The 144,179-nt window shown below is 40.5% G+C and overlaps 2 protein-coding genes and 2 pseudogenes across 4 annotated transcripts; 3 read left to right on the top strand and 1 right to left on the bottom strand.

Moving 5' to 3' along the window:
- The first annotated feature begins 13,691 nt into the window (after positions 1 to 13,691).
- LOC308505004 (small ribosomal subunit protein uS15m-like) lies at positions 13,692 to 14,454 on the top strand (annotated as a pseudogene). Its single transcript has one exon. The product of its transcript is annotated as a small ribosomal subunit protein uS15m-like (transcript).
- Positions 14,455 to 24,627: 10,173 nt separating this feature from the next.
- LOC308504729 (uncharacterized protein) lies at positions 24,628 to 89,584 on the bottom strand (the record flags this gene model as incomplete). Its single annotated transcript, XM_081065913.1, has 5 exons — positions 24,628 to 29,129; positions 33,649 to 33,834; positions 88,412 to 88,517; positions 88,978 to 89,467; positions 89,561 to 89,584. 4 exons carry the CDS (start codon positions 89,582 to 89,584, stop codon positions 33,771 to 33,773), a joined length of 684 nt encoding a protein of 227 aa, XP_080922039.1. The 3' UTR covers positions 24,628 to 29,129; positions 33,649 to 33,770.
- LOC308504924 (small ribosomal subunit protein eS24-like) lies at positions 47,919 to 48,322 on the top strand (annotated as a pseudogene). The gene has a single exon. The product of its transcript is annotated as a small ribosomal subunit protein eS24-like (transcript).
- On the top strand, positions 89,204 to 142,168 carry ACO1 (aconitase 1). Its single transcript, XM_081066044.1, has 21 exons — positions 89,204 to 89,361; positions 106,291 to 106,409; positions 107,507 to 107,675; positions 108,697 to 108,834; positions 116,126 to 116,195; positions 116,323 to 116,506; positions 117,015 to 117,154; positions 118,837 to 119,008; positions 121,882 to 121,982; positions 123,180 to 123,296; positions 124,447 to 124,606; positions 125,702 to 125,837; positions 126,266 to 126,350; positions 127,157 to 127,313; positions 128,520 to 128,644; positions 130,572 to 130,676; positions 131,420 to 131,562; positions 133,203 to 133,350; positions 137,303 to 137,425; positions 140,320 to 140,505; positions 141,400 to 142,168. The coding sequence occupies exons 2-21, from the start codon at positions 106,313 to 106,315 to the stop codon at positions 141,511 to 141,513; spliced, it is 2,670 nt and encodes an 889-aa protein (XP_080922170.1). The 5' UTR covers positions 89,204 to 89,361; positions 106,291 to 106,312; the 3' UTR covers positions 141,514 to 142,168.
- Positions 142,169 to 144,179: the final 2,011 nt, after the last annotated feature.

Here is a 144,179-nt window from a genome sequence, read left to right as displayed (position 1 = left end):
TGACACCATGTGGCTCAGGCAGGGCTGACCCACGCTGTGTACCATGCACAGGCCCCAATGGATTCAAGCCAGTCACAGACTCCTCTTCCTCTGGCCACAATGATTGATTCAAGGTGGACATGTGAACAAATCTGAGCCACTAAGAGAAAGGACATATGAGGATTTGTGAAGGAACAACCAGAGGGGACCCTTCCCCTGCCCTTGGACAATGAGGTTCAAGGCCAGCCACGAGCTTGCAGCTAGTAGCAGCCATTTGTGAAAAAGAAAAGAGATCTGGGAATGGAGACGGGGCAATATGCATAGTCTGAAGATGAACCCAAAACTAGGAAAGGCAGAACCAGAGCCAAAACTGGGTGGTGGTTACAACATGTGTTACTGGCTCAAGCTCTGCCTGAACACAGAAATGTTTCTGAATTTTTCAGTTTTGTGAGCGAAGAACTGCCCGCCCTACCCACCCCCCTTTATTTTTGGTTAATTTGATTTGAGTTATTTTTTTCTCTCTCTTTTACAGCCAATATGTCCCTAAATGGTGACGGCAGACAAGCAGGCTCTGAGATTACTTAATTTGTTTCAGTTTACTGCCTGAGAATATTCACTCCTCGTATTAAACCATTTGTATAAAACAAATACCTACCAATATTTTCTAAGCAGAATTCACTATGGATATTTGCAATTTAAGCCTATATATAGAAATCTGACATGTAAATATCTGTCAAATCTATCGGACCACAATGATTACTACAGAATGATTACTGCACCTGCTTTGGGGGAAACCACCACAATGGGAAAGAATCTGAACTTTTAAATCAGACGGACATGGGTTAAGTCATGGCACTGCCAATTCCTTTTCTGTGAGTTTCAACAAGTCATTTGACGTCACTAAGCCTTATAAAACAATGGCATGAGTGCCGAACTTAGAGGATCACCCTAACGACTAAATGGGATGAATGCACAGCAAGGGTTTAGCACAGGGTCTGGAATATTGAAAACGTGCAAATGATGATGTGCAATAATGAAAAGGTAGGAATCATTCAAATCATAATTACAACTTACAGTAACTACAGCCAAGGTCCATTCTCGAAATGAAGACGGTGTGAAGTTTTCAAATGGCCTCCAAACTTCTACTACTCCTTTATTCCTCTTTTGTGTCAGCTGGTCAATATGGAAGCTGAAAGGCAACAAAGAGACAAGAGCTTGGCCTGGAGTAGAAAACACTGCCCCCCTCGGACCCCACCCTCACTAAACCCCAAGGCTTCCGGAAAAAAGGGGATTAACAAAGCTCTGTATGATATTTCATCTAAGGTGAAAATAGGTTTCCTGGGATGAAACCAGTAAGAAAAGCTGCTTTTCACTGTAGGTGAAATTCTTTTCAGATTCTATGTAGAATAAATTTAGATCACAACATTCACTAGCCAACAGACGCTACACAGATCCTAAATTGAATAAAAACCTAACACCAGGCAACGCCAATGAATGCAGTCTTCACTCAAGCTGCTTTTAATCATTCGTTTGCTTATTTCTTTCAGTATAGAGCCTTTGGGTTGAGTCTCGAATCAATTTTCCTCCCACGTGAGAATGTTTCAGAAGCAAAGCTTGGGGTCAGAAAGATATGCAGATGGAGAGAGTTTGTTTGAGGGAGGTTGCTGAGGAAACTGGGTAGAACCTGGCCAAACCTGACGTCTCTCAGGACTCGTGTTTACCAAATGCCCAGAAACCGATGTATGTGACAGAATACCAATGTCTCACTTTCCAATGAAATGAGAAATAAGAAGACGATCACACACGTTCTTGTGACCGGCACCCTCCTCCCTGCACACCTACTGTGTGAAGGCCAGTAATAATCAGAGGCATCCACCCCCATGCAGTGTGGCGGACTGCAGTGAAGGGGAGCTGGGGAAGGTTTGGAGACAGTGATCCTGGAGCTAAGATCTAAAGGATGGCGGAAAGGTAGGAGATGAAGAAAGAAGAGGGCTGGTGGGGAGTTGGTAGGGAGAGGGAGGCAGAGCAGAGTGACCTACCATTCCTCATTCTTCAGGCTCATAAACCATATGCCTAGAAGCTGGAGCTATTTCCACAGCAGAAAAAGTTTCCTCAAAGTCCAGACCAGGTATGCTTGGGCACCTTTTCCTCTGGACATCACTAGGAAGGCTAACGTCACTGTCACCCTCAGTGAGTATAACACTGAGTAGCATGTGATTTGTTGAAAAATCAAACCATTCTTGCTGGCCTAGAATATTTTCTGTCTTTGACTTTGTACGTATCTACCCTGATCTGTTATGTGTCAGAGGGCAATTAGATATTTGTTATGGCCAAGTTCCTGTCCAGGGGACACATTCCTTGATGTATATACGTGCATTACCTATATGATGACTTCTGAAAATTAGAAGGAAGACTGCCTCAGATTTGAGGGCCAGTGACATGTAACAAGCCAAGAGCTCACTGTAGGCAGTTCTCCTGTATTTTAGTGGACACCACACTTTCTAATGACAATTATTCACTCATTCTTTGTTTGCTCACTGGTAAGTTTACCATACAGGTATCCTATCCCACAGAATAGAGATAAGATGCTGAGCGAAAGGTAGGCAAAGTCATGGCCCTAAAGGAATTCACAGTCCAGTGAAGGAGACAGATAATAATCGAGGCGTCAAGGACTTAAATGTCAAATTAAACTATGATAATGCTATATATAAATAAGAGACTACAGAATAGTGGTGGCAAGAGAGAGAGGGGAGAAGGTAAAAATAAGGAGTGCAGGCACTTTCCATGTAATAGGAAAAGAGTGAGTTGCAGTCCAGATAGGGTGAGTAAAACCACCTCAAGTCAGACAGCACAATTGTGAAAGTGGTTACAGTTTTCTGAGAACCAGGAAAGGATGCAGAACCTGACTAAAATGGGCTCAGCTTTTAAACCTGAGGCTTGAGTGGCATTATTCTGGACATGTAGCCAAATTCATCAGCATCCCGTATCGTAGGCTAGTGACCTCAACGAGCCAAAGGTGGCCAATCTGCACTTTTGAAAAGAAGCTTAGAGTTGGTAAAATATATATATTTTATATATATATAAAAATTATATAAAAAAATATATATACACATGTATATGTGTGTGTATATATATACATATATATGTATGTATGTATAAAAAAAAGCACCTCATAGTATTAACGATTCTGTATTTGACTTAAAAAGATTTTTCAATCACAGTAGTGTGTGTGTGTGTGTGTGTGTGTGTGTGTCATGTATGGCAGGGCTTCCCAACTTTAAAGAGTTTACCAGAGTTGCTAACTGGAAGGACATAGAGCCCTCTATGAGGCAATAATCTCATAATAAATTTAGGATTTTTTTTGCATATATTTGATATTCTTGAATCTCTGTAATAAGTATAACACCTATTTTTACAAAAAATGCTTTTGGAAAAACAGTTAAATGGAGAACTTATACATAAAAATATGATTTCTTAGAAACATGAAAACAATATGGACCTCAATCAAGTTTTCCTTTCAAATAAAAACACTAGATGAAGCAGACCTCTTCTTTATCAAGCAAACTTGGGGACATAAGGAGAAAATTCCCAAGGACTGAGGAACTGAGATGCCTGCTGCCAGTTCTGATTCTCCAAGAATAAGGAAACTCACAAACACCTGTAATACCAATGTTACTACAACTTTGATTCTAACAAAAAGAAAGTCTTTTTAATTACAGTCCTCCTTTCCTGTTATTCTCAGATTTCCTCCTCTTTGAGAAAACTGAGTCCTGAGCTCTACATTTAATGTTCATTTTCCAGAAACATAGCAGCACTGAAAAGAAGTGCTTTGTGATGGAAACTTTGAACATAAAATAAAATTTTCTTTGGTATGCTTATGTCACACAGACCTAAACAGAGTTTATAATTCATATGGAGGTATTGGATATTTTGCACACTTTTATCATCAAATCCCTGTATGGCAGGAATCCGAAGGAAACATGGTACAGTAAATGTGTTATGTCAAAAGCTGTCTTATGTGGAAAGAGTATTTCTTAATCTAGTTTTTATGTAACTCAAAATATGCTCTAAACCTGTCACTATGCATTGGGTTCAGATAATGTAGTTGTAATCATGGTGAAGGTCATGGAGGTCGGCATCAGACATCAGGGCTGATTGGAATCCCGATCCCTGTCCTGACCTTGAGGTAACCTTCAGAAAGTCCTTTGAACTTTGAAGGTTCCTTGCCTCATCTGCAGAATAATGCAACAGTGAAACCTATTTAAAGGGGGCTATTAGGGGGAGTAGACGATGTGTTGTATAAAATGTTTGGCTTAATGTGTTTGGATCAAAATGGCGGCCTAAGGTGAGCCTCTGGAAATCTCCCCTGGAATTTACAACAAATTGAACAACTATAACTCCACAAAGGACTCCCTGCACAGCAGACAGGCAAGACAAAGAGGCTCACTGCTGAATTCACCTGAAAATCAGCAAATTGCGCGAGCAGGGGAGGTGGGAAGGGAGAAGTGCAGAGACGGAGCCAAGTGGGCGCAGGACACAGACTTAGCTCAGTGCTCCGAGCTCACTGCATCCTGGGACTACTGCAGCTGCGGGAGAGGGAAGAACTCGGACTGCTAGGGCTCCACTTATGGCCCACAGGGCTGAGGGGGCAGCATATAACATGGCTGAACCTAACTGTCATGCGGGGTGTCATGTGGTGTCTCTGGCCCCGCTCCCCACATAAGAACGCAGGACATGGTGAGGCCAAAAAGGAAGACCCACAGAGCCACAGGTAGGGGAGTCATACCACTATAGTCTCTCTGGCGGCTGGGTTGGAGACACAGGAAGCAGGAGCCACACTGCTTCCTGCCATCCACTCTCTCTCTGCCAACCAACCTCACTTGCTAGCTGCAATCTGCCATGCTAACTGCAATCTATTCTTGCTACCTCAGCCACCATCTTCTTGCTAGCCCCCATTTTCTGCTAGCATAGCCACGGTGGTTATATGAGTGGCCAATAGCTCACTGGTTACAGCTGACTGTGGCCACTAACCACATAGATTGTGGACAACTAGCCACATAGATGTCCATCCAATCACAGTTGATGGCCATTTACTACCTGAGCCAGCAGCTTTCTATGTGAGGCCAAGAGCCTGGAAACTGCTCTCTGGTGCTCTGTCCCCACACCAACGCTCACGGCAGAGACCTCGGAGAAAAGACTGAGGGAAGAAGGCTGAAAATGGTGGTTTCAGCCATCACTGCTGAGCAGAGAATGGAAGCCTTAGGCACTGAAACCAGCCGCCCCCTCCCTACAATCCCCGAGCACGCCCCGCCCCCACCTGCCCAGTGTGAGAAACGAACAGTAGCAGTGTCAGATCAAAAGAACAGAATATTTGTAGTCCTGAGAACTGTGTTCCGCAGACACAGATTTGCTCCCCAACTAGTTCCAGCAAAGGGGAGGGAGCTGTGGAAGCAGGACTGGCTGTGGTGGTGGTGGTCACTGCCATTGCTCTGAGCCACCTCTCACAACCCACCCCACCCCTATCCTCACCTATCTGGGTGGATCCCTGCAGGAGTAAACAAAACTGCTGAAACACACAGGCTTCAAAACTTCAAAAGCTCTCCGCATCCCCACATGGATGTGACACCCTATGACCCAGGCGAACTGTTCACAGAGGAGAAGCCCGCCTTCCAGGGAATCTCCCCATTGTGTGAGAAGCTGGGATAATGAAGAAAAAACATAACACTCCAGTGTCAGAAAGGAAATAAAGCTACAGTCAGAGAGAAAATAAAACATTCTACCAACACGTACTGGAAAACAAAAGAAAGACCTTGTCCTATCACTCTCTTGCAGAACCGACTCCTGTAGATGTCTAGGAAGACAAATAAGAAATCATCAATTGCCACGAATAACCAAGGCAACAAGACAGCTCAGAAAAAAAGTGAAAAGTCTCCAGGAAATGAACTTAAAGATATGGAAATATGTGACCTAAATGACAGAATTCAAGATTGCAGTTCTGAAAAAACTCAGTGAGATGCAAGAAAACACAGAAAGGCAATTTAAAGAACTCAGAAACACAATCAAAGAACAACATGAACATTTTACCAAAGAGATTGAAATTTTTTAAAAGAACCAAATAGAATTCCTGGAGGTTAAGAACTCAATAGAAGAAATGAAGAATGAAAGAGCCAGCTTAGGTAGTAGTGTTGACCAGATGGAGGAAAGAATCAGTGACATTGAAGACAGAAAAAACCTGGAAATGACACAGATGGAAGAAGAAAGAGACTTGAGACTTAAAAGAAATGAAAGAACTCTACAAGAACTTTCTGACTCTATCAGAAAGAGCAATATAAAAATAATGGGCATACCAGAAGGAGAAGAAAGAGAGATGGGAACAGAGAGTATATTCAAACAAATAATCGACAAGAACTTCCCAAACTTGTGGAAAGAACTGGATCCTCGAATCCAAGAAGCAAATAGAACATCAAATTACCTCAACCCCAACAGGCCTTCTCCAAGGCATATTGTATTGAAGCTATCAAAAATCACCGACAAAGAAAGAATCCTCAAGGCAGCCAGGGCAAAGAAGACGGTAACCTACAAAGGAAAGCCCATTAGATTATCATCACATTTCTCAGCAGAAAATCTACAAGCCAGGAGGGAGTGAAACCAAAAATTCAAACTATTGAAAGAGAGAAATTATGAGCCAGGAGGAGGAATAAAAACCTTTCCAGACATACAGAAGCTGAGGGAATTTTATAATACACGACTTGTACTACAAGAGATACTAAAGGAGGCTATTCGACCACCATCAACAGGGATAATTTGTGGCAACCAAAACATAAAAAGGGGGAGAGTAAAGGCCTGAACCAGAATATGGGAATGGAGAAAGCAAGCATGCTGAAGAAAATGGAATACTCCAAATATCAAACTTTCTTTTGCATAAAGTTAATGATAACCACTAAAAAAAAATCCAGAACAGAAGTATGTACTGTAATAAAAGAAGAAACAGAGAAAAAATCATACAATACTACCACACAGAAATAATAGACAACAACAAAAAAGACAAAGAAACAATGGAGACACAGTCTTACCAGAAAACTAAAGAAAGAATCATAGGAAATCCTCACATATCAATAATCACCCTAAATGTAAAAGAACTGAAGTCACCAATATAAAGGCACAAAGTGGCATATTGGATCAAAAAACTAAACCCAACCAAATGCTGTCTCCAAGAGACAAATCTCAGCTACAAGGACAAGCACAGACTCAAAGTGAAAGGGTGGAAATTGACACTCCAAGCAAATGGTATCCAGAGAAAATCAGGTATAGCCATAATGATATCAGATGAAACAGACTTCAGGGTGAAAAAAGTAACAAGAGACTAAAGATGGACATTCCATAATGGTAAAGGGGACTATACAACAAGAAGACATAACAGTCATCAATATTTATGCCCCCAATCAGGGAGCACTGAAATATACCAAGAAACTACTAACAGAATTAAAGGGAGAAATTGACCAAAACACAATTATACTAGGGGACTTAAATACATCATTGACAGCTATGGATAGATCATCCAAACAGAAAATAAATAACGAAATAGCAGCCCTAAATGACACATTAGATGAAATGGACATAATTGACACTTATATAGAGTACTTCATCCTAGAATATCACATTATACACTCTTTTCTAGTGTACATGAAACATTCTCAAGGATAGACCATATACTGGGACACAAAACTAGCCTCAGCAAATTTAAGAAGCTTGAAATCATACCCAACATATTCTCTGATCAGAAGGCTTTGAAATTGGATATCAACTGCAAAAAGAAAGCAGGAAAAACCACAAATACATGGAGATTAACCAACGTACTTTTAAAGAACGACCAGGTCAAAGGAGAAATTAGAGGAGAGATCCAAAGGTACATAGAAACAAATGAGAATAAAACTACATCCTACCAAAACTTTTGGGATGCAGCGAAAGCAGTTTTAAGAGGGAAATTTGTATCATTACAGGCCTATCTCAAGAAACAAGAAAAATACCAAATAAATAACCTCACATTACACCTTAAAGAACTAGAAAAAGAAGAACAAATGAAACCCAAGGTCAGCAGAAGAAAGGAAATAATAAAAATCAGAGCAGAACTAAATGAAATAGAAAACAAAAAGACAATAGAAAAAATTAATGTGACAAAAAGCTGGTTCTTTGAAAGGATTAACAAAATTGACAAACCCTTGGCTAAACTACCTAAGATAAAAAGAGAAAAGACACTAATAAACAAAATCAGAAACGAAAACAGGGAAGTTATCATGGACACCACAGAAATACAAAGGATCATCCAAGAATACTATGAAGGACTATATGCCATCAAATTCAATAACCTAGAAGAAATAGACAGTTCTTCGAAACATATAGCCTTCCTAGGCTGAACCATGAAGAACTGGAAAATCTAAACAGACCGATCACCAGTAACAAAATTGAATCAGTCATCCAAAACCTTCCCAGAAGGAAAAGTCCGGGACCAGATGACTTCACTAGTGAATTCTACCAAACATTCAAAGAGGATCTAATACCAATCATACTCAAACTCTTCCAAAAAACTGAAGAAGAGACAATACTCCCTAACTCATTTTATGAGGCCAACATTACCCTGATACCAAAACCTGGTAAGAACAACACACACAAAAAAAAACTACAGACCAATATCTCTGATGAATACAGATGCAAAAATCCTAAACAAAATTCTAGCATATCGAATGCAACAATGCATTTAAAAGATTATTCATCACGACCAAGTGGGGTTCGTCCCAGGGGCACAAGGATGGTTCAACACACACAAATCCATCAATGTGATACATCACATAAACAAAATAAAGGACAAGAATCATATGATTATATCAATTGACGCAGAAAAAACAGTTGATAAGATACAACATCCATTTATGATTAAAACATTTAATAAAATAGGTATAGAAGGAAAATACCTTAACATAATAAAGGCCATATATGACAAACCCTCAGCTAATCTCATAATTAATGGGGAGAAACCAAAGCCCTTTGCTCTACATTCAGGAATATGACAGGGCTGTCTCCTGTCACCTCTGCTTTTCAATATAGTGCTGGAAGTCCTCACCAGATCAATCTGGCAAGAGAAAGAAATAAAAGGCATCCAAATTGGGAATGAAGAAGTTAAATTGTCACTCTTTGCAGATGACATGATGCTATATATAGAAAACCCTAAAGACTTCACCAAAAAGCTATTATATGGCTTCACTAGAAACAATCAACAAATACAGTAAAGTTGCCGGCTACAAAATCAACGTACAAAAGTCCATTACTTTCCTATACGCTAATAATGAAATCTCAGAAAATGAAATAAAAAAAAATTCCTTTAACAATTTCAGCAAAAAAAGAATAAAATAACCAGGAACAAACTTAACCAAGGATGTGAAAGACCAATATGCTGAAAACTATAAGACATTTGTAAAAACATTTGAAGAAATCACAAAGAAATGGAAAGACATTCCAATGTGCTCATGGATTGGAAGAATCAACATAGTTAAAATGGCCATATTACCCAAAGCAATATACAGATTTAATGCAATCCCCATTAAAATTCCAATGGCATTTTTTAAAGATATAGAACAAAAAATCATCAGATTTGTTTGGAACCACAAAAGACCCCAAATAGCCAAAGCAATCTTAAGAAAAAAGAGCAATACTGGAGGTATCACACTCCCTCACTTTAGCTTGTACTACAGGGCTACAATAATCAAAACAGCATGGTATTGGCGAAAAACCAAACACATAGACCAATGGAATAGAATTGAGAACACAGAAATAAGCCCACATATATATGGACAGAGATAATTTTTGACAAAGAAGGCAAAAACATACAATGGAGAAAAGACAACCTCTTCAATAAATGGTGCTGGGAGAATTGAAAACCACATGCAAAACAATGAAACTAGACTGCTATCTGTCATCATGTACCAAAATTAATTCAAAATGGATTAAATACCTAAACATAAGACCTGAAACAATAAACTGCTTAGAAGATAACATAGGTACTAAACTTATGGACCTTTGGTTCAAAAAGCATTTTATGAAGTTGACTGCAAAGGCAAGGGAAGTAAAAGCTAAAAATAAATGAATGGGACTATATTCATTTATATAACTTAAAAGCGTCTGCACAGCAAAAGAAACCATCGCAAAATAAAGAGGCATCCAACCAAATGGGAGAAGATTTTTGCAAACAATGCCTCCGATAAAGGGCTAGTACCCAAAATACATAAGGAACTCATACAACTCAACAACAAAAAACAAACAATTCAATTAAAAATGGGCAGAGGACCTGAAGAGATATTTCTTCAAAGAGGACATAGAATGGCCAACAGACACATGAAAAAATGCTCAACGTCACTAATCATTAGAGAAATGCAAATAAAAACCACAATGAGATATCATCTCACACCAGTTAGAATGGCTATCATCAAGAAGACAAATAGTAACAAGCGTTGGAGAGGCTGTGGAGAAAAAGGAACCCTTATACACTGCTGGTGGGAATGCAGACTGGTGCAGCCACTATGGAAGGCAGTGTGGAGGTTCCTCAAAAAATTAAGAATAGAATTACCATATGACCCAGTAATCCCTCTCCTGGGTATCAAGCCAAAAAATCTGAAAACATTTATCCATGAAGACATATGTGCTCCAATGTTCATTGCAGCTTTATTTACGGTGGGCAAGACATGGAAACAACCAAAATGTCCTTCGACAGATGAATGGATAAAGAAGTTGTGGTATATATAAACAATAGAATACTATTCGGCCATAAGAAAGGATGAAATAGTACCATTTGCGACAACATGGATGGGTCTTGAGATTACAATGCTAAGCAAAACAAGTCCGACAGAAAAAGTAGAGAGCCATATTATTTCACTGATATGTGGTATATAAAACTGCAAACAACAAAAGAACAAGACAAATAAATGAAGAAACAAAAACTCAGAGACACAGACAATAGTTTAGTGGTTACCAGAGGGTAAGGGGGGTGGGAGATGGTAGATGAGGGTAAAGGGGATCAAATATATGGTGATGGAAGGAGAACTGACTCTGGGTGGTGAACACACAATGTAATATATAGATGATGTATTACAGAATTGTACACCTGAAATCTATATAACTTTACTAACTGTCACTCAAATAAACTTTAATTTTAAAAGGGGCGGGGGGTGGCCGGTTAGCTCATTTGGTTAGAGCATGGTGCTCTTAACCAAAAGGTTGCCAGTTCAATCCCCACGTGGACCACTGTGAGCTGCGCCCTCCCCAACTAGACTGAAACAACTACTTGACTTGGAGCTGATAGGTCCTGGAAAAACATACTTAAAATAAATAAAAGCTTAAAGAAAAAAAGGCCATTAAAATCGCACATACTATTATCACACAGAGAAATATCTTTTAACATTCTGCTGTATTAGTTCCCACGTTTCTTCAAATAGTATACATGTGTATATGTATTTTTTCTACAAACTCAAAATTATTCAGTTATATAGTTTTAATTTTAACAATATTAATATTCTATTAGATACCTTCCAAAATATCACTTTAATGATTGCATGTTAGCATATTATCAGATGTTTCTGTTGCTTTTGTTTAACTATTATAAATAATGTGATGAATGTTTTTTACATAAATCTTTGATCAAATACCTCATGATTTTTATAGGATAGATCCCTAGAATTTTCAAAGAATCTGTTAAGGACTTTGTCACACATTGTCAGTTTCCCTCCGTAAAGTTCATGCCAATATACATTATCACCAGAAAAGTATAAAAGCATTCATTTTATCACATTCTTGCCAACAATGGATTTCTAAAAATATTTCTATCAATAAAATCAGAACCTCAAAGAGATATCTGTACTCCCGTGTACACTGCAGCATTATTCACAATAGCCAAGATATGGAAACAACCTAAATGTCCTTCAAGGGATGAATGAATAAAGAAAATGTAGTATACAGTGGAACATTTTTCAGTTATTTAAAAAAAGGAAATCCTGCCATCTGCAACAGATGGATGAATCTGAGGGCATTATGCTAAGTGAATTAAGCCAAACAGAGAAAAACAAATGCTCTATGGTAGCACTTATACGTGGAATCTTGGGTGGAAAATGTCAATTTCATATAAACAGAACAGAATGGTGGGTGCCAGGGGCTGAGATGAGGAGAAAATAGGAAGATATAGGTCAAAGGGTTCAAACTTTGGTAACTACAGTTAATTCTATGGTATTGTTTACCTGAAAGTTGCTGAAAGTAGATCTTAAATGTCCTTACACACACACACACACACACACACACACACACACACACAAATAAGTTAACTGTGTGAGGTGATGTATGTGTCAATTATGTTGATCTTGGTAATCATTCTACAATGTATATGTATATCAAATCATCATGTTGTATACTTTAAATAGACGTAAATATTTGTCAATTACTCCTCAATAAAGTTGGGAAAAGATGTTTCTATCATTCAGTTGATATTTACTGTATACCTACACTGGGCCAGATCCTTTAAGAAATGCAGTCTAATGGAAGAAACACCACCACAAACAAGTGAAAGAATTGATAAATAAACAAGTGAATAAATATACTGTATTATGGTAAAATACGTATGTAAAATGAGCTCTGGCTAAGAAAAGGTGAGGCAGCTACGTGAGAAGGAAAAAGCCTAAGTTAGAGAAAGCAGTTTCATAGCTCAGCTGGGAAAAACTTCTTCCTTAAAAATATCTCCAGAAATGTATTTCTGGTACATAATATTTTAAATGTCATCATACAGATGAAGACCAGGCATATAGCTTCCAAAAGTTGGCCAACTATTGAATGGACACCAAACGAAACTTTGATCAACACTTTGTTCAAAAAAAAGAATCTTAACACCCACACTTGGCTGGATCCAACCTTGTGATGAGTGTGTGGATAGCAAATTCAGATATGACCCAGTGGAGCACTTTCTGCTTTTCAGGGGCAGCCTTTAAACACAGTTCAGGAGGACTTGCTGAACATTCCAGTAAAAAGCACTACAACTTTGTAAGTCTTCTAAAATCAGGGAAAAACTTATTTAATTTGGAAATAATGCAGGCATACTGTTACCTAAAATTTTTAATGCACCTTAAAATTTGACTACAAAATATTGGTGTCACTTGAGGAAAGGCATGAAGCTAAAATTAGCAAGCCTCTCTAGTATAGAGAAATACATGTGGCCCAAAACATTCAAAGAAGCCACAGAGCAAAACTAAATTGAATAAAAAGGAATTTAAAACTGCCAAAATACAAAATTAAGCTTTCTTCTCTTGTTTTGCAATAAATTTATCCCATTACAATCCTTTGACCTATTATTTACCATCAATTTTTCTGTCAGGATTATAGTTGTTTTTTTAATATACCCTCAGTTGTTTATATATACAATATGACACTTATGGCGTAAGTGACCTCTAGAGAAAAGGGGGGGCGGGGGGAAGCCACTGAAGCTAAAGCGATGCAATCCTGGTACTCTCTGCGATTCCTCCCAATATCTAGAAGTGTTTGTGTACGAACAATCCTGCCTTGGGCTATATTGTTCAAGTAACAAATAGCAACATCAAGAAGCAAAGGGATGAGGCTAGGTCCACGTAATCCAGTCCTTACCGCGGAGGTGAGGGCAGCTCCACCTGCGGAGATCAGAAGTCACCATGCTGAGGGTGGCATGGAGAGCACTGAGTTCCATTCGGACCCAGGCAGTGACCCAGGCCCCAGTCCTTGGGCTGCCAAGTGGAGAGTGTGCCTGGCTTCCCTCCGACCACTACGGCCTTCCCTCAGCTCCTCCTGTTTTCATCCTCCCGGCCACCTGCGGATATGCCATCCAGAAACCATTCCTGCCCAGCCAAGAAAAGAACACACTCCCTCCCATGCTGCTCAGATTACCAGAACATACTTGGAACAGAGAAAGCTGATGATGTTGTGAAAACACTCGGGGCTTTGGAAATGGCCAACTGGAAGGAGAAGCTAAAAATCAAGCAAGAGCAGCTGATGAACAAGGTCATGGCAAACCTAAGGACACCAGCACCCTGGAGGATGGAATTGTTTCCTTAACTGTCAAGATCCACAATTAGAAGAACACATGCTGAGACATGGAAAGGTCAAAACCCAAAAGCGCTGTCTGCTGATGAGCAATGACCAGAGAAAAAGATGCTCAAAAACCTCCATAAGACTAACTATAATGTCTTTGAGAAGACGTGCAAGGAGCTGGGTATTGAGTACGCCTTTATCCCTGTGTATTACCACCTCCCCTGGGCGACCAAAAAGGGTCTGTGGATTCATGTTTTCCAGGAGGCTCAAAAGCTGAAGAAGGAGAAAAGTGCCTTAAAAACCGCAGCAGCAGCCCGGAAACAAGGCCAGATGAACCCAGCGAGTCATGCCAAAGACAGGCCAGAGGCAATCAAAGAAAGCCAATAAATTTTGTTAAAGTTAAAAAAAAAATTTGAAAAGGATGAGACTCTAAGATGATATATTTTTGCTTTAAGTTTCAACATGGTATGACTTTGGCAAATCACTAAATCTTTTTTAAACCTATAAATGTGTATCACCAAAATAAATACTTAATCTCAAGAGCTGTGAAAATTAAATGATAATGCACGTAAAAAAATCATAGCACATAGTATATTATTAGTAGTAGTACAATATAATCATTGCTGTTATGATTACTTAAGTATCTTATGATTACTTAAGTATGATTACCTAAGTATGCTTACAAAACAATTCCTAGTTGTCCTATGTTTCACAGAAACTTGTTGAAACCAAGGAATTATAATCATTCAGAACGTGCTTTGCCCAAATCCAAATCTTGAAAAATATAATTCTTCCCTCATGTGCAGTTACTTTCTAATTGTACATATTCTAAGCCTAATATTTCTTATTCCTGCTCTTAAGTGTATTAACCTCAATAAGGTTCATGAAATGCAAGTGAGAATACAGATTTGTACCCTGTAGAAATACATACTTTTCAAATGTATTACTCAGAAAGATCTTTTTTTTTTTTGCACTGATGACGTTTAACAAACAGAAGAAAAAAAGATGTGTCAAGTACCACAGACACAGACACCAGACCATCTCTAAGGGGCAGGTAACCATCTGCTCAGACTCATAATAACACAGCCTTCCCTTCAGGACAGAGGAGTAGGACAGCTTATTCTGGAAGGATGAGGACCTTTGACTACAGATTCTGTCTCAGATAATGTCTTTTCTAGGTAGACTATATTGACAGCTGGGTGAGTGATAAAGAACTCTGTTTTAATCATAAAGATGATGACACCCTGCCTAGTTGTTCCCTGCAGCTTTCTATTACGTGGAATGCAGCAGAATGTCTGAGATTCTAGACCCCTAAAATGAGTGGGGACTGAGGGGACTCTTGGCAAATGACTATAGCACCAAATTGTTGAATCGATGTTTACAGAACACCTTGTAGGAACTTATGTCTAAGAAGTCATAAGCTTCTCAGCCACAATGAGAACAGATAAGATTCCAAAGAAAATCAAACAGTGGAATTTATCTCAATTGCATTTTAAGAAATAAGCAAAATACAATAAGTATTTAGGGAATAACTAAAACTCCTGAACCAAACCTCCACGTTAGTTGATTCTTCACTGTTTTTCCATCTAGATTCTCAACCCAGAGAGATAAAGGAAGACCAGAAAGACAGAAAGAGTGAAACACTTTAACTGCAGGATTCTATGCTCACTAGAAGTTTGAAAGCCTGAGTCATTGGAAGTATAATCGGTGCCTTTTACAGCAACACAATTCCACTTAGGACAGCTTTCTTTCTAAGTCTGTCTTGGCAAATGAATTTAACCCAAACAAATGCATTTGCTTACTATTCTCTTAAACAAGCAGATTGTTGGTGTGCTTTGGCATTCTGGAATAGTAACCCTAATTACATTCTCTGTTGTTATCCACAAACTTTGACACTTTCTTGTCAGTAGCATTATACATGTAATTCATCAAAGCTTCAGTTCCATCGTAAACTCCTAAACACACCTCGCTTGTGAAGTATCCTCGCTGGCTTTCTTCTGTTATATCACTTTGAGTTAACTTCCAGCTGACAGACCTAGATTTTTTTCTTTTCTGTAACCATTAATCTTCACTGAAAAGCTGTTCAAATGCCTTCCAACAGCTTCAGGGGCAGAGCCTCCTGCTAGAGCTAGTAACTTTCATAAATATTATAGGGATTGTGCGTGTACGTCAGGGAGAGAATTTTAACCCCAAAGAACATGAAAGGAGCACCAGCAGTCTCATTCTGAGTTTGAGTTGTGCAATAGAGCACAGGAGAGAATGTGTGCAAAAAATTAGCTGTAGCAATTGAAAGGGCAAACAGGTGTTCCATACAGGCTCTGCTCCTAGGGAAGAGGTAAGAACGTCGCAATATGTTGTGTATTATTACTTAATACATCTTATCTCCTCCAGTAAATCATAAACGTCCTGCAATAAACATCTCTGTATTATTTATGTAATACCTGGCTGATAGGCATTCAGAGGATATTTATTGAATAAATGAATGGGTGAGTGTATAAAAAGGTGGATGGGTGAATAGCTTGTGAAATTATACTTATTCACATGTCAAGAAAATAGTTACCAGTAAGAATATACTCCCCAATATCAAAATGAGCAAAACAGTACAAGTTTCTTTCCAAAGAACTACCACATTATTTTTAGGGTGTATGTGTGTGATTATCCCTCAAAACCACGTAATTTTTGCAACTGACTGTTTTAGAAATTAAAAACACCACTCTATTTTGAAAACTCTTGATATTAGTTGTCTGGGCATGTGCTAGATTTTTTGGAGAATTTTCTAGAAAAATACTGCTTACAGAAATTAGTAGGGAAGATTATGACAGGGGTAAAAAGAAACATTTTAAATGAATTGGGTCAAAAAAACTATAATATCCTCCTTTAAAATCATACTCAAAATTATATAAATTAATGCTCAGAACATTTATATAAGAACTAGAGGAGATATAAAGCTCATGATAAAGAGATTATGAACTTAGATTTATGGAATTAGGCTTAGCACATTTGAGTATTCTAGTGAGAAAAATATTCTAACCGAGTTCCAGACTGTTTCTTCTGTTTTGTTATTTCAATTTTACTCCCAGCAAGCTGGCCAAGAGAGCTTGTTGGTCTGTGATGTTCTCTACAATAAAGACAAGCAACTCTAGGCACTGCTTAAAAAACTCTGCAAATTCTAGCTTCTGCCTCAGACATTAGAACCATTTGACAGAAAATTTAAAATAACTTTGATTAATATATTAAAAGTTCTAATTGAGAGGATAGAAGACATCCAAGACCACATGCGTAACTGCATTAGAGAGATGCTAGAAATAAGTAAGACAGTAACAGAGATAAAGAATGTCTTCAACTGTTCATTAGTAGATTGACACACCAAGGAAAGAATAAGTAGACCTGAAAAAATGTCGATAGCAATTACCCAAAATTAAACTGAAGAAGGAAAACAAAATGGAAAAGATTTTTAAAAATAGAACATCCAAGAGCTGTACAACAATACTCAGAGGACAAGAAAGAGACAGAGGGCCAGAAGAATATAATTGAAGAAATAAGGGCCAAGAGTTTTCCAACTTAATGATAATCATGAAACAACAGATCCAAGAAGTTCAAACAACAGTAAGCATGATTAAAAAAAAAAAAATGCTCAGCCTATTATAAACAAACTGTTAAGAACAAAGACTCAGAAATTCTTGAAGACAGCCAGATATAAAAGAAACATCGTATACAGAGGAAGAAAAATAGAAATTACAGCAAACTTCTTATCAGAAACATCCAAACTAGAAGACAATACCATTAAAGTGGTGAAAGGAAAACTGTCAACCCAGAATTCTATATCCAGCAAAAATATCATTCAAAAAATGAAGGAAAAATACTTTTCAGACAAAAACTAAGGAAATTTATTATTAGCATATCTACTCTATAAAATAGGTTAGAAGTTCTTCAGGCAGAACTAATAATACTGAAAATTAGATCTACAAAAAGAAACAAAACTAAAAGAAATAGAATAAATGAAGGCAAAATTAATCTTTTCTTATTTTTAATTACTCTAAAGCAAAAACATAGGAATGCTTTCTATGTTTATCACATATGAAATTTTAAAGTATGACAACAGCATACAGGATGGGAATAAGGAATTGAGAAATTCAGTTGAAAGGTCCTTACACTACTCATGAAAGAGTATAATATCATTTGAAGAGATTATTAGTTAAACTTCAATATTATAAGATTTAGGATAACCACTAAAACAAATTTAGGTTAACAACTAAAATAAATTTTAAAATAGGTATAAACAGTAAGTCAATAGAGGAAATAAAATAGAATCATAAAAAATGTCCTAAGCAGAAAAGGGGGATAGCAAAGAACAGATGGAAGAAGAGACGTCATCAAAATAGCGGCATGAAGTGAGCCTCTGTAAAGCTCCCCTGGAATTTACAACTAATCGAACAACAATAACTCCACAAAGGACTCCCTGCACAGCAGACAGGCAAGACAAACAGGCCCACTACTGAATTCACCTAAAGGTGGGAGAATCACGCGAGCGGGGGAGGAGGAAAGGGAGAAGTGCGGAGACTGAGCCGCGTGGGCGCAGGACTCAGACCTAGCTCAGTGCTCCGAGCTCACTGCATCCTGGAACTACCACAGCTGCAGGAGAGGGAACAACTCGGACTGCTAGGACTCCGTTTATGGCCCAAGGGCTGAGGGGGCAGCATAAAACACGGCTGAACCCAATGCTCACAGTAGAGACCTCGGAGAAAAGACTGAGGGAAGAAGGCTGAAAACGGTGGTTTAAGCCCTCACTGCCGAGCAGAGAATGAAAGCCTTAGGCACTGAGATTAGCCGCCCCGCCCCCACCTGCCCAGTGCTAGAAGCAGAACAGTAGCAGTGTCAGATCAAGAGAACAGAAATTTGCTGTTCTGAGAACTGTGGAAAGCAGACACAGATTCACAGCCCAACTAGTTCCGGCAAAGGGGAGGGAGCTGTGGAAGCAGGACCAGCTGTGGTGGTGGTCACCGCCATTGCTCTGGACTACCTCTCAAAACACACCCCGCCCCAGGCCCCAACTATCTGGGTGGATCCATGCAGCACTAAACAAAACTGCTGAAACATATGGGCTCTGAATCTGATGCAGAAAGAGTTTTGGAACTTCAAAAGCTCTCCGCATCCCCACAGGGACGTGGCGCCCTATGACCCAGGTGAACTTTTAACAGAGGAGAAGCCCGTTTCCCAGGAAATCAAGCTTTCCCAGAGAAGCTTTCCCAGGAAGCTTCTCCCCATTGTGTGAAAAGCTGGAATAGTGCCAAGAAAACATAGCACTACTATGTGAGAGAGGAAAAAAAAAGGCTGAAGTCGAAGAGAAAATAAAACATTCTACCAACAAGTATTGGAAAACAAAAGAAAGACCTCCTCCTATCACCCTGTTGCAGAAACCTCTCCTGTAGATGTCTAGGAAGAGAAATAATAAATCAGTAATTCCCATGAATAATCAAGGCAACAAAACAGCACAGAAAGAAAGTGAAAAGTCTCCAGAAAAGGAACTTAAAGATATGGAAATATGTCACTTAAATGACAGAGAATTCAAGATTGCAGTTCTGAAAAAACTCAACGAGATGCAAGAAAACACAGAAAGGCAATTTAATGAACTCAGAAATGCAATCAAAGAACAACATGAACATTTTACGAAAGAGATTGAAATTTTAAAAAAGAACCAAATGGAATTTCTGGAGATTAAGAACTCAACAGAAGAAATTAAGAATGAAATAACCAGCTTAGGTAGTAGAGTTGACCAGATGGAGGAAAGAATCAGTGACATCGAAGACAGAAACCTGGAAATGACACAGATGGAAAAAGAAAGAGACTTGAGACTTAAAAGAAATGAAAGAACTCTACAAGAACTTTCTGACTCTATCAGAAAGAGCAATATAAGAATAATGGGCATACCAGAAGGAGAAGAAAAAGAGAAGAGAACAGAGAATATATTCAAACAAATTGTTGAGAACATCACAAACTTGTTGACAGAACTGGATCCTCGAATCCAAGATGCAAATAGAACACCTATTACCTCAATCCCAACAGGCCTTCTCCAAGGCATACTGCATTGAAGCTGTCTAAAATCAACGACAAAGAAAGAATCCTCAAGGCAGCCAGGGAAAAGAAGACAGTAACATACAAAGGAAAGCCCATTAGATTATCATCAGATTTTTTCAGCAGAAACTCTACAAGCCAGGAGGGAGTGGAACCAAATATTCAAACTATTGAAAGAGAGAAATTATGAGCCAAGAATAATATACACAGCAGAGATATCCTTTAGATATGAGGGGGAATAAAAACCTTTCCAGACATACAGAAGCTGAGGGAATTTTCTAATACATGACCTGCACTATAAGAAATACTAAAGGAGGCTATTCGACCACCATCAACAGAAACAATTTGTGGCAACCAAAAGATAAAAAGGCGGAGAGTAAAGGCCTGAACCAGAATATGGGAATGGAGAAAGTAAGCGTGCTGAAGAAAATGGAATACTCTAAAAATCAAATTTTCTTTTACATAAATTTAAGGATAATCACTCAAAAAAATCCAGAACTGGAATATATACTGTAATAAAAGAAGAAACAGAGGGAAACATCATAGAATACCTCATAGAATACCACCACACAGAAATAATAGACAACAACAAAAAGGGAAAGAAACAATGGAGACACAGCCTTAACAGAAAACTAAAGATAGAATGATAGGAAATCCTTACATATCAATAATCACCCTAAATGTAAATGCACTGAACTCACCAATAAAAAGGCACAGAGTAGCAGATTGGATCAAAAAACTAAACCTAACCATATGCTGTCTCCAAGAGACACATCTCAGCTACAAGGACAAGCATAGACTCAAAGTGAAAGGGTGGAAATTGACACTCCAAGCAAATGGTATCCAGAGAAAATCAGGTGTAGCCATAATGATATCAGATGAAACAGACTTCAGGGTGAAAAAGGTAACAAGAGACAAAGATGGACAAATGGAAAGACACGAGAAAACTCCAGAAAAAGAACTAAATGAAATGGGGGCAAGCAACCTACCAGATACAGAGTACAAAACAATGGTTATAAGGCTGCTCAAGGAACTTAATGAGAACTCCAACCAAGAGATAGCAAGCATAATAAAAAGACATAAAAACCATAAAAAAGAGCCAGTCAGAAGAGAAGAATACAATAACTGAAATGAAGAATGCACTAGAAGGAATCGCCAGCAGACTAGATGAAGCAGAGAAGCGAATCAATGATTTGGAAGACAAAGTAGCATAAAACACCCAATCATAACAGCAAAAGGAAAAAATAATCCAAAAAAATGAGGACAGTTTAAGAGTCCATTGGAACACCACCAAGCATAACAACATTTGCATCATCATAGGAATACTAGAAGGAGAAGAGAGAAAGCAAGGGATTGAGAATGTGTTTGAAGAAATAATGACTGAAAACTTCCCTAATCTGGTGAAGGAAATGGATATACAAGCCTAGGAAGTGCAGAGTCTCAAACAAGATGAACCCAAACAGGTCCACACCAAGACACACTGTAATTAAAATGGCAAAGGTTAAAAACAAAGAGAGAACCCTAAAAGCAGCAAGAGAAAGGCAACCAGTAACTTATAAGGGAGCTCTCATAAAATTATTAGCTGATTTCTCAACAGAAACTTTGCAAGCCAGAAGGGACTGGCAGGAAATATTCAAAGTGATGAAAAGCAAGGATCTACAACCAAGACTACTCTACCCAGCAAAGCTAACATTTAAAATCGAAGGACAGAAATTCCCAGACAAGAAAAAGCTAAAGGAGTTCATCATCACCAAATCAGTATTACAGGAATGTTAAAGGGATTTCTTAAAATGGAAAAAAAAAAAAACCCTCAAAAATATGAATAAAATGGCAATAGCTATATATCTATCAATAATTTCTTTAAATGTAAATGCTTTAAATACTCCAATCAAAACATAGGGTGGCTGAATGGATAAGAAAACAAAACCCTTATATATGCTACCTACAATAAACTCACTTCAGATTGAAAGACACACAAAGACTGAAAGTAAAGAGATGGAAAAAATTATTTCATGGAAACGAAAAACAAGCTGGGGTAGCAATACTTATATGAGACAAAATTGACTTTAAAACAAAGGCTATAACAAGAGACAAAGAAGGACCCAGTAATCCCACTTCTGTGTATTTATCTGAAGAAACCCAAAATGCTACTTTGAGGAGATGTGTGCATCCATATGTTCACTGCAGCACTGTTTACAATAACCAAGATATGGAGGCAGCCTGGGTCTTCATCAATAGATGAATGGATAAAGAGGAGGTGATATATATATATATATATATATATATATATATATATATATATATACACACACACACTCCACTTAGAGTGTATACGCCCTTTGATGGCCAGCAATATTTCATTATATATATACACACACACACACACACACACACACACACACACACATAGATAGCCAGCAATATTTCATTATATATATGTATATACATATATATAATGAAATATTGCTGGCCATCAAAGGGCATAGGTTCTTGCCATCTGCCGCAGCATGGATGGACCTGGAGGGTATTGTGCTAAGTGGAGTACACGTATGTCAGACAGAGAAAGGCAGATGCAATGTGATTTCACTTATATGTGGAATCTAAAAAAGAAAATAAACAAACAAAACAGAAACAAAGTCATAGATACACAGAACATTTTGATGGTTGCCAGATAGGAGGAGGGTTGCAGGGGTCGGTGAAAAATGGGAAGGGATTAAGAAATACAAATTAATAAAAAAAATGGGGAAAAAAGAAATACAAATTGGTTGTTACACAGTAGTTATGGAAATGTAGGGTATAGCATAAAGAATATAGTCAATAATATTGTAATAACTATGTATGGTGTCAGATGGGTACTAGATTTATTGGGGTGATAGATGGGAGAGGGTTGGGGGCAGGGTGAAAAAGGTAAAGGGTTTAAGAAGTACAAATTGGTAGTTAAGAATAGTCATAGGGACGTAAAGTAAAGCATAGGGAATATAGTCAATAATATGGTAATAGCTATGTAGAGTGCCAGGTGGGTACTAGACTAGTCAGGAAGATCACTTCTTAAATTACACAAATGTCTAATCACTATGATGTACACCTGAAATTGATACAAAATAATATTGAATGTTAACTGTAATCAAAAAATTAAAAAGGGGGGAACATAAAAGGAAATAAGAGGTTCAAATTTCCAGGTATAAAACAAATTAGTCATGGGGATGTGATGTACAGCATGGGGAATATAGTCAATAAATATTGTGATAGCGTGGTACAGTGTCAGATGGTTGCTGGACTCATGGTGATCACTTCTTTAGGTATATAAATGTGAATAACTATGGTGTACACCTGATATAATGTTGTATGTTAGTTACACCTTTTAACAAAAATCTTTTTTAAAAAAGAATACCAGCTACTTTATAGGCATTCCTTGTATCTTTCTCAGAGACTTCACATTGTCTCGCAAGTGCTTCTCTCTAGATTTGTTCTCTCTTCCCTCTGCAGACTAGAGAAAACAAAATAGGGAGGAACTTTGCCATACATTGTATGGCAAAGTTTGAGAGTTCTTACTACATAAATTTCAGTATGAAAAACACGACTATGACAATAAAAAGACTGACAAAGAACATTAACAGGCAATTCACAAAAGAGGACAAAGGGCCAAAAACGGTGTAAAACCCTCAATTTTATTCAAATAACTGTAATAAAAATACAAATAAAAAATTCACTCTAGTGACCAAAGAAACGAAAATGATGTCAATTTTACTTATAAAATTAGCAAAAAATGAAATGAAAGTAGTACTGAGCATGCAGCACAATTTATATTTGCTTATACTATTGATAGGGTAAGTTGATCCACTCTTTCTACAAGGAATTTGGCAACATCTATTACAAATCTTTAAAGTATTAATCCCCCTTCTTGATATTTGTATACATTTTTACTTACTTTTAAGAGTTATTATACTGCAGAAAACATCAGAGATTCACACAAAGATTTATATAAAAGATATTTACCAAGTTCTACCTATAGTCTAGTGAAAAACTAGAAACCTACATTTACAACAAGGGGAATGACAATAAAATGAATTGTAATATGTGCATATGATATAATACCAGCCATTAAAATCATGTTTTCTAAAATTATTTAATGATATGAGTAAATGAATACAATATAATGTTAAGAAAAAAGCAGTATAAAAGTCATACATAAGTATACATTAAAAAATACATGTATATGATTAAAAGAAAAAATCAATATTGTGAAAAGTTACTTTGGGGAGGTGTGATTTTTTTTTTCTTTCCTTCTTTATGTTTTCATGTCTCTTAGACTTTTCTTATTTTTTAAAAAACTAATCTGTTCATCTCTCAGTATTTTCTACTGGACTGTGGGCTCCTTGTAGAGGAGCCATATTGTCTTCACAGTGGTTCCTTCCATCAGAAACCAGCACAGTACTGATACAAAATAGGAACTCCCAAATGTTAAATCAAGAAAGCAACTGCTTTTGTAACCAAAAAAAATACAATGAATTTTATTCATAAATTAGTTATAATTTATTCAAGGAAAAATTATTTTATGTAAACAGATTACAATCGATTAAACCTAACTGAGCATTTGTCAGTTATTTCTGGAATTTCATGTAAGTTGAAAATCATAAAAGAGGAAGACTATTAACATTATAATAAACTAAAGGAGGTTATATTTTTTAAATATTCTTATTTTATATATTAGTTCTCAGTCCAAAAAGAATTTTAAGTGGGCTAAATAAGAATTTACAATAATAGTTTATATTTATTAAGGGCTTACTATATGTCACATTTTCTTCTAAGTGCTCTAACTCTATTAAGTTATTTAATCTTCATAACAACCCTATATTATTATTCCAATTTCACAAATGAAGAAACTGAGGCCCAATATTTAGTAAAATATATAAGATCACACACTAAGAAATGGAAGATTAAACTCACACCCAAAGAGAATTGACTCTGGGTGGTGAACACATGATGTATTACAGAATTGTACACCTGAAATCTATGTAGCTTTATTAACAATTGTCAATCCAATAAATTTTAATTTAAAAAAAGAAAAAAAACTCAGACCCTCTGGCTCCAAAGCCCACACTCTCAGGGACTACAAAACTGTCTCTACGTAAGTAGAATTTTGAGATAGTCAGAATCAGCTATGTTCTGATTATTTTCAGCGCGATGTGACTTCTTCATGTTCGATAGTCAGCCATTAAGCACAACAAATTAAAGCATGAACCACACTGACCAAACACTGAGTTGGACAATGTTCCTATTTTTGGCCCAACCTTTTTTCAATCCTTAATCTCTGTCATAGCCTTCTCTTCCCAAACGAACACCTGTGTCCTCATGTTCTCTCTGTCCTCAGCTCCATCAACATTTACAAACACGAAAAAACCTTTCCAACTTGTTTGTTCTCAAGTATAAAATGACTGACACGACATTGTTACCCCTTCCAAAGAACTTCGATTTTTAACAAGAAACAGATTCTTAAATCAACAGACCAAATCTCTAACAGTGAAGGTTTCAAAGATTGGCAGAGCTATGAAGGAGATAGTTTGGATACACAGAATTTCCGGTAAATTATATCTACAAAAGAGACTGTCTGGGCTTCATGAGCTTTGGGGTCTACCATTTTCTACCTGTGTGAACATAGGAAATGTAGTTAATTGGGCCTTTTTTTTTAGTTTTTATAGGAGAACACAGTACCTACTTTCCAGGGATGTGACAAGATTTAGTGATAATGCATGTGAATTAGCACCTGCAATCTCTGGTATAAGGTTAATAATCCATAAATTATTTAGTATTCATTTTGGTATTACTGTAAGCATTAACATTAGTGACATTAACATTAATTAACATTAATGAAAAAGAACTGAAGTTAGCATCAGAGAACCTGGATTTGAGCTTTAGCTTTGCCACTTACCAGCCTTGAAAGCCTGAAAACATCACTTAGTCGATGCTGATCTGTTAGGAAAGGCAATCCCCATGGGCTCTGAACACCCTGCGTTCTTACTGGCTGCGCCAAGAATGGAAGACCCTGATGGCTCTTAATGGGGGGCACCATTTCTCAGGGTTGTTTGTGCAAGAAGCAACCTTGAAAGATAAGGTAACCTCTCCACCCAGACCAAGAGCTGGTTTGCTTACTGCTTGCTATAAAAACAACAGATCCCTCTTCCGTAGCACAACCCACTGCACGTACAGCATCCATCTAGGCCCATCTGTGTCACCCCTCGGGGGCTGGAGGCCATGGGGAAATGGGGCCAACATCATGCTCAAGCTCTGTACTATGCTGCCACCTTTGTCTCTGACCTAGGAGTTTTATGTCTTGTGCCAGCAGCATCCAGAGAACAGTAACATGCCAGCCTGATAGCTGACACACAGGGTAAAATCTCAGCGGCTTCCCAGGTCATGACAGACTGAATTTTCTCATTTACCATAGGAGAATAGTACCACCTGCCCTAGCTCCCTCACAGACACACTGGAATAGCTAAGTAAAACATGCGGATGGTCCATTTGTATGTAAGATGTGAGACTAATATGACTAAGTGACTGCAGACCATAGGAGAACCTTGTGTCATAGCACTGTGAGACTCTCAAAATGTAGTAACACTTTATTGTTAATTACCAATCAGCAAGTGAATATTTTTAGGCTCTATCTTAAAAGCACTCCTTGTGGTCTTGGTATCAAGAGATCCCAAATACCAAGAATAATGGCCTATGAGTGATGCACTCCAATCCATGCATAGGTAACTCATAAACTGAAACAAACCAAACGTCTCCAAGACATCAACCTTCCTCTGCTGAAACCACATCATCCCTTTTTATTATCATTTGGATATAAGAGCGAACATTGTCATTTTTCACTTAATAAAATGAGCTTTACACTGTGGTTCTGCATGGCTTTCTGGAAGTACTTCTCCTTTTCCTCTGGACTAAAGACCATGTTGATTCACACAGAAAGCCAGATTTACCCTGATCTTCCTACCTCACATGCATTAAGGCTAAAGAAGAAAACATCTGCTCTGAGACTCAATGCCAACTGCAAAGACTATTGGAAAACCAGAGCCCTTGAGTGGTACAAACACTGGGAATAGCTGGAATCTATCAAGTGATTGCTGGATATGTAATGACCCACATGCTGAAATCTTCAAATGGCCAGATGGGTCCTGCCCAAATTCAGAGAACCACGGAGGGTCATTCAAAATCACTATATCTAGTACCCTTGACATTTACCAAACCGTAAACCAAACCTGGCCCATGTGAAAAGTGATTAAGTGAAAAGTCATTAACACAGCTTTAATATTTCATAAGAAGCCCCTAATTCAAGGGCAGCCTTTTGTTTCAACAGTAAACCAAAATGATCAGAAATCCATATGCATGTGAGCATGATGAATGTTTTATTAATAACAAATGGTCCAAATTGAGATCCAAACACATCTATCTGCAAATGTCTGCTAAAATAGTAGGAAGCCAAAAGGAAATAGTAATTTGCATGAATCAGTTTGCAAGTGAGCTTTTGGGTGTTTCTTGGTTTTGGTTTTGAGGAGTGAAACAAGGAGCTTTTGAGTGGCACTTTTAAAAAATCCAAGAAATGAACAAGAGAATATAGTGCATGCATCTCCCCTTTGCCACTGGACCAGTGAGCACAGGCAAAAGCTCTGGGAAATATCAGTGCAGAGAGACTGTAGCTTTAATTCCGAGCAACAGAATGAAACCTTGAAACAAGCAGTCTCCCTGGCAATCAGAAATTGTGTTTGATAGCTTCTGCTGCTGTTACACTAACATTTTAACCTTGTGTCTGGTCTATTTGCTCTGGTTCAGTGATCCTAGACAGTAGACTTTAATGTGAAAAACAAGTAAACTGCTCAGCATTACTAACTGAACACTACAATAATTTGTTCAAGGTTTGAAGGGCTTCTTTGCAACCTACATTTTCTCATAATAATAGCCAATCACTAGAGTGGAGAAAATGAAGGAAAAAATGAGAGGGAAGGAGAATGAGAGAAAGAAACAAAGACAGCAGTAGCTAAGAAATTAAATTCTTAAAGTACTGTTTTTCAGTTAGTCTTCATAAAGAGAGCCTTATTTTTCATTTCTTCTGTTTACCTTCAGTTTTTTACATATTGATACTATCTTACATAGTCTTCTTTTACATAATTAATTTCCTCATAACTATAATAGTGCATATGTTGCTTCTAGTGCAGATCACTACTCCTCTGAGAAGCAGAGTCACTTCCTCGTCTCCTGGCCTCTGGCACTGACTTGGCCCCCTCTCCCACCCACGAGACATTCAGGTACTCAGTAGATAAACTGCTCAAAAGTGAGGAGGGCAAGTCATGCTGTTACGGGAGGCTGTTCTTCTTGCTGATGCAATGAAGCATCAAAGGTCAGCAAGCTGATGAATATGCAAGCAGGGTTTATTAGTGATAGGTTCTCAGGGAAAAGAACGGGCTTAGCCGAGATGGGGACGGGGTGGGGGAGGAAAGGGAGAGAGGGAGAGAGAACTGTGGGTGAGAGAGCTGGTGCAAAAAAAAGGGCGAGAGAGCTCTTGTCTGGAGGACTTACAGTTTGCTGGGTGGGGTGAGGCAGTTACATATTGATTTGGTGGGAAAAGGTGGTGCATGCTCTTCCACTGGGGGTAGAAGGGGGACCTCCTAAGATGGGTGAAGTTCTGTTGACTCAGATCCTTATATTGCTCAAGACCACCTCTTGTCATCTGTTGTTGTACAAAAAGATACATGGCTGGAGGCAGTTAATCAAAGCTAGTTACCAGCTTTTTCTGTAAGCACTATGGACCCCCTTCCCACCACTCCTCCTTCTCCTACCTATTCTAACTTCTACCTAACAATGCCATTCAGCCTCCCGGTCCATCGGAGGATGAGGACGCTCCACTGTAACCTGCAGTCTGATCAGGCAGTTCAACCCTTCCAACGCAGGAACCAGGAGCTCCTGGAGACAATTCCTCTGTTCCATAGAAGGTAAGTCTGGAATAAAGAGATCCAAGTCTTAACAAGAAGGAAGGAGACCACTGGACGTCCATTTTGTTCTCCACTGGCGTTTTCTATAAAACGCACGTGCACTGCACTTAATTTCCATTGATAAGACTTGCGGTATAGCGGCCTTAGTGAGTGATCAGAAGTTTGTAGGCATGGATTTGTTGCTCTAATTCTTTTTTTGTCATTTATATCTCTCATCTATCACATATCAACATAACCCCAAATTATAGTGTAACCCACCATTCTTAGGCCACGGGAACCTGAATATTCAATGAGGGCTATGAGATGTGGTAAGAAATTCTCAGGCTCAGCCTTCCCCAGCAGCACCACTTCCCAGCCAATGGCACTCATCCCTTGTAGTAAGGGAAGTTGTAGTTGTCTGTCACTGCTCATGAAACATGATCCTCCTGACCCCATCCCTAAGTCCTCATTGCCTTTGGCCCTCAGAGAGTGTACCGCTTGATGCCGGTCAGGCAATGTGTTTTCCACCAAAGTTCAGTAAAAATGACCAATGTTCCCTATACCTTGTCTCTGCCATGATTCACTGTGTTCTGCATGATCTACTTTAAAACCACCCTCTAATAAATAATCTAAATATGATAGCTTTCATTTCATACTATAGCTCCCTTGAGTAGGGGGGATCAGAAAGTATGCCAGTGAAATCACAGAAGCAGGGTTCAAGTCTGGGCCTGCCACTTTCCAGGTGAGGGATGCTGAACAATAACTTTTCTCCATCCCAAGGTGCTCACCTATATGGGGTAATTACCTACATCAAAGGTAGTTGTCAGTGTTATCTGTTAAATTGTCAAATTCCCTCCAACACTGTAAAAGTCCTCTTATCTGACACATTTGGGACCAGAAGTTCATGGGTTAATCAAAAAAGACAGAAATATAGGGAAATCTTATGAATTAATAACATATATCATGATAAGCAAAACAGTGGTCTTCCAAAAATGGCCACCTCCTAATTCCCAGAACTTGTGAATATGTTATGTTACATGACAAAAAGGAATTAAGATTGAAGATGTAATTAAGGTTGTTAATCAGATGATCTTAACACAGGAAGATTATCCTTGATTATCCTGGTGGATTCAGTGTAATCACGAGGTTCCTTAAAAATGAAAAAGGGAGGCAAAAGAAGAACAACCAGAGAGATGAAAGCATAAGAATAATTCAGCCTGATGTTGCTGTCTTTGAAGATGGAGGAATGAAGTCACAAGCCAACGGGTGCAGGGGTCCTCGAAAAGATGGAAAAAGCAAGGAAACGGTCTCTCCCCCAGAGTCTCCAGAAGAAAAGCACCCTACTGACACTTTGAGTTTAGCCCAGGGAGACCTATTTCAGACTTTTGACCTACAGACCTTTTAAGGTAATAAATGTGTGCTGTTTTAAATCACTGTGTTGTGTACTTCATCACAGCAGCAATAGGAAACTAGTACATATATATTTCAGATTAAAATATGCAATTGCTCATTCACATGCCAATCTTTTGATATGGTACCAAAACCTTATATTGGAATGTATATCACAGATTGGAATTACATAAAGTTCTTCTTAATTAAGTCACACTCATATGTTTGGCTACAATATCCGGTTCAGTTTCATAAAGTGAAGCAGATATTTGCTAAAAGACTGCATCCAAATATAAAAATAACTCTTACAACTCAATAAGAAGACAAACAATCCAGCAAAAATAGGCAAAATAGTTAAATGAACATTTCACAAAAGAAGTTATAGGAATGGTCAATGAGCATATGAGAAGATGCTGAATATCATTAGTCAGAAAAATGCAAATTAAAATCACAATGCGATACCATGACACACCCATTACAGTGACTAAAATTTAAAATACTGACAGTGCTAGCAAGGATTAGACTTTTAATTATGCAGTCTTTGAAATAATGTATTTTATCTTTTCTTAGAAGTTACATCAATATTTCAACTGACTCTACAATTTATTCAAGAAGCAAACTAATGGATTTTCCAAGAGAGATTTTACATAATTTTTAAGATTGAAATTATTTTAAGATGTATATTCAAACAAAAAAATATCAGAATAGGCATGAGATTTCTTTCCCAAAATAGTACTTCAGAAGACAAAGAAGCAAGATGAACAGAGTTTCAAGGAAAGAATTGCAGTGACCCACAATTACTGTTCATGTGACAGGGGGAAAAAAATTAAATCATTAAAGAAACGCTGGTGAGCCATGTAACAAAGAAGAGGAGAAAAAGGAGGAAGAGAGAGAGGGCAAGAAGCAAAAAAGAGATGGGAGGAGGAGGAAAGGGAAAGACAGGGATGAAGGAAGGAGAAAGGGACGGAGGATCCAGGGGAGCTGTGACAGTCATGAGCTGAAATAGGAGGATATTTGATATGCTTGTGGTTTGTGTTAGTTTGTGCTGACGTAGATAAATTACCAAGTTCTCTCATTTTATTTTTCTCTCACTTCTCCGTAGTTACAGTATGCCCTTGTCTGATGTTCATGTTCTGTGAGATGATTTCCGTCCAACAGGAGAACACTCTGTCAGTAGCTGCTTTTCTCCTTTTCAATAGTTTTCTCCAGATGGTGGGGATAAGGTGAGAGCTAATCCTGATGCCGCTGCTTGTACCTCATGTTCTTGATGCTTCCTGTGCCTGTAAGAGGCACAAATCTGGCAAGATTTCAGTAATAACTACTTTTAAAGAAAAATGTATTTGTAACTAAACGAATGAAACAGTTCGTTTTGTGCAGAAAATGATGAGCTCTCTCCCACTCCTCAATTCCCACAGAGAACCTCTAAGGCGTTTCCGTTCACAATAAATATGTAGGCTTTGTTTACTTGGTCTGCTCTCATAGTCACAAATATTGATTTATATCAGTAGATTTATTTAAACAGCAAAAAAGAGCTTCCCCAAATGAGCACTTCTAAGCCAAGTTTCTGGCCAGTGGGAATGTTTCCCTTTCATTTATAATTCTCTCCAAACAAGGTACTATCAGGTGAAGTCTAAGGAATAGCAAGCGCAACTCAGCTCACTGTGGCTTTGTATCAAGCTTCAGCTCCAAGAGGGGCTGACTCCCACAACACAGAACCAACAAAAACGAAAGGTTCCATTCCCATTGGAAAGAGTAGCTCCCAGGTCTCAGTGAGCAACAAAGAGAAACAGTACTTCTTGGAAAATGAGGCTTTTTCTATCCCAAGTTTACCTTCAGAGTGTTGCCACTCTGAGCTTTCTTACCATTTTAATCCTCTCGGCTCAAGGAAACCAAAATAAAAAGAATAAACTGGTACATTTGGTAGCTATCTTCTAGACTCTCCTGTTGAGTTGGTCACAGAAGGTGGCCAGGCTCGATTAGGCTAGTGTGCCTCTGCAGAACTGGAGATCCCAGACTCGGGACAGAGCTGGAGCTCAGCTGTGCCAGCCCAGAAGTACAGAGACACTCTGGGCAAAGCAAGCTGGTCTGGGGATGCGTCCTGTACTGTGATCAGTGGCAATCAGTGGCAGGGTTAGATAATTCACTTTCTGCCGTTTTCCATCCTTTTCCCATCCCCTGCTCCTGGACTCACAGGCATCTTCTCCAGTCCCTGGTCAGTTGGTCAGAGCAGCCCTTCCTTCTAGTTTCTAGGACATTATTCCATGACAGACCCTTCCAGGAAAAACATCACAAAAGGTTGGTCCCTGCCTGTTTCTCTGATTTTGCCTTCCCCAGCCCTTCCCAAAGGAAACAGCTGATGACGTATTTACATACAGCCCCAGGTCTGATGTGGCAGGAACAGGAAGTATAGCAGCAGCTTTGGATTTCAAGGTGGTACCTGGACCTGATCCCGTGGCCCACGGACTTAGGATCTGCTGGATCAGCAGGTAAACTGCTTGTCACAGCTTCCCTGCCTGTCCCCACCCCACCCCTGCCCCATTCATTCCCTGCCCTGCAGTGCTGATCCAGACTCTGGGACATAACTTCTTCTTTGATTTTTCCTGTTATATTCCACTGCTCTTTAGGTCCACCTGAGCCCAAGGAAGCCTGATTAGGGCACAAAGATCATGCCAGCCTCTTCTGGGAGACTAGGTACTATTTCAACTCCCTGTCACTGGCTAAGAACCTCATTTAAATTAAATTGGCTTTATCCTTTCCAAAGTCAAGCCTTTCACATTTATTCTGACCTGAACCAGAGATCTCCAATCCTCTATTCTTCTTCAGAAAATGTTGTACTGGCTGGGAAACAAAAATCAGATACTCTACAAACCTCAAATCACTCACGTGATATAATCATGTCACGATTAAAGGAGGGTACCTACAATAAGAAATCAGTTTTCTGTGAATGAGGAGTCTGAACCCCACGTTGAAACAGGGTTAGTAGTGTAGATGGCCCTCAATGAACAGGGAGCACATATACATGAAATCAAATGCCTGCTTGGAAAATATCCACATGTCAATTGTGTGATTAATCAGCTCCACATAAAAGTCACATTATAAATATCATTATATATGCTAAAGTTCAAAAAATATGGCCCAATCTAACATGCAGACTCACATCCTTTGCTGAATGTTAAATCATGATTTCAAAGGGCTCGCACTTCTTCTCTCTTTCCCGCGTCCCAGGATGGTTTTCAGAGTTACCCATTTGCCCTTGGCAGTGATGAATGGAGTGTTGTACTAATGCTGCATGCCACCATTATTCATGTCCCATCCTGTGTGCAGGACTTCCAATTGCAGCATCCTAGAAGCAGAAGCAAAAACTGTATTACAGAAGAAACTTTCATCTTCCTTATTACGATACCTCACAAAAGGCAGGCTTTTCTATTAATCTCGGGTATCGTCTGCGATTGGGGGGGCGGGGAGGAACCAGCCATTCACTGGTCATACATGTGCAGGGCCCACATCCAAGCAGCGGCACACAGAAATGGAATGTGTGGTCCTTGGGATGTATTAACTGCAGCCTGAAGAAGCTGAGCTGATAATCATAACAGTCCACTGCCACATCCTTAATCAGGCTCTTATGGGTGTAAATCAAGAATCCCACTGGAGAGAATCTGTTTCCCAGAATTCCTCACTGCCAGGACCCAGGTGAGCTCTGCTGAATGAAAAGTATTCCAGCATATTCTACTTCTTTCATTTCAGCCTATTATTACCCAATGCACACTTATTCAGAAATGCGCAGGATTTGCCAGAGTCATCTCTTTCTCCTTTTTTAGTTCTTAAAGCAATACCCAAAATAGGGTATTCAGTTACACAAATTATATCTGAAGGATATTGGCCAAAGATATATTGTTCAATATGTATAATTACAGCAACTTTTGTCATAATTAACAAAGAGGCAGAACAAGTGACAAGCCCATCATAGCACAATAAAAGCATCAATTTGGATTACAAGATAGTCTATTACTGTAGTTGATCATGGTTTCTATTAAGTCTTAGAACTGCAAAGGTTGTAACTTTGCCATCTGCCATTTCATCAAATGGTTTATAGGAAAGCTTCTGGCCTGGAGGAAAATTGTAATGCAGCTGCAGGCTGCTTGCATCTCTCTTTTTAAATTGAGACCTATCAAAAAGTCTAGGATCCAATCCAAACTGTAGGAAAAAGGTAAACGACTTTATGTAGTATAGTGCCCACAAACCCTGGAATTCACAATTGTGAAAGTTCGACCATGATTTATTTTGAACTGGCTGTACAGGCATACCTCATTTTATTGTGCTTTGCTTTATTGTGCTTCACAGATACTGTGTTTTTTATAAAAAAAAAACCCTTAACCAGCAAAAAGATTACGACTCACTGAAGGCTTAGATGATGGTTAGCATACTTTAGCAATGAAGTATTTTTAATTAAGGTATGTACATTGTTTTTTAGACATAATGCTATTGCACACTTAATAGACTATAGTACAGTGTAAACATAACTTTTACGTGTACTCGGAAACCAAAATTGTGTGGCTGGCTTTATTGCGATATTCACTTGATTGCACTGGTCTGGAACTGAACCTGTAATCTCCAAGGTATGCCTGTATACTGGGCACTGTCCTAGCCACTGGGGATACCTAGATAAAGGAAATATAGTGAGACCTGGCCCATTACCCTACTAAGAAGTCTTTACAATCGCTCTCTCCACATAGACACAGCAAACCTCTCACCAGGTTGCCAACACTGGAAGCCACTACCCAACCTCTTTATAGCTGTGGAGACATTATGAGAGGAGGGTAGAGGCAGGATCATTGCTCCTCCATCTGCCCTGGCTCTCCTTCGACCTCCTTTCCTGAGTCCCCAGTAGAGTTTGTCCTCTTAGCCCAAGACTAACTCCTAGAGTATAGACAGATAGGAGAGAGCCATGGGTCCGTTCCCAGATTATATAAAAACCAGTGTCTCTAAACAGGCAACTTCAAAGTTCTTTAAGTGGCTTAGGTTTTACTAAGTAAAGAGTCTTTGGGGCGGCCAGTTAGCTCAGTTGATTAGAGCCCAGTGCTCTTAACAACAAGGTTGCCGGTTCGATCCCCACATGGACCACTGTGAGCTGCACCCTCCCCAACTAGACTGAAACAACTACTTGACTTGGAGCTGATGGGTCCTGGAAAAACACACTTAAAATAAATAAAAGTTAAAAAAAAAAAAAGTCTTTGTAGCCCTAAGACTGAAGAGAAAATAATCAACTACAGCTTCAACTGGTCTATTTAAAAAAGAGTCAGAGCCAGAGAGCAAACAGGTAATTACTTATCTATAGTGCCAGGAACTGACCATTTTCTGACAATAGGCCCCCTTTTCTCAAGAGCTAAGGATGGATCCATTCCGTTGACATCTGAGGAAAACTTGGCTACACCACCTCATGGTGGGGTATTGTCAGAAGAGATCCCAATTAATGGAAATGGCCGATGAACTTTAACAGTGGCTTCCTACTCTATCCTTTGATCTCCTTCTCTATAAAAGCTATAGTGTGTGTGTGTGTGTGTGTGTGTGTGTGTGTGTGTGTGTGTACACAGAGGAGAGAAATTAAAACAAGCTTTTAGAGTCTCTATTCCTCCAATCTCGTAGTCCAATCAGTGAGATAGACAAGTAAATTGCAGTAATTGCAAGACTGTATTTAAGTTCACACAGCAGATATGTCGTGTGAGCACTGAGGAGGGCATGGTAAACGCTGTCCGGTGAAGGCAGAGAAGGCTTCATGGAAGAGGTGATGACCAAACTGACTTCTGAAGGATGAATAGGAATTTCCAGATAGGCTGTCAAGGCCATTCCTGCTTTGCTTAGGTGAGTAGTCCTCAACCTTTAGTAATGGAGAGTTTGTTAAAGCACAGATCGCTGGGCCTCACTCCAGAGCTTCTGACTGAACAGGTCTGAAGTGGGCCCACGTATCTGCATTTCTCACAAGTTCACAAATGATGCTGATGCTGAGAACTGCAACTACGGTGAAGGGTGAGGGGAAGAATGTAAAAGATATGCTGGGAAATAAAGGATCCTAAGGGATCCATTCACTATCTGGACGATGAAGACTCCTAGACAGGTCTTTAAGCTACAAAGTACAAAATCGTATTTGTGTTTGAGGAGGACAACTCTGGTGGAAGTGTAGAGGGGACAGGTAGTTCTAACATGGTTCCACTCAGCCACTCAGGAAATGATGAAGTTACAATAAAAGCCCAGGGGAGTGATGGGAATGTCGGGGATGGATCTGGGGTTACTTATGTGAAAATGAGAACAAAAGCCTGTTCTCTTGAGCAATCCTCTCAAAGGGGGGAAATAAATCACTGTCTCCTTTGCCTCCAGAAACTGATATTTGCGCTCTTTCCTTATTAAAAAATGCATGATGTATCTTCTGGGAAAGGACACACAGATTTTAATATTATTTACTTAACAGCCAAAAAAATTTGTTCATTCATTTTTCCAAGAAAAAGGGAAGCATCCTTATTTGGTAAAGTGAGAGTAGCCTGTGGGTCTTCCACATGCATCTCTATGACGTACAAGGCCCTGAGTTGAGGGTGCCTGGGAAATGAAAGGGGTAGGGTTGGGAGAGCCTGTATGTTCACCATTTGGGCAGAAGCAGACCAGAGAAGGCTGGAGTAGCACAGGCTAGTGATGTAGAGAAGGCAAGAGTGGCAGAAATACCAAAAGCTGGTGCTTCTACAAGGAACAGAATGGAGATTTCAAGGAAGCCTGAGAAATATTTTGTAGGTAACTGAAATTCCTGCAGACTATACATTAGATGAGGGAAATACAAAATATTAGCAGTAACATTAATAAAAGCTAACATTTATTGATGGTTACTGTCTTAGCCTGAGTTCCCCCAGAAACAGAGCCTGAGACAAAGTCTCACATGCGTTGATTTAGGAATGGGACCCAAGGGAGCAGGAGTATGGAAGACGGGAGTGGCTTGGGAGCCAGGGAAGCCAATCCCACGCTGCGGGATAGAACCGACCACCACTCTGGGCCATTGCTCACTCCATCCCATAGGATCTAGTTTGCAAAGTGCTTCTCAGGACCATCTACCCAGGGAAAAAAGGGGGCAGGATTCACCCACGGACTGCCTTCTAGTGGTCAAGGGCTGACTCACAGGACAGTAAATCTCTTACACTTCTGAGTTGCATACACAGGAGTGCCCACACAGAGAAGCCCTGAGCAGAGACCGGGAAGGAGATTTCAGGGTGCACCTGCACCATGTGTCAGCATCAGAGGTAAGGCCAAGAGCGTATGTGATGGAATGTGAAGCGCCCAGTATATTTGCCAAGGGCCAGGTCCTGGGCCACAGGCTTGGCATGTGTTCTTTTATTTAACCCGTACAACAAACCTGTAAAGCAGGCATTGCTATACCCACATTACAGATGAGGAAAAGAGAGTTAGAGGCCCAAATGAGAGAGCTGGAAGTGGCAGGGTCAGAACGTAAATCAACTTCTTCACACTTAACTACAACATTAGGGTGTACCCAACATATCAAACTAGATGATAACTTGGGAAGTCAGTTGAGGAAGCCATATCAACAGACTTTAAAATACTTATTAATGTTATTTCTATCCTAGAAATCTAACTTAAAGAAATAATCAGAAATGTCCACAGATCAATGTTTATCCCAGTCTTATTTATAATGGATAAGATAGATAGATAGATAGATAGATAGATAGATAGATAGATAGATAGATAGATAGATAGATGATAGATAGATAGATGATAGAGACAGATGATAAATATTCAGATAGATGTATATAAATATATGGATAATGGCATATCATGCAATTATTTTAAATGACTATGAAAAAAACATAATAACATAGAGAAATTCTTATGATATGAGGTTAAGAAAAATATATACTGTGCCAGCCCGGTGGCTCAGGCAGTTAAGAGCTCCGTGCTCCTAACTCCAAAGGCTGCCGGTTCGATTCAGTGGGCTCTCAACCACAAGGTTGCCAGTTCAATTCCTCGACTCCCACAGGGATGGTGGGCAGCGCCCCCTGCAACTAAGAGAGAATACCGCACCTTGAGCTGAGCTGCCGCTGAGCTCCCAGACGGCTCAGTTGGTTGGAGTGCATCCTCTCAACCACAAGGTTGCCGGTTCGACTCCCACAAGGGATGGTGGGGTGCGCCCCCTGCAACTAGCAACGGCAACTGGACCTGGAGCTGAGCTGCGCCCTCCACAACTAAGACTGAAAGGACAACAACTTGAAGCTGAATGGCACCCTCCACAACTAAGATTGAAAGAACAACAACTTGACTTGGGAAAAAAAAAAGTCCTGGAAGTACACACTGTTCCCCCAATAAAGTCCTGTTCCCCTTAAAGAAAAAGAAAAACATATACCTACACAACATATAGCATGACCTTGACAACATACCAAATATAAATACATAGGAGAAAAGACTGACAGGGAAAGCCAAGATAATACTAATTAAAATTTTTTTCCTCATACTTCTCCATATTTTTTAAATTTTCCAGAAAACACATATTACTTTTATGATCAGTGCTATTTTTATGTTATTTTAACATGCAGCGGGTGAAGTGACTATTACCCAGCAGGGGCTCCGCACTGATGCCCAAGGCCCCCTGCAGTACCAACTGAGTTGAGCAGTCTGTACGCATCACAGCAGCTGCCGCCACTGCTGTCACTGAGGGAGCATCCTTTATGGCTGAGAAGACTACCTATGTGTCCTTCACAAAACATCTCCAAACACTGTTCTTGGAACCTAGAACTGTCTCTCTACTCCTAGGCTCCAGAAATATCTCTGCCACCCCAAGCTAGGCATCCATGCAGCCTGCCCACTACTCTTGGCATCCACAGTAGGGCTAACACTCCTGGAATGCGTGTGTAGGAGAAGAACTGAAGTGGGGGCAGCCCGGCTGCAGGTCTGGCCTGTCAAGATGAGCTCTGTCCTAGGCAAGGCTAGAACTCTGGCCTTCCCTTAAGTTCCGGGACTCTTCCCGGTGTCTAGAGAAGATAAGAACATGGGAGGGAAAGAGGGCATTGAGTCTGCACCTTCTCCCCCTTTCCCAGTTCCTCCAGTGGTCCTTCTACTTTCACACCCCAGCCTGCCCAATTTCTTCATTCCCCATGGAGAGCATCTTATATCAATAGGATTTCCCACTTCTGAGCCTGCCAATTAGTCTCTTCCTTTTTGTGCTCTTTTTAGGAATAGAGGTGCCCCTTGCTACATCTCTCCCATAATTGCTGTGTGCCCATTTCCAACATTATTTGATCTTCGGAATCTATTCTCTCTACTTTCCTTCTGGGAATAATTCCTGGAGACCCAAACCTAGGAGAGTACTGTACTCAGACTGGTCACAACCCAGTGCTTCACATTCACATTTCAAAAGGTCACATGTTTCCCTTTCATCTTTTAATAAAAAGTGGGAGCTATTTCAGGGAAGACAGAGTTGCTTGGCAGGGTGTCCAAAGGAAGAGACAAGGCTATAAATTCTGGCTATAACCTGAAGAACATTTGCAGTTCTATCTTACTCTACATTATCAGACACCAAAAGACAGTTTAATGAGGGAGTCGTTTAGAGGAAAGCCTGAAACGAACGGTTTGCTATTTTAGTGGCTATATAGCATACTCGTACTTTAAATAGCATTCCTATGTATCCACAGAATTTCACATATTATGGGGTCCACCTTCCCTAAAAAGATGTGAGACTAACATACCCAGCATCCTTTGCAATGATGTCATGGTAGATGTTTCACAATCCGCTTTCCAGGGAGGTAAAAAACCCCGATTTGTAGCATTTGCCAATTTCTATGGTGTGAATACTCCTACTATGCCTATTTCAAGTTACCAACAGTTTAAAAACTGGCCTATAAAATCCTTAAAACTTAACAGTCAGCTCTCATAAGCTGATTTGAGCTAGCTTCAACACACCACTGCACGGCGTGTGCCTTAGTAGATTCCATAATCATGTGCACCTGCATGAAACAAGCTTTGAAGGGACACGAGAGAAACATGAGGAAGCATGATCCACATGGACTCAGGGCTTTTGCAGTGTGGCAGAGGAAGTGTCCTGTTTGGAGTGCAGAGGACACGGGGGTTCTAGTGTCCTGTCCTTGCACCAGAAGGATGAGCTGCTATGTCTGTTCGCACAGCCGTGGCAGCAGGGCCATGCCTGGAGCAGATCCCAAGTGTGTTTGAGCATTGTTCCTGACTACAGGACATCCCATCTGTGGGAACAGAATCACAGAGAGAAGTTTCTAGGCTCTCGGCATCACGTGGAGAGGTGCTGACTCGGGTAATGGATAGCCATCAGCTGTGGCTGATTGACCGACAGCTGTAACCAGGTAGCCAATTAGCCACTGATATAACTGCGCGGCTGCGCTGGTTGGAGAGTCGAGTCGAGAGAGTCGGGATTCAAGTCGAGAGTCGACTCGGTTGGTTGGCAGGCAGAGAAGCAGACAGCAGGTTGCAGGTCGTGTGACTCCAGCCTCCAGTGAGACTATAGTGGTATGACTCCCCTACCTGTGGCTCTGTGGGTGTCCCTTTTTGGCCTAGCCATATCCTGCATTATTATGTGGGGAGACCCCGCAGGCTGCCCCGCACAACAAATGGCAGAGTGAGCAGGGTCTCCTGCATGACAAATGGCGCAGCGAGCAGGGTATGGTGCCGAAGCATGGTGGAGCAGTTTGTGCGTGTAAAAGTTCAGCTTCGGGAAACCCGTGAGGAGCGACACCAGGAACGGGAGGCATGGTCTGCCTGAGAGACTCAAGCCTCCAGCTGGCTCACCACCCTCTTGGCCATGGAAGGTGTTGCCTTCATTTTGGTGATCTGCTGCGGCCTAAGGCTCCGAGGTTGTGGACATCTTACATGGAGGCCTCCACCCACTCAGACCCCTGGCACAGCGAGCAAGATTCTGACCAGGTAGGAATGGAGTCTGACTCTGGGCATGAGGACGTGTGGCCCCCACACAGTGTGTGGTGCCCCGTGGCCACTGTTCTCAGGAGTTGGACCCCCCCCACGGAGGGGTGAGAGGACATGGACAGCTCTCCGGCCAGCATGGAGAGGACCCTGCAGGCTCTAGCTGAGCAGTTGCTGGAGGAGGAGAAGGCTACAGCCAGCCGCGTGGGCTGGATGTTCCTCACAGCCTTGAGTCCCAACACGGAAAGTGCGCTTAATGAAATGGCCCAGGCGCCGGACCAGGTGTCCCGGTTGGAAGCGCTGGAAGCTCAGGTCCACCTGTGAGAAAAGGGGCCCCACAGTGGAGGGAGAGGCGGAGGAAGCAAGTGGAGACAATGTAGCTCCCAACCCCCAAGCCCGGCCAATCTGGAAGCAAAGGGTAAAACATGAGCAACCTTTGGGCCCCGGGGGCATTGCTGCCGGCAACCCAGCTGTGACTGAGTTCACAACCTATACCCCTTACACTCCCACTGAGTTACAGGAGCTGGGGAGGCGGTACAGACAGAGCCCTGGAAAGCCAGTCTCGGCTTGGCTACTACGTTTATGGGATGAGGGAGCAGACAACATTCTCTGTTCCCCAGGCGAGATGGAAAAGCTAGCCTTCGTGACAGTGCATCCATCCCTGCGACAAAGGTTACAGAACTGCCATAGGTTGTCTCAAAACCAAGGCAACCACTCTCTAATGGAGTGGCTCACTGCTGCGGTACGCACAGTATGGGGAGAGGCTGGTGAACTGCCAGACACTGTGAGTCAATGGCAGTCATATACGGAACTTACTCAAATCATCCGGGAAATGGGTATGAGACGTGCTATTTTCAACCCTAATATGCAGGGGCCGGATGACAAGCTTTTTACAACCAGCATGAGAGATCTGGTTTTGGATACTGCACTTGCAAGTGTTTTTGGATCCTTGGTTGCTATTCTTACACCCTACGTGGGGCGACGGATCCATGAAGTTACAACTGCCATGGCTACCCTAGGGGATGTTGGAAGCCGGAGGCGAAGGAAGTTAAGACAGGAGGTCCGCGCAGTTGAGACCTGGACACCCAAATCAAAAGTAAAGGGGCGAGGTCGCGCGGGCCTCAGAGAGTAATACGCACACAGATGTGGCGTGATCTCATGGCAGCAGGGGTCGATGGGGGAAAAAATAGACCGACAACCCAATGCACTCTTGGTGGAACTTTGGAAACAGCTGGCGTCCAGAACAGCAGTTCCAGAGAAGCCGAAAGGAGAAGTCTGGGAAAGCATGACCCATGTCCCTCCAGGACTTCATGCGGCCACTTGAGGCCGACTCCTTTCAGCTTGATTAGGGGCCAAGGTACCCGGTCAGAGGGGACAAGCAGGGACGGGAGGCCCCACGTGGAACTGTCCATACATTGGTCCCCTTCTAATGTGCACAGGGTTTTGGCCCTAGTTGACACTGGCGCAGACTGCAGTCTTGTTTATGGGAACCCAGAACTGTTCCCTGGACCAGCAATCTGCATTGATGGCTACGGGGGAAAGACTGTGACTGTAAAAGCTGTTTCCTTACCACTGGGTATAGGAAGGCTTCAGTACCTACAAGGTGTATGTCTCCCCTGTTCCGGAATATATTCTAGGGTGGACGTGCTACATGGCCTCAGCTTACAGACGTTGGTAGGAGAGTTCCATCTCAGAATCCAGATAGTGAAAGCGGTGACACGCGGGCATGCTCACCACCCTCCTCAAATGTTGCCGCAGCCCCGACGGGTGGTTACAGTGCGACAGTACGACATGCGAGGAGGGCAGGAGTTGACTGGTGGTACCCTAAGAAGCCCAGGAAGTCTGGCTATGCCCAGAAGGACTGTTGGTGCCCTGAGAAACCTTGGCTGTGTCCAGAATACTGCATTCACCTCCAGGTCCTCGCACAGGGCCCCTTGCGAAAGACTCATGTCGCGTAGATTGTGAGGTGAGACCCTGCAGGGGTGGAGTGTGGGGACAGAGTCCCAGAGAGCAGTTTCCAGGCTCTCGGCCTCACATGGAGAGGTGCTGACTCGGGTAGTGGATGGCCGTCAGCTGTGGCTGATTGACCAACAGCTATAACCAGGTAGCAAATTAGTCACTGATATAACTGCCGCGGCTGCACTGGTCGGAGAGTCGAGTCGAGAGTCGAGTCAGTTGGCAGGCAGAGAAGCGGACAGCAGGTTGCAGGTCGTGTGACTCCAGCCTCCAGTGAGACTATAGTGCCACCAGCGAGACTATAGTGGTATGAAGTCCCTACCTGTGGCTCCGTGAGTGTTCCTTTTTGGCCTAGCCATATCCTGCATTCTTATGGGGGGAGCCGTACTAGAGACCCCACAGGCCGCCCCGCATGACAAATGGTGGAGCCAGAAGGGTCTCCCGCATGACACCATCCACCTGGAGATTCTGTGAATTTCCTTATATTCTTTAATAAATCCCTTTTGTGCTTTGACTGCATAGAGTGCAATCTTTCATTTGCAAATAAAAGCCCTCACTGATTCTGTTTGAGGCAGAGATACTGGTAAGCAGAATTAAAGACTGCTTCCATGAAATCTGTCTTTAGTTTGATTTTCCCCAGGGGGTGAGTTTCATTCAATCCCATGTGCTCCCAGATGGTAGCAGAGGTGGACAGAAATCACTGCAAACTTGGACCACTCTGCACCCCAAGATGTGGGAGGGGTGCAGCTAATATTGCACAAAGAAGCATCTAATAAGAGTCCCAAGAAGACGTGGGGAGAGTGAGGAGTAATTCCCTCCACCTCAGCAGTGTCAGTTCTCACATTCACAAAAAAAGAAAAAAAAGAAAAAAAGGAAAATAAATAAAAAATAATATATATATATATATATATATATATATATATATATATATATGAAAAACTCCTCTGACTAGCAACACAGGAACCATGGCAATTATGCATCATGTACATTTTGATAACTTCTAACAAATAATTAATTCATCAAACTTAAAATATTGTTCTAACTCTTAATGGACTACCTGCCTCCAGGATACCTAAAATTCTTGTTAAAAATTATTTCTGCTTTGCCAGATCTCCTGAATCAGAAATCAGAAATTTACATTTTCAACTTGTGTTCACAATGTTTGAGAAGCAGACATTTTTGACCAACATCACAGAAAACGGCACTCCCCCCCTAAAAAATATATATATTACAAACTGTAACAGAAAATGCTAGGTATATAATACAAAATACTACTTGGATTGATACTAAAGCCCACATCTCTTCATAAGCAATGTATTCATTAATTCCTTTATGCACAAGTCCCTTCAAATAACATTTCTTAGGCCCGTGCTTTTGCTTTGTGTATACACATATTCAACAGGACACTGATAGGTGCAGGATGCAGGTATGTGTTATCAGGCCTGTGCTTGTTTTTTCTGCAAAGCAGAGATGTCTACTGCCTAGGAATCTGGGGAGTAGAGCTCTCTTCCTCCACACTCTTTATATTTTCGCTCCAAAGCGCAAGAGCATGGCATCTTTTCACATAGGAATAAATGGGATGCAGAAAGTTTCTCTTCCATTCACAGTGTCCCTCTACCATCTGTGCGTTGGCTGTCTGGCTCTGTGTCTCTCCATATTGTGCTATCCTGAGACTCTGTCCAGAACAGAGAGCAGTAAATCAAGTCTATCTCCAAAAGCCACACTGAAGAGTAAAACAGACTCAGATAAAAGACTGTGCCTTTGCTGAAGACTGAGGACTGCCAGCCCCACCAGCTAAGGTAAGACTGATTGATGCCTTTCTAAAGAAATGTTGTACGGATTTCATTTCCCAGCTTGCCCTCAGTGCCCCCTCAGATAAGCTTTTTTCATGCCTTTCTGACATTTATTCATAAGAATAAACAAATTGTTTGATTTTTCCAGATTTCCCTTTCAGTGACTAACCTAGAAAACAAAAGATTTAAATACATAATTTCCAGCCTTCAAACCACTGGTTGCAACTGCAAAGAATAAGAAATGAACAGACTCTATTCTGTAACCAACCAATGTGTTTACCATTTATTATTATGTCTTATATGCCTAGCTACAAGATTCCTGCCCTCAAATCTCAAGGACTAGATCAGGGCCTATCAACCTCAGCGCTACTGACATTTGGGGAGGGATAATTCTTTGTTGCAGGGAGCTGTTCTGTACATTGGAAAGTTTGGGTAATATCCATAGCTTCTAATCACTGGATGTCAGTAGCACTCCCCTCTACAGAGGTGCTAAACAAAAATATTTCAAACATTAGCAAATGTCACTTGGGGGACAAAATCGCCTCTAGTTGAGAACCACTGGGTAGACAGACACCTAAATAAATACCTATAGTGAAATGAGAAGGTGGTAGAAGGCAAAAGTATATCGAGTGCTACAGAAAGAAAAATTCACTCCACCAGGGAAAATGAGGAAAACAGAAGAGAGGACAAGTGAGTTAGAGTTAGAGCTTCTATTGTCAGAAGTAACTCCGTATTTTGCACTCAACTTAGCCTTCTTACACAACTACTATCTGTTGGTCTAGCCTCTCTCATTTGATCCTTTGAAGTTAATAAATTCAAAAACTAGTCATCTGTATAAGTATTTCCCAGGTCACAATGACACTGTCTGAATTCACTACTCTGGACTCTGGTCTTGAAAGAGAAGATGGCGACAACATCACTGCTGGAGCCTCAGCCAAGGTCAGTGAAGAGGAGGGCAGAGAAGAGAGCAGGTCCTGGGAGAAAACTTGAGAAAGCATCAGTGGATCTTCCATCGCTAAGCATAAGCCTCCAAATTCACATTAAAAACAGAACAAGTAATTCATAGATGATGTGTTATAGAGACGTACACTTGAAGCCTGTATAATTTTGTTAACCATTGTCACTCCAATAAATTTAACTGAAAAAAAATTTAACTGAAAAAAAAGTCTGGATAAGAAAGAACTTTAACAGTCTGATGTATTTTTCTACTGTGAAATCAAACGAAAGTGGTCTGTAGCTATGGAATGTTTTTGAATGTCGTAAGTTGGAGCCACTGCATTCACCGCTTACCCAGAAACTCTACGCCTGCGACCAATGTTGTCAGCTAGTGGTATTCCCTTTGCTCTCCTTCCAGGTTTTAACTGTTGGCTCCTCTCCAGATTAAGAAAAGATCCCACTGAAACGGCAGGTGCTCAGACACTCATTGCTGCAGGCCACGCAGGCCAGGCAGCCACACAGTGTCACTGTCCCATGTATGCACAGGTGTATACACACTTACTAGCATTAGTTTAATGCTAATAAGTAAACAAAATATAAATGAAGGAACTGGAGTGAAGGCCTTGGAGAATGGTGGAGTGAAAACCTCCAAAAATCCATTCCTCCATAAAAGCAATGAGAATATTGGCAAAAAACACATGTCCAGGGCCAGCCCGGTGGCTCAGGCGGTTGGAGCTCCGTGCTCCTAACGCCGAAGGCTGCCGGTTCGATTCCCACATGGGCCAGTGGGCTCTCAACCACAAGGTTGCCGGTTCGATTCCTCGACTCCTGCAAAGGATGGTGGGCTCCATTCCCTGCAACTAAGATTGAACATGGCACCTTGAGCTGAGCTGACGCTGAACTTCCGGATGGCTCAGTTGGTTGGAGCGCGTCCTCTCAACCACAAGGTTGCCGTTTCAATTTCTCAACTCCCGCAAGGGATGGTGGATTGTGCCCCCCACAACTAACAACGTCAACTGGACCTGGAACTGAGCTGCACCCTCCACAACTAAGATTGAAAGGACAACAACTTGACTTGGAAAAAGTCCTGAAAGTACACACAGTTCCCCAATAAAGTCCTGTTCCCCTTCCCCAATAAAATCTTTAAAAAAAAAAAAAGTAACTTTGTCAATAAGTCAACAAACAGCAAGTGTGGCAAGGATGTGGAGAAAAGAGAACCCTTGTGCACCATTGGTGGGAATGAAAAGCAGTCAACCACTATGAAAAACAGAAGGTTCCTAAACAAAACAAAACAAAACAAAAAAAACACACATGTCCAAATAAAATTTTTCAGAGCTCTATAAATTAACTAAAGGCTTATAATGATCCAAGAATTATTTATTCAAGAAAAGTGGCTGGATCTTGGTAAAAAGGGCACACTCTGTGTGTGGTGTTCAAACTTGTTCTATTACCATCCTGTTTCAAATCAGCAAGTTTGCACCATTATTTGTTGAACAAATGGATGCAGTTTGCTCTGATGAATTAAGCATGAACTGGTTTGTGTGGTGCGGTCAGCTTATAAGCACATGGGAATATTTTTCATGTAATTATTCCTTTCCTTTTACTCATAAAAACCCCTTGCTTTCATCCTGTAATCGGGACATTATTTGGGTTTCTGCCAGAATCTACGTTCCCCTAATTGCAATTCTTTGATCCCAAATAAGTGCTTGTTGCTGTTGCTACTCATTTTGACTTTTTAACTTTAGGTTAATATACCAAAAGATGCTCTTATCGTTTTTCCTCCCTGGCTGCTTGAAGGTCCGCCGCCATCATGAATGCCATAGTAAATATTCGGACCAAGAAGTTCATGACCAATAGACTATTTCAATGGAAACATGGTCATCAATGTCCTTCACCCTGAGAAGGCAACAGTACCTAAGAGAGAAATTCGGGAAAAACTAGCCAAAATGTATAAGACCACACCAGATGTCATCTTTGTATTTGGATTCAGAACCCATTTCGGTGGTGGCAAGACAACTGGCTTTGGCATGATTTATGATTCCTTGGATTACTCAAAGAAAAATGAACCCAATGTATGAGAAGGCCATGTTCCTTCTCATACATGGCCTGTATGTGAAGGAAAAGACCTCAAGAAAACAGCGAAAGGAACGCAAGAACAGAATGAAGAAAGTCAGGGGGACTGCAAAGGTTAATGTTGGTGCTGGCAAAAAGTGATATGGAGATTAGATGACAGAAGGAGTAAAAGATTCATCAGTGACTTTGTGGTGATTGACCAGATTTTTCATGAGAGGACTAATAAACTAAGAACTTTAAAAAAAAAAAAAAAAAGATGCTCTTATCATCCCCCTCACTCAGAAAATTGCAAGTTTTAGAAGCTCTGTGCCAGGATCTTGGGACAAAGACAAAATATGTATTTCTTATTGTATCACAGTATCACAGAGGCACATTGATTCCTTCACTAAAGAGAGAACCAGTCTACCAAATGGATGTGAGTCTCGCAAATGACCTCAGCCACACCCAGTCCAGAACCCAAAAAGAATTCAGTGTGAAAGACTATAAAGAGCTTCATCCCAACTAACAAGAGAGGAAGTTGGGGGAAAGTTTATAATCTCCCATGGAGCCAGGTCCTATTTCCTGTTGAAATTATTTTAGAAGTTCCTGAATAAAGTCCATGTTCCCTTTCTGTGTTGTGAAGAACTGCTGCCCCAAATGACAGGCTGGCATTTCCCATCCACTCCATCCCACCCCACCCCCACCATCTCTAGCTCAGTTGGACCCTTGACATGTAATACTTGCTAGTAATTTTAGGGCATAGGTCCTGTCTTATTCATCCTTATATTGGAAGCACCTACCGCAGAGCCTTAGCATAGAAAACTCTCAATTGTGTTGGAATGAACGGTACTAAAATACTTGTTGAATGAGCTATGTGTATGGGCCCACAATCATAACAACTTGAAAGTAGCTACAGTGAGATATTTGAAGGAATAGGTCCACGTGCCCATCCCAGGCTGAGCCTGCTCAGTCTGATGGAAAGAAGGATAGCAGATCTGAGTAGAGTGGCCAAGAACCAGAACCTTCAGAGAAGTCAGAAGGCCACTGGCCAATCCACATAGTACCAAAGAGTTGAGATCACACACGAACTGCCTTTGCTACTGGTTTCAGGATGTAGACTTGATTCCAATGTGCCCTGAATCCGTGTATTCTTTGATTCAACGTGCAACAAACCCAGGTGCAAAACCCCCGTTTGAAAGACACCACGAGAATTAGAGCCGTCCGGAGCCAGCAGAGATCCTTTGGAGATGCACTGAGATTGCCATAACACAGTCAAGTGGGCACGTGCCATAAGAGGGAGATAAATGAAATTCTACCTGACAAGAGGTCTGTTAACAATCATCTTCCAAGACGATTTTTATAAGAGAAGTTCTTTCTCACTTGTGACTTGTAAATATATATGCACAGTAGAAAGGAATTATGAAGTGTTGGTCAGGCTGGTCCCTCTGCTTAGAACACTGGCCTCTCCCCACTCCTTTTCTCGGTTAACTCCATTCATCTTTAGGTCTCAACTCAGAAGTCAGTTCCTCCATAATATCTCCTTTCATCCCCCCAAGGTCTGTCCTACATGGTCTGGGGCACGTAGCATTTCCCTTATTAGACTATTTACTACACTGTATCCTAATTATTTGGTAATTTTCTGTCCTCCTGATTAAAGTCTGTGAAGGCAGAACTGCACTTGGCTGGGTCACCCTGTATCTCTGCTCAGGGATTGCTGCATAGTAGGCACACAGTGAATGTTTGACACGATTTATCTATCAGTCAATGCAGAGCACATTTAAAGAGCCTCAGCAAAAATCAAAGTGGAATAACACTGAGTGGCCCATCTCATCAATTTAACTGGAAATGAAAATGAATTAATGCAAATTTTCCACACTAAATATATAATTCAAGGCTCTAAGCCCTAACCTTCACGTATGGAAAGGTGTTCATTGGTACTAGCAGTAAATCATAGAGGCAATGAAGGTAGAGAGATAATTGGAACCCAAAATTATCCAACATCCGTCTATTCCTACCACTAGTCTCCCACCACAATACTTTTTAATACAACCACTAATAAAGAAGGAGGGAAACAATACTGGGAGTTTCCTCTCTTCCCTCTTCTCCCTTCCGGGAGCCTTGAGAACGAGCTAGCAATAAGCATAAGAAGAATAAGAAATAAAGCGAGTGAATAATCCCTGCATCTCAGCTTCCAGTTGTCATGCACTGTCAGTTTCTGACAAAAGATCAGAGTCGTGTCCAGTATTCAGGATTCTGTGTCTCCTGTCCTGGACCCTCCGCTCAAGAAGCTGCCCCAGACACGCTGCCTGTGCACTAAGAACCAGGATACCCTGGGAAGTGGGTCCAACTCCCATCAGCATCACTGTCACACATTCCTGGACAGCCACTGAATGTGACCCTGAGCACTAGGATGCAAAAAACAACCCATGTCACACTTTTCAATGAAAATGCTCCAGTTTGATCTGTATCCGTGCAGACTGCTTTTTCTACAAGCCTGTCGCTGCATGTGATGCCTCTATTACATACACAGCCTCTGGCACCACCGACAAGGCTGAATTGCTGCCCAAAATCAGAACGTGCTCAAGCAGATCAAAATATGAAACAGTGCTTAAGCTGAGGTGGAGAGCAATTCAGAGGCACAGACATCTAACTCTTAACTCTTTCTTTGCTTCTGTCATTAATTTCCAACTGGACTGTGGCCGCCTAACTGCATGCAACATCACCACCCTCCTCCCTGCTCCTCAAAACCATTATCACCACCAAAAATCACCCAGATTCCACTACGTCATACAATGTGATTCACTGGATTCTAGCAGAGAGGCAATGGAAACCAACATGACATCTTCCATTTCCAAACAGAGTCCGGGAAAGCATCCCTCCTCTAACAAATGCTTGTTTTCAGGCACTCCCAGTCATTCCCAGAGGGTTCCCAAGCACATCCAGATGGAGAGTGGCACTTTCCAGTCTGAAGCAGCTGCTCCATGGGTCACACCCAGAAGGTTACCTCAGCTAAGCACCAATTGTTATAGCAATGCCCACAGATTAATAAGCATGTACAAAGGGACAGCCCTCTAAATAATTAGACTTCCTATTGCAGATCTTGGGAAGTCATGCCTGATCCAAGACTGCCTGCAATTCTGGCTCCTTTAACCAGCACAGCTGGGAGCAAATAATGTCTTTTGTTATGAATTTCAGGTGACTTTCTTAAAGCACAGGTGAGAAGCACAGGACAGAGTAACTTCCAATTCTCACCCGAATGCAAATGTGTTTCTCGGTCTGAGCTAGAAGGCACCAGTTTGGTGGCCATCAAAGCTCCCAGCTAGAATGAATCCACATTTGGGGAGGGTGAGAACAAGGACTAATGTTAGACTTTCTTGAATCCATATTTGGGGTGACATGAGAAAAAGAACTGATAATGGACCTTGTAGGCATTGATTCTTGCAGCAGTTTTTAAAAAATGTTGCTTATTACTAAAGTTATTAATGTTCACTGTAGAAATATAGACAAGCATAGGAAAAATGAATAAATTAACAAAAATCCACTTCCCAAAAGTAAATCACTTTTAAGATTTCAGTACAATTCGTCCTTTCCGTTTATGTGTGTGTGTGTGTGTGTGTGTGTGTGTGTGTTGTTGTGAGTACTATTTTGCAATTCATGTTTTCACTCTATAAAACTGCTACATTAACAATATTTTTGTGCAGTTTTAGAGACCATACATATGGGTAATAAAAAAAGCTAACATTTATTGAGCTAGGACCTTGTTGTATTATCTCTCAGTAAAAGATGAACTGAGACATTTTTAAATGTTTAAGACTTTATTTGAACAAAAATCAATTCAAATCAGGCCATGCCAAACTGGAAAATTAGGAGCACTCCACCAATAGAAAGTAGGAGAGACTTTTATAGAGAAAAGGTGGAAGCAAAATAAGGCAATTACTGATTGGCTCTAGCTTAAAGTCTAGTTGGCTGTGGTTGGTTGGTTGTCCCTAGGTTTCCATTTAACTTTAGGCATTTACAGGCTTAGATTTTGTTTGGTTACCTACAGGACGAGAGTCACATCAGTCTAATCGCCTCTTTGTTAAATTACCTTAGCACTCTTTCAATCTTCACAAGGACTCCAAGTTAGACACCATTACATTTTACCATTTTTGAAATGAGGAAGCAGGGTTGTAGAGATAAGCTTTGTGACGTCTATCTTCTGCTCCTCCTTTGCTTCTCCTCTTTCCCCTACACGATCCTCACACAAAGCAGACAGAAGACAGTTTCAGTCCCCTTCTCAGACCTCTCCAAACCAGCTACTCTTCGCCCTGTCACCAGGCAGCTCTTCTAGGACCATCTCTGCTGGGGTAGAGCATACACGCAAGCAACACAGACCCCAGGCTCTCAGCCACTGCCTCCTGACACTTTTTTGCCTGTTTCCACCCAGTGTCAGACTTGGACTCAGTTTTATTACTAATGTGGGGACACATAGCACCATTTTCTGTGAAGTGTTCCCTGTGTATCATTTGTAAGTCATACTTCATGGCCTCTACTTCTGTCTGGCTACACTAGAAATTTTGTTTCTATCACCTATTATTAAAGAAGGTGTTGAATTTTGGTCCTCCTCCTTTTCATCTCGTTTTGAATTCCTTTTCTTCCATTTCTTTTCTCTTTCACTCTATGTTCATTACTATTTAAGTCTTTGTAAGACACTATTTGTTCTCCCTTCTCCTTTTGTTTTGTATGTTCAGTGCATCTCACCCTGATCCAGTCCCTTCCACCAACTAATGATTTCTCAACTTCATTTTCTGTAGATATCACCTTGATATAGAAGGTCCCCTTCCTTTTTCTGTTGCTGGTTTGCTCATTCAAGGCTGCTCTTGCCATATGGAGGAGCCAATGAGACCAAAATTGACAAATCCCGGCTGCATAAAATAAAAGGTGGTGGAAAATGATCCCATCCGGAAAAACCTGCTAGCTGTTGCCTAACACAAACACTCATTCCCTGATCAAGTGAAAACTGTTTCCCTGCCTATCAGTTTGTCTGCATTCCAGTTACCATTTGTTCCTAGTACAACTAAAACAAACGTGATGTTGTTATGCTGAAGGGTCTTTCCTAGAGGCGCTCCTCTCGGTCAGCATTCTGCATCACCACAGGTTACACCGCATTAATACAAATAGAGTAAATAGTTACAATAGCAGAAAGGTTACATGTACCCACCATGCCATGGAGTCAGCTCTGCTCAGCCTTGTAAGAAGGCCGAGTACTCCTGAGACAGTTCACTGCAGTCCAACCTGCTACCTAGAAACTGGGCTGCTTAATTTCACTTGTCACCGATAACTCAGCTTTAGGGGTCAGTACAGTGCAGTTTAGAGTGAGATGGGGGCAGCCTGAAACGCCATTCATTCTGCTTTGTGGGCTGACTCTCCAGCAGAGCATTAGGGAGCACCTTTTCAGTCAGTTATATTCCTTTCCTACTCCGCGGTCTCCAGTTCCTACTGTCTCCTCTCTGTGGCCCTGCCTGGCCCTCAATTTTCACATGCACGTGCACACACACAAAAATATACACCCAAGAGCCTGACTTTCAAATTGTACTCACTGACAGGAAACAAGAAAGTGCTGTTTATAACAGATCTTTTGTTGTTGTTGTTTTTCATTTGTACCACAATAGAGAATAAAGAAGTAAAGACAAATAGAGCTTATAAGGAGGACAACTCCCTACATATCTGCTAGACCTGACCATTGAAAATCTCAGACAACTGGACAGCCCCCATGGGACTGGTCTCCACAGGCCTGCTGCTTTAGGGTCCCAAGTGGCTGGCAACCTCACCTGAAAATAATGAACAATCCAAGACTGCACATTGTGGCCTGCTTTCTAGAAGTATATCCAATCCTGACCTGTCCTCTAATAGTGACACTGGAGAGCCATTCCGTAGACATTAGTGTTGCAGTGACCAATAAGAAGGCTCCCATTTGAGTAATATTACTTAAGATCAAAATCGTGTTGCTGCTTTATTTCAACATACAGTCTCTAACGCGAAGCTAAGTGGTAGTGGTACGACTCCACTTTTCACTGAGCTAGGAAAGAACTGGCATGATTTTCTCAAGGATGACAGAAACATGCAAAATATGTCAGGATACAAATATCTCACTTAAGACCAAGTGCACAGAATCAAGACAAAGTCTATGGAGAAATAAGAAGAATCATTGCTTTGGGAAGGTCTCAAGCAGGTAGGAGTGAGAGGCAAGATTTTAAATAGGTACTGCCAGCTGTAAAAATAAGTGAACTGTAAATTCTTCTGACCGTGGGTTTCCTAAAACCACAGAGACAGAAGTATTCCTAAGATCCTAATACAGGGAAAGTTACTCAAATAAATACTTCTTAAGGGAATCGATGCATTAAGAGGAAGCATTTGCAGACTAAAAGCCACATAATACACAGAGGTTGCATTCTGACAGGATACTTGTTAAAAGAATCCATTTGCGGCTCCAATATTCAGGGTCAGTAATTTCTCAGAAAAAGGTTAATGGAAACAAAACAGAATTCAGGGCACATTCTCCCAACAAGTGTGCAGAAACAAGCGAAAATACATCCTCGGGTATAGAATGCAAAATTATTGCAACATTCTACTGAGTACAATTTGTGATCAGTGCAGTGGACAATCTTGGGAGGCTGGCTGCACGGAGGTGTGTGTGTGTGTGACTGGGCAGGTGGACTAAGTGACCTCTGGTCGCTTCTGGCCAGAGGTGGAAATGATCCCATGTCTGAAGGCAGAGAGTATGGACGTGAATAAACCAAGCAGTGACCGGATAGAGCTGGAGAATCTTTCTCAAATCAGCCTCCAGCCCAGATGCTGCTCTGAAAATGTTATGAATGTGTCACAGATTCACAGAAACTAGGGAGAATTGATTGAGAATGAAGCCATAAATCTGAATGGCTGTGGTCTAATCTTTCTGTCTGGAAAGAGAGGAAACCTGATCTGGGCATCAGTATTCTAGAAAGGTCGGGACAGTGCGAGTCTGGTTTGGGTTGTAGAGTCTAGAGCAGCAGTGTTCTCTGGAACATCAAAACCAGTGAAGATCCCAACAGACCAAGAGAAGGATCAGCAAGAGAAGATGTTGAGAGGGAGTCTAGAAACACCAGCAGGACACAGGAGCCTTGGGCACAGAGGTTTGGAACAGGAGGAAGAAGTGACGATGAGGCTGGAGGGAATCCTTCCGGAAGGCAAAGTCAAGGCTATCTCGGTTCAATGACTTTTGAAAAATACACCATGGCATTTAACAGGCCACACAGGTATCCACACACGTCAGCCACAGCGGGTATTTGCATCCTTTGGCTGAGAGTGGTGCATGGTCAGGCCTCCATGGATGGCTTTTAGTGAGGCCTCACTACCTTCCAGGTGTAGAGCTAAGTGTTCTGCATGCAACATATTAGTGCGTCTTCACAGCAACCCTCCATCCTTACCAAACACCTCAGAGAAGTAATATTTATCAAGGAATGATGGATTCTAAATTGCAATCTTCAAGAAATGAAAAAATCAGAAAGCTAAACTACAGGAATGTTTTGGGCACATGGTACTTACCCTACCCCTAACCTCATAATCCTTTAACTGAATAACACTTCGGCATTACGGCTGATATTGTAAGAAGCAGTCGTGGGAAAGGAATTATTGTGCTTCATGTAAGGGTATCATCTATAGCAAATGCTCTTGATAAGTCCCCATGGGACATAACTTCTTAGAATTAGGAGGACTAACTCTTAGAAGGATTTTTATAGCTCTCTTAGCACCTGGCTTGTTTTTATATATATAGACCCCGGATCATGCAATCAATCCTGTTTCCCTACTTGCTTTGGCTGCCAGGAAGCTCCAGGCCAGATCTGTGGCCCAAATCAAAGTACACAAATACCCTAACTGCATTCCATCTTTCTTGCTCCACGTTTTCAATTTACTTATGTTTTATTTTTTTATTCTATAAAATTTTGTACATTGTTTAAAACACTTTTGTACAAAATCAGATATAAATACATACATACATACGTACATACATAAGCACAGATCTAAAGGTGCTATGGACAAATTGCAAATACAGTGCAGGTAATAATGGTTTCATGTATGTACCATTGAAGTTAGTGGAATTCCTGTCCCCTGTGAAAACTATTTGTTAATATTTATAAGTAACCCAGCTTTCCTATTTCACATTTTTATTCCATTTTCAACTTGCCAGAAACCTGAATTTCTTAATTCTTCATAGAGGAGCCAAGCCCTCTAATTTATATGGAACAACTTCTCCACCTATTGGTACAATTTAATATTGCAAATAATATCTTGAAACCAAATGTTCCCACATTACTCTGAAAAGACTTTACCCCCATTAAGCCTCTCAAAAAGTTCACATTATCAAATATTAAATACATCTCCTCTGCATTAAGCTTTTTGCCTTCAGGGGTCAATAAACTTATAGAAATTAAATTCATGGCACGACAACTGGGCTGTGAGGTTTCCTGGATCCCAATCTCTACCTCCTAAAGGAAGTCAAACCAAATTTTCCTAAATAAGAGATAAAGGAATGAAGAGGTAATAAGCACAGATAATCTACATCATGTTAAGATGTGATAATCACTTTTAAATCATGTTTAAAGGCTGAGTGAAACACTGGAAGTGCCTACATTTCAATCCTCATTGGGAATAGTTTATAAGTGACAAAATATATGAGCATGCAAAAGGGTCAATCACTTTTATAAGTATTTTTCATAGCCCAATAATGAATATGAGATGGAATCAGTCTCACCACTCCTCACCTACCAACAAATCTCTACTTTTGAGTGAAGCATTCCCTTTATCTGACCAGGCAATCCCACTTTTCTTGTAAACAAAATACATCACTCTTGACATTTTTTTAAAAGCATAAAATGTTCTCAAAATCCCCATAACGTTGCAATCTCTATATGACTTTGAACATCTGCAATGAATTTATTTAGTGTGCATCTCTTTTGTTATTAACCAACAGATCCGAGCTTAAAACCCACCTCTTCCATTTATACAAAGTGTGCAGCCTTGAGCAAGCTACTTTTACCTCTACAACCTTCTTTTCTCACATGTACATGAAAATCATACTGATTAACTTATAGGACTGTTGCAAGGACTAAATAGTACTTTTTAAAATGTCTAGCACTTAGTAGACACTCAATAAATGGTAAGTTTTAGTAGTTGTTATAGTTGTCATTGTAGAAAGAAGAGAAGGCTTTATCATGTTTTTCCTATAAATACCGTGCATGACCTCTCAATCCTTCTCATATTGAATCTCTGGACTGAATAAACAACTTAAAGGATCTGAAAGTAGGGAGGTTCACAAACAATAAAAAACAAAGGCCTTGATGAAAACTATGACGTTTCAGACAAGAAGATGCAAATGAGAGAAGAAAGAATAAGAAGAATTAGAGCAAAAACCAATGCTATTGAAAATAGGAAATCAACAGAAAAAAAATTAATAAAACCCAAGGTTAGCTCTTTGAAAAAAATCAGCGAAAACAGTAAGCCTCCAGCCAGGCTACGCAAAAAAGAGAGGACACAAGTTACTAACATCAGAAATGAAAGAGGTGATTATCACTATAGCTCTCATGGATATTAAAAAGATAATAAAGAAATACTACGAAGAACTCTATGACCACAAATTTGATAACCTATATGAAACTGACCAATTCTTTGAATGACACACTCTACCAAATCTCACACAGAAAGAAATAGATTATGTAGATAAGTCTATAGCTAGACAGGTTCACAGGTGAATTCTACTACACATTTAAGAAATAAATACCACCAATTTGTCTACAACATTTTTCAGGAAATGGGAGCAAAGGAAATACTTCCTAACTTATTACATGAGGCCAGCGTGATCCCAAAACCCAAACCAGACAAAGACATTACAAGAAAATTACAGACCAATATCTCTCATGAACACCGATGCAAAAATTCTCAACAAAATATTAGCAAATCAAATTCAACAACATATAAAAAGAATTATACACCACAATAAAGTGGGATTTATCCAAGTAGTCAAGGCTGGTTCAATTATCAAAATCAATTAATGTAATCCATCACATCAACAGGCTAAAGAAAAAAACATACATGATTATACCAATAGATGCAGACAAAGATTAGACAAAATCCAACACTCACTTATGATTAAAACTCTCAGCAAATTAGGAATAGAGGGGAACTTAATAAAGAACATCTATATAGGAGATTTTCTGGTCAAGATGGCAGTGTAGGTAAATGCTGTGCTTGCCTTCATTTCATGACCACATCAATTATAAATAAACTACAGTATAACCATCATCAAGAATCACCTGAAGTCTAGCTAAACAGAAGTCCTACAACTAAGGACATATGGAAGAAGACACCTCGAGACTGGTAGTAGGGGCAGAAACACAGAACAGGCTGATTCCACACCCACATACGATAGTTAAAAACTGCCCCCCCCCCGAGGAGTGAGGGGTCCCAGCCCAACATCAGGCTCCCCAGCCGAGGGAACCAGTGCAAGGAAGAGAAGTCCCCACAATTTCTGGCTGTGAAACCCAGCATAGATTGTGGCTGAGACGGAGAGCTGCTGGAGTCCTCTTAAAGGGCCCACACATGGACTTACTCACTGATGGGCTCACTCACTCTGACCTCCAGCACTGGGGCAGCAGCTCAAAAGGCACAGGCATAGATATACAGGGAGTAATTGAATTACTGGCTTCAAGGCGAGAGCTGGAGGGGCAACTTTCTCTCAAACAGAAGTGCTGGCAGAATCCATTATTTCTTTGTTGAGCCGTCCCCCAACCCAGAGTACAGATGCAGGCACCACCATGTCTGAATCTCCATCAACCATCTCATCTAACACTGTCCAGCCTGCCCTGATGATTCCCTGAGACCCCACCCAACTGAACCTGTTTCCAGTGGCTTTTCCATACAAACAGCCTGTCTTGGCTCATGCTGCAGACTTTCCTAAAACCTCTCTTTGGCAAGTCCCGTACCCTTGGCTGCGCAGCTTTAAGCCCAGCACTAACAACAGCCAGCTTCAGTTTGTGGGTTGGCCTCTTGAAACATATCTAAGCACAGCACAGGCAGTGGCCATCTGCTTTGTGGCTCATGCCAGGTGGCCCTGAACAGGGCACAGGAGGCGCTGAACTAGGCCTGCAGCGAGTCCCCACCCAGGAGGCCCTGGGGCAGGCATGCCCCATGGCCTGTTTGAACCCAGCCTGAGTACCACCCAGCTGCCTCCATGGGCAACACACCCAAAGGGCAAACTGGGCAGGCACCAGAGTCCTGATAAATTGAATCCGGCTCTGTAGAGTTAGTCCCCGAACAACAGTTACCCCACGGTAGTCCCAGCCAGTCCTCACAACCAACCCGCCTGAGGATCAATCCCTCCCACTGATGTGTAAACAGCAACTGAGGTTCAACTACAACAGGAGGGCACACAAAACCCACACAAGGGACACACATGGAGCACCCAGTGCAGGTGACCAGGGAGATTGCACCACTAAGCCCCACAGGACACATACTACATAAGGCTACTCTACTAAGACCAGAAAACATAGCAGCCCTACCTAATACATAAAAAAACAAACACAGGGAGGTGATCAAAATGGGGAGACAAAGAAACATGTCCCAAATGAAAGAACAGGAAAAAGCTCTAGGAAGAGATCTAAACAAAATGGAGACAAGCAATCTACAAGATGAAGAGTTCAAAACACTGGTTATAAGGATGCTCAATGATCAGAGGGAGTACTTCAATAAAGACACAGGAAACATTAAAATGGAGATAAAAAACATAAAAAATAACTAGTGAGAAACAAAGAATAAAATAACTGAAATGAAGAATACATTACAGAGGATCAACAGTAGATTAGATGAAGCAGAGGATCAAATCAGTGATTTAGAAGATAAGGTAGCAGAAAACATCCAAACAGAACAGCAAAAAGAAAAAAGAATGCCAAAAATGAGGAGAGTTTAAGGGGCCTCTGGGACAACATCAAACATGCCAATATTTGCATTATAGGGGTACCAAAAGGAGAAGGGAGAAAGAGAAAGAAATTGAAAACATATTTGAAGTGATAATGATGGAAACTTCCCTAATCTGGTGAGGGAAATAGACATACAAACCAAGAAGTGCAGCAAGTCCCAAATAAGATGAACCCAAAGAGGCCAACACCAAGACACATCATAATTAAAATGCCAAATGTTAAAGACAAAGAAAGAATCTTAAAAGCAGCAAGAGATAAGCAGTTAGTTACCTACAAGGGAGATTCCATAAGACTGTCAGCTGATTTCTCAAGAGAACCTTTGCAGGCCAGAAGGGATTGGCATGAAATATGCAAAGTGATGAAAAACGAGGACCTACAACCAAGACTACTCTATCCAGCAAAACTATCATTTACAATCAAAAGAGCATCCCAAACAAGAAAAAGCTAAAGAAGTTCATATGCTGCCTACAAGAGACTCACTTCAGATTGAAAGACACACACAGACTAAAAAGGATAGAAAGAGATATTTTATGAAAATGGAAACAAAAACCAAAAAAAAGATGGGCTAGCAATACTTATATCATACAAAAATAGATTTTAAAATGAAGGCTACAAGAAACAAAGTAGGACCTAGCAATTCTACTTCTGAGTATTTATCTGAGTTTTAGAAACCCAAAACAGTACTGCAAAGATAAATTTGCATCCATATGTTCATTGCACCATTATTTACAATGGCCAAGATATGTAGGCAAACTGGGTGTCCATCAATGGATGAATGAATAAAGAAGCACAATGAAATATTACTCAGCCATAAAAAGAATGAGATCTTTCCATCTGCAACAACATGGATGGACCTAGTGGATATTTTGCTGATTGGAGTAAGTCAGACAGAGAAAGACAAATGCCATGATTTCACTATATGTGGAATCTAAAGATCAAAATAAACAAATAAACAAAATAGACTCATAGATACAGAGTACATTTTGAGGGTTGCCAGCTGGGAGGGGAGTTAGGGAGTGGGTTATTATATAGTCAATAATATTTTAATAACTATAATATGTATGGGGTCAAGTGGGTTTTAGATTTATCAAGGTGACCACTTCGTAAGTTATATAAATGTCTAATCACTATGCAGTACATCTAAAATTAATATAATATTGTATGTCAGCTGTAATAGAAAAATAAAACAATTACTTTTTTAAAAAAAGAAAAGAAGCAATGAACATTGAGGGCGGGAAAAGAACATCTACCTAAAAACCTATAGCTAATTTCATAATGAAAAACTCAAAGCTTTCCCCACTAAGATTAGGAACAAGGCAAGGATGTCCCTTCTCACCACTGTTTTTCACATCTTATTGGAAATTCTAACTAATTCAATAAGAAAAGGAAATAGAAGGTATACAGACTGGGAAGGAAGAAATAAAACTGTCTTTGTTTTCAGACAACATGATTATCTATGCAAAAAATCCAAAGAAGCAAAAAATACCTCCTGGATCTAGTAAATTATTATAGCAAGGTTGCAGGATACAAAGTTAATACATGGAAGCCAATCACTTTCCTATATACCAGCAATGAACAAGTACAATTTGAAATTAAAAACACATTACTATTTATTACATTAGCACTCAAAAAAATGAAGTGCCTAGGTATAAAACTAACAATGTATGTGCAATGTCTATATGGGGAAAACTACAAAACTCAGATAAAAGAAACTGAAGTAAATAAATGGAGACATATTCCACATTCATGGATAGTAAGACTCAATATTGTCAAGGAGTCACTTCTTCCCAACTTGATCTTTAGATTCAACACAATCCAAATCAAAATCCCAGCAAGTTATTTTGTGGATATCAACAAGCTGATTGTAAAGCTTACATGGATAAGCAAAAGAGTCAGAATAACCAATTCAATGTTGAAGGAGAAGAACAATGTCAGAGAGGACTGACTACCCAACTTCAAGACTTACTATGAAGCAACAGTAATCTAGACAGTGTGGTATGAATGAAAGAACAAATAGATCAATGGAACAGAATAAAGAGCCCAGAAGCAGGCCCACGTATTGGCAACTGATCTTTGACAAAGAAGCAAAAGTAATACAATGGAGCAAAAATAGTCTTCTCATGACAATCTCAAGAGATAAGTCAGACAAAAAAAGCCAAGAACCATATGATTTCATTAATATGTGGGATATAAAACTGAAAGCAACAAACAAACAAGACAAACAAACAAACAAAAAGTCATAGACACAAACAACATTTTAATGGTTACCTGAGGGTAAGGGGGGAGGAGGGATGGTAGAAGAGGGTAAAGGGGGTTAAATATATGGTGATAAAAAAACTGATCCTGGGTGGTGAACACACAATGCAACATACATAGATGATGTATTATAGAATTGTACACTTGAAACCTATATAATTTTACTAACCAATGTCACCCCAATAAATTTAATAAAAAATTTAAATTGTCTTTTCAACAGATGGTGTGAAACAACTGAACATCCATATGCAAAAAAAAATGAATTGAGACACAGATCTTACACCTCTCACAAAAAAATTAACTCAAAATGAATCACAGACAAAACTGTAAAATAAAAACTATAAAACTCCTAGAAGAAACCTAGATAACTTTGGGTATGGCAATAACTTTTTAGCTACAACACCAGAGGCCTGATGCATGAAAGAAAGAAGTGATAAGCTGGACTTAATTAAAATTAAAAACTTCTGCTTTGTAAAGACAATGTGAAGAGAATGAGAAGATAAGCCACAAACTAGGAGAAAATATTTGCAAAAGATAACTCTGATAAAGGAGTGTCATCCCAAATATACAAAGAACACTTAAAACTCAACAATAAGAAAATGAACAATCCAATTAAAATTAGGCAAAGGACTTGAGGAGACATCTCACCAAAGATACACAAATGACAAGTAAGCACATGAAAAGATATTCAATACAAATGTCATTAGGGAACCACATTTCACACAGCAATGAGATACCACTGCATACCTATTAGAATGTCTAACATCCAAAACATTGACAACACCAAGTGCTGGTGAGGATATGGAGCAACAGGAATGCTCATTCATTGATGTTGATAATGCAAAATGCTACGGCCACTTTGAAAGACAATTGGCAATTTCTTACAATTCTAAACATATCTTATCACACTTTTTTTGTATTTACCCAAATGAATTGAAAACATGCCCACACAAAAACCTGCACAAGGATTTTTTTTTTTAATTTATTGGGGTTGCACAAGGATTTTTGAAGCAGCTTTATTCATCATTGACAAAACTTAGAAGCAACCAAGTTGTCCATCAATAGGTGAATGATTCAATAAACTGTGGTACATCCAGACAATAGAATATTACTCAGCACTAAAAACAAATGAACTATCAAGTGATGAAAAGACATGGAAGAACTCTAAATGCATATTTCTAAGTGAAAGAAGCCAATCTGAAAAAGCTGCATATAGTATGATTCCAGTTACATAAAATTACAGGAAACTCAACACTATAGAAACAGCAAATGGATCAGTGGTTGCCAGGGAAGAGAGAAGGATGAATTGGAAGAGCACAAAGGATTTTTAGGGCAGTTAAACTATTCTGTGTGATACTACAATGGTTAATAACACATATCCATATATATTTGCCAAAAGGAACAAATATACACCAAGAGTAACCCCTAATGAAAAGGATGGACTTGGGGTGATAATGATGTATCGATGTAGTTACTGTAACAAAAGCACCACTCTGATATGATGTCAGCAGTGGGGAGTTTGCGTGTGTGGAGGTGGGAAGGAGGGATACACATGGGAACTCTCTGTACTTTCCACTCAGTTTTGCTGTGAACCTAAAATGGCTCTAAAAATATATATAGTGTATTAATTTTTTGAAGTTACTGTAAGTTTGCTGACAGGCAATAATCAATACAATACAAAAGATACTTTCATATGGTAAATATGTGCTCTAAGGAAATAACAAAGAGGTTATGTTACAGAACAAGACTGAGGGGAGGGTGTCTCAATATTTTTCTTTTATGATTTATGGTTTTAGTGTCATATCTAAAAAATCTATGTCTAAACGAACATAAATATTTTCTCCTGTTTTCCTCTAGAACATTTATAGTTTTAGATGTTAAATTTACGGATACAATCTGTTTTGAGTAATTTTTGACTATGACACAAGATATGGGTTGAAGCTGGTTTTCTTATATATGGATATCTAATTATTCCAACCTTTTTTCCATTGAATTGCCTTTGCACCTTTGTTGAAAATCATTTGTATTTGAAAAAAGACACACATACAAGTTTATATGCATGTTTATTTCCAGGCCCTCTACTCTCTTGTATTGATCAAGGTGTCTATTCTTTTGCCAATACTACACTATCTTAAATGATATAGTTTTACAGTAAGCCTTGAAATAAGGTAGAGTGAATGCTTCAGCTTAATTCTTTTTCAAAATTGTTATGGCCATTCCATTTCGTGTGCTTTTCCATGTAAAATTTAAAATAAGCTTATCAATTTTACCAAAAAAAAAATCCTGCTAGATTTGATTGGTATTGCATTGAATCTGCCGTTCAATTTGGAAAGAATTGTCATCTTAACAATACTGACACTTCAAATCCATGAACACTGTATAGCTCTCCATTTATTTAGCTTTTCTTTGATTTCATTCAACAGTGTTTTGTAGTTTTTGGCATATAGATCCCACACATATTTTTTGAGGTTTACAACTAAGTACTGTATAATTGTTGTGATATTATAAATACTATCGGTCTACAATTTCAATTTCCAATTGTTCGTTGCTAGTATATAAAAATAAAATTGAATTCTCTATATTTACCTTGTATCCTAAAATCCTGCCAAACTTATTTATGAGTTCTAGTAATCTTTTGTAAATTCTCTGGTATTTTCTACATCGTTGTTCATGTCATCTGCAAATAAAATAACAGTTTTATTCCTTTCTTTCTAGTTTGTATGCCTTTTATCCTTTTTCCTGGCTTATTTTACTGGCTTGGACCTAGAACAAAATTGAATAGGAGCAAGGACAATAGACATCCTTGCCTTGTTTCTGGTCTTACAGGGAAAGTATTCAGTCTTTCACCATTAAGAATGACATTAGCAGTAAATTTATTGTAGATGCTCTTTATCAGGTTGAGGAAGTTCCCTTCAGTTCGTAGTTTTCTAAAATTTTTATTATAAATGGAATGCTGATTTTATCAGATGCTTTTTCTTCATCTATTGAGGTGATTATAGTTTTTCTTAGTTGATGATATGGTGCATTACACTGGTTAATTTTCAAATGTTGAACCAGACTTGCTTTCCTGAGATAAACCTCTTTGTTCATAATACACTATCCTTTTGACATGTTGATAGATAATATTGGCTAATTTGAGGAAAATGTGCAGATAAATCTCTTTGTTCATGATATACTATCCTTTTTATATATTGATAGATTAGATAGGCTAATTTTTTGAGGATATGCCTGTTCTGGGCATTTCATATAAATAGAATCATACAACATGGTGTCTTTTGTGGCTGGCTTCTTCCATTTAGTATGATGTTTTCAAGCTTCATCCATGGTGTAGCATGTATCAGTACTTCATTCCTTTTAATTGCCAAATAATATTCCATTATCTGGATATACTACTTTTTGTTTATACATTTATCAGTTGATGGATATTTGGGTTGTTTCTACTTTGGCCATTATAAATAATACTTGTATGAGCATTCATGTACAAACTTTTATGTGGATATCTGTTTTCATTTGTCTTGAGTATATACCTAGAAGTGGAATAGCTGGTTCAAATGGTAACTATACGTCTACCATTTTGAAAAACTTCCAAACTGTTTTCAAAGTGGCTGCACAGTTTTTCATTCTCACCAGCAATGTACAAGGATTCCAATTTTTCCACATCCTCATCAATACTTGTTATGGTCTGTAATTTTTTTATCATGTTTGGTTTTTAAATGTTTCTGCTTTAAACACCATATATTTCTACTATATAGCCCAGATATTTCCAAGAGAATATTTATATAGTCCTGTTTAATTATAACAAAGTGAATAAAGCCATAATCAGTTAGTGAAAAATTATAAAATTCAAATATAATTTGTCTATTACCTACATTCAGTAAAATTTTCTGCTCCAAAGTTTTTAAAAATAGTCTCAAGGTTAAAGATCAGTATGTTACTAAAGAACACCTTGCTAATGAACTAGCCAGATCCAAATCCATGATGATAAAAAAAAAACAACTGTATATGAAAAATATGACTAGAACTTTATTCTCCAACCTAATATTTATACTCTTTTTTCCCAAAGGGCTAAACCATTTTTTCCAGATTTACTGAGGTATAATTAACAAATAAAAATTGTATATATTTAAGGTATACAATGTTATGACGTGATATATGTATATATTGAGAAATTATAACCACAATCAAGCTAATTAACATATCCATCACTTCAATAGCTACTCCTTTGTGTGTGTGTGTGTGTGTGTATGTGTGTGTGTATGTGGTGAGAGCATTTAACATCTACTCTCTAAGCAAATAAAACTATAAGACACTGATGAAAGAAAGTGAAGATACAAATAAATGGAAAGATACCCCGTGTTTATCGATTAGAAGAATCAATATTGTTATAATGTCCATACTACCAAAAGTGATCTACAGATTCAATGCAATCCCTACCAAAATTCCAATGGCATTTTTCACAGAAGCAGAACAAGCAACCTTAAAATTCATGTGGAACCACAAATGACTTCAAATAGCCAAAGCAATCTTGAGATAGAAAAACAAATCTGGAGGCACCATACTTCCTGACTTCAAATTATATTACAAAGCTATAGTAATCAAAACAGTATGGTAATGGGTAACATTTACACTTTAAAAAGTCAAGTTTTTAGCTTTTACCCTCATTTCTTTAGTAGCACATAATGACCACTTCAGTGCTTTATACTTTCAAATCATGCATGTCAATAATTATTTTTCTTCTCAAGATTCCTGCTACTGAAATGTGTGGCCTTTGGTTTCAACTATAATTTCAATCAAGGCTAAATCAAGAATACTTTGGTCTTATAATTTTATTTACAAATTAATGTTCAAAAAATTGGTTTTCGAATGTCTCCCTTGATGAACATTTCAGTTTACAAACGCTGTAAATTTTATGCATCTATGATATCATTAGAGAGTAAAACTCATGCTAAATTTCCAATTTTAGGGGTTGATTGTAAAGGTCTGGAACAGATTAATCCATTTTGCATTACTTTTTATGGGGAAACAGTGCCTCTGTTTTCGAACATTTCAGAATTCCAATGGTGTTACAGAACGGATTACTTTAGAAAACCGAGGTACCACTGTACAAGCTTTCTGGAGGACAACTTGGAAACATATTTTAAAAGTTTTAAAAATGTGCAAACCCTTTGCTATCAATCCTTCTAGGAATTTGAGCTAAGGAAGGAAATAATTAGAAATCTGGTCACAGTTTTATACATAAAAATGGAATAATAAGGAAATTTTCAAATAGCTTAAAAATGGGGGATAGTCAATAGTTAAACAAAATACAATCTATGTTGTGTGAAGCAATATTATGCAACAATACAAAAATCATGTTTTGCAATTACCTTTCAATGGCCTAAGAAAACTTTTTGATGTTTCGTTCTGGAAAAAATGCAACATATAAAACTACCTACTGTATTCTCCCCACTTATTGAGATAGGATAGATACTGATGGAACTAAATATATTAATGGAGTGTGTGAATGTGTGTGTGTGCATGCTTGTGCACAAATATGTGCAGATGCACATGGGTATATTTTCAAAGTTGTTTGCAGTTGTATGTGTTTTACTTTCGTAATAATAAAGTGGTGTACAGAAATGTTCTTAATTTCACCTTTGTTTAAAATCACTTTTTTATTTTACTGCACAATAAATGTCTCCTTTAAGAATAGCTCATTTTGCTCTCTCCAAAAGTTGCAAAAACAACTTAGATAATGAGCAGTTTATTTGAAGTAATAACATATTGGCTCTACTTAGGGAACTAGCTAACAGAACTTTTCCCTATGGCAAAACAAAAATGTCATACACAGAGGCATTACAGGGTTTATGCTAACTCTGACATTTTACATGCTTGAGCTCATTATTATTCTCATTAATTTTATGATTGTTAATAGCACTTCTATTTATATGATGACTTAACCTTTACAGATTTCAATCAAAGATTTCAAAACGCTGTGAAGAATGTGTCTAGAATATAAGAGGATATATCTCTGAGTGATTTCCCCAGCAGGGAGCATATTTTGATCCTCAGTATATTTAAATGACAGGGATACCTAGCTAGAGAAAAGTCAAGAAACAATTGTTTTATCAGTAAAGCTATAAAAATTGTAAATGACTAATTGGCTTTCATAAAAATATGTGTGAATGTCAAAAATACATATGAAATGAAAACTGTTAATAGGGGTATTTTGTAGATATTCCCTTTTACGTAGATAATTTTACACTACGCAAGGAATAAGAAATTTTTAACAAGGTGCCTTATTTTTATAGCAAAAGCTGTTCTAGAGTTAAATCTGAGTGGGATAAACCATAAAATTCAAATGGGTTAAAAGTATAGAAGATTCTCTGTTTTAATTGCTCGGAACACAGCAGTGTCCCCACTGTTCACTTTTGCCAACAGATGGCTTCAGCTGTCCTACACAGTCATTTTATCCTTGGTCACAGAGTTGTTCATTAGTCTGTGTCAGCCGTGTTTCCGTACAATTGTGAAATGTTTACAAGCATTTTTAAAGCCATTATATATGATAAGCATAACACCAGTAGGAACTGTTATATCATCTATCTTTTTCTATACTTTAGAGCAGTTTATAAAGCATAATTACCTGTTGTTTAAAAGAACCATCTGATAGCAAAAATCTAAAAGTCTGACAAAGTACTCTGTAGCTGAGGCTGTGGTGAAAGACACTTGAAGGAAATGCTAACAGCACTGCCACACCTATGGAGGCCGTAACACAGACATTATTAAATGGCTGCCTCTCAGCTCTAAATCTACCCTTTTATACTCCACTTCTGGATGCTGGGACCAGAACTTTCAAACCATCTTTCTGCTTTATCAAGTGGCTCTAGGTTAGGATGGGTCAACAGGGACACGAGAGGGTGTCTGAGAGACTAGAGAAGGAGGAAAGCACTTGCTCCTTCCTGTCTGTTTCCTGGGGGCTTCCTGTCTGCTTGCAGTTCCCATGAGTCGGCCCTGCAGTGCTCTTCACCCTGACAGCAGCAGTACGTTCCCACAGCAGTAGCCAAATACAGTTTTCCCATACTTGCAAACTCCTGTCCCCCACAAAGACATCAGAATCAGCTGGCCACCTCCTTCTTCAAGATCTGGATGCCAGGCGCACAGGGCTCCCCGTTTCAAACTCAGAATTACCAGCACAGGTCAGGAAGTACCATCTCCTCAGAGGTCTGAGTTGCAGTTCCACAGGATTCTTCCTCTAAGTTTCCTCTCCTGAGGGCTGAGAGCAGCTTCCTACACTTGCTGCCTTTTTGATACCTTAAAAGTTCTCTTTTTACCCTTTCAGTGATTAATAACACTATACCTAGTAGTGAACAATTCTTTATATTAAATTCTGTTGGTTCAAATAACTTGTGTGGTTTGTTTCCAAATGACAAATTACCATAGACTGGGTGGTTTAAAAAACAAACGTTTATTTCTCACAGTTCTAGAGGCTGGAAGACCAAGGTGAAGGTTCCAGCATAGTCCCTTTTCTAGGTTGCAGACTGCTGATATATTATATCCTCACATGACAGAAAGAGATCAGCTAGTTCTCAAGCCTCTTTAAAAGGCTGATCCCATTCATAAGGGCTCCACCCTCATGACCTAATTATTTCCCAAATGTCTACCTCACAGTGCTATCCCTTTGAGGAGGGGGGTGGTCAGGATTTAAACACATGAATTTAGGGGAGACACATTCAGTCCATTGCAGACCCTAACTGATATACAAAAGAATTTGGCAACATCTAGCAAAAATGACATGGATTTACCCTTTAACCCCTCAATAGTACTTCTAGTACTCTATGCAAAAAGATATATGGTCTAGGATTTTCTTTGATGTGCAACCTATGATAGCAAAGATTGAAAACAAAAATGTCTACCAATGATATATACACAAAATAGAGTATCATACAGTCATAAAAAGGAATGGGAAAAGGCTCTATATGCTATGGAGTGACCTCTATGATACATGATTAGGCAAAAAAAAAAAGGATGGGGAGGAGAAAATGTGTGTAGGGCCCTGCTATTTGTCTATAAAACAGAAGAATAAAAGCACATTTACATATTTGCTTTTGTTAAATTAAATTGAAGGATAAACAAAAAAAATAGGAAACCTATTGGAAGTAAGAAAGAATAGGTTGAGTAAGATCAGCATCATGGCAGAGTCAGAAGGCTCCACTATTTCTCCCCTTAAAGTTACAAGTCAGACAACTATAACTCAACAAAAAACTCTCTGATTAACACACAAGCACACCATATTACCTAACGCAATCTACAGATTTAATGCAATCCCTATCAAAATACCAATGGCATTTTTCACAGAAATAGAAAATTCCTCAAATTTATATGGAACCAAAGACCCCCCAAATAGCTGAAGCAATTCTCATAAAAAAAGAACAAAGCCAGAAGTATCACACTCCCTGACTTCAAACTATATTACAAGGCTACAATAATCAAAACAGTATGTTATTGGCATAAAAAGACACATGGCCCAACAGAACAGAACTGAGAGCCCAGAAAGAAACCCACACATATATGGGTAACTAATTTTTGACAAAGGAGCCAAAAATATACAATAGAGGAAAGAAAGTCTCTTCGGAGGATTTCTGGTCAAGTGCAGTAAGTAAACGCTGTGCTCACCTTCTCTCAGGACCACATTAATTACAACTAGGCCCCAGAATAACCATTACTGAGACTCGCCTGAAGTCTAGCTGAATCAAAGCCCTACAACTGTGGACATACAGAAGCCACCCCGAGACTGGTAGGAGGGGCACAGACACAAAATAGTCTGGTCACATACCCACATGTGATTATTAAAAACTGGGAGAGATATCTCAGCTGCAGAGATCCCCCTCAAGGAGCAAGGAATCCCAACCTCTCCCCAGCCCAGGGTTTCAGTGCCAAGGAGAGAAGCCCCCATAACTTTTGGCTGTGAAAACCAGCAGAGATTGTGGCTGAGTGAAATGAGGGCAGCTGCAATCCCAGGTGCTCCTCTTAAGGGGACCACACACGGACTTACTTGCTGATGGAGTCTCTCACTCTGAGCTCTAGCACTGGGGCAGCAGCTCAAAAGGCACCAGAGACATATGTGAAGGAACTGAATTGTCTAGCTGCAGGGTGAGGGCTGGAGGAGCAGCTTTCTCTCAGACAGAGGAGCTGGCAGAAGCCATTGTTCTTTGTTGAGCCCTCCTCATCCCTCCATGCAAATATAGGAAGATGCTACACCCCAGTCTTCATCAAATGGACTATCACCTTTCATCTGCCCCACCCTAGTGCTTCATGAGACCACACCCCACCCAACTTTCAGGCACACCCAAGCCTTTTCCAGTGGCTTTTCCGTATAAATGGCCTGCCTTGGCTCATGCTACGGACTTTTCTTAAATCTCTCAAAGGTTCACAAAATCAAAAAACAACAGCATTTGGCTTTGGTGTGTCCCATACCACTGGCTGAGCAGCCCTAAGCCCGACATTAGTGACAGCCACCCTTGGTTCATGGCTTGGCCTCTCAAGGCACCTCCAAGCTCACAATGAGCAGCAGCCATCTCTGGACTGCTTTGTAGCTCACATCAGGTGGCCCTGAGCAGGGCACAGACTGTGGCTGAACTTGGCCTGCAGGGGATTCCCTCCCAGAGGCCCCTGGGGCTGGCAGGCCCAATGGCCAGCTTCAGACTGGGCCAGAGCATCACCCAGCCACCTCCAAAGATGACACACCCAAAGGGCAGACTGGGAAAGCACTCAACCCCCGATAAAATGAACCTGCTCTGTAGGGTCAGCCCTGCACAACAGCTCCTCTGGGTAGTAGTCCTCAAATGCAATCAGCCTGAAGATCAATCCTTCCCATTGCCATGCAAAGAGCAATCAAGTCTCAACTACAACAGGAGGGCACACAAAACCCACACAAGGGACACACCTGGAGCACCCAGCTCTGGTGACCAGAGAGAGTGCACCACTGGGCTCCACAGGATACCTACTACAAAAGGCCACTCTACTAAAACCAGGAAGCATAGCAGCCCTACATAGAAACAAAGGGAGGCAGCCAAAATGGGAGACAAAGAAATATTTCCCAAGTAAAAGAACAGAACAAAGCTCCAGAAAAAGAACTAAACAAAATGGAGACAAGCAATCTACAAGATGCAGAGTTCTAAACACTGGTTATAAGGATGCTCAATGATCTCAGGGAGAACTTCAACAATATGAAAATGGAGATAGAAGACATAAAAAAGAACCAGTTAGAAATAAAGATTACAATAACTAAAATGGAAAATACATTACAGGGAACCAACAGTAGATTAGATGAAGCAGAGGATCAAATCAGCAATTTAGAAGATGAGGTAGCAGAAAATACCCAATCTGAATAGAAAAATAAAAATCCAAAACAATGAGGAGAGTTTAAGGGGCCTCTGGGACAACATCAAGTGTACCAACATGCGCAACATAGGATTACCAGAAGGAGAGAGACAGCAAGGAGTTGAAAACCTATTTGAAGAAATGATTGAAAACTTTCCTAACCTGGGGAAGGAAATAGATATACAAGCCCAGGAAGTGCACAGAGTCCCAAACAAGGGGAATCCAAAGAGGCCCACACCAAGACACATCATAATTAAAATGCCAAAGGTTAAAGACAAACAGAGAATCTTAAAAGCAGCAAGAGAAAAGCAATGTTACCTACAAGGGAGCTCCTATAAGACAGTCAACTGATTTCTCAACAGAAACTTTGCAGGCCAGAAGGGACTGACAGGAAATATTCAAAGTGATGAAAAAGCAAAGACATACAACCAAGATTACTCTACCCAGCAAAGCTATCATATAGACTCGAAGGACATAAAGAGCTTCCAAGACAAGAAAAGATAAAAGTGTTCCTCACCACCAAACCAGTATTACAAGGAGTGTTAGAGGGACTTAAGACCAAAAAACTAAAAAATAAAAATTATGAATAATAAAATGGTAAAAACAGATCTAGCAACAATTTCTTTAAATGTAAATGCTTTAAATGCTCCAATCAAAAACATAGGGTGGATGAATGGGTAAGAAAACAAAACCCTTACATATGCTGCCTACAATAAACACACTTCAGATCAAAAGACACATAGACAGAAAGTAAAGGGATGGGAAAAACATATTTCATGAAAATGGAAATTTTAAAAAAGCTATGATAGCAATACTTATACCTAACAAAACAGACTTAAAACAAAGGCTATAACAAGTGACAAAGAAGGACCGAGTAACCTACTTCTGGGTAATTATATGAAGAAACCCAAAACACTACTTCAAAGGGACATGTACATCTATAAGTGCATTACAGCATTGTTTACAATGGCCACGATGTGGAGGCAGCCTGGGTGTCCTTCTATAAATGAATGGATAAAGAGGAGGTGGTACATATATACAATGGAATATTGCTCGGCCATGGAAGGGAATGGGTTCTTGCCATCTGCAGTGCATGGATGGACTTGGAGGGTACTGTGCTGAGTGGAATATGTCAGAGAAAGACAGATGCAATGTGATTTCATTTATATGTGGAATCTAAACAACAAAATAAACAGACAAACAAACAGAAACACACTCATACACGTAGAAAGAACATTTTGATGATTGCCAGATAGAAGTGGGATTGCAGGGATCAGTGAAAAATGGGAAGGGATTTAAGAAGTACAAATTGGTTGTTACAAAGTAGATATGGGGAGGTAGGGTATAGCATAAGGAATATAGTCAATAATATTGTAATAACTACGTATGGTGTCAGATGGGGACTACACTTATTGCAGTGATACATGGGAGGGGATTTGGGGAACAGGGTGAAAAAGGTAAAGGCATTAAGAAGTACAAATTGGTAGTTACAAAATAGTCATGGGGACATAAGGTAAAGCACAGGAATACAGTCAATAATATGGTATTAACTATGTATATTGCCAGGTAGGTACTAGACTAGTCAGGGGAAACACTTCTAAAATTATATAGATGTCTAACCACTATGCTGTACACCTGAAATTAACATATTAGATTGGTGCAAAAGTAACTGCAGTTTAAAAAGTTAAAACTAATTGTAAAAACTGAAATTACTTTTGCACCAACCTAATAAAATAGTTTGAATGTCATCTGTAATTGAAAATTTTTAAAAGAGGGAGAAAAGTTGAAGGGAATAAGAGGTTTAAATTTCCAGGTATAAAACAAGTTAAGTCATGGGGATGTAATGTGCAGCATGGGGAATATAGTAAATAATATCATGATAGCATAGCATGCTGTAAGATGGTTGCTGGACTTATGGTGATCACTTCTCTAGGTATATAAGGGTTGAATAACTAATGTATACACCTGAAAGTAATATAATATTGTATGTTAGCTATATTTTAATAAAAATCTTTAAAAATAATAAAAGAAAGTCTCTTCAATAAATGGTGCTGGGAAAACTGGAAAACCACATGCAAAACAACGAAACTAGACTGCTATCTGACATCCTACACATAAAATAACTCAAAATGGATTACACACTTAAATATAAGACGTGAAATAATAAGATAACAGAAGAAAAAATAGGCACTAACCTTATGGACCTTCGACTCAGATGGGTTTTGTGAACTTGTCCCCAAAGGTGAAGGAAGTAAAAGCAAAAATAAATTAATGAGTGTAAATCAAACTAAAAAGCTTTTGCATATCAAAAGAAACCAAAAACAAAACAAAAAGGCAACCAACCAAAAGGGAGAAGATATTTTCAAACGATATCTCCACTAAAGGGCTATTATCCAAAATATATGAAGAACTAATACAATTCAACAACAACAACAAAATCTGATTAAAAAATAGGCAAAGGATCTGAATAGACAATTCTCCAAGGAAAACATACAGAAGGCCAAGAGATACATAAAAAGATGTTTGACATCATCAGTTATAAGATAAATACAAATCAAAACCACAATGAGATACTACCTCACACCTGTTAGAATGGCTATTCTGAATAAGACAAAAAATAACAAGTGTTAGAGAGGATGTGGAGAAAAGTGAACCCTTGCACACTGCTGGTAGGAATGTAAATTGGTGCAGCCACTATGGAAAACAGCATGGAGGTTCCTCAAAAACTTAAAAATAGAGCTATTATATGACCCAGCAATTCCTCTTCTAAGTAGCTACCCAAAATAATTTGAAAGCACTTATCCATAAAGATATATGACCTCTATGTTCACTGAGGTGTTATTCACAATAACCAAGACATGGAAACAACCTAAATGTCTTTGACAGATAACTGGATAAAGAAGATGTGGTACATATATGCAATGGAATACTACTCAGTCATTAAAATAATGAAATATTGCCATTTGTGACAACATAGATAGATCTTGTGAGTATCATGCTAAGTGAAATAAGTCGGCTAGAAAAGGACAAGAACCATATGATTTCACTCATATGTGGGATATAAAACAAAAAGCAACAAATGAACAAAAAAAAAAAACAAATCCCCAAACATACAAACAAAAAAACAGACTCAGAGATACAGACAATAAAATGGTAGTTACCAAAGGGGAGGGGGGTGAGAGAGGAGAAAGAGGTAAAAGGGGTTGAATACAAGATGACAGGAGACTATTTTGGATGGGGAGCATACAACAGAGTAAACGTTTTCACATTATAAAGTTGTACACCTGAAATTTATATGTAATTAGCAAATGTTACCCCAATAAATTTAAGAAAAGAAAAGCATAGGTTGAAGAGGATTGGGGATAGAAGCTAGACTTCTGTAAATACTCCTTGTTCTACAGATTTGACTTTTAAAGTGTTACTGGAAAAACTGGGGGCTCAGTAAATTTCACAGGAAGGAATTCCAGGATGTACCAAAATATTGATTCACGCAAACAAAGCCAGACAAGCCAAGCAAGCAGAGGATTTATTAAAAGAAAGAGAATACACTCGCAAAATGTGGGGGTGGACAGGCCCAGGAAAAAAGGCAACTGCACCAAAGAACAAAGAAATTTAGAATTATATTTGAATGAGGATGAAATACTCAGGGGTGGTGTTACAGGCATTCCCAGGGTGGGCCTTTGCTGATCACTCCTTCCTGTGGGGAGGTGGGATTCCCTTATAGGAACTGTCACAGGGGTGAAGATTTTTTCCTGCCTGCAATGCTAATAGTGTTATAATCCATCACAATTAGCTGTGGCTGCACTTTTTCTTAAGAATGATCTAATCTCTTTGTTTCCCCCACTTCCTCCTTCCCTCCCTCTGCCCTCTCTCCCCCGAAGCCCTGTTTTCTGCCTATGGTAAACATAAAATTTTAGTCTGCCTATGGTAAACATAAGGTTTTAGTCACCAATTCAAATGTTGGAGGGTGCCCCTATATCAACAAGCAATTTTCTGACACCAGCTGGGTGTCCTACAATTTAACACAATTCTGACACTATCTACCCAGAAATAGCATCAAATATCAGAGGGTAAGGACTCAGTCCTACAAGACTGCCACACACACACTTCAGACACTAGTCACAAGTCCAACTTATCATCCGGGTTTTTAACCAACTGACTATAGTTGGAGGTTCCAACAACGCTCTCCTAGATTCAGTTAATTTGCTAGAATGGCTTACAGAACAGAGAAACATTTCACTTACTACAACATCCCCAGTTTATCAGAAAAGTATATAACTCAAGAACAGCAAGATGGAAGAGATAAACAGGGCCAGGTAGGGGGAAGAGGCTTCCATACCTTCTCCAGGTGCACCATTCTCCCCAAATCTCCACATATTCACCAAGCCAGAAGCTCTCTCAATCCTGTCCTTTTGGGGTTTTATGGAGACTTCATTACATAGGCACAAATGATTAAATCGTTGGCTACTGGCAATTGATTCAACCTCTGCCCCTTCTCTCCTCCCCAGAGGTCAGGGGGAAGGACTTAAAGTTCCAACCCTAATCACATGGTTGGCTCCTCTGGCAACCAGCCTCATCCTTAGGTGATTTCCAAAAGCCACCTCATTAAAATAAAAGATACCTTTATGGCTCTTAGCACTCAGGAAATGCAGAGGGCTTTAGGAGCTCTCCACCAGAAATGAGATGAAAACCAAATATCTATTTCCTATTACAAATCATAACACCACATGAAATCATAACAATAATTTGCATAATCATAAATAAAATTAAATTGTAAAAAATGTATTTTACAAACAAAAATAAAAACGCTATCCACTGAAAAAGCATTGTTTCTACAAATACCAATCCAACACCCCTAGTGCCCAAATTGTCTCTAGATACCATTTCCCACTAAGGGGAACCACCAGGGCTCCTTTGAAAAATGGCAAGTCTAGGTCTGGAGCAGAAAATGTACAAACTGAGTGAGGAACTTCCTGTTACACCAGAAAGCAAGGAAGCTATTAGGACAGCTGCGTTATGTCAAAAGGACTCAGGAGCCAAACCCTAATGATTAATGAGTCTAGGCAAAGACCATCAATGTCTGCTCACGTCACCAAAAAAAAAAAAAAAAAAAAAAGGATATTAGATACCTCCTGAAAAAAGTATACAACATCATCTATAAAGTATTCTTGTGCAAAATATGGAACCGTAATCAAGATTCAAAATACATGTACTGTACCTGTTTGCAGGGGACAGATGAACATATTAAATGACATCATGGAAATGCAATTAACAAAATACCGGTGTTAGAACACTACAAAACAAACAATTATTTTTTCAACAAATAAAATTCAAGAAAAATAGAAAGTGTATAAATCTATAAAATAACAGAAGAAAGGTTATGGGCCTAACTTAAGAAAAACAAATTGTAAGACGATTGGGGAAATTTGAACACAGATGGAATATTTTGATATTTTGGAATTATTTTTATCTTTGTTAATGTGATGATATTGTGGTTACATTTTTAAAACAAAATATATGATATATGAAATTATATAAAGTCAGGTATTTTCTTCAAAATTACCAGGTGTGGGAAAGAATTGAGTGAGGACGTAGAAGTAACAATATTGTCTAAGACTTTATCCTCCTAGAGTCTAAATCATAAGTACATGGGCGTTCATTATATAATTCTTTTACTTTTTTATATGTTTATATTTTCCATAACAGAAAGCCCATTTAAAAGGCAAAATCATCTGAGTTAGTAGTTTAGGATGTAATTCTTTGATAACTTTTGTTATTACTTGCATCATTATTGCACTAACCATGTTTACCATTTCTTCTAATCAACTTTTGGTAATTTATATGTAATGCTGTGAAGAAGAAAAAAATGTATTGATTTATAATTTTTCTTAGAGAATAAAATAAGTCCACTCTGTATAGAATATAAGACTGTAAGCAAATCTGACGGTGGAAAGAATAATCATGCCTGGTGTTTTCTAAAAACTGAGTGATTTCTTGGTTACATCTGAAAGAAAATGAGGTGAGACAGAGAATAGAGGTGAGAAAGAGAAAAATGATTACACAGTATATGATTAAACTGTTCCCCATTACTCTTGAAATGAACAGAAATAGTCTATATGAAATAAAAGCCTTCATAATAATATCTAATATCTAGTGAGCATTTACAATGTGCAGGTAAGCTTTGCTAAGCACTGTATACATATTAGTTCATTCAATCTTCATTATAACTCAGTGAGCTAAGAATTGTTACTACCACTGTTTTCAAAAATGAGGAAACTGAGGCACAGAGAAATTACAGCTTTTCCCCATGTGACATAACCACAGTAGTAAAAAGTGGAATAAGAATGAAAACCCAGGATCAAAGACAATATGGCTCTAGGGACTGCACTCTTTAGCCATTATAACGTAAGGCAGAGTTCAGAAAACTACTGCCCACAGGCCAAACACAGCCAGTAGCCTGTTTTTGTTCAGATTTTCTGCCTCCCGGGTGGGGGGCGCTGCCCGGCTCGGGGTTGGTGGGCCGCTGGGTGGGGCGCCGCGCCTGCTTGCAGCAGGTGCCGATCACCGCACCAGACGTCCCCGGTGCGGGTTCACCTGCACCGCGCTGTGGGTCTCGGGGCAAGGCCGGGACTCACCTGCGACAGGGGGGCCATGAGCTGTGCCCTGGTAGCTGTCGAAGTCCTCGGTGTCCGTCAGCTGCCTGCACCCAGGGAAGGCCGTCGAAGCCACCCCGCTCTGAGCAGGACAAGGAGGACGACGAGCAGGAAGACGAGCAGGAAGACGAGCAGGAAGACGAGCAGGAGACCAGGAAGCGGGAAGGTAGGCCCCGCCCCTTCTCCGGGAGGGTCGGGGGACCGGCAGGTGAGAGTAACCGTTCCGATCCTCGTCCCTCAGGGCAGCCATAAGCGCAGCCTCACTTGTATTCCTGAGAACTAAGCTTTTATGTTTTTAAAAGGTTGTAAAAATAAGACGAGGAAGAAGGATGATGAAGAGAAGGGGTAATATGTCTATTTGCCTACAAAGACTAAAGTATTTGCTCTCTGGCCCGTTACAGAAAAAGCTGACCAACCCATGCTCTAGGGCCCTGCTGTGTGATCCGATGGGTTTCCACTTGGAAGATGAAAAAGGGGCGGGTTAACCAGGTTAGATGCTGCGAATATAAGGACAGCCTACATGGATGTGTACGTGTGCATGCTTGGAAAACTACAAAGTCACAAAATCTTAAATCATGGTAGGTCTTTGGATTGTTGTCACAAACAAATACAAGTGGTATTTGAACCAAAATCAAGTCTCTGAGGGGTGGAAGCTACCACTAACACAGGTTTTATATATATTTGTCTCTCTATGAGTTTCAAAATTAGTTGCATACAGTAATTCAAAGTATTGTATTAAATTATTTTTACATCCATATTTTAATTACATATCTCCATGTTTGCATATTTTACCTCATTTTTGATTTGTCAGAGATTTGTATATTTTTTCAAAGATATAGTTCTCAGAATTAGTCTTCTAAATATTTTATAATTTATTAATATGTTGTTACTAATTTATATTTTCCTTAGTTTTTCTTTTTCTAACTTCATGAATTTCTTTTTTCAAAATAACCACAGAATTTATACATTTACCACTATGTACAGCTTTGGCTGCTTTCTAAATATTTAAGGGGTGAGGAAAGAGAGAGAATTGTGATATATTTTTTTTAAATTATCATTAATGCACCAATAGAGTCTATGTTCACAAAATAGCCCTTGAGGAATACAAAATAAAGGTACAATAAGACAAAGCAAATGATTTTTAAAACAGGATATGTTACAAATGGAATTATATGATTTTACAAATGTGCTTCAGAGTAAGCAGGGGTGGAAGGCAGATAGAGAAATAACAAGATTATCCATGAGTTGATCATTATTGAAGCTGAGTGATGTCTACATGGGAGCTCATTATACTAAACTATTTACTTTTGTAAATGGCTGAGATTATTCATAATTTTTTTTTAAAAATTTTAACAAAGCCTAAAAGTGACTAAAGAGAAAAGTTCTAATTTTCCAGTTTAGCAAAGTTTGGTTGCAATTGCAAGACAAGTTTAATCAATTGATTTTTTTTTCAATGTATAAACAAAATTACACAACTAAATTTCTGCCTGGTGATTTCAACCAAATACCATAGCATCCACCAAGCCCCAGCCCCTGAGAAAACAACCCCTATCATGGTTTGGGATATTACCCTACTTACAAGCTAATAATAACGTTACTATTTTATGAATATTGGCAGAAGGCATGAGACTCCTAGGTCATAGGCACAGCAAACAGCATGAACATCAGTTCCTTGTCGCATGTCCCATGGGGGTGACATGCAGTGGCCCACAGGATGTAATACATACAATGGCTTTGTGTTGCAGGCGAAGAAGGGCTGAGTTTTGGAATTCACCACTTTTATAGTGAATGGTAAGAAAATCTGCACTTTGAACCTACATGTACCCATGGCCCTGACTCAACAATTACAAATTCTTAGATAATATTGTTTCATCTATACGCTCACTCAGTTCTTCTCCCTGTCCAATAATTTTAAAGCAAATGCCTGACTTCATAGCATTCCAGCCCTCAAGGTTGCTCACTATAAACAGAGCCCTGAGGAATGGCATGGGTAAAGAGCAGTCAGAACCTTGCATCCCCAGCAAAAATGTGCAGGGATGCTCAGGGCCCATGGAAAATTGCTTTCCTCATCAATTCACCCATTATCCTGACATGTCTGGGCTTCTGGCAAACTCACAGAAAAAGCACGTCAGTCTATTGGCCACTCTGATTAATTTAACCAACAGAGTTGTTCTGTCCAATCTGTTCAATTTGTCTTATAGAGCATTTAATTAAGGCTACTATCAGCAGGACTCCAAACAATAAGATGAAGTTAACCTGCAGTATTGACCTCAAATATGCCTTGCAGGGGCCTGGGCTCACACAACTGTCCTAGGGGAAACCAGGGGACTTCATTTCAGCCAGTCAGGATGTAGTCTAGTCTAAAGCCAGTCCCTTATCCATTACAACCCATGCAAGTGAGTTTACATTGACCTGCTGATCTTTGCTGTCATTGTCAGTAATTACAGGAGGCAATAGATGGACCAAAACAACCACCATCCCCCAATGGAGAAACATTCTGTGGCCCATTTCCAGCCATATGCAAACACGTAACCCAAACAGGCACAGTTAACTCCTATCAGGATGTGTCATTAAACTTGATTTGGATCAGCATTACGTTGGTTTGGTTAAGTTACACGGGCAGTATCACCGAGTGGTTGTAGCCTCCTTTTCCATACATGGCATAACCCAAGACCTCTCAAGCATTAGAGAAGCGTGTGAATTTGTAACAGTTAGAATAAAACAAAGTTGTGCCAATACATGTGTTTGTACCTGTTTAAAGGGGGTCCAAGTTAGTAACTGCTATTGATGGCACCAGGCACAGCAGAATAATTCAGGACCAGCCATGTCCACAGATTGTCAGCTGCAGTTACTATTTGTCTCAAGTGGCAGTGTTGGATCTAGGCAACAATGAGACTATTAATTGCCCCCATTCTTGTACATTTGGGGCTTAAGGGTTGTTTAATCTATCAGCCTGTAGTCTTCCAAGTGTCAGAATGGTAGCACACCAGACAACTAAATCATTGGCAATATTCCAAGAATCAGTTAAAAATATATATATATATATAAGTTTCATCATAGGGAGTATTAGCCAGAGTTATAAGAATGGCTTTCAGGTCTGCCCACTGAATGGACAGCCATACCCATTTCCAGGAGGGCACATATGGAGAAGCAGTTGAATGGCTGCAACAGCCCAGTGGACACCAATAGGTTTCAACTCAGCCAAACCATCAGTGACCCAGTCCCAGGCATTAAGTGGACCTCTGTGAATCAAGGGCTCATTGAGCCAATGGCTTTACTTGAGGCGGCATAATGCAAATAAAACTTCCCCAAATCAGTATCTGCCACTTTTTCATATACTAACCTGAGATATTGCTGGGACCAGGCCACGGCATCCTTGAATATCCAATTTCCATTTGACAAGTGAGGAATATTTGACATTTTCCTTATTAGTTGTTAAGTCTGAATTGACGCATCCCAAAATGGGGACGTCAGACTGTAGAGTCACAGGCCTCTATGGGTCAGGTGTTCAGCTTCAGGGACTGGTCAATAGCCTCCCCTTTTTTTAAAGACATGTAGTTGGTGTCTGATTCCAGCAGGTGGCGATGTTGTACTAGGAAGTTGCCTCTGCATTCTGCAACCTTAAGTCTTGAACTAAAGCTGTGATTTCCATTTCTTCTCAGATTTTATGTTCTTTTTGCTAGACCACCAGAAAGAAGACCGAGGTGGCCTCTCTACATGCCACAGTTCTTGAATGGAGGAAAATCTGGACTCCATGAGCATTCACAGTACAAGCATGTATAATATATGCATGAATTATACAATCAGCACTGAAAGACTTTGAATCTACTCAAAGGGTCCTCTTTGCAAGGTCTCTTTAACTTTCCTTCTTCACAGAAAATGTTGCCCAAACCCCATCAGTTGAATATGGGGCATTCTTCCTCCCCTACAGCGGGGTTTCTGAACTGTGGCATTATTGATGTTCTGGGCTAGATAATTATTTGTTTGGGGAAACATTCTGTGCACTGTAAGATGTTTAGCAGCATTCCTGCTTCTGGCCACTGTCAGTAGAACACACCCACCCTCTGGTTGTGACAATCAAAGATGTCTCCAGACATTGCCAAATGTCCCTGGGGTGAGGGGTGGGGAGCCGGGGAAGGGAGGGACTAAATTGCCCTGGTTGAGAACCACTGCCCTATGGGAATATAAACCAATGGCCCATGTTCCAATGGACCAATAGACAAGAAGTCTAACAGGTGTGTCAGGGGCTATTGCTATTGGAAGTCCAGAAAGTAGAAGGGATGCAATGGTATGCAATGAAGATAGGCTGTGGAGGATGGCTTTTAATCCTTTCTCTTCAAGCTATGCTCAACACCAGTTTCCTTGCCCCCATTATTACAGCTTCCCCCATAGTCCTCAGTGGCTTTACATACCCTTGCATTCAGCACCCCGGCATTCAGCACCCCATCCCCAACTAGCTGAGTAAGATTGTGAACTAAGCACTGGTATACCACAGCACTAAAAAAAATATTTGAGTTCCTCCCCTCCTTAAGTTCCCCAAGCATACTCAGCTTTTTTCCTGAAGGCGGCGGAAGTTGGGGTCTGGGGTAAGGGAGCAGTCGGGAGATACAGACTGAGCAAAACTTTGCATCGACTTCCAATTTCAAGCAGCTGCCAGCAACTTGAGCTCATCCAAACAAATATCGAGTTTGGGTCCAGCTAAAGCTCTGTCTCCTTATTGGTAATGTCATTTATTTAAGTTTTGGAAATCCCGTGGTTGCCCTTCTTTTATCGACCCTTTGTCATATAACATCCCTTTTACTTCCTGCTCTTGAACACAGTGAGCAGCACAATGAGACATCATTTGGGTAGATTGTTTCAGCCCTGCCTCTTGCCACTTAGCCTCTAAAACTTCAGCAACAGGTAGGACAGTGGGGGACCCTGACTCACCTCGCTCACCCCTTGAGTGAGAGTATCTGCCACTGGATCCTCAGGATATTCTCATGTTCACGAACAGCCCTGGGGGCTTCCAAAAAGGAATGTCTTCCAGTACCCCTCTTGTCACCAAAACTCCCAGGCTCAGAGATATTACCCTTCACAAGCTAATAATTTCACCTGTTGCTGTTTCATGGATGTTGGCAGAAGACCCAAGATTCTTGGCTCAGAGATAAAGTACTTTTATTACTCATACACAGCAAGTAGCATGAAAGAAATATTGCATCGGTTCTCCGTAGGGACAACAGGTACAGGCCCAGGTGGATGCTATGCATAGAAGGAGTTTGTTTTGTAGCTGAGAGAAAATGAGTTTGGGGAATCCACTGCTTTTATAGTAACTGAAAGGTCAGAAAGAAATACCTAGAATGAACAACGAAGAGCCTAAAGCATGGAAAAGAATGAAGACAGCGTAAGAAACATAGAGACAACAGTAAGACTTTAAAAAAATAGTTAAAGGAATATGTGAACGCAGTCTCTTGATAAACTGGTAATAGAAATGAGTCCAATTAGTGACAAATGTGCAGTTTTTTTACTCTCATTTGTCGATGTTACCAAATCATTTTCTAGGGAAAAAATATTAAATCAGTAGCAGCAGCCTCAGAGCATTGACATCACTGCTCCCGACTTCCATTGCCCAGGATGAGGAGCATCTCTCCCTGGGGCGCCTACCGTACAGTACTGGGCTGTGGCAGGGGTCTGTACTATCATCAGGGAGAAGACGCCCTAAACATAACGTAATAAGGTATTATATGGTGACAGACCAACAGTCCCTCCTGGAATATTTGAGTTCCTCTTCTGCAAAGAATAAATAACTTATAACCTCAGGGTATCCAATGATTTCACTTAAATAAAATTATATTTGGTTGCATAGAGGTTAAAAGCACAAGCCCTGTATGAGCACAGTAATATGAGTCTGAACAGCCTTTGTTCCCACCCCAGCATCACCATTTACAAGCTATGTGACCTGAAGCAAATTATATGATCACTCTGAGTCTCAATGTCCTCATCTGCAAAATAGCAACAATGTCACCAGCCTGAAAGGGTTGTTGTGAAGATTCAATAGGACCCTTAATCATATTTGGCTTTTATTATTAGCTATATTGAGAGGAGTGGTGATTGTAAAGCAGGTAGCCAAAGGATCCTGGTTCCCTGGGAAGGCAGCTCAGGGATTCAGGCACTTAGGCGGTAAGAAAGAGAGCCCAAAAATTAAGAATATGACAGACGTGGGGGGGGGTGACATTTTGATATTTGGGGGGGGCCAAGATAAGGCTAAGAATTGCCTTATGAATATAGCATTTTTTTTAGAAGAACAGAAAGCATTTATTTTAAACTTCCTCTGGTATGTGGAAGACATAAATTCAGTGATAAACTTAGGTATTCTAGAGACCCTTCAAACAAGAATGTCAGAAGGACCAACTTATACTTTATTTATTGCCTAACAGATGTCTCCCCTCTGTGCTATGAGAACACTGAACAGCACAGAGGCCAACGGAGAGTAACAGAGTAGAGGGCAGGTGAAATGACAGTAAGTCAGAGTCAACAAACTTGTATTGAGCACCTACTATGCTCCAGGCTTCACTTTAGGGGTAATAAACAAACTGACATGGTTCCATCCTTGTAGAGCGTGTATTTTGAAATACCAGCTCCCTGGTGCCAAAATGTGGACATGCTAGAGCAGAGTCACCTGTAGTATTTAGATTCCTCAGACACTGAGCACAATCGCACCCTGACCTAATGAATCAGACATTCTAGGAGATGGTGGACACAGGAGGCTGTATTTTTAATAAGTGCCCTCTGGTGATTCTAAGAAACACCCAATTTGGGACCCACCACTGCTTTTTCTCAAAGGACGGTTGGACCCTCAAACTTGGTCTCTCTAGAGGGCAGCATGGAAATGTGTGATTTTAATGCACCAAGAGGTGTGAGAACCATTATGCTAAACTGCCTTTCTCTTACACTTCCTTACTATTAAATAATATGTGTGAAAGTACATTATGAATTGCAAAGCTGTGGGGGAGAGACTGTTGTTCCATGACGGGACTGCTGCTGGGCCCCTTGGGCTGGGCCAGGGCCAGAACAGAGATTGCTTACCAAAAACTCCCCTTAGAGACTAAGTGATTATAAATGATGTTAATTCTGATATAAACCAGCACCCCTCCTCTGCCTCCTACTACCGTGTTTCCCTGAAAATAAGACCTAGCTGGACAATCAGCTCTAATGCGCTTTTTGGAGTGAAAATTAATATAAGACCCCCAGCTAAAGTCAGTTGGAGTATAATGAGGCATTCCTAATTGCTTAACAGGTCTCTGACTGAATCCTCATGTTCTTCTTAAAGTAGCAGAAGCCTCTGGTAGTCAGGCTGCTAGAACAGTGCTGTTATCTCAACCGAAGACCCTTCTTCCACTGGGAGCAGACACACGTGCATGAACAGTCACCTCACCTGGATGGCTTCCTCACAGAAGATTCATAAAATATACAACACTCCTCTGGCCCACCTGCAGAATCTTTTGTGTTACAACAGACATATTTCCCAGGCAGACCCTGTATGAGCATAGTAATATGACTCTGAACCCCTTAGACGTTTAGCTTTTTCAACAAATCGTGAGATCCAAATTTAAGATGCAGTTTATTCCTCATCCTGAATACCACATCTTAAAATGAGGAAGAAACTGCATGTAGGAGGGAACAGACAGGTGGTTTAGAGAAGATACTGAATTGCCATTTTAGATAAGAATGGCAGGTGACTTTGGAATATCTGGGTGGCGATGACCCACAAATGGCTGGAAATAAAGAGTACAGAGATCCGAAGAGGGTTAAGAAAATGAAAAAGATGTAGCGGGCTTCAGCTAGAGGTGGCAGGGAGTTTGCATAGAGAGAAAATAAAGAAAACTCAGTAAATGGAGTCATATGTAAAGTGAGAGAAGAAAGTGCAGTGAAAAAGCCTAAAAAGAGGGACCAAAGCGAGAAGAGATGAGTCATGAAAGCAGAGGGCTCTAAAGCCAGAAGGAGGTTAAAATTTCAAAGAAAGACTAGTCACCAGTGTCAAATACCACAGAGCAGTCGGCAAGGACAGGCACGGAAGGGAGGTCACTGGATTTGCAGTCAGCCTGTCACTCGTGACATTCCCAAGAGCCACAGAGCAGAGTGATGTGGGAACTATTTCCTACATGGTTTTGGCCGGAGTATTTACTAATAAATTTCAATTTCCTTTATACTTCTGATTTAATTATTTTCTGTCAAGGATTACCAGTTATATGCCTGTTAACATTTTAAATTTAAAAATTTTGCTTTCTGAAGGGCTGCCTCAGTAAGAATCAAAATTTCGCTGAATGCATTCTCTCCCTACGCCCCCCAATCCTGCTATCTCTATACTGTCCCTAATTTCCAAGAGGACTCTAGTATTATTTTTAAGGGTTTGTCGTGAATCTCTGGTATATATGGTGGACACTCAAGGAAAGTTTGTTCAATGAATATGAATGGAAGGAATTTAGGGAGTGGGTGGGAAGAAAGTCTCCTCCCATGTTGGAAATATAGTTGTAAATATCCCGTCTTTCAAAATTAAATATAACCCTTTATATTTAAAAATTAAATATAACTAGGGGATAGCTGCAGTCTATAAAGTAACATGATAAAAAAAAAAAAAGTGTGGGCTTCAGAGTCAGACAAACCTGAGAACTGAATCCCAGTTATGGGATGTCTCATATTTGCAAAATAGGGTAACATTTCTCACTTCATAGGGCAGTTGGGAGAGTCGAATTGAGTAACATATGTAAAGATTCAATTACAAGGCCCTACACAGAGTAAGAGCATGGTAACTGGTAGCTGTCTGTAGTAGTATTAATACAGACATTATTAATGCAGAATTTTTGTTACTCATCTTAGTGTGTTTATTCAGATACTCAACACAGAAAACTACAATAACTTCACGAGTAAATTGGGCAGGAAAACCTCACCACCTTTCATCTAGAAAACCTCACCACCTTTCATCTAGAAAGATCTAATCACTTCTTTAGACTCACGTTTGCCTGAGTGGGTGCAACTCCCCATCAAAAACAGGTCCCATGAAGAAGGTCCACTCAGTGTCAACTCTCAGCCTTTTCTCTGACTTCTGACCTGCTGAACAGCCTGCATTATAAAGCGTTTGTACACGTTTAAAAAAAATTACACATGGAGGCAGCCGGTTAGCTCAGTTGGTTAGAGCGGGTGCTAATAAGACTAAGGTTATCGGTTTGATCCCCACATGGGCTACTGTGAGCTGCGCCCTTCTTCAATAAAAAAAATATATATATATTTACACATAGAAATTGCATTCGTAAGGAACCCGTGAGGTCCTCTCCTGTCAGCGTGACCCTGATGCCCACCTGGCACGCTTTGCAAGGAATTAAGGTGGGGGTTAAGCTGGGGGTGGGGGTGTGTTTGTGACAGAGAGGCGAGGCGAGGCGGTGGGAAGGAGCGAGGCCATCACTCATATCCGCAGCAGCCAAAAAATGAAACCTTAGGGAAACGTTATGGCCAAATCATTTTTAAAAACTGCATTTCTTCCCCTCCCTTTCGGCTCACTTCCTAGAGCGAGCTGCGCACTTACACTCCACGTCCCAAAGCGAGCGAAAGTCACCTGGGTCCCAGGCCCTGGGCGCGCGAGAGTGGACCCGCGCCCCGGGGGCAGTCTGTCCGCTTGCCGCAACTGCCCTGTTGGCAACCCTCCCTCCCACCCAAGGCGAAGTCACCCCGGCGGCGGCGAGGGGGCGGGGGAGCCGGACGGACTCCGCCCCGCGGCTCGGACCGCAACCCCGGCGCCCCGCCCCCGCTCCGCCCAGCGGCCGGTGGCCGGGGATTGAAGGGCGTGGAGCCCGGAGGAGGTGGCGGTGGCTGGCCTCGCCGCTCGCGGGAGCGCGCCCCGCAGCGCACGGGAGCGCGCTCAGCAGCTCGGTGTTCGCCTGCTCTCCGGAGCCCCGCGGTGCAGTCCCCGGTGAGTACTCGCTAGGCCGGCCCGACGTCCTCGGGCAGCAGCGCCGGCCCCCCGGTCCCGGGGGAGTCGGTGCGAGCCTCTTCCGCGGCGCCCGGGGCACGTTCCCCTAGCGGGACTGCCGCGTGCAGAGCGGCCCGCGGCGGGGGAGAGTGCGGGAAAGGCCGAGGGGAGAATCGGGGACTGGTTCCTGGGGACTGACCTCTCCATCTAGTCCCCAGCCCATGCAGCGCGGGAACAGGGGTCAGGGACGTGAAATGGCTCTCCTCGCCCCTATTTGCCTTGGCTGCGCGTGCCACCCGGGGAATTCTCGGCGATGTTGTGCGGGCCTCACGGGCAGTCCTCACCGAGGCTGTGCAGGCCGGCCGAGCCGGGGAGTCCTAACTTCCAGAAGGGTGTGCTGGCCTCAGCGGGTAGGCCTCGCCGAGCCCAGGCCTGCTGCATGGGGAAATCCTCACTGAGGAGCCTGCAGATTGTGGAATCCACACCTAGTGGTAATGGGAAAATGGGGCGAGGGGGAAAAGACCCCCTCGGTGGAACGTGGAAGGTTTGGTCACAGAACCCACCCTAGTAGATTCAGAGACCCAGGAAGGAGCTTGGGTTTCCTAACTCAGCCAGCACATCAGAATGGCATATCCTTCCTGCCACATACACAACCCTCCCGGGGGTACCCTAGGGGGCTTGGGTCACAGCCTCCAGGACAGTAGTCCTCAAACTTTTGGGGAGGCCTAGACACCCCTTTACGCTCTTAAAAAATAGTATACTAAGGAGATTTTGTTTATATGGATTACATATTTCAATATTTACCATATAACTGAGAATGTTTTACTATAGTTAATTCATTTAGAAATAATTGTGGGCCTATTAAATGTTAACATATTTTTATGAAAGTCATCGTATTTTCCAAAACAGAAGGTCACTGAGAAGAGTGGCATTGTTTTATATTTTTGCAAATCTCTTTGATGTTAGATTTCATAGTAGGCAGTGGATTCTTAGATCTGTTTTTGCAATTAGTCTGTTGCAGTACCATGTCATGTAGCCTCGGAAAACTCCACTGTATATTCCTGAAAACATAAGAGTGAAAGAGGCAAATAGCATCCTGGTATTACTGTGGAAGCGGTTTTGACCTTGTGGATCCCGAGAGTCCCCTGCACCGCGCCACACTTTGAGAACCACTGGTGTAGGAAATGCTTTGGAGGGTTAAATGATTAGTCCTGCTTCTTGTTTGTGATCCTTCCTCTGAATGGGAACACATACCATCCCATGCCAGGGACAGTGTTAACCTCTGTTATTTGGCATCAACGTTGACTTCACTTTGGATACCAAGTGCTATGTCCCCACTTAAGCGATGGTGAACCCTGCTGGCCTCCTGAAAATTCAGCAAGGCTCACAGGTGGCTTTGGTTGTTTCCGTCCCTGCAGAGCTGGACCCGACTGTGCATTCAAATTGCAGCAGTGATGTGGCAGACAGGATGGGGGGTGTCAGAGAAGAACCCACGGGGAGTCCATGCCAAGTGTGTTGGGGTTTGTGTGAGAGTTACCAAGTGGTCAGTTAACTTCCAAAACAACAGGGATGCATGATTTTTGCCTTCCTTTCCTCCACGTTCATTTCTGTTTGTAGTTGTGTAGCCTTGAGTTTGTTGGAATCTGATTCCCCAGTCTTGGTGCTCTGGCACTTTCCACTTTAAGAGGTGTGTCACTGTGAGTGGCCGTGCCTCAGCCCCTGCCAGAAAGGAGAGGCCTGCATCTTGCTATGTGGTAGGTGGGAATCCCTCACTAGATTATTTCCTTGACTTCATATTCTGTCAGCACAAGTTCCGGATGGAAATTACAAACGTATGTACATCAAAGGAACATAATTCTCTAACTCTGCCCTCCCTTTTATTCCTCCATCCACAGAGCCTCTCAGGCTCTGTCGGATGAAGCCTCTGGGACACTGCAGCCCATACTTTTGAAAGGTTGCAAGCAGATGATCTTCTTGCATCGGCTATTATGCTGTGCACTGAGGGGAGAAAGCAGTGGGATCTATCTAACCTCTGAGCACTTGCTCTGTTCTTTGTATAAAGATACTTATTGGCCACCTACTTACCAAGTGCCCAGTTCTACACTGGACACCGGGGAAAGCAGTGAGCACAGACAGATACGAGCCCTGTCTCTGGAGCTTACAGCCTGGTCACTCAGTTAACTGCTGACTAATTGAGACAGTGCACTGTCAGGGTTCACATGAAACGTAGTCCTGTGTGGAGAACAATACACCTTCCAGATGTGTGCCTCAGAGCATGTGCTGAGGAAGCCAGAGTCCCAAACTGTGGAGTTAATAATAAAACCAACATTTATTATCATGTGCTTGGCAAAGAACTTCCTTTGCCTTCCTTCCTCCACTCTTCCTTTTATGGGGGAAGTCATTCTCAGTGAGGAAGTCAACTCTGTACAGGGAATTGAACTTCATGCTGGTCCCAGTCACCAGGCCAGTCTTGGACAAGATACTTTCTCTCTCTGGGCCGCAGTCTCTTCATCTTGAAAGTGAGGGCTTGGGACATTGCAAATGTCCCAAGGAGCTCGTTGGAGCTGGTTTGCACTAGCATTTGTATGCATTTCTTCCCATTTCCATGTTCAGTGGCATCACATTTTTTAGCTTGAAATAAGCCATTATGGGTATATTAGCACCCTGCCCCCACACCCAGCAATCTTTTAAAGGTTTACCAGCACATTATTGGTATTGTCAGAGCCCGGGTGATTTTTCTTTGTATTTTAATAAAAAACAAATTCTTTAGCCAGGACAAAAACACTGAATATGGGGTGGGTGATTCAAGTTCACCAACACTTTTGATAGGGAAAATACGAGGTGGACAACTCCATTCGCAAACTCATCTTAGAAAAGTGCTACATACCTCATTGCTGAATATCACTACAGTCACCTTCAAAGTACTCCCCTTGGGAAGCTATGCACCAATGCCAGTGCCTCATCCACCCTTCAAAGCAATTTTGGAACTCTTTTTCTGGAATGGCCATCAGAGCTATCGTTGAATTACCCTTGTTGTCCTGAATGTCATCAAAATGTCTTCCTTTCAACATTTCCTTTTATCTTCGGGTAAAGAAAGAAGTCATTGGGGGCCAGATCAGGTGAGTAGGGAGGTGCTCCAATACAATTGTCTGTTTACTAGCTGAAAACTCCCTCACAGACAGGGCCATTTGAACTGGTGCATTGTCCTCATGCAAGAGCCAAGAATTGTTGGCGAAAAGTTCAGGTCGTTTTTGTCTAACTTTTTCAAGCAGCCTTTTCAGCACTTCCAAATAGTAAACTTGGTTAACTGTTTGTCCAGCTGGTACAAATTCATAATGAATAAGCCCTCTGATATCAAAAAAGTTTAGCAACATCGTTGCAATAAGTTTACAAACTCAATTGTCAGACATAGTACAGTCTGTTTTCCCTATATCCTAGAACACTGGTCAGCAAACTTTTCCGTAAATGGGAAAATAGTATTTTAGACTGTGGGCTATACAGTCTCTGTTGCAACTATTCAGCTCTGCTGTTGTAGTATGAAAGCAACCCTAGGCAATACGTAAACAAATTCGTACAACTGGGTTCCAGTAAAACTTTATTTACAAAAATATGTGCTAGGCCACAGTTTGCAGACCCCTGTCCTAGCATGTGAGAACAGGAGCCATGCTTCAAGGAGGTAGTTTCATGGAAAAGGAAATTCTTCAGGATTTGATTCATGAATACCAGGGACTTGATATTCCAAGATAGAGATAGCTGGAGTGGCGACTGCAAAGGATTTGGAATCAACTGAAGAAGAATCCATAGTAAGTTGTTTGAAGGAAAGCCAAGTACAAGTTTTGGATGCAAGCAGGGTGTGTCTTTATTCCCAACTGCCTCTCTGGAGCAATGTCAGACATGCTTGGATGGATGGACCTGCAGTCTAACCGAATGTGCAAATTTTGGGTGTTCTTATGCAAAAATCAGTAGTGTCTCTAACAGCTATCCTAATTCCAGGGGCAGGGACAAAGAAAATGTTAAGAAAGAATAATCCTCATTAGATGTGTGTCTATTATTCACTGTATGTGTACATTGTGTGTATGTTCACGTATGTGTATATGGGTATTTGTCTATATGTACCTAAATTTTTGTGTGTATGTGGGATTAGATATTCCATGTATTTAAAATAGCCTTATAAATGTTGGGAAGACAGACATACCAAACTATTAACTATAGCCAGTTCTGGGCAGTGGAATGGGGTGGAAGGAAGGCAGGGGATTTTTACTGGTTGTTTTTGGTAATAACCATATGTCTGCCTAACCTGCAACATTCACAAATTGCTTTTACAACCCAAAAACCAAGAAAACAAAAATCTAAGTTCCCAACAACCTATACTTTTAAAAGGAAGAGTTATTTCTCTAGTAAGAATGTTACTACCACCTCCTCTCTCCCTAAAAAACAAATTACCAGAATTGTCATATGCAATTCTGAACAAGTGTATTCAACACTAGTGTATATAGTGTACGAACTCAAAACAATGTTGAGAGAGAGCCCTCTCAGATCAAAACATTTTGTTAAACGGGACTGTTTGATTTAAGCACCTGTTCAAGATTAGATCAAAGTGTTCTTTAATGAGCTATCAAGCAGCCCTTAAACTGGTGTTGTAAATTGCTGTTTTACGAGATATCCTGAAGTACAGTTTTTAAGTTTAAAAACTTGTTACCCAAGACTGCTTCCCTGTGATCCTATTTTTATACAGAAAGAAAGCCTGTGCACGAATGTATGCACAGGACATAGACAGAGGCAAACATCTGTCAAACGCTGAGTGCTTTTCTCTTGGTGGTGGAGTATAGTTGGATTTTAAATTGTCTTCACTTTGCTTATCAATATTTTCTAGCAAGTATTAAATCAGTATTAAATTTGATGTGACACGTATTAAATGTGATGAGACCAAAAATGCCCCCTCCAGTTACTGGTGCCCATCGTACATTGAGAACAGCAGGGTTGCCTTCATTTTTCTTTGATGGACGGAGCATCAACTTGCCTTTGTGCAAATCCCTGCTGCTTTCTTTCTCCCAGTGAGAAGTGGAAAAATAAGTGCAGAGGGAGAATAATGGGGAACCGAAAATGGGCACGCTGTCAGACTGCAGTCATGTGCTGTGCTACTTCCCCGTAGCGTAGCGTGGGCTCCAACCTCGGCCCCCGCTCTCCCTCCAGCTGACCCAGAGGTTAGAAAGTTCTTCGTCAGGTTAGCAAGCATCACCTGAGAAGCCATCAGCTGACCATCTCCCTAGATCAACGGGCCTTCATTTCTTCCTCAGCTATTTTAAATGGGAAACTTCAGACATACAAAGTGCAGTAGAAGCCCTCAGCTTCGTCAACTAGGAACATTAACAGTTGACCAATCTTGTTTCATCTATACCTTCCCTCAAACTTACTTGTTTTTTCCTCTGCGGATAGTTAGTATCTTCACTTTCAACTGTGTAAATTAACAAAAAACCATTCTTCTTGTGTCTTTTCAGTAACAAGCATGTTCTGACTGCTGTAGCAAAACCTTTACACTATCCCACCCTGACGTTTGTCCCCCGACCCGAATCATTGAGAACGGACCTTGAATGCTTGCTAGTGTCCTGCTTCTCGGTGCTGCTGCATTTGCTCTTCTCTCTGTCTTAATCGGTCTTCCCTATTTCCTTCTCCCACTTCTCTGTAAAATCTTTCTGAAGTCCCCTAATTACAGCTGTCTCTTTCCTGTGACCTTTCTGATGATCCTTATCATACTATCGTGATTTGTGTGCTTGTCTTAGTCTCTTGGGTAGATTGTACTCTGTGTAAAAGGAAGGAGTTTTCCTGATCTCCTGTATTACTTAGCAATGCTTACTGCAAAGACGATGCTCAAGAAATAGATACTAAATTAATTTATATTAAGTTCATTGGAGGAAAAGTTTTATTATAAAAGAAATGTATCATATTGAAAGAAAAACTTACACATAACTGCCTAGGACCAGGAACTCACCTGCAAGAATTTTAAAAGATTTTAAAGAATGGTGACGAAAAGACTCTTCTAAAAAGGCAACTTTTGTGAAGAAAATATTTTTCTTTATGGTCTGTTGTCAATTTTTTTTTCAAATATATGTCTGGAGGCTTTAGGTCTTCTCAGATTGTACAATGTTTTTCCCCCCAGTAGATAAGAGTGACTCTGGCTGTATTCTAGAATATGTATTGTGTTTTAAAATGTAGATTCAAATCTTCAGTAAAAGAAATAGGCTACATTTAGGACCCTCATGCCCCATGAAGTAAATTGATGCCAATCTCATGAATAATGGTAGTTCACAGGCGGAAAGTTCCCAGTGTACACTGTGCTTTCATCCGTTACTTTGTTTAGTTATCACAGCGGCCCTTGAGAGCTGGGCAGAGCAGTGTTACTATAAATCTGCAAAGAAGTAAAAACAGGGAGATAAAGTGAATCTTGTCTATGGCAGAAGATGGCAGAGTGATTTTAGTACAGGTTGCAAACCGAAGGGCTTAGAGATTAGATGTTGCAAACATGCAAAGACCGGAAACTGTCTTTCTAAGCATTATATGTCTGTGGGAGACAGACCAGGTTCTTGGGGTAAGTATGTATCCCTGAATGCCATGGAAGTACTAAAGTGATGTCACACTCTGAAACAATCATTTCTCACAGTCTGCTTTAGTCTTGGTTGTAAAAATTAATCTGCCTTCTTATGTAATTAACAAGGCTGCTGTGCGTGAGTGCCGGCGTGGTTCTCTCGCAGTCTCCTTCTTCACCTAAGGAGAACTCTGGGCCTGCCCATCTTTGAATAGCGTGACTTGCCCAGGCTATTGCTCAAACAGACATTTATGGAGGACTTAATTATCTTTTATTCCCATCATCCTTTTATGATCATTATTGTAAAATTATCGAGCATAGTACATGTTGTGGCATAGTTCATGAAGAAAGAATGTCAGTCTAAGAAAGTATCCCGCCTACGTGATCACCAGGTTTGAAGTTTTGGTTGAGAAGAGGTGACTCAATCTTTGCTGACAGCTGTTACAAACAAGAGCTGTGCTGGGGCAGACATAGCAAAAGTACCATTCTGTGGTAGTGATGGGATCAAGACCAGCCGCAGGATTGGTTTTAAGGATGGTATGTTTCATAAAACCTTTGTTTGCTCAGATAAGGAATCAGTCACATTGTAAGTGCTTGATGGTGTCTATATTATTGACACCAACCCATCCTTTCAAAGTTATCTATCCTACACATTTTGCCAAAATCAAGGATATTTTAAGGGAAATAGAGGTTAACAGGCTAGTCCTCACATATGTACCTTAGAGTGTGACCGTTGTTTTAAAGTGAGATTTAGTTGTTTGAAATCCATTTGGTTAACTTGGGACTTTGTTGAGAAGTGATGATAAAATGCTATCACTTGTGCTGCCTACCGGGAGTTAGTGTGGTGCAAGGGAGTGGGCCCTGGCCTTAGGGGGCCATGCGCCAGCCACAAGACCTTGGCAAGTTACTTAACCCCTCTGATCCTCAGTCTTCAAGCCTGTAAAATGGGGTGTTAATGCCTTTCTCACAGAGTTGCTGAGGGATCACATTAAGCAATGTGGGTGAGATGCCTGGCATCCCACAGACACTCGGCACATGTCACCAGGCTCCAGTGCTTACAGCGTGATATAGCACCCATGGCATAATGCCTAATAATTGCTGCTTTTGAACTTAAGTCCCAACCCAGACCTCCTGAGCTCCAGACCCACATGTGCTGTTGGACGTTGTCATCCCAAATTCACCAGATCTAAAACCAGCATCCTGGTACTCATCCTGGGCATTGGCTCTGCCAGGTTGCCCAAATGGGGGACATAGGAGCCATCCTAGACCTCTCTTCAATACTCAACCTCAGTCCATTCTGCAACCTTAACTCTTCCTGGGCTCTATATCCTTTACTCCTTTCTCTGACTTGACTGTAACAGCACCATAACCTGCCTCCCTGACACGCCAGTGCAGCATCCTTCCCCGGAGTCAGTGCCCACCACTGCCAGAGTGATTTCGGAAAGCCCGATCCGCTCTTGAAGATGCCAGCATAGAATCCTTTAATGGTGCGTCCTTGTCTGCAGGATAAATCGGAACCTTTCTGCATGTGCTGTTTTTCTGCCCAGAATATTCTTTCCCTGACTGCCTCCCTCTGTGTCCTTCTGGAAGACTCGTGCATGGTATTGCCTGTACCTGGAGGTCTTCCTGACCCCGCCCATGCTGGATTAGGGGCTGTCTCTGGAGGCTTCTTTGTCACTCTCCCTCCACCACTGTTGTAGCATGGACTGCACGATGCGGTCATTACCTCCTGCCCGGTCTGTGTGTGACTGAAGGGCAGGGGGACTTTTATCCCTTTATCCTGGTGGTCCATAAATGTCAGAGGTATAAATGAACCTGTGTCAGTCCCTTCTCTTAGACAATCCAGAGAAACCCGGGTACAGATGTGTCATGGTTTAATGCAACTCTATTACTTGTCACATCTTCAACCCAATGAAATGCCGTTGCATAGAGATGTCATGCCACTGTGTGGCCACTGAGATGGCACTAGTTGCTTAAGATCTGAGTCTGATGGGCTTGGGTTTGAGTTCCAGTTCTCCCTTTCGAAGCACCAGCCATCTGGCTTTTGATTTCTAGCTTCTAAGCACACAGCTGTACTGCTGTGGGGAAAGGATGTGCTGGTCCAACCAACAACAGGAGCACTGGGTCCTCCTGGCAGTTGACTTTCTTCTGGAAAATCAATAAATATATGGGTGTATACCTCAAGCTTCTGGGGACTTGACTATCATGAGTCATCATTCTTGAGTCCCAGCAGTTCTGAGGCGGGTGGGGGTCGATGACCTCAGAAACTTGGTGATTCCATAGAGATAAATGCTGCCCTGAGAGACCTCTGGCAGCCTGACACCCACCCTTTTGTGGTGACACTCTTTCTAATTCCTAAAATTTGAGTTAGACAAGTTCATGGCCAAGAATCTACAAAAGGAGTTCAGGATCTGGAGGAAATCATGCAGCTTTCTTTAAAGAGTGGATATCCACAGGGCCTGCTCTGTAACACTTTAACAAATTGCACTTGCCCGCCCCCTTCAACCTCTGCTCACAAGAGTTAAGTGCAGTAGGATTTGATTGGGGTTTCTGCAGTTGATGGGGGGTTGCTGCAGGGTAGGGGTCCCACATTCCAAAAAGGGGCTGAGGAGTGACCTCAAGGAAGAAGGGAGGTGGTCAGGCGCAGGGCTCCGGCTGGGTCAGGATACCTGGTTCCGACGCAGCTCTGCCCTGCTTCTGCCTTTACTTCCTGGCCAAATGTTTCATGACCCCACAATGACTTTCTTTTCTCTGTGCATCTCTGGAATTGTTGTCAAGTTCACCAAGACTTTTTTCCGAAACTGTTTCTATTAGCCCACAAGTGATACCCAAAACTGAAAATGACTGTTTTTGTTCTTTTGAGTTAGTGCTAATGCAATTAATAGAAAATGAGCTTAAAGGATGTGTTGGGTTAGCTTTTGGGAATCGCATGTGGTGTTGTCTGTCCTGGGCCAGCGAGCCTAGAATGGGGGCTTAAAGAGGCGGGGGCTCAGAGATGAGAACATTTGGTCACCAGAGACCAGCTTAGTGTCACTCGCTTGGCCTGTCTGGCAGACAGGCAGTTTACAAAAGAAATTCAGATGTCTGACAGATGGAAAAGTATGCATCTTCACTACCAATTAAAGAAATACCCAAGAGTAGCTTTTTAATCTCTCAGTTTGGCAAAAACTGAAGACGAAATTACGTTGCCTGGTTTAGGCAACTCCATTCATTGTTTCAGAGGAGAGTCATACAACTGGTACAGCCTTTCCCAGGCAACCTGGTACTATGTAACAAAGTGGAGACAGGCAAATCCTTTTACCCAGCTGTTGTACTTCTAGGAATTGAAAGCTAGGAATTTGTTTCAAGGAAATGGATTAGGAACCCACTCAAAGAAGTGTGTACAAAGGTTGCAGCATTGTTTGAAGGTTAATATTTGGGAACAACCTAAGTAGAGATGGTCCCCAACTTATGATGGTTCAACTTAAGATTTTTTTTAGTTGACTGTGATGTGAAAGCGATCCACGTTCAGTAGAAACCATACTTCGAATTTTTGATTTTGATCTTTTCCCAGGCTAGCAGTATGCGGTATAATACCCTCTGATAATGCTGGGCAGCAGCAGCGAGATGGTTTTGCCCAACTGGAGGCTAATTTTAAGTGTTCTGAGCATGTTTAAGGTAGACCAGGCTAAGATATGATGTTCTGTGGGTTAGATGTATTAAATGCATTGTTTACTTCCGATATTTTCAACTTGATGATGGGTTTATCGGGATGTAACCCCATCATAAGTTGAGGAACATGGGTATTTTATTTAGTAAGGATGTAAATACTGAGCACCTGTTTCTTTGTGTAATATTTTTAAAGTTATCACCACCCAAGAAAATGTGGTTCAGCAACAAGCTTGGTATCCTGCTGAAATTGCAGAGGGAGTAAAGAGGGCTGGGGGTGGGGGTGAGAAGGGACGGGGTTCCAGATTGGTATGTTTGACTCGTATGAGAATAGAGCTGTCCATCTAAATTTAAATATGAACCATTAGTAGATTTTCTTCAGAACCATTTCACTGCATTGGTGGATAACAGAGGACATGTTTTGGGGAGCAAGGTGGATTTATCTAAAGAATAACACAAATTTACTTTCACATAAATCGTCATCAGACATTATTAAAGAAAGAACTGCATATTGTAGTTTCAAAACCTTTGTAAACTGCTCTATCTTCCTTTCAAAAAACATTGCTGAAGATGTCAAGTTCTCAATTTACAGACACTATGCCCCTTCCTAGTATATGAAGTATCCTCTAAAGGTATTTATGTAAAAATTTTAAATGACGGCTCCAGCTTTTTAAAAAGTAAATAATAAATGAATCCATGCTTGTGGGAAATTGAATTTGGATTATATTCAGAGGTATAGAACATAAAAAGTTAAAGCCCTCCCCCACTTAAGCAATGTATTCTTCTACTTAGAGATAATCAATGTTAACTTGATTCTATATCTTTTTTGTATGAAAAACAAGTTGCTGAAAATATATAGATACTAGAATCTAATCTAATAGTCTTGAAGGTTTTTAAATTAGATTCTAATATCTGTATTTTCAGCACCTTGTTTTATTTCATTTACTGTCAAGTAATGTGAGTCTTTGCTCGGGTTTCTTATGTTGAATCTGAGTAAGGAACAGTATGTTTGATACTCAAAGTCAATAAAAGTGATTTGCCCATACTCTTCTGCTTCTCTTGGAATAAACTGACCACCCAGGGCAGATAGTCAAAACTTAACCATAAGTCATTTTCCCAAAGTTTAGCTATCAGTCAGTTCTCTGAAAATCTGAACCACATAGGAGGTTCGGTAAATGACTATAGAACCAACTCATAAAAGTTTCAGAAGACTGAGATGCCTAAGTAGTACTTTTTTCATCTCTACTTGTGAAAGACTTTAAGTAGTTTTTTTTTTTCCTGACAGAAATTTGCATTTCATTAGAGAGGAAATCAGCTATATTTTCTTCTATATTCCTGTGTCCCCAGGCAGTCATTTTTTTTTCAGAACCTCTCTTTTCCTCATGGGGGAATGTTACATGCTCTCCAGGGTTCTTTACAGAAGGCTCAGTATTTTCTGATTCCCTCTCATCACCTCATCATCTAAGGTGAACATGTCCCTAAGGCGGAGGTGGCGGCTAAAGCCATGCCAATTATGCACACAGGAAGGTGCCTCTACAAGTCCCCTGCAGGTGTCCTAACTTGAGGCCAAAAGGTCAGTTGGCAGCAAGACTGTCTGTGGTTGGGGAGGAACCCCAGCTTTGAACTCTCTCCACCATCTAAGATCTGCCTGCCTGTGCCTAATATGTAGTATTTTTAGTGATTTGATTTAAAAATCTGGTGTTCGACACTCCTTTCCCACCCCCATTCTTCTCTGTACAAAGTGTGCAATGTGAGGATCATGACATTGTACAAGTCACCCAGCTGGTATTTCTGGAAGGGTTAGCTCTGAAAGACACTGATACTCTATCAAATAATTGTCCTGACTTTCAGAATGTTGACTAGGTGTAGTGTAGGTATCTCTTTTTGGATTCTTTTTGTATAAGAACTATGCACGTGTCCGATGTGATTGACTGATCAGCATACCAAGCTTTCTTGTTGGACAGGTTCTGTATGAGCTCCAACCTCGCTGCTAAAAAGATAGCATTGCCCCTTCTCTCTTTTTCTTTAAATCACTTTTTTCGTTTCCTTTTTCCTTGTTTTCTTTGTCTCTTTAACGTTTTTTTTTTCCCTTCCTGGCAGCACTATCTCAGTTCCTGGAAGAGAAAAGGCAGCAACCCAGGCATATTTCCATGCATACTAACTCTTCCCCCTCCTCAAAAAGAAAAGATAGGATAACACGCCACATTCTCCTCCAAGATCTACACTGACTGTCTCTTTTGTTAGTATTGAATGGGGATTAGATAAAACCGCGGGGGGGGGGGGGGGCACATAGGAGCAAAGCACAGCAAGGGTTGATGGGAGAGAAGAAAAGAAAGGAATTGAAACAGGGTCTGTGCTTTATGTGAATGTGGGAAGTAGGCAGGGCTCCCTAGCCAGTTGGGAAGATTCCTAGGTGAAACCCGAGTCTTGGGATAATTTTGGCATTGGCAGGAGCATGGCATTACTCGAGGTCTGGGGATGGGGTAGCACGCTAACCAGGGTAAGGCCGACCCGGGAAGCACCCACGATGCCGAGTCCACTTTGGGTCTGGACCATTCCCAGGCCAGAGGTCTTTCCCCTCATACCCTCCTCGGAACGCTGTTGTTGTGGCTTTCTCGTGAGATCACAAAGCGGGAACTCCTATATGGGGATTTGAGACAAAGGAGATAGTATGAACAGAACCTTGGGGTAGCTCTGATTTCCAGAGCCCTGTTTCCCAGCTTCCAAGCAAATCCACTTTCTGAGTTGCCAAAACACAGCTGCTACTCTTTCCACTGACCTGTGGCTCAGTAAAGGGTGGCAGGGACATGTATAATATTAGGTGGGTGCAAAAGTAATTGCAGTTTAAAAGGTTAAAAATAATTGCAGGTTAAAAAAACCGCAGTTACTTTTTCACCAACCTAATAACAATGCCTGGTTCAAACCAAGGTGCTATGGTAGGCGACCCCCAAAAAGAAGTACTCCAGTTTCAAACTGAGTCTTGTGGGAGCATTTCTCAGGCCCGTGAGTCACTTCTGGCCTTTTTCAGCTCGTAGGATTGGTTGGTGACCTCCAGCCAGCATCCTCTTCAGAATGGGAGCTGCTGCTTCCAGAGAGACAGTGGGGCGGGTGGAAAGAGCCAGAGTTCAAAACCTAGCTCTGCCTCTTACTAGATATATCATATGCCCTTAGGCAACTTTTTCCATCCCTCAGTGCTACAGTTTCCTCAGCTGTAAAGTGGGAATAATGATATGCTCTCATTTACGGAGATGTGGCCAAAGTTAAGGAGATCGCATAAAGAATTTTGTGTATGCTGATGGTACTTAGTAGTAACTGGCCCCTCTCTTCCTTTACTTCTGCAAGTAGAATTTGCTTAGTTAATGTAGAGAAACCAGACAATGACCGAGTTTCTAAGGAAAAGGGGAGGCGCACAATAGAGCACTCGACACAAGCCATTTTCTACAAGGGTCATATTGATAACTATATGCGTCCTGAAATAGCAGCTGGCTTTGTAGGGTGGTGGGAACAGCAGGAATTGTGTAAGGCTTCCAAATTTATGCCCAGGGCATTTGTAAACCACAGAGGGGTTAAGTTGACACATTTTGTCTTCGCTGTAGTATGGCAGTTACCGGTACAATTTAGCACCTGGTTTAACCATAGAATTTTGGCAAACTTGGAGCCCCTGGCCCCTTCACGACTTGACACAGAGATAGGGATGATTCAGAGACTTAAGTCTTTTTAAAGATGTGAGTGACCCTCCCTGCCTGGTTCTACAAGGATTTACCACCTCTTCCCCTGGCTTGGGTTTATCTAAAGAGTAAAAGTCACAAATTTACTTTTAAATAAATCCTCATGACCTATAGCCTCTGTGGAGACAAACTTCTGTTTGATCCGTTTTCGAGGCAGACAAAACAACAGTTTTACCATTTCAGTTGCTACTGTTTGGGTGGAAAAGTTAAGTCTGGGGCATTTAAAAGTCTGGGGCATTTAAAAGTCTGGGGCATTTAAAAGTCTGGGGCATTTAAAAGGCATTTTTGCCTTTTAAAATTTATATCTTCTTCAGAATTCCAGTCAGTGGGATGATTAGTTTCATTTTCTGAGCCCACAGATTTGTAAACTCCTTCTGCAGATGAGCTGGCCTGTTTCTTACTAAAAAGTGTATCTATATGGGCTTTTTTCCTCCTGATTGGCTCCTCATTTAGTGGGGATGAATAACAAATTGTTTGCATCTGTGCGTCACTTCATCTTAAATGCCTCTCCCCTCAAAAACTAAAGCCACAGTCTTCCCTCCCAAAGCTGTTGTAACATTCTTCAACCCTCCACACCCGGAGTTCTTTTGTATTTCTTCTCCCCCTTAGTGATTCCCCATTCACTCAGCAGCAATTTTCTGTAAATTTTGCCTTTGTAAATTTTTCCTCTTCAGCTTTTAGTCCACCCACTACTTTTTTTCCATTTTTCCAACTGCTGCCTTCCAGTTGCCTGCCCAGGTTCCCTCTCACCTCCACCCTTTCCCTAATTTCCTACCTGATTTTTCTCTCTCTGGTTACCCTACCATTCCTCTGCCAGGTTAGGTTGGGACACAGGCCACCAGTCAAATAGGGTCCACACACGTGTTTGTGGTTTGGCCATCTTGCTACAGCCCCAAACAGTAGTTTAGAAAAATTTAGTTACCAACATTTACAAATCAAGAGAGTGCATATAAAAATCCAGATGACCAGACTCGCTTGAAAAATTGGATGTGTCAACATTGGTATTTCTGTATGCAGACCTTGACTGGAGCTAAATGGCTGCCGCTCCCTTAGACAGGCACACCCTACCCAGGCCTCCTTGTCCCTCTGCAGCCGCCTTCACTTACGTAGGTTCCCTTCCTGAACCTTGGAGACATTTGGGTTGTGAATCCCTCTCCCCTTAAGACATGGCCTCCCTTTTTCACACACCTTCCACAATACCTCACTGACTCCTGAATTAAGATAAGTTCCTTACCTCTCACTCTGCAGTGGCCAGCATTGACTCTCAAACTGAACATGTGTAAGACACACTTGGAGACTGATTCCTGCCGCCTCCCCCCAATCAATTCTGATTTGATAATTCAGGGGGGGATACTCAGAAATCTGTACTTTAACAAGAAAGATCCCCAGGTGATTCTAATGCAGGGCGTCTAGGACACATACTTTTATAAACACAGTTCCGGTATGTTCTAGCATCCCTGGCTAGCCTTTCTTTAGTTTCAGTTCCAGAATTCCTCAAGAAGGAAGTCGATTGGCCCAAACTGGGTCAGATACCTTTCCTCTCCCCACAAATGGCAGCCCCTGCAAAGACCACATGGGACTGGGGGAAAGGCAGTCCCAGCACAGACGCCCTGGCACACCATCCTACTCTTTCCTCGGGATTCTCTTGTCCCGCTACAGGTGTCTGGCTTGTCCTCCCACTCTAGTGACTCCAGGAAGGCACAGGCCGCTTCTCAGTCAGCTGCCTCTCCCCAAAACTAACTAGGACTGGACTTTAGACAAAGTAGAGGTACAAATACCTATTTCTTTTTAAACTTTTAACGAGTTTTCAAAACGTTATGTGTGTACACAGTTAAAAATGCAAACAATACAAAAGGATATACAGTGAAATCTAAGTCTTCCCCCCAAGTCCTGATTTGAGGCCCCTGTCCCTCTTAAAGGAACCAGTCCCTTTTATGCCTTAATGAAGACATGGGCCTGTCTGTGGAAACAAGGCCCATTCTTAATTCTTTATCTCTTCAAATAGTTGTTTCCTATACATGTTGGGTTGTGTTTTTTTTTTTCATTTTACAGTAATATGTTGGTCATCCCAAAATTATGTTGAATATTTAAATATTTACTCATAAAAACCCTGGATTAAGTAGGGAAATGTTGCTATTTTTATTTAAAACGAAGACTATTGGGGAATGGATTGATGAAAGGACTTGTGCCCAAGGGGCAGGACTAGAAAGCATGTTTTATGACTCCCACCCCAATGTGTTCTGCTCTAAGTTGTATAGTTACTTGAAATCACTGTGTATCTGTGTAGAGGCCAGGTACAGTGTCCTCCCTTGTTTACTGCTCATAATTTATAAAAAGATACCTGAGAAGTCCTGCCCAGAGCTGGGGTAGAGGGTCCCCTGCAGACACATCTGGGGAGTTTGGGCCTCAATGCCAACACAGTGTTCCTTAAAGATAACCTGATATGAACACGTTGTTGCTACTACGTGCAAAAGTGAGACTTCTAACCCTTTTAACTTAAAATGCTTCACAGACTGTGAACACAGAATACAGCTGCTTTCACGGCTTCACTTCCAAAGTTCACATTCTATGCAGTTGCGTAATGCCGCCTGCCCCGCACCCCTTACCTCCTGTCGAGAGAGGCGTGAGTCCAGCCCAAAGGTCTGTTCAAGATTTACCATGAGACACAACCTTCATTTCCCTTCTTTCTATTTCTATCAGTGGAAGAATGTTGGAAAGTTGTAGAAATAAGACAAAAGAAATTGGGGATTTTAAGCTCTCTTGCTCACTTTCACAATAGCTTCACAGAAGCCTATTTTCTTAGCCAAGGATATCATTCTTATATTCATTTATGTCCCACCTGCCCCCTCCTTTGAAAAGATAATGAGTGATTCTTGAAGTGAGTCTGGACCCTAATTGTTAAAGAGGGTAAAGACTCATCAGAATAAATGAGGTCCAGGGTAGAAATCAAATGTCCTCGTTCTTTTGCAGGGACACGTGACTGTCAGGAACCATGAGCAACCCATTTGCATACCTCGCTGAGCCTTTGGATCCTGCACAACCAGGAAAGAAATTCTTCAATTTGAAGAAATTGGACGATTCAAGATATGGTAGGTACCACATACTAACAATTGTCACCCTAATAAACTTTAATTGAAAAAAAAAGATATGGTAGGTACATGGCTCTATTATATAATTGCTCTGACGGCAGTTGGAATCTCATTTGCATAATAATTATGCTATGTAATTAGCTTTTAGGGGAGTTGAAAGAGGGACCAACAGAGAATGTCTGAATGGTCTGGAATTAAGCTTTACACACACACACACACACAGCTTTCTTACATTGCTCATTTTAAGTAGATAATAATGATTATGTACACGTAGCATTTATATAACATTTTGTAGTATATAGATTATGTGTGCATATGTATTACATAATTTAATCTGAATAACAATCCTAGAGGTCATGTTTATAAAATGTAAGAAGTCCTGAGGAAGCTGACTCCCCAAGAGGGTCAATGACGTGGTAACAATTATGTGCGTAGCAGAAGAGGACAAAAACACGTCTATTATTATTCCAAAACCTATGCTTTTCTACCTTTACACTCATGTCTTTTCCTAATAATATTGGTGAATAATTTTTATATATTAGGATGGAACACTTTCTTTCTAAATAAACAAAGTAATTTTTCTCATGAATTACCACTGTTTTATCCGAGGAACCCCAGTTACCAGTGGTCACACTACATGCTGTGACTATACTTTGGTTTTTGCTACAATAATTCTAAAGGAGTTATTTTCTCATTTCTTAAACACGAGTTTTCATAAGAAATATTACTCTGTGTTTGTATTTTTGTTTAGGCTAACACAGAATACAGTAAATATCTATACTGATTTCTTTCATGACGACTTACGGGAAACCCTGTTATTGGAATCCAAGGCAAGGCAACCATTTATTATGAAAGAATTTTAATACTTTATTTTTGCCGAGTCTGTGGGTATTTCTAGTACTGAATGTGACCTAAACCCATTCAGTATCTTCATATTTTAAACGTTTGAGATCAGTTTATATTTATCCTCTTTTCCTGTTGGAAGAATAGGGTGATGCCTTGTAACAAGTTTACATAGAGATTGACTTTAAAGAGCTCTTATAATAAGGTGTCTCATGGTTTTTGTTTGTTTCGTTATGCCTTCTCCTTTATCCTAGGACACTTGCCATTTTCTATCAGAGTTCTCCTGGAGGCAGCCATTCGAAACTGTGATCAATTTTTGGTGAAGAAAAATGACATTGAAAATATCCTAAATTGGAATGTCATGCAGCATCAGAACATAGAAGTGCCATTTAAACCTGCCCGCGTCATCCTGCAGGACTTTACGTGAGCCTCCTGTCACTTCACTCTTCTTCTCTGCCTCCCTTGTCAGCCTTTAAAGAAAGCTTAAACACCCACAGATACATACACACACAGCCACACGCACGATGACTATATAATTTATCAACCAATATCCAGACAACTGTTGAACACAAAAGGGGGCTACTCATCCCAGACAGCAAGAGATTGTCACAGGCAAATCGGAATGCGTGATCACTCTGCCTTTTCCAGTGGCAGAGGTCATTGTCTTTCATGTAGGAGCTCGTAGTTCTAGGTATACTGGTGAAAGGTGAAAGACGGAGCTGTCTTGGAATCTTTTCTCCCCCAAGCCCTGTTGCCCAGGGAGGCAGATTTCAAACAGCTGTCCTTTGAACACGGACATGATGTGTAGTTCACAAGGCCTGATCCATTGCTTTTAAGCCTCGGTTTACATCCTGCTATTTCCAGGAATCGTCTTTCCCCATCAGGCCTCTTTTTTGAGACAATACTATCTTTCCCTTTTTAAATGATGTTATTTTATTCCTTCTAGAGATCAAATTTCATTTTTCTAGAGAAGATCACCCAAATGTTATACTCTGATATAATAAAAAGGAAGGATTCACTTATAAATTTTATTCACAGCCTAGTTTTCTGCATTATATCCATTTCTTTAAATTTGGTTTGAAGTTGAAGGTATGATTGTATGTCTTCTCCTGGTCATTGTCAACCGACAATGGGAAACTGTCATGGCAGTAAAAGTTCCAGAGTTTTTAAGCACCAGCTTTCCTATAGTTTCTCTCTTTCGACCACATAAGTTGTTAACTTGAATGTAGTGATAAAGTTGCATATAGAGCTATCGCTCAGTTGTGGCACATTTCTACCTACGTGATTTCTGCTCAAGGAAGTGTGTTTAGAAACTTTCATTTTTCTAAGTCATTCATTGTTAGCTCCTCCCATTGCTAATTTTATTGATGGAGGCAAAAATCTGAAAAACTCAATTACACCTATTTAACAGATTTATTTTCCCCTTGATTCCTTCTTTTCTTAGGGGTGTGCCAGCTGTGGTTGACTTTGCTGCAATGCGTGATGCTGTGAAAAAGTTAGGAGGAGATCCCGAGAAAATAAACCCTGTCTGTCCTGCTGATCTTGTAATTGATCATTCCATCCAGGTTGATTTCAACAGAAGGTGAGAGATTAAGATGAATACCTGGGTTTCTGCTTTGTTCAAAATTGTGGAGTGCAAGTCTTTTTGTGTGTGTATGTAGTTAATGTAAAAGAAGAAACTCTTTAAACAGTATATTTAGGAAAACTCAAACTTAATATAGATAGATGTTCCAGTGAAGATTTTTTAGGGGGTGAATTAAAAAAACTTTCTCTGTTTACTGCTTGAGTGGGAACAGCCTATGTTTAAATTCAGCTTGAAGTCTGGGTAAAAAAAACACATGAATTTCTGCCTTGAAAGCTTTTCAATATAAGTATGTGTTTGACTTCAAAAGAGTTTTGTGTTTTTTTAACCACTGGACCTTATTCCTGTTTTGATCCCAAGTAACTATTTCAAATCTGTCTATCTCTGTCTCTCTATGTGGGTGGGTTTCCGTAATGCCTATCCCTTTCTTTTCCTTTGTTCATTTTCTTCTATTGTTTGGGATATCTGCTTCTCTCTTCCTGCCAAAATCCTACCAAAAACCGTAAAATCTCAGTGACAGTCAACAATAAGAATTTATTTCTTACACATCTACAAGTTGGTTGGGAGGTCCACTGATTTCAGCTGAGCTCAGTGAGGCAGGTCTGCCTCGTCCAGCCCTGGCTGTGTTGGCTGTTTACATTGCACTGCACATCTGCTGGGCAGCTGCGACAGTGCCATTCCATGTGTGTTGCTTTTGGGGGCCCAGGCTAAAGGAGAAAGCAGCCATCTGGTGATCCCAGAGGCTCAAGAGGGTAAGCAGGAACCCACAATATATTGAGGCCTAACATAGGATCTCTTCTAGTCACAATGAAAATAATCAAAGCAAGTCACACAGTTAAGCCCAGAATCAGAGGAGAGACAGTACATACTGCATCTTTGTAGAAGTAACTGCAAGACTACACACAAGGGAGGGCAACCACGGTCTGCTACAAGGCTGGTACCTTACCCTAGAAGAATAACTAGATAAAGTTATTATTACCAGTGCTCCGTGAAAAAAGAAATAATGATTCTGCATAAAATGCTGGGAAAATTAATTACTTGGTAGAGGGAGCGGTTCATAAGAATTAAAGTATTACTATTTTAAAAATTAAATCATCAAAAAATTTGGAAGAAAATTTAGGAATATAAGTGTCAAATGTCTTGGGAAAGACCTTTCTAGGTTTAGAAACCAGGGGGAAAATCTATAGAATTAAGAACTTCAAAGTTAACAAGAAATAACTTTTTTTTTAAGCTTTATAACAACCTTTTATTTTAATTACATCTATTCATTCTTTTTTTTTTATTAGTTTCAGGTGTACAAAACAATGTAATAGTTAGACATTTGTAACCACAAGATTGCCACGGGGATACGAAGGACAGTTTGGGGAATATAATCAATAATGTTGTAAAAATTTTATAGGGTATCCGATGGACACTTGTCTAATTAGGGAGACCACCTCAGGGAGAGTGTAGATGCCTGATCACTGCGCTCTACACCTGAAGCTGAATAACAGGAAACAATTTGAAAAATATTTCCAACAAATATGACAAAGGGTTAATATCCTTAATATATAAAGAGTTTGTAGTAAAAATAGTAAAACCCAGCAGATGCATGGGCAAAGGAAAGTGGACATTTTACAAAAAAAGAAAATGCAAATGGTAAACAGTATATAAAGCCTTTTCAACCTTACAAGTCATAAAAAAGTAAATTAAATCCTTGAGATACCATTTTCTCTTATCAATATAGTTAAGATTAGAAAATAAACATTATTAGTTATAAAGGTGTCAGGAAGGAGACATTTTTACACAGTGCTGATAGTACTGTAAATTAGAAATGATGAAAGCAATATGTATTAAGATCCTTACAAATTACGATGTCCTTTGTCCTGGAATTTCTACTTCCAAACTTATCCTTAAGTAGATATATGAAATTTTAGAAAAAGCTTAATGATAAATAGTGTTTATTAAAGTATTATTCATAATAATGAAAACCTAGAAGCATCCTAAATGTCCAACAGAGGAGAATGATTTATTAAATTATGGTATATCATTAAAGTGAATTATTAGGTAACTTTTATAGTTGTATTTATAATGGGCTACATGACACGTGGATCATGCTCATGTCAGCTCAGTGAGCCAGCTGTAAAGTGCATGTATAGAGTGACCTCAGCTAGATGAAAGTTATGCAGAGATTAAAAGACTGGAAAGAGAGGTGGTAAACGGGTTGTTTCTGGGATTATAATCGTTCTTTATTTTCACAATTAAAAGCTATTGCTTTACAATAAAACATCATTTAAGAATGCAAAACAAGCTGTTCCAAGGGGAAAAGGGAAACCATTATTTGCTTCCTTGGGGATTTACGAGGGTTCCATATAGCCTCCAGAGAAATGTAGAAATTGGGCATTCTCAAATGAATGTTGCCAATATCCAAACCAGATAAATTCAGGAAAAAGAGAAATCTGCTTTGTCTTTTTTTTTTTTTTTCGTTGATTGACGGTTCTTGGAACAAACAGACTGGATACTTGCCAGTTCTTTCCTTTCCTTTGGACTCTAAATCCATCCTTAGTGAACTTATCTTTTTTTTTTTGTCTTAAATTACATGAGCTCAATTGAATGTTTTGATTTCATAGGGAAGAGTTATACACACACACACACACACACACACACACACACACACACACAGAGTTATCCTATTTGAGACTCAGGATGTTTCTTAAACTTCCACTTCAGAAGTTATAAAAAGTAGCCTCAGAAAATCATAGCCAGCTTTCTCTTTCTCGGAGATTCTCGTTGGTGTGGATGGATTTACCTCATTTTGCTGACCTGGAAGGTGAAAATACTGGTACACACAGAATTGTAATTGTTTTAATGTCTAAAGTCTTTGTACTCACAATTCAAAGAGCTCCTGATGATTAAATAGTTAATGATTCTGGGTCATCACCAAGTTTACTGTGAATTTTTTTTCCTCTTTAACCTTGACATCTAACAACTTTGGTTTCAAATTTTTGTGAACGTTTTTCATTTACACTGTAGTACTGCAAATAGCAAAGTTCAGGAGTGAACTTTGATTCCAAATTGATATCCAAATCTAGCACTTTTTTTTTGTAACTAAAGAGAACATTTCTGTTAAAAACGTTTTCAGTGGTGGTGTTATGTTTTTATTTCTTGAGTTTGGTTTTGCAATTTGACCTCCCAGCCTCTGCTGTCATGTTTGTAAGAAATTAAATGTGATATTTCTTAACCTTTGTGAAACTGTGTGCTGTGGGCTTATTTCCAGCTATTTCCAGAAATTAAATAGAAAAACTGTTTTAGGGGTGGTCGGATGGAAAATTTCTCAGTTAAATATTTCTAAGCTCTTTGCCTGGTTTGAATAATGTTAAGTGGCCTCACACTATCTTTAGGAATTAAGGATGTAACTAACACATTATTGTAATGTTTCACAAAGTTATCTCAGAAATAACCTTTTTTAAAAAATCCCAACAAGAGTATCATAACAATTTGCAATCAGATTTTATGAATGGGAAAACTATCTCCTCTTTAAATACTGTTTGTGAATTTCTAGAGTACCATTAAATAGAATACTTAAAAACTTTGAAGTATGTCCAAATCTGAATTCACATTATGTAACTAAGGAGAAGTTTGCTCTTTAGTCTGTGAGGCCATTCACATTCAGAGACCTTATTAAAAGCTCATTAGATTGGGTAAATTTAGGAAAATTCTGAGTGGAGCAAAAATCTGAATTCTACGTCTGTTTATTCATGCCAATAACTAGAACTAAGTCAATTGAGCCAAGGTTAGCATAATCGATGTTTTGTTTTCATGAGTAAATAGATTTTTACCTGGAATTTACATATCATAAAACAGCTTAAGCATTTCTGACTTCTCCTTGTCCTGTAAATATGTTGTTTATATCAAATGGATGTTCCCAGCAGTCTCTACGGGTAAACACTCCTCTTCCAATCCTACTTCTGCTATGAGAAACTGTGATACCCTTTTTGTGCTGCAGGCAAGGGGACAAAAGATAATGACTGGTTCTCAGCCTACAGCAGAAGCGATGGGGGCACCAGAGCAGGGACCACATATAATTAAGAATACTGTTCCAAAAAATAGAAGAGGAAAAACAAGGAAAAAAACAGAAAGGTGTAAAAAAAAAAAAAAAAAAAAAAGAACAAGAAAAAACAAAAATAAAAACAAAAAATATCAATTAAAAAAAAGAATAACATTCCAAGATGCTTTCCTTATTTTAAAATGAAATCCATTTAACAGAACTACTGTGTGCCAGTATTTGCTCGAGAAACAGGTTAGCTTAGAAGACGAAAGAGATTGGTGACACACAATTTGAATGCAGTGGGTACAAGTGGTGACCACAGGGAAGGGGCACATTGTGCTGACTCGGACCATCAGAGGGTCCTTCAACCAGTGTCACTGATCTGGGTCCGGAAGGGTGCTTACTTACCGCAGGGAGAAGAGCCGGAAAAGGCATTCTACATGGAAAGAAGAGACGTGCAAAGGCATGAGGAAAAGGGTGGGGGGAGAGCATGAAGTTTACAGGGTGTCTGAAGCTGAAGTTTGTTTTTTTGTTTGTTTTTTTTAAGGAGGGTGCAGCTCACAGTGGCCCATGTGGGGATCAAACTGGCAACCTTGGTGTTATTAGCACCATGCTCTAACCAACTGAGCTACCCAGTCACCCCTGAAGCTGAAAGTTTGAATGGGAGGCCAGGAGAGGGCTTATAAAGGAAGCCTGAGGACACAGTGAAGGGCTGTTTTTTTAACGAAGAGTATCTGTGCTTTTATTCAGAAAATGGGGAGCCGTTTGGCAGATTCAAGATGAGTCATGATGATTTGTATTTTAGAAAACTGATTCTGGTGACAGTACAAAAGACAGGTTGAATAGACGGTGAAACCAGTCCGGAGGCTCTTTCTGGAATAAAGACTTCGATAGCTGTCTGCTCAGTGGTAGGACAGGAGGCCATGAGACGAGCTATGGATAAACAGTGACAAGGATGAGCTTTAGGAAAGAAGGCCAAGCATTAGGGTTTATCTATTGAGTGTATAGTGCCCGAGGCACTTCTGGGACAGGTTCCCAGGGTACTTTGTGAATGTGCATCTGGACCTGAGGAGACAGGTAGGAACTGGAGGGATGAAGCCCTTCATGCCCTGGTGAGAAAGTGAAGACGAGTACCTTGGAGATTAGCTGCACCTCATCCAGAGGGTCCAGAGGGTCTGCTGACCTGGGGCTCAGCCATGGTGTTCTGCCGTGTTCTGCTATACCAGAGTCTCTCCTTTCTCTGTTCCTTCCTTTCGCGTTTCTCTAACACGTACACACATTCGCAGACATTCATTCTATACATCAGGGATCAGCAAACTTTTCCTGTAAAGGGTCAGTCGTAAATACTTTAGGCTTTGCTGGCCACATACTGTCTCTGTTTACATGTTCTTCTTCTTGAATCTTTAAAAATGTAAAAATTATTCTTTGAGGACCAAACGCACTCAGGTATTGGGCCTCACTTGGCCTGTGGGCTACAGTTTATGGACTGCTGTAAGGCACGCTCAGGGATTGATTCCATTAAAACAACAACTGACACTATTCCTGGGGAATATTCACATCAAGAGAAAAAGGAGGGAAAAATCAGCATGGTACCTGAACGTGTCTTTTGTAGAGTAAATAATAATCGCATCCAGTTTTTTTCTTCCCAAAGACTGCCTACCCATTTTTATCTGGCTGACTCCCCCTCATCCTTCAGACTACATCAATGTCGTTTCCTTTTGGAAAGCATTCCCGGTCTGAGTTTATGTCCCTTTTGAGGACATGTCATCCTGTACTTCCCGTATCTTGACACTGATAGTCACACTCTCATAATTGCCTGGTGAGTTCTGTACCTCTCACCAGGCTCTGAGCATGTGGCACAAGGTAGGCTCTGTAAATCAGTGAAGGAAAAGGGTGGATATAGCAGATTATAGTGGTTAAAGTAGAGCTCTCAGGGCCATCAGACCTGGGTTCAGATGACAGCTCTGTAATTTATAAGCATCTGACCTTGGACAAGCTATCTAACCCTTCTGTGCCTGAGCTTCCTCTTCTATACATGGGGTAATAATAGTACCTGTGTGAAGGGTTGTTGTGGTGAATGAGTTCGTGTGTGTAAAGCACTTAGAGCCTGTGACAGTCTTGCACTTCAGTTCCTGCTGTTACTATTATTGTGGTGGTGGTGGTTATTACCACCACTGTCAGTACGACTACTACAGGAAGGCAATACGACACAGGGATTTAGAGCATCAACACTGGAGGCAGGCTGCCTGGGTTTCTGTTGCAATTCCACCATCTCTTAGCTGTGTGGTCCGGAGCACGTTTCTCTGTGTTTCAGTTTCCTCTTTTGAAAAATGTGGGTATTAGTTACACCTAACTCTAAGTGTCATTATGGAGACTAAATGAGAAAATAAATGTAAAGCATTTAGAATAGAGGATGGTTCCTAGTAATATCAGTAAGTGTTGGCTATTAAAGAAGTCTGACTTGGGTCGTTCGTAGCCGTTAATTTGACTATCCTTTCCTGTGTTGTCTCAATCCATCATGAGCTCCATCTATGTGCTAAACCTACAAAGCTGCGAGTATGGCTTATTCTGCATTGACTCAAACAGTATAGTTTGATTATAAAAATCCTGGAGAAGCTTCTTTTTTTTTAATTAAAGTTTATTGGGGTGACAATTGTTAGTAAAGGGAAGCTTCTTGATGTCCTGCATTGTCAATGTCATTCCCGACTGAAGGACTTTGAGTAAACCTCAGCATAGAGTCTGGGCTTTCTAGACGTTCTTCGGTGCCCCCATCCTCATGAGCCTCTGTCTGAGAGATAGGAGACTGGGATTCTACAAATGCCTGTCCTCCTGGCTTTGTTTGTTCTCTGTCTCCCAACATAAACTGCCAGCCCAGACATGGCTCAGCCCGGAGAGTTGTTATAACGAGCTTGTGGATGAGAAAGGAGTATAAAAACAAGGGTTCTGTAAATATCTGAACTGCTCTTATCATCATAAATGTCTGAGTCTATTCCTATGAGTCAGATATTATGATTAAATTAGCTTTCACTTAAATTCAGTTAGTATTTTCTACCTACCACGTTTACAGGTTTTGTAGGAATCACTTGAACGAAATTATTATTTTTACTTTTGTTGATTACCTCTCCTGTCTTGTGTGAATGGTTGTATAATACACCCAACAGGCCTGCAGATGAAATTACCATTTTGTTTATTCACCACCAATAAACTTAACGACTCATATTTTAAGCCTTAAAATTTATACATTTAGTTTTTTTTCCCTGGCAGGGCGGACAGTTTACAGAAGAATCAAGACCTGGAATTTGAAAGAAATAGAGAACGATTTGAATTTTTAAAGGTACGAGAGTTTGGTACCATTGGTTGATTCTTTATGTGTGTGGGGTACAAGGGAGAAATGCCAAGGACGTGGGCTGCATGGAGGTACATTAGGCATTCATAGTGTTCTTTCCATTTTTCAATCCTAGTGGGGTTCCCAGGCTTTTCGCAACATGCGGATTATTCCCCCTGGCTCAGGAATCATCCACCAGGTGAACTTGGAGTATTTGGCCAGAGTGGTATTTGATCAGGATGGATATTATTACCCAGACAGCCTCGTAGGCACGGATTCGCACACGACCATGATTGATGGTTTGGGTGTTCTCGGTTGGGGTGAGTTCTCTTCCATATATGTTGCTCTATAGCATGTACCTTAATTTACTTTGGTGCCATTACATCCCAGTAGCATGGGTTTGCATGACCAAGTATCAGAGAGGTATTTTGTCTGTTTTGCTCACTGCTGTATTTCCCGTGCCCAGAAAAGTGCCTCATGCCTATGTTTGGAAGAATGAGCTAGAATAAGGGGTTAGGGACATTTAGAGTAAATGAAAATCACCCAGAGTGTTTGTTAAAAATGGAGATTCCTAAACCCTAGTCCACTTGGTGTGCAGTCAAGGGGATTTTGTTTGATACAGGTGTTTGGAGAATACACTTGGAGAAACACTTATTTAAAATTCTATAGAGGGAAATACAAGAAAGGTAACTGCTCTTTATAGAAACATAACTCTGTACTAGTACAACATTGTAACTGGGTTTATTACCTATTAATAGCACTGAATTATGCCTGAGGGATATAGTGAGAAATAATGAAAGCATTATTTTATCCTGCCACTCCTTGCAGGTGTGGGTGGTATTGAAGCAGAAGCTGTCATGCTGGGCCAGCCAATCAGCATGGTGCTTCCCCAGGTGATTGGCTACAGGCTTATTGGAAATCCCCACCCTCTGGTAACATCCACTGACATCGTGCTAACCATCACCAAGGTAACATATGCTGCCTCTTCTCTGGTCTTGGAGTCACGGTGACAAACAGGGAGGAAATACATGATAGAGTGCCTCTTGGTTTCCATATGCTCTGGGAATGCTAGAAAACTATGTTGATGACTTTAAAAAGAGATGGGATAAAGGAGAATTCTATGGTTACGTTTTAGATAATTGTGTTCATTTTACTCTTCTGCATGGATCTTTTTCTTTAAAAAAAAACTGTTTTAAAATTGTGAAATAGTTCAAATACACAGAAGTGAAAAGGACATTCATATGCCTAAATCTGTAGATTTAATAAATGATAATACATGTTTGCTTCAGGGCTCTCTCTATATGTATACTTTTGAAGAAATAAAATGTAATATTTATGGCTAAAACCATCTGCCCCTTCCTAGAAATATATCCTGAGGTTGTAACAATCATTCCCATGCATGTGATTATACTTTTACTACCTTTTCCCCCATGGTTCTTCTTGATATGTAAATAACAAACTCTTTTTATGAATGATGTTTGACTTTTTTTATCCATCCCCTTCTCTGTATTGTAAGTTATATTATTGTAACAGATGTTTCTCCAAGATGGAAAATATGTTTTTCTTTTTCTTTAGCACTTTTAGGAAATAATCCTTTTTTTGTGTTTTGCTTGCTTTGCATAAAGAGGGCAGTTTCATTTTGAAAGATTATTAGAAAAGTAATTTTTTTATTACCACAAGTATAATATATTTTCTGGTTGTATAGTTTGGAGACTTGGGGTATTTGGCATGGCCAAAAACAGTTTCTCTTTCACTTAATCTATGCGGAATTTGGAATTGGATTATTTGAACACTGGAGTTTATCATAGATGTCTGTGCATTGTTCTTCAAATGTGGAATAATATGACTTGCTCACATGATGTGGCAAATTCCACATAACCCAAAGAGCCTGTCCATGTAATTGTCCACAGTTCATGGAACTGACTTCATGTAAGGCCAAGTCAGTCACGGAGGCCAGGCCCTTGCCAGTGGCTCCCGTGGAAAAGATATGGGAATCAGACTATTGGATCTTTTGGTTACATTAGACCTGTACCTGTGTTCAGGAAATTTGTTCATTATACCCTTGAAAGCAGCCATTTACTTACTTAGTGCAAGTCATTATTTATTTGGGTTGAAGGAATTTAATTTTTAGCTCTTCTAGGTACTTCTAGCAATCTCATCAGAGAGAAAGAGTGTTTCTCATTTTGAAAAATGTTTCTTGATGTTATTTGTATTTTTGGCATTATCTCTTTATCTTGTTTTGGAAGAACTGTTTTGACCCAATGTTAGGTTTACAGGAGAGTTTGTGTAAAGATAATGCAGAGTCCCTGTTACCTTTCTCTGGGCTTCCCCAAATGTTACGTTACGTAACCGTGGTTCGTGGTACATTTATCAAAATGAAGATGTTAACATTGTTATGACACTATTAACTAAGAAGCTTAACCAATTTTTTCAGTAATATCCCTTTCTGTTCCAGTATCCAATCAAGAACATCATGTTATATTTAGTTGGCATTACTTTTTAAGCTCTACTTTTTAAAGTCATCAAAAATATGTTGAGCTAACTTATGGTTTGTATTTACTCACAAGATTAGTTTATAAGAATTACAAGGTGATAGTTCTGATGGTAGATATGGTCTGTCAACTCAGAAACTTTCTATTCCACTGCTCAGCACCTCCGCCAGGTTGGGGTAGTAGGCAAATTTGTTGAGTTCTTCGGGCCAGGAGTAGCCCAGTTGTCCATCGCTGACCGAGCTACGATTGCCAACATGTGTCCAGAATATGGAGCAACTGCTGCCTTTTTCCCGGTTGATGAAGTTAGTATCAGGTACCTGGTACAGACAGGTAAGTGCAGTACTGTGAAAGAAGAAGGTAAAGTTTGGCAGAACACTGAAAATTGGAGCAATGCCTTCTGCCTCTGCCCCTTGGAGTGCATTGGGTCAGATTTACAGATACTTTTTCTTCTCTCTGTGGAATCAAAATAGCTGTTGGGATTTCAGAAGATAGGAAGTAGACATGGTGTGGCCAGTAGAAAGAGCTCAGATACACTGGAAGCCTAGATAGTTGTACTGGTCCTCTACTACTAGTTATTTGACATGAAACAAGTAATGGTGACTGCTGTCTGCGGGGCATCTGCTGTGTGCCAGGCACTTGGTATGCATTTTCTCGCATGTTTAATGGATCTGTCAGGTAGTTTGATTGATTAGTTAATTAACTGATAGGAGAGAAAACCCAGGATAAGACAGGTGGGGTAAATATCCAGAGCCAATAAATAATGGAGCTAGAATCCAAACCTGAGGCCACCTAGCTCCAAACAGGGACAGCACTCCACGAGCCCCCTAGCAGGGCTGGCCAAAAGGTAAAATGAAAGACTGCATCTGAAGCCGTTTTGAAATGTCAGTAATTCTTGTACTCTATATATTTGTTTAGAAATTTGACTTTAACTTTGAATAGAGTTTTTTTCCTCAAGTTTAGTTTTTAAAATTAGCCATTCATTTAATACATTATCAGGATCCAGTCTAAGTCCCAGAGATACAGAGTGAACAAGATGAAGTCTCTGTCCTCATGGAGTTTACATTCCAGTGAGGGAGATAGACAGTGAACAAGTAAACAAATCAATAAGTATTTATATGGTATTATATTTATAAGGTGATGAAGAAGAAAGTTGAATAACCTGAAGGTGCTCTTTTATACATAGGAAGATTAGCAAAGGGCTCTTGGAAGTGCAATTTCAACGGGTGTCTGAGTGACGTGGGAGGATAAACCATGGGAAGTGGTGGAAGAGGTATTTTCCAGGCAGAAGAAACCATAGATGCAAAGGCCCGAGAGAGAGACAGGCACAGTGTGTTCAGGGGACAGCAGAGAGACCTGTGTCCCCAGAGCCGAGGGTCAAGGCCATGGCAGGTGAGGTCAGGGAGGGGCCAGGCTGGGGACAGATCCACATAGTAGGCCACTGTGGGCAATTAGAATTTATTCTAAACATTCGAAGAAGCCTCTGGGTCATTTTGAGTGAGAAGGTAACGTGAAATAATTTTATTTTTAATAACTCATTCTGTGTAACAAAGATGGGGATCTTTTGTTTTCCAAGTGACTCTTAAAATTATAACTAAGTTATTCAGGAGAAAAGAACAAACTTGGGCCTTCTCATCCATATCCAGTGTTTACCATTGAAGGATTCCAATGGCCGGTGTTTCTTTTGAAATATTGGTAGTAGTGGGCATTTAAGATAAGAGCTGGGCCAAGTTATTTCGGCAAAACTGGGAAGGATAGGGGCAAGTGCACATCTCATAATAAGGTTTCCTAAGAATCTTACAAACTCCAAGTAAACCCATATCTTCTCCCTGATTTTCCTGAGGAAAATCCTTTTGAGTAGTTAAGGTTGTGATGAAAAAGTTTCTTTTAAAAAATGTTTTTATTACATGTAACCACATTGAAATTGATTAATTGATACCTCCCTTGATCCCCAAAGGATTTGAAGTGAAAAAGATACAGAAATTAAAGAACAGAATAAATAGTTGAGAGAATCAACCTAAAGAAGAGAAAGGAAGGGATGCTCGGAAGGAGAAAGCTGCAAAATGTATCCAGAGCTAAGATTCGTTTTTATGGCTCTGGGGGGCCCACTAACCTTCTTAGTGATCTGGCACCAAATCTGAAGCATCTATTAAACTGAACCAAACATACCACTTCAGAGAAGTAGAACCCTTTCTCATACGTAAGAGACATTTTTCCTGTGCATCTTCATGAAGAGATGGCATGGGACATAACGAACAGTAAGCTCAACAACAGGTCATGACAAATATGTTAATGAAGCTCAGACAGTCAGCTTTTATGAGGCCCATGTTGAAAGCTGATGACCTTTACGATTCAGTTAAAAGAAACAGGAAAACAAAAAGTGCTAATCTGTTGTGGGTCCACAAATCAAGCTTTCATTCAGACTGTCTTATCCATCTGTCAGAGAAATGGGTGGACTGTGTGTCCATTGGGCATACGTCATGAGTATTATCTCCTATAACCAGGGTCTTGAAAAAATTAAAGGCAGAGTGTTCAGGGTCACATTCCTGGTGATACAGCATTACGAGTTAAGACTTTGGACTTTGGAGTCAAGCTCAGGTGCGGATCCTGGTTCTATCATTTACTGGCTACATTCCATGGCAAAGTTACTTCGTCTTCTTGAGCCACTATTTTCTCATCTATAAATGGGAATAATAACAGGACTTGTCCCATAAGGTCGTGAAAGGATTAGAGACTGAGGTAATGCATTCAAAACATTTCGCACACAGTGCCGGACACACAGGAAGCGCTCAAAGCTGGTAGTTTGAGGTGGGAGTCGGGTGGATTATTATTTTTAACAGTAATAACATGGATTGCTGAGTCTGGCCAGTTGAAGGCAGAGGCATTGGTGTGCTTTGAGAATGAACTAAAGCTTAGGATCCTCCTAGTTAAAGAGCATAATAAAGAGAAGGGGAGTGTTTATAGGTGAGACTAGAATCTTACAGTCTCTTCGGTAGGAACAACAGGTCAGTTAATGGCCCCTAATAAACAGTAGCATCAGCTAGAGTGTCAGCCTATTAGCCTGAACACTAACATATCAGCAGATCTGTTGTGTGTAAGTGAAATGCATAGTACTAGTATAATTGCTGATAAAGGCAGTAGTTTAAGGTCTTTCACCAGGAAATACTAATAGCTATCACTTGTTACCTGTTAAAATGCCCATTTAGGTCGTGATGAAGAAAAGGTAAAGCGCATTAAAAAGTATCTTCAGGCTGTAGGAATGTTTCGAGATTTCAGTGACTCCTCTCAAGACCCAGACTTTGCCCAGGTAGGAGAGCCCCTTCACTGAACATGTGTTCTTCCTCAAGTCTGTGATTTTAGTTCTGTGTGGTTTTTTTTTGGGGGGTGTAGTTGTAGAAAATTTGTCATTGCCAAGTCGTTGCTGGATAACGGGGTGTTCAAAGGCTGAAAAATCAAAAGCTAAGGAACTGTGAACATAAAACAATATAACTTCTTCTATTCTTCTTGGCCATTAGGTTGGGTTGGGTGTGCTCCCCTTTTTTGAACTACTGATTTACACCTCTTATGTAGAAGACCTTGGAAGAAAGACTTCACTGGAAGCAATAGAGCTATTTAAAGGCTATTAAGTTCATCATTATTATACATGGGGAAAGAAATGGAGGTGCGAACATACTGATTACCGTGTTTCCCCGAAAATAAGACCTAGCCGGACCATCAGCTCTAATGTGTCTTTTGGAGCAAAAATTAATATAAGATCCGGTTTTATTTTACTATAATATAAGATTGGGTCTTTAATATAATAAAATATAATATAATACAATGCAATGCAATACAATACAATACAACATAATACAAATACAAATGTTAATTTTTGCTCCAAAAAAGCATTAGAGCTGATTGTCCAGTCCAGCTAGGTCTTATTTTCGGGGAAACAAAGTAGCTCTGACTTACCCAGCGACTTATCTTCATTCATTTTCTAGGGTGCAAACTAAATCCACATTTTTCTCAGCAGCCAAGATTAGAGGGTATACTAGACGTGAGACCCTTGTTTTCTTTCATTACATTGAGGGAAGGAAATATTCCATGAGACTAAAGCCCATTTCCTAATATTGATGACTTAATGGCTGCATCCCTCCCAAATCATCTTTAAAAAGTATAATGGTTTGTGTATCACTTCAATAGAAAACCCATGTCAGATTAAGATAAAATAAAATTAAAAGGATCTGTGAGCTGCATTGCAAAGATGGACGAGTGGTAAACACAGCAGCAGCTACACTGGCCACCCTGGTCTTCCTGAGAGGTGACAAGGCTTCTTGCCTGTTCCATGCAACCCAAGTGAATCTTTGCAAATTCATCCCTTACGTGTTAAAAACATCCACTTCCTTGGTTTTGAATGTAGTGATTTAGTTTGTTTTCATTGTTGTGGTGTTTTAAATTCTCTGGCAGGGCTTGAGTTTTTTCTTTGTGGGTATAATGTCAATTCTACTTTTCTGTGGGGGGACAGGTTGTGGAATTAGATCTGAAAACAGTGGTGCCTTGCTGCAGCGGACCCAAAAGGCCTCAGGACAAAGTCGCCGTGTCGGACATGAAAAAGGACTTTGAGAGCTGCCTTGGAGCCAAGGTAGGGGCCCAGGAGAGGCTGTAGAAATCAGCCCCAACCCCGCCCCACCTGGCTGCTTAGTGCCAGGCTTCTTCTCACCTCCCTCAGTGATGAATCTCTCTGAAGCTTGGCAATGAAGGCATGTCTTCTCCATCCTGAAGTCCTAATGCCTCTCCCATCTGCCGGGAGCCAAGCAGTTTCCTTAGAGCACTTGACCATGTACAAACACAGCTCATCCCACCATTTTAAAAGTGTATCTCCTTTGCACTTTACTCTCACCACATTGTTCATTCTGCTTGTCCAAGCTTTTCTGGCCATTGTACTTTTGTTCATGTCATTTCCTGCTTGCAGATCTCTTCCCTACCTGCATATCTTAATCCATCAGCTCCTCCACGATGTGGCTTCAGGTATCACAGCAGAAAGTCATTCTCCTGCATTTGAACCTTCATGGCACTTGGTCTGAAATCCTTTGATAATGGCATTCCATATTCCTTAACTTACATTTTTGGTACTTTATATTATTTGCATGTCTGATTTCCCTTACTGGATTATATTTGAGGATGGGATTTCTGTCAGAATCACTTCTATATCCTACAAAGTACCTAGCATAACATCCCGTATACAGTAGATTGTCCATGAAAATGTCCCAAATGAATGATTAAGGTGTGTGATTGGGTATACCGAATGTTCTGTTGTCCTTTTGTTTGCCTTATTAAATATGATTAGTTGAATCCGACCAAAATGGTTCCTTTTTCTAAATTTCTATCAAGTTAGAATCAGTGGCCTCAGTCTATATCCATTAAACTACAGTAATGTCATTGAGTTCCAATTAGATTAACTTTGACCTAAGTTCATAGTTTTAGCGTTTCCATTTTTCAGATAGGAAGGAAGGAATTGTTCATTTCAAAGTAGAAGAGTAAGATTCAGAATCATGACTGCCTTTCGTAAAGATTTTAAAAGACTAAAGAGAACTTTAATTTTTCTATAGCACTTCACAGTTTACCGGCCAAGATATTTATGTTTTGCTGAGAATTGCCCCTTCAAATTATAATTCCCAAATTATAAATTATATATATATATATAAAACTGTAATTATATATATATAACTATAATTTTATATATATATATATATATATATTTTTTTTTTTTTTCCCTTCCGTCCTTTTCATAGCAAGGGTTTAAAGGATTCCAGGTTGTTCCGGAGCATCATAACAATCATACGACGTTTATCTATGATAACAGCGAATTCACCCTTGCTCATGGTTCTGTGGTGATCGCCGCCATTACCAGCTGCACTAACACGAGTAATCCATCTGTGATGTTAGGAGCCGGTAAGTGCATTTGAAATCTGCCTCATGGCCATGTGGATATGTGAGTGGACATCTCCCAGGACGTGCCCCAGTTGCTTAACTGAGTTCTACATGTAGTTCCCGGAACCTTGTCTTTTCCAGATGCAGGGATTTATTGGCCCAGAAATCTTTACACATTAAATAGTGTCCAAAGCAAGGTATGTAAAGTAGAATACACAATGTATAATAGTGTTTAGAATTAACACTGAAACTAAGTAGAATGTCAAAAAAACGGGTGAATTTCTGGAAAAGCCTAGAATCTTATGTCGGACTAGAGGAAAAATAACTGTTCTCCTGTCACAGACTGTTTTCTGTAAGACCCGATAGACCTTCCTGTACAGTGGAATTTAGACTATCTTAGATGTATTGTCAAGTGCCTCTGAGTTAGGGTGCAGGGTACTGGTTGATTTAACACTCACCTGCCTATTATGCAACTCTGGTTAAGTAGTTAATATTTCCATGCACAGTTTCATTACTGTAAGGTCTCTTTAGTTTCCTTACTACAAGTTGCCAACTTGTCTGTAGCTTTTTGTCTCTTTATACCCTTACTCCTCATTTCTTTCCTACTTCTGTGATACATCCTGAGACAGAGCATCGAGTGTCACTGGCATAGTCTCTGTATTTGCTGAACGTCCAGTGGCCCGGGAGCTCTTGGTCTTTCACTTGAAGAAATATCTGAGGACTAGATTTTTATTTCTAGACTGACTGTACATAATTCATATACTTGAAGGAAGGGCCCGTCCAATTATAATTTTCATCCAAATAAAACATAATTAGAAAGGTGCTTTCCCTCCAAAAATTAAAAACTCAAACAGTTTTAGGTTTATCTCTTAAAAAAAAAAAAGCACGTCTCTTTCTTCATTTCCATGACAAATTTTGAGTTTACTGCATGCATGTGAATGAGTTTGGGCCAGTAAGCTTTTGATTTCTATTAGGCAGCAGAAAGTGCCAACATGAATGGAGCATCATCAGGCAGTGGCAGGAAATGCAGACTGAAAAGTCAGTTTCTTTGCCAAACTGTTTCTGGCACCTGGAGTAGGCGGCCCCCACACCATGTCTGTGTTTACCATTTCACAGGATTGTTAGCAAAGAAAGCTGTGGATGCTGGCCTGAGCGTGAAGCCTTACATCAAAACTAGCCTGTCTCCTGGAAGTGGTGTGGTCACCTACTACCTGCGAGAAAGCGGAGTCATGCCTTATCTGTCTCAGCTTGGGTGAGGGAGAATTTTCTTTTACACCATTGCTTTTGTTGTATTTTATTCCACATGTTTCTTGCTACGTCACCTTGTTATAGATATAAGCTTATATGAGGGTATCTAATGGCACAGTCTTTTGTTAGACGGTGAGTAGACTTAAACCCTTGCATTCCGACAGAGTAGGGCACTTTTCAAAACTTTAGATCATTCTATTAGACTCATTTTTATAAGTTACTCAAAAAGGAGTCTAATAGAATGGTCTTGAATGGATGAATAATATATCAAAATGCTGCCAATAATGAAAGCTTTATAGAAACAGCGCTGTACTAAACTTACTGTTACTGTCTGCACTGCTGTCCTGTTTAAATCAGTGGTCTCTAGGAACTGTTACCGCAGAAGGGCTCGCTGAGAATTATCTCTATCTGTGCTTGTCTTTCTGCACCCAGGTTTGATGTGGTGGGCTACGGATGCATGACGTGCATTGGCAACAGTGGACCCTTGCCTGAACCTGTGGTGGAAGCCATCACACAGGTAATTACAGAGGAGCCCGTGGGTCTTCAGAGCTGCTGTGTCTTTTCATATGATATGTGACCAAAATGCTGGTAATTTCACGAAGACCCAGGGAAGCAGGGGATGTGGTTAGATGTATGGTCTTCAGAGTCCAGCAGTATAACCTCAGGCAAGTAAATTAACCTCTTTGTGCTTGAGTTTTCCCAACTGTAAATTGGAGATGATACTAGTACCTGTTTCATGGAGTTGTGAGTTGAGCATTAAGATGATAATGGACATGAAACACTTAGTGTGGTGCCTGGATACAGGTGCTTAATAAATGCAGGTTTTGACTACAGAGGGCTCCAGAATGGTCTCTTCCTGGTAATCTGAAAACTGGTTCAAAACCAGAGAAGTCTCCACACAAATGAATGTAAACTACATTTCATTGACTTGATTTTTGTCCCACACATTCTGTGGCATTGAGAAATATTATTTGGTTAGCTTTGTATGAATTTTGGAATCCATGTAAGTCAATGTGGCTTCCTTGACCTTCCAACTTTTAAACTTTCCCAACTGTTCTTGGGCTCCAGGCAGCAAAATAACCAGGATGTTGCCTTCTGACCTATCTGGTATTTTCTCATGAGCAGAAACCACTAAACATGTTGCTCTGTGTCTTCTGACCCAGAGTATCTCCCAGAGGGACACCCTATAGGGGACATGACCAGGTGAAAGGGAAGCTTAAAGAGCTACATCCAGGTGGTGGGAAAACTTTGCAAATGGCCAAAAATATGCAGCCTGGGCGATACCTTTTCTTTCTGACCTGATTTTTCTCTTGCCTTACACAGGGAGACCTTATAGCTGTTGGAGTACTATCTGGAAACAGGAATTTTGAAGGTCGAGTCCACCCCAACACCCGGGCCAACTATTTAGCGTCTCCGCCCTTAGTAATAGCATATGCAATTGCTGGCACCATCAAAATTGACTTTGAGAAAGAGCCGTTGGGTAAGATTTTATTTGTGTGGTTACAAGTTTTTTCCCAATGAATTTGAAAATATTATTGAAAGAAAATGTTTTTCTTCATAGATAATGAAGCCTAGAACTTCCAGAGATAAGATGAAAAGAAGGAAAGTCTTTTCTTTATTCCCCAGTATACAACTAAGACATAACTGAAATAAGCAAAAATTTCCTAAAAGGCGAGGGATAACAAAAGGGAAATAAATTTGAAAAGTTATAGCTTTCTATTCTGGCTTCTTCTCTAGTTCCTCTCTTTCTAACTCCTGCTTTAATCTAATGATAGGCATTGTTTTAATTTATCTTCTGTAGGAACACATTCCACATAGTTTCACTTCTCAAAGTTCAGCAGATGCTTTGTCTCCTTTCCTCTGGTCTTCTTTTTTTGTATCCCTTCCTCAATCCATTCTAAGCAGATTAGCTAATATGAAAACAATGCCCCTTTAAAATTTACTTTTAGGACATTATAACTTCAGAGATACAATTGTTCCTCATTGTATGTGGACTCCATATTTGCACATTTCCCTATTCCGTAAAATCTGTTTTAACCCCCAAATCAGTGCTCATTATGCTTCCATGGTCATTCACAGACATGCACGGAGTGGGGGAACTTTGAGTCATTCAATGTGCACGTTCTCAGCTGAAATCAAATGAGGCAGTGCTCTGCCTTCTTATTTCAGCTGTCATATTAGACATGAGTATCCTGTTTGTGGTCTCTTTGATGCCATCTTGTTCACATTTTTGTGCTTTCTGTTGGTGATTGCATCATTAAAAAAGGCCCTAAGTGTAGTGCTGAAGTGCTGGCTAGTGTTCCTAAACCCAATAAGCCTGTAATGTGCTTCGTGTCACACAGGCTCCATTCAGGCACGAGTTATAGTGCTGTCGGTGGTGAGTTCAATGTTAATGAGTCAACAATTATAATAAATAGTTATATTAAAGAAGGTGTGTGTAAACACACCTAACACACATAAAGTAAGGTTATATGTTGATCGGTTGACAAAAATGTTATTATAAGCAGAGGCTTTCAGAAACCTAACTCTGTATTTCCTCTGGGGACAGTGATTCAGTATTCACAATTGGAGTATGTGCATGGACTTCAGAGACCATAACTACCTTGAAGAATGAGGCTTGACTATGTAATAATGAAAAAGGGGTACTCAATGAAGTTTTTCTCATTAATAAACATTTTTCCCCCAGGGGTAAATGCAAAGGGACAACAGGTATATCTGAAGGATATCTGGCCAACTAGAGAGGAGATCCAGGCAGTGGAGCGTCAGTACGTCATCCCTGGGATGTTCAAGGAGGTCTATCAGAAAATAGAGGTGAGATCCCGCCCAACCCGCCCCATTGAGCTTAGGGAAAGCCACTCCTTTGTGTCATCTCTCAAGATCTTGCGGCCAGTGGGGGTGTAAACTATACAACGTGGCATGTATTTCTTCAGAGAACTAAGGGAATGGTTCTCAGTCATTTTTCTCCTGTGACTCACATTTTTACAAACCCCACACTCCCCAGATGTTCCCAGATCTGGACAAGTGGGTGGCAGCCTCAAGTTGAAAGGCCTCAGGTTTTGTGTGATTCCTGGGCAGCACTCCATAACTCTCCTTTTCTCACCTGGGGTGTTGCGACAACTGTGGTTGAGGATCACTTAGGTTACTATCATGTGTCACTGAGATGGAGTCAATTAATGGAATGCACCTCTCAGAATTATTTGGATGCTTTAGAATGAATGAATGAATGCCACTCAGTAAGAAACACCAAACTGTAAAATAAATAAAACTTTCTGTGCATTTTACAAATAGGGAGAAAATATATGGGGCTCAGTATTATTTTCTGAGACCCTTGGATGTTATTTCTTTCCCTGCTTTCTGTGTTTGGCTGACCCAAGGGCAGCTGACTGGAGCTTGGCTTTGAAATAAAAGAGCAGACTGGGGAGAAGGGTCAAACAGGGATCATACGCAAGCACTGTGCCCTCCCACAAGGGGCTCTTTGGGAAATGGTCTGAGAGAGTGTGGTGCGCATTGGATTAAATGCATTCCTTCAAAGGCTGAGTTTATGGACCCATAGAAAGAATTCAAGATAATTTTAGTGTATACCATGTTTCCCCGAAAATAAGAACGGATCTTATGTTAAGTTTTGCTCCAAAAGACACATTAGGGCTTATGTTCTTCCTGAAAAATCATGCTAGGGCTTACTTTCCGGTTAGGTCTTATTTTCAGGGAAACACAGTAGCAGCTGTCATTTGCTATCCAATGAACATGTGACCGGGAAGTCTACTTCCCCAAATCTTCAGAGAGTAAATAATTTCCCCTTTAGTACAGTCTGGATTATTATTTAAGTTACACTTGTAAGTATATGGATTAGTTATCTATTGCTGTATAACAAGTTACATCAAAACTTAGCGGGTTAAAACAGCAAGCATTTATTATCTCACAGTTTCTGTGGATCAGAAATGCAAGTACAGCTTAACTGGGTGCCTCTGCCTTCACAAGGCTCCAGTCAAGGTGTCATCTGGGGCTACAGCTTATCTGAAGGCTCAACTGGGGGAAGATGTACTTCTGAGGGCCCTCACGTGATTGTTGGCAGGATGAAGTGCCTCACAGGCTGTTGAACTGAGGTAAGGTAAGGGCCTCAGTTCCTCAATGACTGTTAGCCAGAGGCCTCCCTTAGTGATTTGCTGGTGGGTCTCTTCACAGCTCTCAACATGGCAGCTGGCTTCCATCAGGGCAAGCAAGCGAGAGAGCAAGAGGGGCTGAGAGAGACAGAAGGCAAAGTCTCTTTATGACCTAATCTTGGAAATAAGTCCCTTTATTCTTATTCAGCCCACATTCAGCAGGAAGGGCTCACTTTAGGTTGTGAATCCCAGGGGATGGGGGTTCTTGGGGACCATCTTAGAGGCTGCCTGTCACAGTACATGTGCATTTTTAAGTTATTTAACATGGCATTGTCTTAGAATAAAGGGACTCTTGTGTATGACTAAAAGAAGAAAAATTTGTATTGTACTCTTAGCTTGAATACCGTGTTTCCCTGAAAAGAAAACCTAACCGGAAAATAAGCCCTAGCATGATTTTTCAGGATGACAGCCCCTGAACCGTAAGCCCTAATGTGTCTTCTATGTCTTTTAAAACCTTAATATAAGACCAGGTCTTATTTTCGGAGAAACATAGTATATGTTTTATGTTTATGTGTTACATTTTCCTTGGAATAGAATGTAATTATAATAGGTTGGCTCTTTCTTTTTTTGTTTTTCAGACTGTGAACGAAAGCTGGAATGCCTTAGCAGCCCCATCAGATAAGCTGTATTACTGGAATCCCAAATCTACATATATTAAGTCACCACCATTCTTTGAAAACCTGGTATGACTTTTTATTGTTTAACAAAATGAGTTCTTCAAAAGGCTTCTTTCCTTATAAAATCTACACTATTATCCCATACCCTTGCTTTGACTACCCATTTCATTAAAACCTCTACAAACCTAAGCAAGTAATAGTGGATGGGGAGAGTTTTGGGAAGCTGGGATATTTGGCTAGTGGGCCTACAATTTCCCTGGCCAGGGTTTCCGTGTGGCTGTGTAGAGACACTCTGGAGATCAGGTGCCACCTGGACATAAATGCAGTGAAGTCTGAGGGATGTTCCAGGAAAGCATTCCCAGGGCCTGCCATATTAAAAACTCACACCCGTAAAACCAAGGAAGTCTACCTGAAACTGATGATTAAGGAGTCCATCAATCATCCTGGGTGGGTGCCTGTGGTAAGGGGATGGGAGTAGAAGTCAGAATTCCAGTTGTCCTCAGCATCTGAGGTGTTCTGTAGATGTGGAGAAAGAGAATGTCATTGGCAGCTGCAGCCTTGTTGCTTTTGAGGGGACAATGCCAATACTTTGCCTTCCCTTCAAGGGTGAGATGAATGTTTTGAGTAAATTAATTTTACTTTTCTAAGCACCCCTGATAAAACTGGGGGGGGGGGGAGGAACTAGACTTTTCTATGCATTGATGTAGGGCTGTCATCTGGTTCAGGTCCACGGACCACTTCTGTTGAGACTTCCCCGGTGACTTGTTGGAGAAAACCCGGGCAAACACTGTTGTTGTGTTCTTTGCTAGACTTTGGATCTTCAGTCCCCTAAATCTATCGTGGATGCTTATGTGCTATTAAATTTGGGAGATTCAGTAACAACTGACCACATCTCTCCGGCTGGAAATATTGCAAGAAACAGCCCTGCCGCTCGCTACTTAACTAACAGAGGGTAAGTATGTGTGAGATGAGGATGGACTAAAGGCAAACATGGAGAGAATAGACCAGTTTCTCTTTCACGTGGTCTCTTTGGAATCAGTCTCTGGTTTTTCACTGAACTCTGGGGCTCCAGTCCGTCTTTCTGTTTGCTGCTTCAAAGCTTCCATGGGAGAATCTAGCAACATGTGAAACCCATCAAAGGGAGGGAGGACCTTCTTTTTGAGCAAGTGTTGTACTCATTAGACTCAGCTGTCATCCTGGCCCCCAGCTTGGCTAATTATTAAAGCATAAGACTCTGCTCTTAACTTGTGGCAGACGGAGCCTGGTTACACGTGAAACATGCAGCAGGAATATGACCTGAAATGCATTACCTTTTCTGGTTGAGAGACATAGTCTTTACAGACAACTGTTTCGAGGATTTATAGTTCGTGTATTTATTCATCAGTCCTTCAGTCATATACCGATTTTAACAGTTATCATACCAATATTATCTACTGTTTTCTAATATACCCATATTAATCAAAGTTCCAAATCTGACTTAAAATTCCTGGTTCCCATCCCCACCTTCTGAATCAGCTTCTCAGGGATGGGACCCAGAGCCAATTTGAGGAACAAAATCTAACCCAATCTAACAAAATCTAAAGATTTGATTGATGATTGTTGACCGTTTTTGAGACATGGACTCTTTAGGGAATTGAATGAAAGCAAATATAATACCTTCTGCACATATCTACAACATTTGGGATATAATTTCACTGGCTTCTGAAGCCTACTCATAGACTCTCAATCCTCAAATTAAATCTGACCTTTACATCATATTAACACTCACACATCCTAGCATTTTAAGAAACAGCCCAATGAACTGTTCACCATGTTCATTATAAGATGTTGCTCCTCACTTCCCAAAGTTCCTTTTCATTGGGACCCACAGACAAGATTTTTTCTCTGATTTCAGGACCAGGAATAGCTCTGCCTCTTTGGCACTGCTTTGATTTTTATCTTATGAAATTGTAAACCACGTTGCCAGTTGTGTGGCTTCCCTTTACACTGAGTTCCTGATAACCGGGGACAGATTTGAACCTCCTTCTGGCTAGTTTATGGAAACTGTTTTCTATTTCCCCCATTCTTGGCACCACCTCACTGGCTTACCCTGATTATTGTCTTTGCTCCCTTTTTCTTACCCATTTTTTAATATTTTATCTTGTGTGAAACTTTATAGGTTATCCTACTGAATAAATAAAATAAATACTCTTACTAGAGTTCCTCCTGCTTTTTCTACCCAAATTGATAAGACAGAAAGTTGACCCTGGGAGAATTTTTTTTTTATTATTAAATTTATTGGGGTGACAATGGTTAGTAAAGTTACATAGGTTTCAAGCGTATGTGTCTATAATACATCATCTATATATCACATTGTGTGCTCACCACGACCCTGGGAGAATATTGGTTTTTTCCGCCTTTTACCACCCCACTTCTCACCTCGCACTCTGCCCTCAGTTGAAGCTACGGAAACAGCTTGTCTGCTTTGGAGAACAATGCTTGGTAGACTAAGAGAAATATCTGGATTTATGGTTTTTCTCTTTTCTTGGTAGAAGCTAAGTTTAAGCTTCATTCAGTTCACTAAACTAGCCCCTGTCCTGCTTGTATTGTTAGCCTGACTCCACGAGAATTCAACTCCTATGGCTCCCGCCGAGGTAATGATGCCATCATGGCGCGAGGGACATTTGCCAACATTCGCTTATTAAATAAATTTTTGAATAAGCAGGCACCACAGACTATACATCTGCCTTCCGGAGAAATTGTGAGTATTGGGTCTTCTGCTTCCTTGAGAAGCCAGCATGTGTCAGTCTCTGGGTGGCTGTATATTTGCATGGTCACTCTCCTTTTGGTCTTATTTTTCCTTCACAGCCCCATCCTCCTCTTGCTTCCTATAGCCCTCTTGCCAAGTGTCCATGTACATAGAGTTCATCACTGATGGAGATGCCCTTTAAACTGTAAAATCTTCTCTTCCTGCTTAGAGATTCTGCTTCGTGGTTTCACTAAATCTGGTTTCCTGGGAGTTGAGCTTAAAAAGCCTCTGAGTGAAATTTCATCAGAGTACTTGAGGGGAAAATTTCAGGTTAAAGTAGAGGATACTTATCAAGAAGTGCTATTGTATGACTTTATGAGCATTTGATTTAATTCACCATACCATTAGGAAAAGAAGGAATGTAGAGGCTTGTTGGAGGCCTGCTCGGGTCCTAAAGGGAACCATTTGGTTAGCATATTACAGCTGCAGTTGTCTGTTCACAGATGTGAGAGGTTGGGAAAGCCTGTGTTTTGAGTCAGACAAGCCTGGATTCAAGTCCCAGCTCCACCTCATACCAGCAAGCTTTTTCCCTCTCTGAGCCTCATTTTTCTTACCTGTGGAGTAGAAATAATATCTGCCTTGTCAGGCTGTGAGGCTGAAATTTAAATGGAATGAGATATAAAACAGCTAGCTTAGTGTTTGGCACATATGAGTATAGTAGGTCCTCGGTGTCACTTCCTTTCCCAGAGAATGCTGTAAAACTGCTTGAAAATAATTTAGACTACTTGAGAAATAACCTTCTCAACTTATTTTAAAATAATAGTAACTAACATTTAGGTAGAACTTACTATGTTCCAGGTACTGTTCTAAGATGTTTGCATATATTGACTTACCGAATCCTCATAACAAGCCTTTGAGATTGGTACCATCTTTGTCCTTGTTTTAAATTGGGAACCTGAGGCACAGAGAGCTCGTATAACTCCCTAAGATCACAAATGGAGAAGCTGAGATTAAAATCCAAGAAGTCAGGCTTCGAAATCAGCGCTGTTTATCACCACCAAGCTGCCTCACTTGTAACTGATTACGTTTTTATAAAGTGAACTCTTCATAGATAATCATCGATCACGGGACCCATCACCAAGTCAATGCCCAGTAGATATTTGTCCAGTGAAAGCAGGGATAATAAACTATTAAATGAAGAAGATACAATTAAATGGTGGAATGCCCAAGAGCCCAAGGGGAGGACTTGCAGTTATAGACGTTGAGGGCGGGCTACTGACTATCTCAGCGAGCCTCATGTATTTACAATCCCTGCCATGACATAGAACTTCTAGTCAGATGCTTAGTGCTTCTTCTTAAATAAGGAGACAGAATCAGAGATGAACAGACATTTGAGCCAATCTTTGAACTTGAAAGATAGACCTAGACCAAGAACAGAGGAAACGGAAAGGAAACAGAAATAATGCAATGAATAGAAAGAACTGTAAGAAAAAAATTGTTTCCTCAGAGTGATGAGATTAGTTTCTGTTGTTATAAAGTAGTCAGAGGACAAGAAAGTGCTCTTTAAATTTAAAAAAAAAAAAGAAGTCCCTCAAAAATTTTTCAGAGAAAGTCAGAATATAGAACAGAAAGATAAAGGAAAAATTAGAGAGAAAATGTAAGAAAATTAAAGACTGAATTGAGGAGGCCCAACATCTGACTCAAGAGACATGCTAAAAAGAAAAGAAAGAAAATTACCAAGAAAGTAACACAAGAAAAACTCCCCGACTACAAGATCGAAGACTCCAGATTGAAAAGTCCACTGAATGCCCAGGGCCAGCAAAATGATTAAAGATGACCCACTCCAAGTCATATCATTATGAAGTTGAGAACAGCAGAGATGAGATGATCTAGAAATTTCTGGAGAGGGAAAAACAGCTTACGTACAATATGCTGGGGATCAGAAATGCTGAAAGCAACACTGGAAACTTAGACTGATTTACATCCTAAAATTCTGTGTCCCTCAGACTACCAGTCAAGTGAAATTAAAGTAGTAACACATTCAGATATTCAAAAACTTTAAAAATGCCCCTCAATCCCTGTCTCAGGAAGCTATTTGGTGAATGTGTTCCACCAAAACGAGGGAACAAACCAAAAAGGAGAAAGAGGTCGGATTCAGGAAAAGGAAATGCCAGGAACCCCCAGGGTGTTGGTGGGGGAAGATTCCTGGACCACAGGAATGTCCCACGTCTACAGAGCAATCAATCCAAATTGGAGCAGGATCGGGGGCTCCAGGAATGATGGCTCCATGAAAAAAATTGTTTAATGATAGATTGCCTGACAGGACTGAGTGTCTTTAGGGAAGCTTTATACTTTAGGCAGAGCGTTTGGGGACTAATTAATAAGTAAGGACGTGGAAACCAGTGAGCGTAAACACACAAAAAAATGATAATTATTAATTCCAGTGGAAATTGTTTTTAAATTGCCAAGAAGGGAAATTATAGTATATTACATGACTCAGCTGTAAGTAGTATTTACATAATCATAATGCAAAAACCAAATACTTTGCAAAACGTATGACATATCCAAAGGTCGGGGAGAGGGGAGGTATAGGGGGACTCTTGGGAGAAGTGGTTAAAAGAATCAAATCCTCATCAAAGTAGGAAATGGATAAGTGATAAAACTGGAGAAAGGAAGAACTGGCAGTTTAAACATAATACCTAGAAGATAAAGAGGCACAATCACAGAAGCAATGAAATTTATGTTCTCTTCTGTAGAAGAGAGGGAGTAGGCAGAGAGCTCTTGCTTTATGAGTGGTTTAGTACACAGCACGGCTCATGGAATAGAAGAGTCAGAACACTGGCATTTTAGACCTGCTCGGTCCCTCTGCGCTTGGCTTCCATGGTTGCTTGACCGTGGGGGTGCCAGCTTTGCAGTAGTTTTGAAAGCACTTTAAAACACGCACTGCCACATTCTTAATACCCAAAGGAAGTAATAGGTATCTCTGAAAATATCAGATAGGTTGTTTCTTTCTGGTCTTGGAAAGGACCTAGACTTTTTGGTTGGACAGAGAAGGCTTTTACTGTTTTTGTAACAGTTCCTATTTTCATGAGCTCTGTCCAGCTGAAGACCTATAGATCCTACCCAGATTTCGCTAATGCCACGTAAAATTAACCACAGGCTCCATCAGTCCACCAAAATAGTAATTTGTAAAAGCCTGCTTGAAAGATTTACTAAACACCTTTCTAGAGTTCCTTTCAAATGAACCACTCTAGAGGGATTTTATTTTCTGACTTAACGCAGCCAGGGAAAACAATTTTTTCATTACTCTACCATCAGCAATGATGTCAGATGTTTTTGTGAAGTCCCAGCTCAGCAGAATATTCAGACTTCCTGTGAGAAACAAATGAATCTATTTGTGTGTGATACACTAAAATATTAAACATTTCCTGCCCTTTATTGATTGGCGTTTCCATCAGTGTTTGTTTTCTCTCTACCTTGACCTCCACGTAGAAGGGTGACCAATAAATTTGCATTTTATATAATTTCAGGGCACATTACCCTCTTTGTGTTTTGCTACCCTTCACAATTGACCATCACCAAGTCGAAATCCAAGTATAGGTGGGATTCTCTCTTTTTTAAGCTTTAAAATAGTTTCATCAATGGAAGAGGGGGAAAAATCCATTTTCCTTTTTCCCCTGATGCCCTAGGATTTGAATATTTTTCTAAAACCAGGACAACAATTAGGCATTTCAATTAAAACAATATAAAATACAACTTGGTAGGGGTAGATCAATGGAGGTAATTGGGAATCTATAGACCAGGCATCTGATTGGTTAAGTTTTCTGTTGACTTGGCATTGACTTGGCCCACTGCAGACCCTCTGACCCTGCCGGTCATATCAGGTCTCACTGGTGTGTGCACAGAGTGTGTGTGCACTCTGTGCCTTTACTGCACCTGTAAAACCTTCCTTTTCTTTCCTCAGCTTGATGTGTTTGATGCCGCTGAGCGGTACCAGCAGGCAGGCCTTCCCCTGATCATTCTGGCTGGCAAAGAGTATGGCTCGGGCAGCTCCCGGGACTGGGCAGCCAAGGGCCCTTTCCTCCTGGTGAGTATGCCATCGGGACATCTGTCTCAGTAGGCAGCTGCCTCTCTGGACCAAGGGGTAGCTGGGAAGGGGCCCAGGGATCAATTCTGTTGCTTTCCTTTCCAAGAAGATGTGGAGGAGCAAGCTCAGAAAATCATGTTATGTTTGTTCCTCTTGTACTTCTTGGTGGATCTGGCTTCATTTCACTCAGTGAAGAATAATCTAGAGTTGAACTTGTTCCCTCAGATCAGGCATACCCATGGATCTTTGGGGGTGTCTATAGAACAGTTGGCGGGGAGGCATGGGGTGGGCGGTCTGTGAAGTCTCTGAAATTAAATCAAAAGCCTGTGTATGTCTTTTATATGAAATTTTTTAAAAATTTCATTATTTTCGTAATGTCAGTTTAAGGACCCAAAATGTAATTAAGACCATTGTCCGAGGTGAACGTGAGGAATAAGCCAGGGCTACTACTACTGACCTGTCCGCCAGGTTTCACAGAAGGGAAAAAGTAAGGAGCCAGAACTTTAGATAAGCTCAGAGAAAGTATTTTTTACAGTTTCTTTTCACTGCCTGTGAAATTTCCTTATAGACTCAGTGGAGAAGGATGCTCTCTGTGTACATAGACAGGCAGCTCTTTAGAACCTTCAGCCATTTCAGGGCCTCCCCATGGGAGAGACCACGCAGAGAGCAGGGAACTTTCATCTCCTGAGCATTTGTTTGCCCCCAAAGCAGGGAAGAATCCTGCTGCTCACCCCGCTGTAATCCTCAGGGTAGGGTAAAAGGGATTAACTGATGTCAATTTAAATAATGTGTGGCTCAAGCCAGTTAATGCACTTGGGAAACACTAAATAAGTTGATATCCACAAGTACAGTAAAAAATGTGGCTGTCTGGCAGGCAGCCCTCCAGACATCCAGGCTTCTGAAAATGTTTTTGAACATCACACACCTGTTCTTTTGGGGTTTTTTATCAATCATTTTGCTCTGTAGAAAAAAAAAAAGTTCTTTGATTACTTAGTAATATGTCAAAGGCTTGCTTTTTCCAGAAACTGCTGGAAAGAACCAGAGAACAGAAGGAGGGGATCTTGAGAGAGGGCTCCAACAGTTGTATTGAGAGCACCAAGCAGTTGGGTGGGAAACTGAAAGATCTGTGTGAGGGTAACTGACACCCAGGGGGCGCTCCAGAGTCTAGACTTCTCTCCAGAGGGGCTCTGAGTACTGGCTGCCCAGACACCATACACTTCATTCTGTAGCTACTCGGCCTGGGCCCTCAGCAGTCCTGGATTGGACTCATGAAGATTGAGAGAGGGATAACCAACTGTGATCTGTGGCATCGGCAGCCTTCCACAGCCATTTACACAGAGCTAGGGATGTGAATAGCATGCGTTTACAAAGAATCCCACTTCCCCCCAAAATGAATATAATTATCCATAAAGCCATACAAAATATCTACTATCCTGAAGAATCTGCTTTTCCCCTACACTTTGTTTTTAAATTTGGAAACACTTGAGGGATTTTTTTAAATACCTGTGTCTGCATCTCATGCCCTGGTTTGATTGGTAAGGAGGAAGGCCTGGATATCGGCATTTTAAGCCTCTCCTGTGAGTCAGACATGTAGTGAAGTTTGAGAACCTCTGCTCCACAGCCATGGTTCTTAGAACTTACAAGAATCACTGTCCTCCTCCTCCTGTGCCACAACCTCTGCATGAGGTTCTGACGCAGTCGGTCTGGGGTAGTGCCCAAAAAGCCCCTTTTTAAACAAGGTCCCCAAGTGACCCTGATGCAGGAGGTATTAAAAGTGTACCTTAAATATCAAGACACCTGTTAGGAGTATCTTAATATTATATTACAGTTGGGGCAAACCAGTGGCCCAGTTGGTTAGAGCACGAGCTCTGGGCAACGGGGCTGCCGGTTCGATTCCTACATGGGCCAGTGAGCTGCGCCCTTCGCAACTAGAATGAAGGCAATGAGCTGCCGCTCAGCTCCCCGGTGGCCAGATGGCTCAGATGGTTGGAGCGCGGCCTGTCAACCACAAGGTTGCCGGTTTGACTACTCGACTCCCGCAACGGAAGGTGGGCCGCACCCCCTGCAACTAAGATTGAAAGGACAACAACTTGACTCGGAAAAGTCCTAGAAGTACATACTGTTCCCCAGTAAAGTCCTGTTCCCCTTCCCCAATAAAATCTTTAAATATATGTATGTATATATATGTTATAGGTAACTAATATTTGAGAATGGGGTGTTCTAGTTAATCGAGTTTCCTCGTCTGTGGATCACCGCTATGTGTTGCCAGTTGTAGAGCACCAAAAACAATGTACTTGATAGTAAGCTTAATATCAAGATTATATTCAATACAATTTGATCCTTGAAACAGGAAGTATAAAAGCAGCACACAGTAAGTAATCACTTACTTTCTCTGTGGTATATTCTGATTGCTTTGATTAAATCTTCTGTACCTGCCGATGCACCTGCAATAATAACAGAATTCAAGGGAAAGCAATGAATTTCCTTTATGTTGTTTTGTGACATGAATTCCAGTCACAGTGGAAGTTTGCAAAAAGGTGTTGTATCACAGAGTGGCCAAGTGCATGATCGATTACATAGGTTCAAATATCAGATATACCAGTGAGACCACCTGGTAAAGAGAACAATAATAGCATCTACCTCCCAGGGTTGGTACAGGGGGAATGAGAGAATTCATTTAAGTGCTTATATGGTGCCTGTACTTTGTAGGCAATCAGTTATGACTGGCAACTGTGTTATTTATAAGTAGAGACAAACATTTTGTGTAAACAATTAATTAGTACTTATAAAGAATATAGGTTTGACAAGAGTTTTGACTTAAGAAGCCTTTTGTAAAGTTTTGGGGATCTGAAAATAATTGGAACTGTGTCCAAGCTCCTCTCTTTGCTCATCAGGGAATCAAAGCTGTGCTGGCTGAGAGTTATGAGAGAATTCACCGCAGTAACTTAGTCGGAATGGGGGTGATTCCCCTCGAATATCTCCCTGGGGAGACTGCAGACACCCTGGGACTCACAGGGCGGGAACGATACACTATCAACATTCCAGAAAACCTCAAACCACGAATGAAAGTCCAGGTCAAGGTAAGCCAGAGCCTCCCCGTGTTAGGGCCAGCTAAGAGGGACCCTTGTGTTTGCAATCAATATTGTTAGAGGGAAATCAGTGGTCACTGCATTAGGCTTAAGAGTTCTACCAGCACTTTTCTATCTGCCTTCACAACATAGAGAGGATGATACCTACTGATTTGCTATTTATTTGTTTATTCAAGAAGTTATTTTCAGTTCCATTCTTACCTCCGAGCGCCAGCCAGCCACACTATCTCCTAGTCCTCCCAATTTCACTTAGCCAAGAGAAAAATGATGAAAGCTGAGGAATAGTCCATTACCTAAAAATAATATCTTTTTAGTATAAAAATGTGAACAACAGACACATCCCCATCCCTGAGCCTCACCCCAAATGGCAGCTCCCTGGGCCAGGTAAGGATGAAGTGGCAGCACCCAAGTCCCAGGGGGATTTAGACACCCAACCAGAGGCAGCCGCTGAGGTCTGTGTCCCAGGGTGAGCGGTTGGGCCAGCTGCCTAAGGGACAACCTTAAGGAAACCTCTGCTGACCCAAGACATTTCTACCTGCGGAGAGCTCCCAAAAAGGGGAAAGTCACCAGTAAACACTGCCCAGAGAGGCCATTTCTGATTCTCAGATGTCTCTCACTTCCATCATGTATACTGTATGCTTCCCCATGCAGCTCAGTCTGCTGGGGTTCTTGTTAGCAATGTAGCTTCTGATTCAGCATGTCTGGGCTGGGGCTGGAGACTAGGCATGTTTCCAAGCACGGCTGGTGCCTCGCATATGCTGGTGCTGCTGGCTGCCCACCACACTCTTGAGTGGCCCACCTGAGGGCAGGCGGGGCAGAAGCTCCTCCTGACTGAGCTGTCTTGCCTCCTCCCTCAGTGACTGCTCTACTTCCCTGTCATTGCAGCTGGATACTGGGAAGACTTTCCAGGCTGTCATGAGGTTTGACACCGACGTGGAGCTCACTTATTTCTACAACGGGGGCATCCTCAACTACATGATTCGCAAGATGGCCAAGTAGGCCCTCGTTTCTTAGGAGACCTGCACTTGGAGCTACACCCGGAGCGTGTGCAGCACCACCAGACAGCGGAGCCCCTGGCGCAGAAGCACCCCCCCCACCCCCCCGCCTCCACACAGGGCGCTGCCTCACAGATGGAGCACGTGAACACTGGCAGCCTGGTGCCATTCCTCCAGTCACAAAATCAGCAGTTCCTACGTTCTCTATTTTTATTAATCTTTGTACCTTTTTCTAGACTTTGGAAGCAAGAATGGTGTGAATGTCAGTCATGCCAGAAAGAACTGAGCTCATCTTTAAAGTTACTGATCACAGAATGTTGATTTTTCACTCTTAGCCTGTTAATGTTCAACTGAACATAAATAAGTCTTCTCAGAAGTGTCTTCTATCCTCTTTTTGGTTCCTCTGTTATCCTCAGCTCAATGAAAACTTGCCCGTGAGAGTCATTTGCCCCTGCATATTATACCAGTTAACTGACATGGGTAGATAAGAACTTTTTCACACTTCAAATCACAGTGGTGTTTGTGATTCTCCAATTCTCCCCCTCTCCCTTGTTCGGAATGAATGATCCAGATACCTTGTGGACAGATCAGATGTTGAAACTTTTTGATTTTGTACCTTTTGATGGATCAACATTAAAGAAATGTAATGTTTTCTTTCACTATCTTCAAAATTTTCATTTGTCCAGAAGATAACTTTTGTTTGAAGGTGGTTTTGGAGAGAGACACAGAACATTTCTAATTTGAATAAAATTAAATCTATTTTCAAGGAAAACTTTCTGACTTTGGAATTGAATTCTGCTTTGTGTGTGGCTATAGTTTTGGCCTGTTTAGAGCAAAACGAATCTCAGACTGCAGCTTCCTGAAGCCTGGATGACCTTTAAGTTCTCCTTTTTTTTACAACCACTACATTTGCAGGTAAAATGGAAGTGCTGAGGAATCATCATGCTCTCTGCCTTGTTTGGGAACAGACAAGAAGGTAGCAGTAGCAATAATGTAAGTATAGTGAGCAGATCATTTTTTTATTTTCATAGCTTATGTGCTCCTTTTCACCACTGAAGTTGTTTCAGGGCATGTCTTAGTCTGTTCCAGCTGCCATAACAAAATATAGAGTAGGTGGCTCAAACATTGAAAATTTATTTTTCTCATAGTTCTGGAGGCTAGAAGTTCAAGATCAAGGTTCCAGCCGTTTTATTTTCCAGTGAGAGCTCTCTTCCTGGCTCGCAGACAGCCACTTTCTCACTGTGTTCTCACATGGCCCCTACTCAGTGGAGGGGATAAAAATTATATCAAGGGTTTTGAAGCTAATATGGTTTTGAAGCCTTTATTGGCAACATCCCCATATCCTACAAAATGGGGAGATGGCTCAGTGAAAAAACCCTATCCTCAGTAAACGTAAAGAAAATTAAGAACGTAAAAAAAAAACCCTAAGAAAATTAAGATGATCTAAAATATTTCCCTGTAATTCTCATTGAAAATGTGGAAGAAATGTTTTAAAATATCTTCGTCTCCACACTTCAGGAAGAAATGTTTTTTAAAATGAGTAAAGCCTGATATAAATTTGTAATTTTGTCCTAACATGAGTGTTAATTTACTTTAGATCACCGCTTCTCCATACTTTTTGAGCACAGAGATTATGACTTTTTTAAATGACGTGCACGATGCAGTTCTACTGAATAATAAGATGCATCTTTTTGAAGTTCAACTGTGCCTTCCACCTCTGTCCAACAATAACTCTCATTTTTGAGCACTTATTTTATACCAGACACTGTACATACATCTCATTTTATCCCCCAAACTGCCCTGTGAGTTAAATACCATTATTTTCCCAACTTTACAAATGAGACTGATGATTTCAAAGACAGAGTAACTGCCTGAGATCACATATCTTGTAAGCGGCAGAACTGGTATTGAAATCACTGATTTTTTTTTTTTTTAAGTGTGTTTTTCCAGGACCCATCAGCTCCAAGTCAAATAGTTGTTTCTATCTAGTTGTGCAGGGCACAGCTCACAGTGGCTCACGCAGGGATAGAACCGGCGACCTTGTTATTAAGAACATCGCATTCTTAACCAACTGAGCTAACTGGCCATCCCTGGAATCACTGATCTTAATATTAAAGATCTCTCCTAGCCTTGTAGTGTTAAATGCTTCTGGAGGTTCTGAGATTAAAATCTCTGCAAACAGTCTGGAGAAAGCATGGGTGTGGATGCGTGTGTGTGTGTGTGTGTGTGTGTGTGTGTGTGTGTGTCTGTGTCCTGACTTTCCTCAATCTGGTTCCATGCTTCTGTGTTATAAAGAAAATTACAATAAAAATTAAAATGAAGGTCACTACCAAGAGTCTGAACTGAACAGGTATGCCATTCCAAAGTATATATTATTATCCATACCTACAATTAGGCATTCCAACACCTGCACAATGCAATGGGAGCTTTTCTCTGAGGACTCCAGAGGTTAGAGAGAGGGCATTTATTTTGAGAAAGACAGACAGACAGACAGACTTGAGGTAAAGACTTACCTTGTAGTCCTCAAAATGTCAACTTAAGAACAATTCTAGCTATTTGTCTTTTAGATCTAAAAACGTAATTCAGGTAATAGCACTAATAAAATATTTTTCAATCTCATTGAGACTTAAAAGCAGAATAAATTTGATGTTCACTGAAGTACAAAATTTT

This window comes from Rhinolophus hipposideros (genome assembly GCF_964194185.1).
Source record: "Rhinolophus hipposideros genome assembly, chromosome: 11".
Classification (NCBI taxonomy): Eukaryota; Metazoa; Chordata; class Mammalia; order Chiroptera; family Rhinolophidae; genus Rhinolophus; species Rhinolophus hipposideros.
This window is presented reverse-complemented; position numbering and strand designations above follow the sequence as displayed.

Excerpts from the sequence above, each read along its gene's own strand:
- ACO1 (XM_081066044.1), top strand. The coding sequence starts at position 106,313 with ATGAGCAACCCATTTGCATACCTCGCTGAGCCTTTGGATCCTGCACAA. Across the intron at positions 107,676-108,696 it reads GTCATCCTGCAGGACTTTAC|GGGTGTGCCAGCTGTGGTTG; the intron begins GTGAGCCTCCTG and ends TTCTTTTCTTAG. Across the intron at positions 124,607-125,701 it reads ATCTGTGATGTTAGGAGCCG|GATTGTTAGCAAAGAAAGCT; the intron begins GTAAGTGCATTT and ends ACCATTTCACAG.